At 39.6% G+C, this 144,179-nt stretch overlaps 2 protein-coding genes across 2 annotated transcripts; one reads left to right on the top strand and one right to left on the bottom strand.

Moving 5' to 3' along the window:
- Positions 1-25,383: 25,383 nt before the first annotated feature.
- Positions 25,384-119,170, bottom strand: KLHL14 (kelch like family member 14). Its single transcript, XM_028524407.2, has 8 exons — positions 117,340-119,170; positions 90,919-91,040; positions 48,551-48,640; positions 41,036-41,114; positions 33,285-33,475; positions 33,047-33,205; positions 29,679-29,836; positions 25,384-27,519 (listed from the first exon to the last, which is right to left on the bottom strand). The coding sequence occupies exons 1-8, from the start codon at positions 118,284-118,286 to the stop codon at positions 27,379-27,381; spliced, it is 1,887 nt and encodes a 628-aa protein (XP_028380208.1). The 5' UTR covers positions 118,287-119,170; the 3' UTR covers positions 25,384-27,378.
- On the top strand, positions 117,394-122,409 carry LOC118496760 (uncharacterized transmembrane protein DDB_G0289901-like). Its single transcript, XM_036009439.1, has 4 exons — positions 117,394-117,662; positions 119,279-119,409; positions 119,717-119,927; positions 120,963-122,409. The coding sequence occupies exons 1-4, from the start codon at positions 117,394-117,396 to the stop codon at positions 120,985-120,987; spliced, it is 636 nt and encodes a 211-aa protein (XP_035865332.1). The 3' UTR covers positions 120,988-122,409.
- The last annotated feature ends 21,770 nt before the right edge of the window (positions 122,410-144,179 follow it).

The following is a 144,179-nucleotide window of genomic DNA, read 5'->3' as shown; positions in this document are numbered from 1 at the left end:
TGTCTCATTTGCCTGAAAGATTTGCACCCAAATAGGAGGATAACTGTCCCTGCTAGTCTGGAGTCCAGTATATTATCTATTGTGGATTTTGATGTCTTACTTAAGCCTGTGCCAGTCTGATTTTAGGAAGAGTGTACATTATTTACATGAAAACAAATATGAGCATTAGGAGGCATTTTTCCCCTGCGTGCAATTCCTACTAAAGACTTTACATTCTTCTAATTTGCTGCTTTACTGAACCACTTAGTATCCGCCTGAGATGAGCACAATGTCCTCAGTTAGGAAGGTGCTGAGGAAATTTACCCTTTTTGCACTAAATCACTTGCTCTCCTCCTTGAAGCCACCAAACTCTTACTCACTTGAAATGCCCCTTTCTAAGCATCTGTTTTGTTTTGCAGGTATCAGCTGATCCCCAAATCACAATGCAGACTTGGGAAGGCATTTGATGTTAACATTTAATTCTGAGTGTACTGTTGTGGTATTTCTACTCCGATTCTAAATGGCCTTTTTTCATAACAAATGCAGAGGCATGTGTTTTATTTACATTGCAATTGATGAATTCTCCTTAAAAATGGGGATTCTGAATGTTTTTTAGTAACACGCAAACATGAATACCATATGGTGAGCTGCTTCCTGTGGAGTTAGGATAAACATCATGAATAGCATTAATGTAAACCACATGTATTAGTGGTACCCACCCGACCAGCTCAACGGACTTGCAGACTGAACTGAACCGGAAAAATGTCTTACGAAACCAAACATTGAACTTCGGTGGTGTCAGGAGACTTTGGTGTGCTTTTTTTCTAGGAAAAAAAAAGACAGATTTAGAATCTTGCTTTAAACACATAGCAATATGAATGTCCATGCTTTTGCTTGTTGCATTTAGGACAAAAAAATGCTCCAAGGGGCCAACTTTGAAGGCAGCTTTTGATGTGATCGTGGCTTCCACCACTTGCAAATTCTATTAAAATTGAAAGAAACATGAGAAACCATTGAAGGATTTTGAGGCATTGCAGGGCCCTGCATTTGCTGCTGCATCCTGGCTCCGAAAGAGGTTTTCTTGTGCTTTTTGAGGACAAATTGCTGAGGTGAGGCTGAGATGCTCTGCAGTGGACAGGGCAGCCAGAGGGAGGTGGAAAGCCAGCTGGAGTCATATTAATGGAGACGGATCTTTGTAGCTGTGTTTTATTTTCAAATAGAGGTAACCTCTGCTATGTCGTTTTTGCTTAACATTGTGTTAATGTGATATGGGTTGGCCTGATTATTATTGTTATAATCTATGGGAAATGTATCCACAGATTTTTAAAATTTTGCAGTCTTTTCCAAAGGGTGTATTCCTTCGTTGTGCCTGTCTCCTGCTGCTTAAATCCCCCCCACCTGATGTAGGGACAAGAGAATAGGATATTCCTTGCTCTCTCCACTGTCCATGCCTTTCTGTCTTCCTATTTATTGAGTCTCTACTACGTGCCAGCTATTGTGTTAGCTGCTTTCCGTTGTCTGCAGGAGTGAATATCAGCACTGCTCCTCTTTTGAAGTTTACCTCTTTTATTTAGTTTCCCCTGTTGACCTCGAGGAGGAGGATGTCCCATCTTTTTTCTGTTTTAACCACCTGATCCAACTTTCCAATGTCTTGGTGACATAAAAATCCACATCAATAAGATTGACCATGAGTTACTATTTGTCGCTGTGTGGTTGAGTATATTGTGGTTAATTTTACTATTTTTTCTACTTTTATGTAAGGTTGAAATATTTCTAACGAAAAGTTAAAGACAATCCCTGTTGATGACCTTTACCAAATCCTGGTCCTGTAGTTCCTGAATACAGTCTTGAGCTCCATTGCAGCCCCCACGGGCAAGGGTACATGTTGGACTTCAGTTTTACTCAGACCGTTCCTCCCCCCAAGATCTCTGACCGTGGAGTTTCCTTATCTGGACTCACTTTCTGTCTTACCCACTACTACTTTGTCCTCTACTGTGTTCATTACTGACCAACATCCACATCTCAAATCTCTCTGCCACGTTCAGTTCTCAAAATCCTTGTTTTCGTTTTGGCCTCAGTTAAGTTCCTGCCTAGGTCCCTTAGATTTGGCAATGTAATGATCCTTAAACCAGCACCCTTCATTTCTCATTCCCTTGTCTTTATGTGGTACCTGTTCTTTCAATGCTTATCCATGGGAGCCCCATCACACATTTTTGCTCCTGTTTACTTGCCTAGCAACTCTGCCCAAGGCCACATTACCTGTATACAGCCCAAATATTGGGAAATAACAAATATTGTTCCTTCAGGAAATATCTAATGAACTTTCATCATTCCTTTATTTTAACTCACATTCTTAGCCATCTAGGGCAGCACTGTCCTTTAGAACTTTTTACGATGATTGAAATGTTTGGTGAGTCTCTTTTGTTCAAAACGGTAACCACAAACAGTAAGCACTATTGAACAATTGAAATGTGACTAGCAAGACTGAGAAACTGAAGTTTAATTTTATTTGCCCTGGCTGGTGTGGCTCAGTGGGTTGAGCGCCAGCCTGTGAACCAAAAGGTCGCCAGTTCGTTCCTGGGGAGGGCACTTGCCGGGGTTGCAGGCCAGGTCGTCAGCTGCAGGCATGTAAGAGTCAACCTATTGATCTCTCACACATTGATGTTTCCCTCCCTCTTTCTCCCTCCCGTCCCCTCTCTTTGCAAGTAAATAAATAAAATCTTTAAAAAAAGAAATTTAATTTAATTTAATTTTGATTTATATTTAAACAGACACACAGCTAATGGCTACAATGCTGGGCAACATAGCACTGGAGCTTTGGAGCGTTGTCTGACTTTCAACATCATTGCTGCCACCTGGAGCGTCTTCCTCCTAAGGCGGTGTGTTTCCTTCTCCCCGCCAGGGGCAACCCTTCTGTAGTGTGGGCATCATTTTCCTTTGTGGGGTCTTTGTTGTTGTCTCTGGAATAGACTGGCTTGATGCTGAGTGCAGAGATTGAAAGCTCCGGGTGGTTTGCCCAGGCCTTACCCTCTCCTGCTAGGCTGACGTTCATGCTTTACTTCAGCACTAAATGCCCCACATTCGTCATCTCTTTCCAGACTCCTGCGATGGCCTTTGGCTAGTTTCCTTGTTGCCATTTTTCTCCCCTAGAATCCATTCTTCACCACAGAATGAACGCACTAAAATGAAATTCAAACTTCCTTTTCTCCTCTTTTGCCAGTTTAGAGATGTTATGAATGTGTTAGCTTAGAATGTTCCTCTTCTGCTTTTTGCAGAGCTGCTGTCTCACCCTTCAAATCTCAGGTGAAATGATACCTTCCCAGAGAGGTCTTCCCTGAGCGGTCTAAAGAACATTTTCATTTTACTATCTGTCTCAGGCCGTTTCTGTCCTTTGTATCATTTGTTGCAGTTTGTTTCTATTTTATTTGTTTGTTAATTGTCCTCTTTTCTAGAATGTACAATCCTTGAGGGCATGGATCCCAGCAACTTTGGCTCCCTCCTCACTGGATCTCCAGTACTTAGCTTGTTTTAGAGACTCAATAAAGAACTGCCAGATGAATTATAAAATCATTTCCAATTTTCCCCCAAGAGAGCATGACAGGCTAGCCTCTTTCTTCTCAAAGTGTGGTCTGTGGACCAGCAACATGGCATCACCTGGAATTTTATTAGAAATGCAGAACATCATGCCCCTCCCCAGACCCACTGTATCAGAGTATGAGCTGGAGCAGCTCTGCTCTGGCAGATGGGAGAGAGAGTGGGGCGCTTCCCGTCACTGCCCCCCCTGTTCCTTCGTAGGTCCCGGACCCACCTGTGACCCAAGGGGTGGCTCTATCTCGACCCAAGGGGAATACAAATTTCTTTCCAACGATAAAAATACAAAGTCTACTGAACACTTTCTGAAAATGGAGCTTGCATTTAGCATACCCTAGTGAATTTGCCAGCTACCTGGGCTCACCTGAAGCTGGACTGCGGGGGCATGCTGATGAGAGAATTCCAGGCTGGAGTCCTGATTTGTTGATCACTGGCTGCATGATATTGGTTATATCGCATAACCTCTCTGTGTCTGTTTAACATCTGCATTTAAAACATAGCCAGGTGTCATATTCAGACAATGAAATATTTTTCAGCACTAAAAAGAAATGAGCTATTAGTCCATTAAAAGACATGGAGGACTCATAAATGCATATTAGTGAGTGAAAAAAACCCATCTGAAAAGGCTACATAATGTAGGACTCCAAGTATATGGCATTCTAGAAAAGGCAAAATTGTGGGATCAGTGAGAGGGTCATTGGTTATCCATTCTGGGGGAGGGAGAGATGAATAGGTAGAGCAGAGAAAAAATTTAGGGCAGTTAAAATACTTTGGATGATACTATGGTGGATACGTTTCATATGTCCAAATCCATAGAATATATACCAAGAGTGAACCTTAATGTAAAGTATGGATCAATGATGTGCTAATGTAGGTTCATCAATTGTAACAAACATACCACTCTGCTGGGGGATGTTGGTGATAGGGAGGCTGTGTGTGTAGGGTAGGAAGCAGGGCATATAGGGGACATTTTTGTATTTTCCCATGAATTTTGCTGTGAACCCAAACTGCTCTAAAAATAGCCTTCAGAATAATAGTAAAGCATGGCCAGCACTTATGGAGTACTTACGATGAGCCAGGCAACTGCACTAAGCACCTTACTTGAACTCGTAGTTAACGTTCACTACACCCTATTAGATCACTTTTCATGATCTGTGTATTATAGATGGAGATTTAGGGCCGAGGGACATGGGGTGCTGCACAAGGTCGCAGAGTGCTGAGTGCCTACGCTGGAATTCCAACCCAGGGCTGCCTGTCTCCAGACTCTGATCCCCTAGTACTCTGCGGCTCTCGAATGATGGCACTTGGGGTTCTGTGACAGCCCTGTAAAATAATACAGTGTTAATAAATAATTAAGCCCTGTGTAAATGCTAATTAACATAATTTGGAGTAGAGACAAATGTCCGGATCCCTTGACATATGACCATCTTGTACATACGGTCCCAGATATATTGGCAGTGGCTCCGCTGGCTACACACTATCTGCTCATGTCCGCAGACCTCAGCCTCCGCCCTGGGAGGTGCAGAACGACTACTGCAGGGTGATCACCTCCCTGCGCTGGAGGATCATCTAGGTGAGAAGCAAAGGGAGCATTGCTCTCTCCATGTGCTGAACACCAGCCCAAGCCTGGGACCCGTGCCAGATTCTGGCTGCTTTGTTGTTCAGCGTCAGCCGAGTGCTCCAGGACCCTGCAACCAAGACCTCAGAATGCTCACTGTGGATCTGATTCTATGTACTCCCCTCATCTCTGTAAGCAGCACAGAACAGAAAGGTCACCCCTTTTTCACACCTGGGGAAACAGAAGTACGAAGAGGTGAAATCATTTGCCTAAGGCCGCAGACTTCATCACCATTAAGAGCAGGGACCAGGAACTTAAACATTTCTTTCCTCCAAAGTTAGAGTTTTATCGTGGGTGCTTCTGCCTACGAAGCTGCTGTTTCAGTTCTTTAATGCTAAGCTCCATTTCAGCATTTCTTCTGATGTATGGCCCAATTCTGCTTCAGTGGGTCTTACTCAAAACTCATTTCTTTGGTGAACCATCCTCTAATGTCGTATGACCATAGGCTCTGCTTAGACCAGAGCTCCCGGACATGGTTTTTGAAAAATGACATCATAATCCTAAAAAGAAATGAAGGAAATTGAAAGCAATCTTTGTGACGCACTATTTGTATTTGGTTGCTTGTGCTATTTAGATGAAGAGGGTACTGGATAGGGACTACATCTTTCCCATGTTTTATCCCATGCTTAATGAGTTCTCAGGATATAATGAATGTTTCACAGGCCAATGAGAAATTCTAAAGCACATAACCTCCTGGGGAGGTGGTAAAATTATTCATGGCTGACACTGATGAGAAGATCAGAGTTTTTACCCTCCAGGGAAAGACACTGTGACACCCACAGAAGCCAGGAGTTATTCTTGGGAAAACCAGATTTATAGAGTATTTCAATAAATCCTATTTTTGGAGTGAATGTTAAGAAAGCACATGTAAATGTACATAATAACAATGTGCTAATTTATGCCATTCTATGATAAAACTAATAGTTGGTGCTGGTTACTTATCATATGATGCCCTCATTTTATAGCCCTTAAAAGAGGACCTTTAATGGGCTATATTTCTGATCAAACAAGATAATACATGTATAGGAGAGCATATGCATATTACTGTTATATATGTAAATTATTGTCTAATGAAGGAATGATTTCAGATGTCTGTACAAGGGAATGGGCTTTGTGGAATTATTAGAAAATAAAAGTGCAAAAGTGTTGGACAAATATAATTTGAAATAGAATCATCTGCACTGTATGTGAGGTATCAGAAAAGAGATTATCTGGAATAGGAAGGAGAAGACGGTACTTTTGTAATGGACATGGAAGTGGACAGCAAGCATTTTTAAACATTTTCTTCCTTAATTTTTCTGTTGTAATATCCTAATATCCATTCTCATCGCAAAGGAAACCATTTACTAATGTGTGCATGTGTTACTAAAAAGCTTAGTGCTTGTATACACTGTAACAGTCTAAGAAGAACTGTAGAAGAAGGGGAACACAAACAAACAGAGGGGTTAGGGAAGGAGGGGTACACGGAACCACTGGAAAGCAGAGGCTGTGAGGCGCTCAAGTCCAGGGCAGGGGTCCAGGCTGTTATGAGCTGTGTGGGAGCAGAGTGACCTGGAGTAGGTTGTGTCCTTAATGAAGAGGCAGGAGGATGGGATCTCAGTTTTGTGCGAGAGGCTGTTAAATTAACAGTTACAAAGTGCTAGATGCTATGATGATGATGATGATGATGATGATGATGATGAGCTTTTTGTTGCTCACCAGGTGTCAAGTATGAGGAGGGGTCCCCCCAAAAGCCAGAATTATCTTCTGGACGGTGCACCCCTTGTAGTACAAGCTTCCCCGACTAGGTGGGTGGGTGTCCTAGGAACCTACCTGTATCAGTGTACCAGCTGGCATTGTTGTGAGAGGCTGTGTGTGGCTTCAGTGAATTTTTTTGGAAGACTTTTCCAGTGCATTTGCCCATCTCATGATGGGTGATTTAGGAACACACCTGCCTACACTGTGCTGACTGTTCAGCAATTTTTGACCCAAAACAGCATGACCCCTGTGTTCCACCCTCCCTATTTGCCTGATTTGCCCTGAGGGACTTTTTTTTGGTTCCCCTGGATGAAAAAAGTTCTGAAAGGGAAATGTTTTGCTGGTGTGGAAAAAATGAAATGAGAAACAGCAGAAACACTAAAAGGCATCAATAGCGACAAGTTCAAAAACTGTTTTGAGCAGTGGAAAAAACGTCTCAATAGGTGTATTTCATCGAATGGAGAGTACTTTGAAGGTGATCAAAGTTTAAACATGTATGAATAAATACACAATTTTTTATAAATAAATTCTGGGCTGTTTTTGTCCCTCCTAGTATACAGTATTTTACATGCATCTACATGTATCGAGAGATTTCATCTTTATGTGAGCACTCTGATAGAGAGGAGTACCTACGGGATGTTATGAAATCACATAAGAGGGCTATCTACCCAGCCTAGGAGGATTGCTTTTAGTTTCCTAGAGGAGGTGAGTGTCTTACATGAGAGTGGAGGTGAAATAGAATAGAAGTCTCAGGGGGTTCAGGATGGAGAGGGGAGAGCATTCAGGTGGCACATCAGAATGGTAAAGAGATGCAGCTGCTCCCCGCTCCTCTGGACATTGGTCCTACTCCTTGGGGTTATGACTGAAGCAACCCCTGTATATAGGAAGAGAGTCATCCCATATATAGTCAGAAAAATTGACTTCCTCCTCCACAGTCTGCTTTTACCATTTGTGGTAGACATTGTTCTTGTTCACCAATATATTTTATCCCCTCTCCATGGAAGATGAAATTTCCCTTAACCACAAAGAGAACTATGGGCTTTGCTCTGGTCAGTGATAGGAGAGCAGAAGCGTATTGGGCATGTAGGGGTCGGTGCGCTATCCTCCAGCGCACCGACCTGGACTCCTCTTTGTTCTACTGAACCAGGAGCTCATGTGTTCCAGATGGTACAGCTGTAGGAGGATGGAGCTCTGTCAGCCTGGATTAGTGAATTGCTGCACAGAGTGTCCTCACTCAATGTCAAGAGAGACTCCTGTGGGTCACTATGACCTACCGTAGATTTTGAGTGAGAAATAAATTTCTGTTCTGTTAAGTCACTAAAATTATAGGGAATGGTATTTATAGCTACCATATAACATTTTCTGTTTGCTTGCTTTTATTTCAGTTGAGAACATTTTTGATTTTAGATTTGCATCTTGTTTTTGTATCTTTCGAGTCAATTTTACTATAAAGTATTGTCTATGGACTCTTAACAGCATCTACGTTTCTGCTGGAATGAAATGCCTTTTGAAAATAGCATCCTATTATGTACAAATCTCGTGGTGAATTTCAGATGAGAGTTTGAGTTAAAAATATAAGAAATCCTTCAGTTAAAATCCTTTATGGATAATATTCTGCAAGACATCTTAATATTATTACATTCCATGCCTTTTTTTTTTACTGGTATAATGCATTTTATAGTTTTCTTAGAGTCACTAATTAAAGTGAACTTAATTTTTAGGTAAGGTGATGTTCCTATATTTATTAGGAATAAATTCCTTGAAAATTATAGGTGTGGGTTAAATCCCTGTATCCTACTGCAATTATTTTTCTCTTTAAAAGGAATGTTTCCACTACATTGCTAGACCTCACAGTTTGCATTAATTAAAATATGCATTAGTACACTTCACTGAAACTGGAATTTCAATGTTAGACACTTTCGGATGGTGTGAGAAGGTTGGACCCAAACTTGCAAATTTGGCTCCTTTTATTGCTTAGAATATGCTGTCAGTTTTGTTTCCCAAAGTGATTCACAGGCAAAGTGAGAACAGTTTAATAAAGATTCAAGTGCAATTACATCATCAGTAGACTGGACGTCTAAGATAAGGGGCTGGCCTGAAACAAGGGCAAAAATTTCCAATGAGATTCTGTTTGTTATGAAATTTACCAACACTAGAGGAGCAGAGTCTCTTCTGGGATGTTTTTACCTGGAGACCCAGAGAAAGGGGGTAGGAGATCATAAGGCTTTTGTCTTATAGAAGAGGTCTCCTCCCATCAAACACAGAAAAGATTGATCATTTAACAAGTTTTCTCTTTCTTTCCTTTCTTCCCTCCATCCTCTCTCTCTCTCCCTTCCTTCCTTCTTTCTTTTCTTTCTGAACATCTGTCACATGGCTAAGCACAATACTTAAGCACTGGAGGTAAACATTGAGATGACCACAACAATAAAGAAATTGGTTATATCTCACAGTCATGATGATTAAAAATAGGTTATTCTGATTCTGTCCACACCTTTTTCTCCCAGGTTCTGCCAATTTTCTGTACTCATTACTTCTTGTTTCTCTTCCACCCTCTCCCTGTCCCTTTCCCCATTCCTTGTCCCTCCTGGTGCAGCTCTACCTGACACCCACTATCATGCTTGACCTACCTCATAGCTTTTCTTTTTTTGTGGGGAAATGGGATGAGATATTTTAAACTTTCCTTGGTAGAAAGAAGCATATGTACTGATCAATATTTCCCAACCCTTTGACTCAGTGGCTTCTTGGGGACTTGTTTTAATATTTGAAACTACCATTTAATGCAGGTAGCATCATCCCACTTCTTCACCAAGTTGGGGCTGAAGAGAGACATTAAAAAATGGGAATGATAACATCTATCCTGGCAAAACAATGTAGCATCAGACTATTTGTGTGGTGCCTGTCCTATTGCTGTATACAAAGGTCTGAATTACGTGGTAAGATAATTGTAGATTAAACACTGTGCCTTGGAGTTACTATGTACAAAATAAAGTGGAATAAAGAGTGATTCTCTTGAGCACAGAATAACACCATTGCCAGAAAAATTAAGTCCTAAACCTTGAGATTCAGCTTTTCCTTGTGATGTTCACCCCAAGTGCACTTGTTTCTCTTTCATTGGGTTTCTCTTTCCTGCTCAGTGTCCTCTGAGAAACCATCGTCTTCAGGTAGTTTGCTGAAAGCCACTGGCCCTCTAAGCAGGGAGTCAAAGTTCAGGGTGGAAACTGGATTGTCAATGATGGAGCTTGTGGGTGGTCTCCCAAATTCCCCTTCAGTGTTCTTTCTGGTACATCATGTGAGCTGTAATGTCTACTTTATATCTATTTGGTCTGGAATACAATCAAATGCTTTAGGTTTCTCCACAGTGGGAGTGTGCATGCACATTCATGGACAGAAGTCTTTTATACACAAAGGCACATAGTTTTCAACTTCAGGGTGTACACACTTTTATCTTTCTAATTCTTTTACCCACAAACACCTGATTCTGCTACCAAACCTCTCCGCACCACTGCACAGGTGTGTGTGATTGAATTAGGCAGGGCAGGACAGATGGTCCAGTTAATCATAAACACTACTTTCAAGACATGGGCAACCCACTCACCATTAAACAGGATGGACAGCCATTACTCAACTATCATGTTTACACCCCAAATGAAAACACCTTATACATTTTCTCCTTTGCAGATTCATTATTTTATTAATGTACTGTCTCTACCATCTAAATACACCCCAGGACAGCAGATTTGGAAATTCTCTCAAACAACTTATATTTGGACTTAGGATGTACTATAAACATGTAGCTATTTTGTAAAACTTAGATAACATATTTCCCCATTCCAGTTATACTTAATTTTCACTGATGTTGAAAATCTCTATTTTCTGAGCACAAATACCACCTGAAACTGGAAGAGGTGGCCCAGGATTGTACCGAGTACAATTGGAAAATGAGGTGAATAAAAAATTTGCCTTGGACAGAAATTTCTATTTTTTCTGGTGGTAGAAAAAGAACTAAGAAAGATAGTGATAATTTATCACTTTTTTAAATCGCAAAGCATGAATTTATTTTCTTGATTTTTTTATTATAGGAATATTAACAACTTATTTTTCAACAACTTATTACAAAAATAACACATACTTTATTAAAAAAACATAAATAAGCCCATCTAAATATTCACCACAGTTTAAAAATATATTGGAATTAGATCTGTACTAAAGAATCTGTAACATATATTGAGAGTAATACCCCTGGGGAGGGATTGCAGGTATAGTAATTTCATTTTTATGTTTTCTTAGGAGGGAACCAGTGAGTTGCTTTAAAAAATACTGTTGATTTAGATTTGTGTGGAAGATAACTGTAAAGTACTTGAAAAAGAAGAAAAAACAAAAACTGAAAATACTTGTAAAAACTTAGAAGTGGAATACTCTGGTCATGTCCCAAATTCTTTAAGCTCTTTTTTTTTCTTTGAAGAACCGAATGGGAAATAGTGGACATCACACTCTGGGTGTGTGCCACTGACATAGTTCTGACCTCATCTGAAACTCAAAGAACAGGCATAAACGTACATGTGAATATTTTAAGTGACAACAAACATTTTAAGGTTTTAAGGTGTGTTTGTATTGTCTCTCTTTCTCTCCTTTAATGGACTGTTTTGGACAACTCATCCTAATCTTTTTAACTTTCATTCCATACAATAGTAGAAAACACAATGCAGTCAACTCCAGGAAAACGTTATCACTTTTGGTTTTCTTAATTAAACTTTAAGATTTTTTTTAAAAAAGATGAAATGTTTTATGGTAAGGTAATTGTAGATTTACATACAGCTGTAAGAAATAATGCAGGGAGCGCCTGTGTACTCTTCACTGTTTCTGCAGTGGTAACCCCTTGCAGAACTATAGTAAAATATAACTAGGATACTGACAATGATGTAGTCAAGACAGAACATTTCACCACTGCAAGGATTCCTCATGCTGCCCTACTTTCTGCTTCCCCTCGTTCTACCTTAACCCCCGACAGCCACTAATCTGTTCTCTGTTCTTTAATTTTGTCACTTTAAGAATGTGATATAAATGGATTCATATGGTATGTAACTTTTGGGGGTTAGCCTAATCCTCTGGAGATGTATCCAGGTCATCACCTGTATCAATAGTTCATTCCTTTTCATTGTTTTGTAGTCCATGGTACAAATTTACTGCAGTTTCTTAACATTCACCTACGGCGGACGTTTCAGCTGTTTCCTGTACTGGGTTACTACGAATATAGTTGTTATAAACACAATGTACAGGTATTTGTATAGCATAAATTTTCATTTCTCTGAGATAAATGTCTGGAACTATACTTGTTGGATTGTACCATAGTTGCATACTTGATTTTTAAGAAACTGATAAACTGTTTTTTAGAGTGGCTGTACTATTTTTTATCCCCACCAGTGATGTATGAATAATCCATACCATTGCTGACATTTGATGATGCCAGTGTTTTTTAAATTTCCACTATTCTGATTGGTGTGTAGTGCTATCGTTGTGGTTTTAATTTACATTTCTTTGATGATTAATAATATTGAGGATCTTTTTATGAGCTCATTTGCCATCTCTATGTCATTTGTGTCCTTTGTCCATTTTCTAATTGGATTGGTTGTGTTTTTACCGTTGAATTTTGAAAGTTCTTTATTCTAGATATTCATCCATTGTCAGATTTATGATTTGTAAATATTTTCTTGCAAACTGTGGCTTGCTTTATCATTTCCTTAACAGGTAGGGACTTTGCCAAAGCAGACTGAATATCTCCCTTGTGGAGCTCAGAGATCAGCAGAGAAAATGGAAGAATGGGACCAATTAAATTTACTTCCAAAGCTTATTTTTGATGTAATGTGCCCTTACATCTCCAGAGAACTTTTACAGAGGGTAAATGTAATACAGATATTTTCTAAAAAGTGATGTATTAGTCAGAGCTCTCCAGAGAACCAGCCATGTAAAATGAAAAATAGAGACCTTTATTGAAGAAGATACAAGCTATAAGAAACATTGTACAAAGGACCATGATGTCTCAGCCCCCTTCAAAGTAGGCATTTTGGGACCTCACACAGTTCTTCCAGCATCTCATCCACTGTTCAAAACAGTCTGCAAAATCCTTTGTAGGAATTGCCATTAGCTGTCCCGTCATGTTTTCCTGAGTCTCATGGCAGCCTGAAATCTCTTTCCTTACAGTGATTTCAGTTTTGGAAAAAGGCAGGAGTCACAGGGCCCCAAATCTGGGATGAAGGAGGGCTGAGTCATCTGGGTGATTTGATGTTTTGCCAAAACACTCTGCACGAGACATGATGCATGAGCACATTGTTGTGATGAAGCTGCCAATCACCAGGAACCCAAAGCTATGGACTTCTGAATCATCTGAATAGTTTTGGCAGAGGAATGTTCAAGCTTAATGTAAAATTTGAAACAAAAACAAACTAAGCAAACAACTAAAACAGGAACAGAACTACAGAAATGGAGATCACATGTAGGGTTAGCAACAGAGGAGTGGGAGGAGGAGAGAGGGGGAAAAGGTACAGAGAATAAGTAGCATAGATGGTAGGTAGAAAATAGACAGGGGGAGGGCAAGAATAGTATGGGAAATGTAGAAGCTAAAGAACTTATGACACATGGACGTGAACCAAAGCGGGGGAATGTGGGTGGGAGAGGGTGTGCAAGGTGGAGGGGAGTGAAGGGGGAAAATGGGACAACTGTATTAGCATAATCAATAAAATGTATTTAAAAATTAAAATTCAAAAAATGATGCAGACTTCTTGCTCTACTCACTCAGTCATTTTGAATGTGAGGGCCACCCACTGCACATGCTCACTCAACAAATCTACCGCCCCCACTGACTAGTACAGTGAGTTGCCATTGTTCACATGTGCTCATTCCAGTCCGCTCCCCTTGGCTGCCAGGTCACAATGATGTCATGCAAACCATTCTTGTTATGTTAACAATGGTTGGACTTTTTCTGAACAGACCTGGTATATATACATATATATCAGCTTTAAACATTGCAATGTCATGGCATATTATAAATTTTCAGTATATTATTTTGGGTTCCACAGAAAAACAAAAGCAGATATTGTACTCTCCCACAGTGTCACCTATATTCTGCACAGGTGGGCTGTAGGTACTTAGAAATAAGGTGTAGCTAAACATGTGTCTAAACACAGGGATGGTGCTGGTAAATGAACCTATAATGAATGTGGTGTAGCCAGGTGAGCATCAGGTGGTCGGTGAAAGGTGGAAACAGACATGTCTTTTGACATACGTTCCTTCTCCATGGTGATGGCTGTTGCAAGTGTAGAAGGTTTTCTGTGTCCACAAGGGCTGCAGGTGCACTGATGGCAAGTATGAACCATGCGGCCTCCAATCACAGGAACCTTGTTATTTCCTCCCATCATGACACCACCTGTATTATGGACAGGTGGGCTCCAGGTGATCGGGTATAAAGTGGAACCAACAGTGTATCCAAGCACTGGGGTGGTGCTTGTCTCTCCTGCTATAGCAGCCTTGTTGCAACCAGGTAGGTAGATCCCAAGTTGTATGGACAAAATAACACACAGAAGCAGCGTTATGTGCCTTCCTAAGTGTATCTCTATTGTTAATGCCCTGGATGCCTGGGAATGAGTGGGGCCTGGGGTGGACATACCGACCCCATATCTCCCACCATCCATGGGAGCTGTAGGTCTCACAATCACAAGTGGGTCTGGAGATGTAGCAGCAAACAGTGAGCTTATTGTACCCAGTGTTAGGCATTCTGGTGGCGACTCAAAAGCCAGCAGTAGTGGATGTGTCAATGCGGAGAATACCTGGGTTGTCATCAAAGGCCAGCTAGGTGTTGACAGTGGTTTCCGATGTGGAATCTGCCAACTGCAAGCCAGCACCACCTGAGTGCACTATTCTGCCTCTGGCTGGCTAGGCCTACAGCCTGTGCTGGGGCTACCACATTTCCCAACAGTAAAGAGTGTCCAGGCTGCTGGCCATCGTTGGCCCCAGATGTGGGCTGAGAGGTGGTTCCTGGGTCCAAGGGAAGGCTGGAAACTTGGGTCCCTCTGCTGACTGACTTTTTAGGTAAATGGGTGGAGGCATCAGTCAAGCTAACTGTTGTCATTGGGTGGTGTGTTCTCAGGATTAGGAGGTGGCATGTATAATGGGGACTGGTTTTCTCTGGAAACAGGGGAAGACAGAAAAATCAGTGTGGGACGGAGGAGTGGTGCCCATTGCCTTGGGGTCAACAGGCTTCTTTGGAGGGTCCTTCCAGTTCACCAAGGGGAGAATCTCCTGAGGGGAGCACATGTCCTTTCCCTTTCAGTAAGGGACACGACCTCCTTGCTCCATGTGAAAGCCAGATGGTAGAGGCACACAATTGCAGTGGAACAGCTTGTGATCATGGAGGAAGGCAGATGGCAAGGTGGCCAGCAGGCCATGTAGAGCATCATCAATCACACTGGATGGGGAGAACCACTGGATGTTGGCCACTGGGCCAGGGGAGGCAGGGAGATGAGACACAAAACTTACAGGACAAATTACCCACCTAGAGTCACTTGGGTGTCAAATGAAGCCAAGAATAGAGTAGAAACTGGGAGGGCTTCTTCTTAGCTTCCCATTCCTCTCAATGTCTAGCACACACTGAGCTAACTCCAGCCAGGTGCTGGTGGTGTCTCCTCTGGCACATCACAGAGGAAGGTGTGGCGTGGGAAGGAGCATGTCCTCAGGCTCCAGGTGTGTGTGTGGGGGGAGGGGTGCCTTAGTCCAACACAACGCCAAAGGGAAAAGGGCGAGGCCTTGGCAAACAGCTGGTCCAGCTCTTCTTGACTTCCTAATACCTGGGGCCTCCTTCGGGGTGGGGGGTGGTTTGCAGGTGTTTGGCACCAGATGGGCCACCATGCAGACTGTTTAGGACCGGAGGCTCCAGCTGCTGGAGCTCACCCAGCCTGGCCTGAAGGCCAGAGCCTGCTCAAAGCTGAGTGCTGGAGGCACTCAGATCCTTCCCGGATGTAGCCCAATTCCCCCGGACTATCTCCCCAACTTCTCTGTGAGACCTGGAGTCAGGTCCACTTTCTCCAGGGCCGCCCTGGCCACCAGTGTCACCAGCCAGGTGCAAAAGTTTCTGAGGAGTGTATGAGGAGGTGCTACACCCCGTGATGTCCCTTCCTGGCAGACAGGTTTTTCCCTCACTTCTCTTTAGAAACTGGGTGAGGCAACATTTAAACCTTGGACCCATCCTCAGGTCATATGGTTGGCAGCGGCTCGGCCAGGATTCGAACCTCACTCGTGTGAACACAGCTCCTGCTCTGGACTATGATGTTTCCTTAATGAAATCCACATTTTTTAGCTGTGTGAGGATTTCTGTTATTGAAGGCAACTATGGTACCTTCCTGGACAATTTTAGTTTATTTTTCATTGGTTGCTTTACTGAGCCTAATCAAATGTATTTGCTTTGCAGAGCTGCAGTGGATTAATCCTGGATAAGTAATTTGGAAATGTTTTTATTCATTTCTATGGAAACCACCTATTTGGATTTTCATATATCAAGATCATAGAGATTTGTCCCAGTCCAATTGCAATCTTAGTTACAGCAGTGTCGGCTTACATATCAAGGGCACAGTTTTGCTCTGATGGCCCTTCAGAAATCTGTAATTGGTATGGAACACTGACGCGAACAGAATGTGTCTTAGAGGTCCTGTGACTTAGGCTTCTGCAGATTAGTGGAATCTTTTTTGATGGAACAAGCCCTTTGGAATTGATTAACACTATCTGCCTCTCCCATTAACTACTCACTTCTCACACAATTTCTTTGGTCTGCCTTTGCTTGCATTTTTAAGAGTCCGACCTGAATCTGAGAGTCTAGTTGATATCCAAGGTGATATACACCAGACATATTCCTTGACTTTTTACCTCCCCAAAGGGCTTTTTCTGTGTGTGTCCACTTTGGGATGAAAGATAATTTATGTATTTCCTTTCCACAGAATAAACCTCTATCTTTTTATTCTCAGAATATGTCATCCTGCCAATAACCTTGCTTTGCATCTCCTCTTTACCCCAGGGTTTTAGGGTGTTTGGGGACTTAGTGTATTTTTTCCTTAGATGTCACTGAGAGGGTTGTGTGTTTGGGTAAGCATCTGGGGACATGCAGGGCAGACCTCCTGAAGAATGTGAAATATGTTTAAAGAAACAATACCATAGGGATGGCCTAAAGATCTAAGAATCATGTTAGAAATTTAAGCAATAGACATAAATTTTAGGAAAGTTTATAGTAAATATCCAAGTTTATCTATCTATCTATCTATCTATCTATCTATCTATCATCTATCTATCTATTTATCTATCTATCATCTATCTATCTTAATAATATCTAATCTATTATCTTCTTTCCCTTTTTAATTCAAGTCAAATAACTTTTTATAAGAAATCATTTCCTAAAACATTGATTAGCTACAACTGATTTATAACATGCAAACCAGCATCTAATATGCCAAATTATTACCAACTTAGAGTTGCTAGGCTTTTAATATAGAAAGGAGTCATGCCTATTTTGATGAGTTTTGTTTATTCTGCCTTCATACTATGTCTAATGGTATTATAGTCACATTAACTTTCTTTTGGCATATTCTCAGAATTAAATTCTGTCTCCTATAAGCATCCTATGAGTTTTTTTCAGAAACAGTCTGATAATCTTATTTTTTTAACTTGTAGTGTTTATACACTGATCTGGAATAAAATTACTGACATTTCACTTTATGCCTCCACCTTACTATTTGTTTTTTATTTGGTCTGTTTTACATTCTTTTCTCTCTTTTCTTGCTTTTTTCTTGAATTAATTAGATGCTTTTATTACACTTTTCTCTTATTCATTTGTTAATTTTATATTTTTATTATTCATTTAATGGTTAGCCTAGAGATCACAATATTCCTCCTAGATATATTACAAATTACTACTTTTATCTTTTTCCTAACACTGAAAGAAACTGAGAACACTTAAACTCTATTTACCACTCCCATCTGCCTTTTAAATTATTCTCGCTGTATGACTCAGTTTTAATTTAAAGAATTCACAATTACTTTTTGTATGGCAAACATTCATCCATAGTTACCCAAATATTTATCTTTTCCTGTGTTTTTAATTCCCTCCTATTTTTTTCGTGATTCCATCTGTGATCACTTTCTTTTGCCTGAAAATGTCTCTTTGGTATTTCTTTTAATGTAGAACTACTATTAATGAACTTACTTGGTTTTTATTTGTCTAAAATGGTTTTTTGTTCATTTTCAGATTTTTGAGAATATTTTCACCAGATAGGAAATTCTGAGTTGGTTTTTATTTTCTTTCAGCACTTTAAAAATGTTATAATAATGTCTTTTGGATTTCATCCTTTCTGTTGAAAACTAGGTTGAAAATTTTATTGTCCTTCCTTTAAAATAAGGTGACTTTTTATTTTTTGCCCTTAGTTTTCATGAATTTTACTAAGATATATTGTGTGATTTTATCTTTATTCAGCTTGGGGTTGTTAAGCTTCTTGAATTTGTGGGTTGATATCATTTAACAATTTTGGAAAATTCTTGGTCAATACTGTTTAGAATACGGCTTTACCACCATCTCTCTTCTTTCTTTCTGGAATTATAATGGCACATATGTTAGACACTTAGAGCATTTCCGAGAAGTCTCTTTCACTTTAATATATATACTTGTCTATTTTTTCTCTTCATACTTCATTTTAGGCATTTTCCATTAACCCCTCTTCCAGTTTACCAGCCTTGTGTTTGGCTGTGTCTAATTTACTGTTAACTTCATTCATTGAGTTCTTAATTACCATATTGTTGTTTTCTCTTAAATAACCATTTTAATGTCTAAAAAGTGTAACTCTTGGGTGAAATTCTTCATCCTTTCATTGATTTGTCTACTTTTCCTTCATTTTAACATGTCAATCATAGTTACTTGTTTGCTAACTCAAAAGTCTGGATCAGCAGTGGATATATTTCTAATCTGTTTAATTCTGTTATTTTTTTCTAATGTCTAGACATTTCTGACTGAAGGGACTCTTTATGTTAAAAGAACTGTAGTGGCTCCATATAATTGTATCTTCTACCAGAGAAGGCTCTTGCCTTTCTCTGTTATGCAGATAGAGTATGAAGGTGATTATCTCAATCCCATCAGGGACTGAGCTGGGCTAGGGCTCATTTCAATATATCTCAGTCTACCTTTGATATGCCCTTATTCCTAGGGCAGGCTCTCTCTCAAGCTTTTGGCTGAGAGTCTGGTCTTTGTCCCCTCAGCCTTGAAGTCTGGAGAAGATTTAGCTCTTCTTCCCTCCCGTGGTTTTCAGCTTATCTCTTTATCCTTCTAACTCATACAACTTTAAAATTTGCAAATGTCTTACAGGAGTGAGCATTCGTGTATTTGAAGTAGATCTCTTCACCTGGCAAGTCTGGTTCCCAGGCACCGTAAATTTGTGGGAACTTTTTCATGTCTTCGAGAAGTTTTTGGTCTAGTTCCCCAGTTACACAGGAATGTGTAACACCAGAACTACAAAGATGACCCTCAGGGAAAATTGGCTGTGCATTTAGGGCTCCTCAGGTTTTCATTTTGCTACTCTAGTTCTTTGTGACAGCTGAGAGTTGGCTGGTTTCCCTTTCCCACAGAACAGGCTCTGTATGTGGGTCAAGATCGAACAACTTGTGGCCAAAACTTAAAAATGTCCCCAGAGAAAAAAATTACTGGCTATCATCAGCTCACCTCAGAATACTGTTTCTATCTCTGGAACCTCTGGAACTTCAGTTCATCTAGTCCTAATAACTTTAATACCTGTGTAATATTTAATATAAAATATATTTTAAAAACTTACTCATGTTGCTAGTCATCACAGTGAAAATCTTGTCTTGCCACAGATGTACTTCATTCTATCTAAACATGAAAAGTCCTCGCCCTCACACTTCTTCATTTTCTTCATCAACTATACCACATTCAAGACACTAATCTGGAGGTGATTATAATACTTAGCAGTTTTCCATATGAAACTGGCTTAGTTGTTACACACTGTATTTTGAAGAATTAGCTTACAAACATTAATTGAAGAAAAACATTTCTTTGTTTTCTACCTATTCTTCAGGATTGACTTTATATATTCTCTCTGCCCCCACCTCCCCCGATTCCCCTAGTTGGACACAAATTCTTCCTTTCTGGACCTTCCACATCCACTTATTTGTATTTCTTTATTGCACATATACTTTGCAGTACAATTACTTACATATATTTATATTCTTGACAGGGCATCTCATATTGGTTTGCTCAGACTGAAAGGAATAAATGAACAAAAGACTGATAGTATAATACTGAAAATATTCTGGGGGGATACCAAGAGATTTATTACATATTCATCCTCATCATTTGTGAAGAGATCACTCCTCACAGTATTTGTAAATGTTTTCTGAGCTGGAGGCCAGGATTACACAATTACTCTCCCATTTATGTACTGGAGCAAAGATTTTCATAATAGTAGGTTTTTAACACAACTGAACAAGGGTTTTTGCATTAAAAATTCTGATTTTCACAGTCGTTAAATAGAAAAAACATGGTTAATTTAACAAAGGCAACTAACTTGCACACACGTGCAGACAGGGTTTGTCATATTGGCAGCAGTCAGAACTGCCTTTGAGAAAATCCATATATAACTTACATTTTAAAGATTATGAGCATGAAATGTCTGAATCAGAAGTGCTTGTGCTACTCCAGGGATTCTAATACCTCTGAAATATCCATTTACTGAGTATCGCAAGGGGCAAAGCATTGTGGGGAGACACATTTCAGGCATTGTCTATTCTACAGGAAGAGGATTAGTTAAAACAAGGCATAAATATACCATAAAATGCCATCAATAGAATATGACATGGTAGGTGCTATATGAACAGTAGAGATAGTAAATATTCTAAGGATTTAGCGGAGACGATGGCCGCCTTAGGGATGGGCTAGCTGGAGAGTTGGACTATATTTTCTCATCAGACATGTAGCCTCCAGGGCTGTTTGACTTTAAAGTTCTTTCTTTTCTTTCTTTTCTTTTCTTTCTTTCCTGCAAGTCAGATTAACATTGGTCAATTGTGTTGGAAAAGAAATGAATACATTTAATATGGCATTCCATCCCAGCTGGTTTTAATTGTCTGAATTACTTTTAAGACAAACTTGTAAGACAAGTAATGAACTTCCTGCCAAACTGTATGAATGCCATGTGGCCTGAAGTGGAGTCTTTGGTGGTCTAAGCCCATTCACAAGGAAAGTACAATTTACCACAAGCATTCTGGAAGATCCTGGAGGTTGGGGGAATTGCAGCACTTCTCGGCAGAGATGTTAAATGAGGCAAATGACCAGAGATGAACTAAATAAGCAATATTTCTGGAGAGCCAGAAGTTTTAAAGTGTTTGTTATGGTGAAACAATACTGGCAGTTGAGGGGAACATGAACTGTAGCATGAAATTGGTGGGAGGGAATCAGAAAGAACACATGAGAATGTGGTTTGAGGGCAAAAGTCAAAATTTGCCAATGCTTGAATGTTCTTTCAGCATACTATGAAATCACTAAAACTTGCTATAAAGACCACCTAGTCACAGGGAAACATGCCTGCGAAATGCTAAAAAGTTAAGATGTCAAGATATAAATTCAGCTGTGCAGAATGCAATGAAAAGACCCATTAAAGTTCACACTGCCCAACAGTAAGTTATGTGTAGGATGGTGGAGTCAAAGTAATTTTCTTTTTTTTCCTTGTATGTCCCAAATTTTTTATAATTTGATCACATTATACATTAAATATAGTACTTTATCCAACAAATACTTCATGGCTTTATTTAAGACATACTGCACTTGTCTCTACTCTCAAAGAACAAGGAATCTAGTAAGAGGGTAAGACATAAAATCTTACAAACAGAATTGAATAGGTGCAGGGGTGTCCAGCCCATGGCCCAGGATGGCTATGAATATGGCCCAACACAAAATCATAAATTTACTTCAAATGTTATGAGATTTTTGTTTTTGTTAGTGTTTGTATATTTAATAAGTGGCCTGAAACAATTCTTCTTCTTCCAGTGTGGCCCAGAGACACCAAAGGGTCGGTCATTGAAGTCAGATGAAAAGCGTCACATAAGACTAGTGATCACGAGGCCTTAATGAAGGCAGTGGGGTTTGAATGGGGACCATGAAGGACAGGATTTTAATAGTGTTGAGCATGAAATGGCATTCTCAGTGGAGAAAATGCACAAGCAAAAGAGCAAAGTTGGAAAAGCATAGCTGTGTTTGTGGAAAAGCAAAGATTCATGTCACTCAATGAACAGAGCAGTAAAGCATAATGTGACTTAAAAGTGAGGCTGGGGCCACATTTTAAGGTATCTTGAAAGGATGCCAGGCTAAAACTTGAACTTAGTTGTCACATCCTAACAGCTGCTATGTGTCTTATATTTTACTTTGGAGTTTACGAGGTAGAGTGTTTGTTTACACATTCTTTACAAATGATTTTCACAATCGTTTTTTGAAGAAAAGATTATCATTCCATAGACAGATAACAAACCTAAAGGTGGAGAAACTAAGTGGCTTCCCGAGGTCACAGAGCAAGTTCCTGCTAGTTGTGCTCACTCCTGTGCTTCCCCATAGTTCATCCTCACAAACAATACAGCATTAACCATAATATGTCATCGTTAATTGTTCACTTTCCCCTCCAGCATGGTCTATTCCTCTGTGGAAAATGCAGCCAATCCACCAGGAATTCCCACAGGACTTCAAATGATTGAATTAGGAAATTTCTTTGTGAGCAGGAGACTGTGGTAATTTGAGAATGACCTTAGATTAATGCCTTGGTGTGAATCCTAGCTCTGCTACTTACCAGCTATTTAACTTTATCAAACAGTTTATCTTTTCTAGGCAGAGTTGCCCTTACCTTTAATATAAGAATAACATTTACCTTGTAGAGCTGTTCAGAGGAGTAAATAAGAAAATATGTATAAAATGTCCAGCATTGTCCCTGACTCATAGTAAGCACTCAGTTAGTGGAAGTATTATATAATATTCTTGATATAATAACTTTGGATTAATAGCTAAATGCTGTTCTTTTTACTCCGTTTTCTTAATTTAGTTCAATCAATTCCCAAATGTCCCAGATTTGAGTAACTTAATTGGAAGCCAGGAGCCTGGCATCTCCCTAAATGTGGGATGACCTTTGTCCTGCAGCCAAGTGTTTACCTGCCCCCCCCCCCCCAAATGTCATTATTTTGTACTGGAAGATTTGGAAGGTCACAGAGGAGTGAGCTTGTAATGTTAGAAATGAAAGAGGATGTTACCACCAGGGGTTACTTTACTGGAAGTAATCGAATTCTTCAGAGCCTAAGCAGTATGTAGTCCTACATGTCAACTCACTCCAAAACCATCCTGTTTTCAGCATCATTAGAGTTAAAAACACTAAAGTACTACTGCTCCTGCTAATGTGAAGAATTGAGATTTCCTGAGTTCTAATATATGTGGACAACAGCCTAGAATAGAATAAAATAGAACAGAATAATCCACACAATTTGTGGATTTTTTTCTTATTCTTAAACTTTTGTACTGTATTCTTGAAGCACATTTTTCAAATACATCTCTAGAACCGAACTGCTTATCATGGCATCAAGCTCGTCGAGTCAACAAACGTTAAATACCTCCTTTAAGAAACCCCATGGAATAACTGGCCCACACCGAATACACTATCCAGAGCGTCATTATACAGTTACAGCTATGGCTACACAAGGCAAACTTACTATCTGGGTATTTTCTTAGTGTGGCCTTTTTGCTTCTCATTGCCATTTTATTTTCTATCAACATTCAACACCCTCTAGTCAGCTGCTTCTGGGAAGTCAGGCTTGATCAGTCAAGATCTTCCTGCTACCCCACGTATGGGAACTCGCTTTATTAAGATACCCACCAATGTGTATTAATTGACTTTGGTATGCTTATCAATCCTGTTTTGGCCCATTTAGTCATTAATCTTAAAAATATTTTGATCTAGAAAACCCAGTTTAATGAGAACTCTGCCATTTATGGGTTGCCTAACCCATATGTTCAATAAATACTTGATACTTACAATGTTGATAATTTCACAATTTGTTAAGTGCTATCAGTGTCAAGCAGCTGGGAAAATTACAAATTTGGTTTCAATAGAGGGGAAATGCAGGTAATAACTTTAAGTCTATAGACACAATCAGTTAATTAAAAGCCTTGGTTTCAATGCTCACTCTCCCAGTTTTAGCTGGGCTAGTTATGGACTTCAAGAAGGTGGTTGCTTGGGATTAGGAAAAGAACATTATATTCACTTAATTGCTCTTGCTAGCTGGTCAGCACTAGAGTTTGGGGATTCAGGGCATTTGGAAGAAGCCTTGCAACAACAACTAGCTGCTGAATCTGGAGAAGGTGGTGACAGAGGCTACCGCAGAGAGAGGCCTTTCTCTGGTGTGCCACGCTAGTGTCGAGAGGTGAAGGTGCAGGGCAAGAAGACAGAAATGTCACTACTCCTGCTTTCAAGAAATACTTCTAGGAAGGATCAAATAATCCTTTGTGAGTTTAATGCCCGATAATGATAGATTTAACTTGGAAGCATTGAAGTAAGTTCTTTCTAAATTATAAGCTTCAGGAAGTTGCCTCCAACCTTTCAGAACTGGTTACCTGGAAGGTTGCCCAACTATACCTTCAACTACATGCCTCAGTTTTCCCTCTTGTCTCCCACAGCCTCTTTCCTTGCCCTGCAACTTCTTTTTCAGATTTTTTAAAAAAGAAAATAAGGTTAAATGTATTTAGAGAATTTATCTAATTAAATGTGTGGTTCACTTGTTGTTTCCCTGACCAGCATGGCTCAGTTGGTTGAGCATCATCCTGCAAAGCAAAAGGTTGTTGATTCAATTCCTGGTCAGGGTGCATGCCTGGGTTGTGGGACAGCACCTAGGTGGGGCACGTGCAAGGACAACCTATCTGTTTCTGTTGAGTATCAATATTTTTCCTTTTCTTTTTCCTGCCCTTCCTCTCTCTGTAAAAATAAGTTTAAAAAAATCTAAAAAAAGATAAATGTGTGGTCCACTTATTCTTTAGAAAGTGTACAAGTATTATTTAATACATATGGTGCTTCTAATAATTTCTACAAATATTTAGCTATTAGATATTGGCTAAGTTATGCATTATTATAACAGTTTTACAGTGGAAAAATCAGATTCAACTCACAATATTTTCCTGAAACATTCCGTAACTTTTAGTACTGTCCATTTTATATATATATGTGTGTGTGTGTATATATATATGTATATATATGTGTGTGTGTATTGCCAGGAAGCAGAATAAGCTTGTTAAGTATACTGCAGAATAAAAATATTAGGCCTTTGTCTATTACAAACATTTAAATAATCCAATGTAGAGATTTATACATATACTTTATAAGTAGAAATATGAGAGACAGTTGAATTAGTACATAAAGTTTTTATTTAAAGTTTTCCCCTTCCAAGCAAGCTTCATTTACACATTCTAATACTGTACAAAATTTACATCCTCTGTGACTTATTTATTCACTTTTCACTTTCTAATAGTTGTGTCTCTCTGAAATACAGAAAGCTTTACTTATAGTTCTCATAAATGCTTTTATTTATGTTGGCTAGAAATAAAAATAAATGAAGAACCAGTCTAAGGAAAGCAAATACCCTTGCATAAACTGAGACATCCAGATGGGACGGTGACCGCTGACAGTGAACGTTCTGGAGCAGACCGAGTTCTCTTTGCGATGTCAGCTGGGATGTTCCCGCAAAGTACCGTAACTTTTCTCTCTCTCTCTATTCATATGCTTTCAAGGAAAAAGAAATGAAAGTTAATTGCACTGGATATATATTTATATATATATTTTACAGCGGATCCTTTGGATCTGAACATACAAATAAATACAAAAACAAGGAAGATTGCACTCGACTGTGGAAACGGCACTGGATTCCAGGACACCTGTCCGTCTTGACATGTTCCGCAGTGAAGCTTATCACCAGGCTTGTTTAACCCGTGGCTTCCCCCATCGTGTTCTTTTGAATGACACATTTGTTGAGGGATTCAACAACATCTCCGGGTGATTAAAAATATTTTAAGCTTTTTTATTTACTCCTAACAGATGTTGTTCCAGATCCAAAGAGCTTGAAAATCAAATTCATGTTCTTGCCAGTTTGGTTCTTCCGACTGGCCAGACTGAAACATTCTCACGCTCTCCTGATCTTTGGTTCCTGAATTCCTCAGGCTCCTAAGGGCAACTAGCGATGGCTCGCTCAACTGAGCTCAGGAGTCTCTGGTGATGACAAACACATATGATGAGTTGGGGGAATAATTAGGATAAGTCATGTGCTTTTTCTAGAGCCAAATCTAAAGCCATTTCTAGAGCCAAGGTAAGGAAGAGGGGGAAGTATTTGTTAGGAGCTATAATTTGCTCCTGGGTCTCTTTTAAGTTGTGTGTTTAAGGACAGAGGGACAACTGGGACTGTACTTAAAAGAAATGTTTTTTTCTTTTTGTTCCTGATTTACTGAAAGCAATCTCCCAGTTTTCACTGTGGGTTGTTTGGGTCACATATGTCATCCAACAGAAAACACAATATTGTATGACTGCCTGATAATCCTACCATTTGAAGCAAATAACAGATGTGTTCACCACTTATCTATATACTGCAAAAAAGAAAAAACCTCCATGAACTGAATAGTGACACCGGGTACTTTGTTTTAATCTTTCAGATAAAACTGAGGACACAGAAATGATGACTTTGGTTAGCACGGAGCCGACAGGGCAGAAAGCAATTGCTATAAGAACCAGCATCTTCTCTTCTCTGATCCCATGAGGCTGCAAGGGCAGAAGGTATGTGAAATAAAGTCATATGGGTAGGAAAGTGTTTCTCTTTGATATTATATGATTCCCATGAGTGTGTTGCCTATGGAGTCTGTGAAGTAGCCACAGGTTAGGAATATAAAATCAAGTGGCAATTTCCATAATGCAGGGCAAGTATTTTAGTGGGTCCAGTTTTGAATCATTCATGAACACAATATCCCCAAAACTTCAACATAGATCACATGCGGGTAGACTACAATGCACAATACTGATCTTAGGTCCTTCTGAGGGCACTCTTCTGTATTTTATCTTTCTCCTTTTGCAAGTTAAGATCCATGGGAGGAGTGTTTGTAAAGCTGGGACAAGTTAAAACCAGTCTGAAATGGAAGAGTTTGTCACCACAGGAAGTTTGCCGTGACCCGAGTTACGGACCGCATCTGCTCAAGAACAGGTCTTTTCCTTTCGCAGGGGCTTGTAAATCATCAGCAACCAAAGGTGGGTTGCGGCAGCTGTACCATTCAAATGCGCTGTTCCTAGTTGTAAGAGTGATGTCACCTGCTATTATTTCCTAGAAAGGAATACTGTTCATCCCAGGGTTTCCTGGTGTTATTTATTGTAAGGTACACAGGCGGGCAGGATAACTGTTGCACAGGCTGGGCCTGCCAGTGGTTCTGCTACATCTCCTTCCAGTTCTGTCCAGGTGCCTTTTTCTGGACAATAGCATATTGTAGATGACTTGTAGGCCCCCTGTAATGGTAGAACAGGGAGTGTTTAGGGAAGAATATTCAGAGAAGTGCGATGGCAACCTTATTTATCACATTCACCTTGCAAAGACAGTATCAATTCTCTGCTCTTGTTTAAAAACTTCAAAATGAAAGCTATGGATTTGAAACTGTTTTAATCCAAGGCAAAATTTGAGATTGACAAGATTTTAAAATCTGCTCTTATGTGTGTGTGTGTGTGACAAATAATAAAAGTCAAGTACCTAGAACATCCTAGATGATCAATAAATCCCTTAAAATAATTGACCCCCAAATAGAAATTACCCTGCTGGTTTAACTTAAAAAATTCACCTTAAATAGTCAAATAATGGAAATAAATTGGATTTTATATTGTTGCCTCATGTGTTCATTTTTATTTTACTGTAGAGAGAATTAGAGCTGGGATTCAAAGCCATTTAAAAATGAACTGGAGATAAAAGCTTGCTGACTTCTTCACACACTGATTTATTTATGTTCAAGAGGCCACATGATTTATTTATTTTCAAGGGGCCAGCCACATGAGAAACAAACAAACAAAAAAAATCTTGTTTTCTTTGTCAACCTCTGGGGCTAGTGCTTGTATAACACTTCCCTTCCCAGACCAAAGCAGCTTTCTTTTTATCATAGACGACAAACAAACTTCCCTACCAACCTAATAATCATTTTCTGAAAGCGTACTCCTGGTGTCTAGTTCCAAACATGTATGCTCTCGAGGCTAGTGACTCGTACCAGCAACCAGGCACGTGTGCAGATAGCTGGCTATATATGTCAATACATATTAGCCTCCATATAGTTAGTAACTTTTTAAAGCTTCCCCCCAAACTTTATATAACAACCTTATTTGATGCAAAAGAAATACAACTCATGTTATTGAAACCACAAATTATTCTTATAAAACCAACACATATAAATAAAGAAAGATACGATGTCATTATTTAAAACGTGATTATGTAGACCACTGGACCCTATGTGTCTCCTGATAAGATGTAATTTGAACGACAGAGTCATCTCCTCAAGTGTTTTTGCCAAAAATAAATAACATTTTCTTTTTAAGAAAAAGCTGACCTTGAGCTATTATCTCTTATCTCTTACTTCCTGTCTATGGGAAATATGGGGCAAGATGATTTTAAATGACACCACAAGGAAGTCATTAGCTAATAACCGAGTGCTGGATATCCTGTGATAACTGACCCTGCTTTTCAACAAGTCAATGGTGTGGAACATGAGGTGGGACAGGGATAATGTTCCAGTCTGCAGGAAATCTGTAAGAGGTGATAACTGATACAAGTGAGACCTGTTTTAACATATTGATTTGAAAAATACATTTTTTCAATGAACAGAAGTTTAAATATAGATTAGATATAAAGAAATTGTTGTTAATTTTGTTGGATATGATAATGACCGTGTGTTTACATAAATGAATGATTTTTAAAAAGATAACTACTGACACATTTACAGTAAAATAATATGATGTCTAGAAATTACTTCAGTAAAATTTTTTTGAAGAAAGGATACATGGGTAGGGTGGGGGAGATTTGTGGGAGGAAAATGGGACAACTGTAATTGAACAACAATAGAAACAGTTATTTATAGCAGTAAAAAAAGAAAGAATAAATGAAATTAAGGATGACAAAATGTTGATGGATACTGAAGTTGGATGGCACGTTAACAAGGCCTACGGTACTCTCAATTTTGGTGTATGTTTGGAAATTTTAATGCTAAGGGGGGAGAAAAGTGCAACGTAATGACAAATTACATATCCTAAATGGAATTTGCAGATATTGAACAACTGATTTCTGTTTTCATACCTTACTGGCCAGAAACTTTGCAGACTCTACAGTTCAAACAATTTCAAAGCAACATCAGTAAAACCAGATTAGTTTGACTGTCAGTTGGAAAGCCGTAATTGCAAAAGCATGGAGAAGGGAGAGAACCAGAGACCTCGCCCATTTCATGATACAGTTGATCCAGGAGCAAACCAGGTCCACAGCAACCACACTGATTCTATTACTTAAAGTAATTTGCTCTTTGCATGTAAGCATGATACCCTTAAAAGGTATGTGCATGGGTGATAACATATTTTGAGGGGAACAAAGAGGAGGCACAAAGAAAAAGGAGGAGGAGCAGTTCACTGTGGGTACATACCATGCTCCAGCTATAGCCTCCCACAAGGTAAATGCTGTCATCAAGCACCGCACAGCCAGGACCACTTCGGCCCTCCAAAATGGGAGTCTGGAGAATGTTCCACTGGTCCCCTTTTGGGTCATAGCATTCCACGAGCATTACATCAAGGTGGGAGAAACCTAAGTGACATAGAAAAATGAAATTACAGAAGAATAAACTCTCATGGTCCCAAATTAAGGCTAGGGCTTCTTTTTAAAAAAAGGTCTACAGCCAAAAAGCAGATAATTGTGTCTTTAAGGCAAAAATATATAAGTCTACTGATGAAATGAGGACATATGTCAGAAAGATATAAAACAAACAAACAACCCAATTCTGGATGTTTTAGATTAATTCAAAGCAACAATATCTGACTAGATGTCATTGGTTGATTATATAGGGGTAGATCTTATTAAAATGGTTTTTTAAAACCTTTTTAAAAGGTTTAAAATAATTATAGTTAAAGCAAGCATTTTGTAGCTTATAAAGTGCTTTACATAAATGAACTCATTTAATCCTGTCAGTCATCCTATTAGATAGTTATACCATTATATTCACTTTATAGATGAGGAAACTGAGGGACAGAGAGGGTTAATAACTTTAGTCAATCACACGGCCAGTAAATATATCGATAGGGCTGAGATTTTTTTAAAAAGATTTTACCTATTTATTTTTAGAGAGGGAAGGGAGAGAGAAAAAGAGAGAGAGAAACATCAATGTGCGGTTGCAAGGGGCCATGGCCTGCAACCTAAGCATGTGCCCTGACTGGGAATCGAACCCGCGATGCCTGGTTCGCATCCCAAGCTCAATCCACTGAGCTATACCAGCCAGGGAAATAGGGCTGAGATCTGAATCCAAGTGAACAGGCTTTGAAGTTCACACTTTGCAGACGAAACTATATTGCTTTTCTTAAATGAGTAGTTAATTCTCTTAAAATGTTTTAGTTAATTAAAACTTTTTGTTCAGCATATTTTATCTTTTTCACAGCCTGACTGTTTATAAATAACTATGATGATGTGAACTGTCTCCAGTATCTACCAAGGATCAAGATTTTGAGTAGGGGGCTAACTCTCACCGAAGGGCTTCCCTTTCCACTTCTGATCAAGTTTCTTCGTGGCTGGGGCAGTCGCTAGGTCACAGTGAACAACTGAGGTTACTGGACTCTATTGGGTCCTTGCCTTTAATTTAAGGAGTCAAAAATCTGAGGTTGGGGCTTCATTGTCCCTGAGCAAACTAAATCTTTCATGATTTTTTCCCTAGCCAAATGCATGGTATAGATGTTTGCTAGCTGACAATTACAAGGCATATAATATAATTGAAACAACACACTGAACTGTTCAAATTAATTGAAAAGGCAGACCAAAAAGTAAAAAGATTTTCATTTTTGAAGAGTCAGACAGAATATTTTGGGCCACATACTTTTTACGTAAAGTAAGTCATGTAGATTTTGGAACAACAGATTAATGTGTTTACTGAAGTTATGTGGTATATTCCTTCCCTTTACCATTAAGATAGTTGATAAAACATTTTTTGAAGCATATATACTTGCAATGAGGATTTGGGCAAATTCCTGGCTCTAAGGTTCTAGTGGTACCATATGAGAATATGTGTGCTTTCTTTGGACCGAGTAAACATTTTACATTTGTTGACTGTAATCCTCACAACTGCCAAAGAAAGGATCACTACCCCTTGTTTACAGACATGAGATTAAGTGCCATGAGTCAGCCCACACAGCTGCAAGTGCAGAGCTGGGATTCAGGCCCAAGCTTAGAGGCGATACCCATGCTCTGTCCTCTATGCCACATTGCCTCCCTGAGCCAGCCTAATTTGATGTGTGCATGCTACTTTTCATTTAGGGCATTACCCAAACCTTTTCTGTCCAAGTATAACCATAAATAGTAAAAGTTCCTAAAACAGTTAGGCATGCTTGTGCAAAGAAACTAGCAGAAATCATATTTCAATGCAAAAACTACAAAGTTAATACAAAACATGTTGATGTAAAGGCATGGGTTGCCTTTATGGGTTGACAGGAAGAAGCACCAGTGGAAGAGAAAAAGCATCAAAGGCAACAGTCGCAGCAGTAAAGGCAATCCTGTTCCGCGGGGAGAACTCTATGGTGAGCAGCAGGCATAGACCAGGAAAACGACCTTTCTGACTCAATATGGATGTGGATGAATTTACATTAAAAGAATACTTGTCTGGTCTCTATTATATTTAGGGGTGATTATGTATTTAAGAAAAAGAAAAATGTCTCTGTCTAACCCATTTTTAAAGATGGTATCTAATTGAAAAATGATGCACAGATGGGCCTTATCTACCATACCCAGATGGCCTAGTTTTCCTTTATTTCAATTTCAAGGGTTATGGAAGGTCAGAGCTGCAGGAGAGTTGAGAGGTCAACCAGACCAGTTTCTCCATTCTCAGATGAGGAGACTGAGGCCCAGGGCAGTTAACATTCTCAATATTATACATCTCTCTGCTTTTCTATCAAATTCAGGGTTATGTAAATGCACTTAAAGTTACATACATGCACATAGACTACAAAAGGTCACAGGCATATACAAATATGGAGAAGAAAAGGAACCAAGACACGGCTCTAAAATATTATGATTTGATTTTTTTAATTTAAAAAAGCAAATAGAAAAATTTGAAAATTATAGATAGTTCTTTAAAGAGATAATTCAAAATTTAGACATGAAATTCCAAGTGTTGCCCTGCTTGGTGTAGCTCAGTGGATTGAGCATAGGCCTGCAAATCAAAGGGTTGCTGGTTCAATTCCCAGTCAGGGCACATTCCTGGGTTGCAGGCCAGGTCCCCAGTAGGGGGCTCGTGAGAGGCAACCACACATTGATGTTTCTCTCTCTCTCCTTCCCTTTACCACTCTCTAAGAGTGAATAAATAAAATCTTAAAAAAAAGAAATCCCAAGTGTTTTCTTTAAGGAAAATCACATATTAGCTTCTTTGCACAGCTATGATTAAAATTTTTATGATTTCTACAGAAAACAATTTTCTGGACAAAATTCATTACTATAACTTTGATGAAAGGGATAAATTATTTTACTGAATTCACCATTACAAAAAATTGTCTGTGCTTTTGCATTTGTTAATGCTTTGTTTTTAAAATTTTCTGTAGACATCATTATTCATTTCCTTAACATGTGTGGTAACTTAAAAATAATCCTATCTGCAGAGGAGCCAAAATAAATGCTCGCCCAAGGGTATTGGTAATTCACAGAGTAAATTTTATTCGGTCAACGTAGTTTTTACTTGGTTAAATTAACTATGATTATCTAACGAGAAACCCCTTTAGCAAGAAACATGATATGCAAATGTTATTGTGATTAAAAAAAGACCTTTCAAATGATTTCCTCCAATTGCATACAAGCGATCATTCATTACAGCCAAAGTGTGGATGGCGCGTTTTGTGTTCATATCCTGTTTTCGTGCCCAGACATCCATCACGGGGTCATAGCAATATAGCCATGGGACATATTCTCCGTTGTGCACACCCCCTGGGAATTAAACATACATACAAGTCAAGAACGTGCCTGGGAACTGAACTTTGTAGCAGAATGTGGAGGAAGGACTTGCCTGAAATGTATATTTTCCCATTGTGCACTGCTCCTGCGTGAGCTGCCAGAGGCTGTGGCAAAGAGGACACATAACGCCATTCGTTTGTTTCCAAGTTATAGCACTCCACGCTGGACAAATAGCCGGTTTCATTCCTTCCACCAATAACATATAAATGTTTGTCCAACCGACATGCATAGAAACTGGCTCTTCTGCAGTGAAAACAAAAACCCCACCGTAAATAACAAAAGGAGCCCAGTCGGTCAGGGAAAGGAAGCCTAGCAGCCTAAGAAAGGGTTGCAAACCTTTGGAAATCACTCATATAGCTACCTTCTCCAACTGAAACCTTATACAGTAATCATAATCATTGCCCAGTCTGGGCAACATTCTGATATTAAAGTAACAGTAGAGGAGCAAGCAATTCACCAACTCTTTGTTTTAGCTCTCCTTATCTTGCTTTTGGTACACTGGTAAAGTGTTCATTAATGTTTGGGATATTTGGTACCCCGTGAGGATATCACAGCTCAGTAAGACAAAGTAAAAAATGAGGTAGATAATGTAACAATAATAAATTATCTTGACATTCACTTTCTTTATGGTCCTTCAAGGGTCATTGTTCCCAATTTATAAGAGAACTACATCATCAAAAATTTTCTTCAATTATCCCCCCCCCCACTATTATGGCAAATGGAGACACTTTTGTGAACTGAATATAGTGTTGAAATTTTGCTGTTATGTAATCCATTATAGGGATTTCATCTATGTAGTGTTTGGTGTTGCTTCTTACAGACATTTTACAAACATTTTTTAGTAGCTGTTTGATAAATTATCTCACTACGCCACCAAAAGAAAAAGATGCAAGCTGTGTTGAAAGGACTGGAGACACGAACACCAATTCTGAGGTAGAGCGTAATGTGGGAGTGAGGTACTGAGGACCTAAATCATAGTTTTAGTAGAAAACATGGAAAGAGGTGAGAAAAAAAGATATTTTAAAGGAAGACATAAGGCTGGGTTACTAATAAGATATGAGAACTGAGGGAGAATAAAGGTTCAAAGAGGACTAAAAAATTTGGAGTTAGAAAGACTAGGTTGACATCTTAAGCAAATCCTTGACCCTTTGCTTCTTTTTTCTCATTGATGCTACTAGAATTATATATTCTTAAGGATAACATGTGGTTCAATACTGATGAAGTACAATTGTTAAGCACTGAGTCTCTTAGTGAATATAATTTATGTTTGATGAATTATGGTCTTCATAGAAATTGATGCTAAGACTCTTGGGCAATGTCAATAGCAATGTGAGAAGTCCCAGAAGTTTTAATCAGGTAAACCTACATGGTTTGGAGATTTTCCAGGCTGTGTTTACAAAGTGCCCAAACCTCTGGGAAGCAGCATATAGCATCTTGATTAATAGCTTGGTCTTGGGAATAAGATTGCTTGGCTCTAAGATTTATTGGGTGTGTGGCCTTTGACATATTACTTAACCCCTCTTAGCCTCAAGTTGCTCCTCCACAACATGGGGTTATTTGCAAATGCACATATAAAGTGTTTGTTATGGTATCCGCCATTTTGTTCATGCTCATGACCCATCAGTTAATATTACCTGAGTAACTTTTTAAAAACCGGCCATCAAGATATTTGCATATAAGCCACAGTGGAAAACAGTGTAGAGGTTCCTCAGAAAATTAAAAATGAAAATGCCTTCTAACCCAGTGATTCCACTTCTGGGTTTATATCTAAGAAACCCGAAGCACTAATTCAAAAGAATATATGCACCTCTATGGTCATTGCAGCATTTTTTTTTTTACAAAAGCCAAGATTTGGAAACAGCTTAAGTGCCCATCAGTAGAAGAGTGGATAAAAAAGCTGTGGTACATGCAATGGAATATTATTCAGCCATAAAAATAATGAAATCTTATCATTTACAACAGCATGGGTAGACTTAGAAGGTATTATGCTAAGTGAAATAAGCCGGGCAGAGAAAGACAAATATATGAATTCACCTTTATGTGGAATCTAAAGAACAAAACAAACAAAATAGAAAAATACATATAGATACAGAGAACAGACTGATGGATGCCAAAGTGGGTGGGGTGGGGTTCAAGGACTGGGTGAAAAAGATCAAGGATTTAGAAGTACTAATGACAGTTACAAAATAGTCATGGAATGTTAAGTAAAGCACAGAGAATTTAGTCAACAATATTGTAATAACTATGGTGCCAGGTGGTTACTTGAAATACTGGGGGGAATACTTCATAAAGTATATGATTGTCTAACCATTATCTGCACACCTAAAACTAATACAAAATAATGTTGAATGCAATTGAAAATAAAATTAAAAAAACTATTTGCATATTAATTTTTCTTAGTAATTTAGGGGTGGGGCAAAAGTAGGTATACAGTATTGTAAGTACCTACTTTCATTGGTCACTGGTTCAATTACCGGTCATCATTACTTAAAACAGAAATCATCAGTAAGGATACAAAATAATAACAAGACCATTAATACAAATAACTAATATAATAATTAATAAATAAGTAATAGTGCAAGAATAAACTCTGCATTCCATGTTCTTACAACTGTAAACCTACTTTTGCTCCCCTGTATTTTAAGTGACCACTGAGTTCTTTAATATTTGTGTAGATCATTTATTATCATGTATAGTATATATAGTATAGTATAATATAGTATAGTATAACATATAGTATAATATATGGTGATGTATTCACTTTTATTGTATTTCCAGCTTTTTTGAGGTATAATTGACAAATACCTTTGTAATATACTTAAAGTGTAAAAGGTGATGATTTAATATATGCATATATTGTAAAAGGATACCCACTGTAAAGTTAATTAACACATTCATCACCTGACACAGTTACCCCCACCTTTTTGTTGTTTGATGAGAACACTTAAGATCTACTCTCTTAGCAGATTTCAGGCGTACAATACAGGATGAACTACAGTCACTATACATGAATTAGATTCTCAGAACTTATTCTTCTTACAACTGAAATTTTGTATCTGACCAACCACTTCCCCTTCCCCGCACTCCTAGCTCCTGGAAGGTCTATTCTCTATTTCCTTTGTGTCCACTTTCTCGATTCCACATATAAGTGATATCACATACTGTTTGTCTTTCCCCATCGGGCCTATTTCATTGAGCATAATGACTTTTGGTTTCAAATGGCAGCATTTCCTTCAATTCTATGGCTGCATAATGTTCTGTTATATGTATACATCATGTTTTCTTTATCTGTTTATCTGTTAAAAAAGTTGTTTTCACATCTTGGCTATAACAAGCAATGCTGCAATGAAATGGGAGTGCAGGTATCTCTTCCCGACACTGATTTCCATTCCTTTGCACATATGTGCAGAGTGGGATTGTGGGATCAGATGGTTCAGTTATTTTTTAGAGTCCTGAAATTGTTACTATTATTAGTAATTTTAGAGTAATATCTGGCTATTTTTTCTTTATTTTCTTGATGCTTTTGAAAACTGCACGTGCTGTGGAAAGTTCAGAGGAGCGATGAACAACTACGATGGAAAAAGGAGGAAGGGAAAAGTAGGAAGGAGAACAAAGAGCAGGAGAGACAGATTTCATAAAGTAAGGGAGGTTAACCTGGGCCCATGTCTTCTGAGGAGTCCATGAAGCCCTTTTGAAGTTGTAATAAACTGTTATATACATGTGTTTTGCTTATGTGCATTTTGGGGAAGAGCATGGAGAAAGATTTTGGAGGAGGATTTAATCAGATTTTCAAAGGAATGCAAACCCAAACAATTTGGGATTTCCTTTATTCAAGGAGTAAAATCTCACTGAAATATAAAATTAGGGTTAAAAACGATTGCAAAATTAAGTGCATACAGATGAGCCACTGGTTTCGTTCATTTCTCTAGCCAGATTTCAATTGCTCTCTCATGAAATATGGTAAGTCAAGATTATTTTACTGGTGATTTTACCTTCTCAGTTAAACTGTTTCATTGAAAAGACTGATACCTGTTTACAAAAATCTGTACATAGGTGTTTTTTTTTCACCATTGACCCAAAGTAAATCAGTCCCTCTGCTCTATGGCTCTATGACAGGCCTTGGAGCCTCTGAAATACTTTACTAATTTCACTAAAGTGCCATTTTAACATAATTTGCACTATGTGGGTTGTATGGTGGTGAGTTCTCCTATGCATTATATATAATTCTAAGAGAAAATGTCTACCAGTCGAGACAAATATGAAAACCCTGTATTTAAGTTTTGATAGTGAAGAATAAGAGAAAGAGCTCTCTTTGGAAGTGTGGATTCCTTTTATCTAGTCCAAGCTGCCATTTTCTTACTTTTCCTCCCCCCGTCACTGTGACGCTGAGTCAGCCTGCCAGAGCTCTCTGTCTTTTTTGCGGAGGCATTCTTAATCGGATGCTCCGTGTGTACTCCTAGCTCTATCCACACAGTGTCACTGTTAGGAACTAAGGGCGGTGGAGGGGGGACAAAACACAACATGGCAGGTTTTACTTCCTGACAAAAAGTGCATTTTTATGTAGAAATTCCACTAGTGAAGATTCTGAGCCCCTGACTTTATCTCTTGCATGCCCAAAGTGAGAATTCATGAAATGCATTATAGGAACACTGGTTAATGGTCTGTCGGCAACTGTGAACGTTAGCTGGAGGCTCAGATTTTACTGTACCAGGTCCCTTGGGAATGCTCCCTGCCCTGTCTCTCCATGAGAAGATCACACCTGGTTTAGGCAATTTAGGCTGTTTTTGGAAAAGCAAGTTAAGATTATTAACAGGGATTACACTGTTTGTATTTTACATCTTTCATTTCTTCCCCCTACAACAGCCCCCCTACCCCACCACAGGCAGTATTCAATGTATTGAGATAAGTTAAAAAGGACTCATACAACTTCTACAAACATGCATTGAATCCTGGGTATTGCCCATGTCTTCACAAGTCTTTTCTTATCCTTAGGGCAGCTGGTTTATATCCTACAGCATGAGATTGAATTATTACAAACTTATCTCAGTTTAAATTTTTTATTTTCATGATCCGCTTAAAAACAACAATAGATTTTTCAAACAGAATTATTTTCTCACATTGTTTCCAGAAACGAAATAGTTAAGCTGGGAAAATTTCTGATGTATTTGCTTCTAGATTTCACATACTCTGTGAAACACATGCTTTGTTGTTGTTCTCTAAACTGCCTTTTCTGTTTCCTTTTTCCCCAGTATAGCTAGGGAGTAAGATCTCCATAAGAACAATAACTAAAATGTCTATTTTTATTTAAAAAATTGAAGTCAATGAAGCATTTCTATTGATTTAGTTTTTTCTTCTTGCCCTCTCCTTCTATGTGAAGAATCAAATCCAAACAACTCATCTGCATGACATTTAAATTTATATTTTTGTGTAACCATTTCTGTCAGTAAATTCATAGGTAGCAGGAATGCAATTCATGAGTGAATCCATGGTGGAAGAAGTTCAGAGGCCGTGTGCCCATTTCCCAGCTGAACTGGATGGTACTCTGCACTTTATTATACTTGTTTGGATGTTCTAATTAGGCAAGCTATCTTAGGAATCTGTCAAGCCAGCTCTGTAAAAACACTCTGTAAAAAGAATCTTTTACAACTTCTTTCTATTATTCTCAATCAGTTTGGTAACTGATTGGCAACTTGGAAGCAGCTAACTGATGTGGGGTGGGGTGGAGAACTTCCGGTGAGTTTGATCTGGAACCTGTACAATGCCAAATCAACTTGATGAACCGTTTACAAAAATTTTTTTCTGATCTGAAGCCTGTCTCATATATTTTAGTTTTTCTTTGTTTAATCACTAATTAGACCATGCTGGTAACTGATTGTACTTGTGATCTTGAGTGGAAGCTCAGCAATGACAGAAAAATTTCATTTTAAGTTATCACTTGCTGCCTGGGTCAACCACCCCATAGGACACACGAAGCTAGAAGATTGACCGAGCAGCTATGAGATCTGCCTTTTCCCATTCTGCTCTGTTAGGAGCTCTTTATTTGGTCTATCGAGTTGATTGTTCTAAATCTAAAAAAAAAAAAACTTCTCTTACTAGGGACCTGACATGATATACCATAATGACTTAGAAAGAAACGTTAAACAGTCCATCCTGTCAACGGTGGCTGCCGGGCGCCGTCAGACCGTGGCGGGTCTTTTTATCAGGTCAATGAGCTGCTAAAAACTGTCTAAGTAAGACCCTGCCATGATAGGCCATAGTGCCTCAGAGGATGTCATTACAGAATATCAAGTAAACAATACACATTTGAAAAAAAATTACTAATTAGGTTTTGCAGCAATACTTCTCATCCTTAGGGGCTCTAGAGTGAAATAATTGACCGCGACGTGAGTTATGCCTCCCAAACCCAAGGCGTGAAGGTTAATTATCATGGTGTACAGCCCCCAGCAAAGGGGACTGTGGTGATGAGATGCTGACATTTCAAACATGTTGTTGATGTTTATTTTTTAAAGATTGTTTAAGTAAAACTTTTTTCAATGGTTTTGATTAAAGGGTAAAGTTATGGCAGTTACAATAACAGCAACCAGGACATAACTCCCAGAAGAGGAGAACAAGGGGAGAGACATCAGGAAGCTTTTAAGTATCCCTGTACACAAACAGGAAGGTTGAGAAGTTTGGCAAGACATTAACTTAGGATAATTTCTTGGGGTACCTTAGCATTAGACATTTCTAAAGGTATCTGGGTCCTTTTAATATATTGTGCCTCATTATTTTCAGTGCACAGCTTTTAGTCTCCTGAAAGAACATATTAATTATTTATCTGGAATAGAAAGTGAGTTTCTTCATAATAGCAGAGATGCATGGTCTTCCTGCAGTAATGTCCATTTTTGAATGAATGGTAGGATCAGAAAATTTCTTTTTAACTTGGAATTTATGATTAAGGATCTAACTTGATTGGACTGAATACTTATAAAAGGAAACCTTAAGGTGAAGGGTCTTCAAAGAAATAAGAATATTTATTTCTTAAATAGTTCAATTGAGAAAATAAGTTGTAGATTATTGTTGCTGTTATACTGAAGAATAATTTGTTCATGAGGATGTCAAGGTATTATTTGAAAAGAACCAAGTGTTCAAAACTAAGCATGCAAATTAACATAGGCATATCAAGACACGGCCTCATGCCTAAGTAACAGTCAGGAAAGCCAAATAGGTACAAAAGTAGTTGTCATCTTGTCCTTTGGTGCTAGGAGAATTGGGTAAGACAAACACTGTACATAAAAAATGAGAGGACGCCTTGCAAAACTGTTTCTTTTTTAAAGCAAACAAATGACCTATTCCTGAATGTATGATGGAAAGATATTTGAAGAGGCAAATGTAAAGGACTTAAATCAGTGAGACTTGAAAACTTTAATATTAAAATTTCTGCATCAAAATGCATATCACTGTGAGAATGGTGTTTTATATTTCAATTATAGGATTTAAATATATCACACATAACCAAGGAGAGTGGGATAGCCAGTGAGATTGTAGCTATGCTTGCCAAAAAATTCGATGCAATTGTACTAAAGAAAGGTCATAGAATTTTTTCTTCCTATGTTAGGATAAATAATTGACTTCTTTTTAAAATTATTTTTCTCCATTGAGTTAATAAGGCAGTTATTCTACATTGGCTGGCCCAAGTTTTGTATTTTGCTTCATCTGTCTCTCATGGGTTCCATTTAGCATACCCTATTATGGAACCATTCAGCATCCGTGCTTCCTGTAAAGCAGCCACAAATGTTTCAGACACAAGAAATAAACACTTACCTTTCTTGCATGGGTGGGAGTTGTATCCAGCTATTAAATCGGGGATCATATCGGCTGACAAAATTGGTACTGTGTTTTCCTGTAAAAATATATTTGAGACACTTAAAACTTAGATTTCTTTGTTGTTCTTCACATTTAATAGTATTTTATAAGATGCCCCTGTTTGCAGATTTAACAAATAGATGAATTAAGCAGAGGGAGCATCTACTATGGTCTGAGAACTGATAAAGTCAGTAGAAGGATGAATGAGCTACCTCCAATGTTTTTCCTTTTTTCTTACTTGTCCTTTGTCCTTTTTTAAAAAACAATGAGTTAGAATAAAAATAAATCAACCATAATAATAAAAGCTAGTAGGTTTATCAAACTACTTTTATCCCAAAGTTAGGGTAAAACTTTCTGGGTTTTGGGGGTTTTATGCTTTAAACATATGAAGTTGTTGCCTTTAAATAATCAGTTCCAGAGAATACCCTGCATGATATGTCCGATTAGAGGGTTGTTTTTGTTTGATTTTTTTTAATGAACAAAGTGTTCTAGCAGTGGTAGAGTTCACCCTCTCTCCAGGGAAATAACAGCAATCACTACCATAAGAGTTTTAAGAAAATCAGTTTTATTTTAATCTGTGCTATGTAAGTTCTGTGTGTGCATTTGAGGGAAGTACAGTTGCTGTGACCTATCACAGGTATAAGCACTGAATGGGAATCATGAGTCCCTGGAGCGGGTTAACCAGCTTATTTCCTCCATTGAACCTAACGAGTACAGTAATGCCTCGGAGGCTTGAAAAGTATTCTCATTTGCCACCAAGAAATGGAAGCCAAAGAGTGCATCCCATTTTCTGTGTAGCACCTGATGACAATCATCTAAAGCACCTGAAGTCTTAACTCTAAAAGTCTGCCTTTTATCCATATACATGTAACTACCCATTGAAATATAGGTACCGAATTTGATCACAGGAATAAACAGGAGTGAATGTGTGCATGTGTGTATGCATGTTTTCACATAGGCATGTATACAAAACACAATTATTAATTGCACAATTAGATATTTAGCATTTACTATGTGTCTTATTGGTCTACCTTCTATCTATAAAGAAAGGCCAAATTCCTGTTTTGGTAAGTGAATAAACAAATATATAACATTATCAAGTAGAGGAAGGCTATACAGAGGGGAGGCCAGTTTAAGTAGAATGGTCATAGATGCCTTTTGCAAGCCATGTGAATATCTGTGGAATGAGCCTCTCAGGCAGTGTGGCAGGTGAGTATAAAGTCCCGGGGCTGCTCCTGAATTCAAAACCAGCTAGAATCCTAGAGTGACTTGGACAGAAGTCAGAGAGGTGTAAGGTCCAGAACAGTGTGCCTCATGGAGTAGTGTAGGATTGTGCCTCTTGTTATAAGAATAGGGAGGCACTGGAAGGTTTTGAGCAGTCAAGAAACATGGTCTCATTTATCTTTTACAAAGATTACCCTGGCTGCTGTGTGAAGAAGAGATTACAGAGGGGCCACTCTCAAAGTGGGGGCAGCTGAATAAAGGTGCAGGCAGTGGTCAGATTTGAGATCTATTGAATGGAACCAGTAAAAATTATTTTCTAATTGATTACTGGTATGAAGTAAAAGGGATTTAATTAAGGAAGTTTGCCAGTTTTTTAGCCTGAGTAACTCAAAACCTGGATTTTAGAGGTGGGGAAGACCAGGCAGGATTAGTTTGCAGGTCGGGGAGAGAAGTCGTGAGTTCTGGACTTAACCTGGCAAAGCCTATGGGATCTCAAAGTGGAAGTATCTGGAAGGACACTGGCTAAATAAGGCTATAGGTGCAAATTTGGAGGCTATTATTCCAGAAATATTATTTAAAGTCATAGAATAGAATGAAATCCCTTTAGGGAGAGGGTATGCAAATGAAAGGTAATGTAAATCCTGGGAATTAGCCCTGGGATAGAAGGAAAACTGGCAAAGAAAAGAAATTGGCAGAGATAGAAGGGAAAGCGTGGTACTTTGGAAGCCTTGTCAAATAGTGTTTCAAAATGGGGTATTAGCATCTGAGAACTGGCCAGAAGATTTGGCGGCATGGAGGCTGGTGGTGGCTGCACCAATGTCGTGCCAATGGGAGGGTGGGGAGGAAGGCCTGAGTGGGGACTGCTCCAGGGTGACGGAAATGGGAGAAAGCAGAGAAAAGAGGGTAGAGAATACTTTTTAGAACTTCTGCCATAAAAATAAGATTATAGCTGGAGGATGCCACATCCAGAGAAGCTTTTATTGGTCTGTTTGTTCTCTTAAGTTTGGGAGTATTGAAAGGTGCTTAAACAAGCAAGAGGGAATGAAGAATAGGCCTTAGACTGGAGCAGAAACAATAACAGGAGAAAGAATAGAGTAATAAATGAATAGATTTGGTAGTAGCAAGATAAAGATTTTCATCCTCTAATTGCTTCTATTGTAATTGAACTAAGAAGATAGCCTATCCCCTTCAAGGGAGGAGGGAGGTTTTGGAGAAAGGCATTTATTTGAGAGAAGGTGTGGAATAGTTAACCTGGAGGGAGGGAGACTGTGCTGACCAGGAAAATTAAGTGGAGTTGGCTAGTAATCAACATGGTTTGTTAGTAGTCAGAGTGGCTGTTGGCTTTCTATATCCACATTTAGTCGCTCAGGGGCAGGGGCGAGGTGGAAAAGAGTGGATTTAACCAGGATCAAAGCTTTACTAGGTAAGTATAACAGAAGGAGGTGGACACGAGGATTGCTGGTGTGTGCGTTAGAGTGATTGCTTATAGGGATGGGCAGTAAGTATAAACTCAGTAAGGAGGGGAATAAGAGCAGGAGGGGATGATGGACAATGAGAAAGCAGTGGGGTCAAGTGAAGGTGGTGGCATTATCAGAAAAACAGTAGATAGCTGCCCCCCAAAGGGTCAGCAGGTGGTATAATCTGGAGACATCCTTTAAAGTGATGAGTTTTAAGAGTGTGGGACTGACAATTAAGAGGAAGTCAAAAAGCTCCCTGCCTCCAATAACAAGAAGAATGGGAAGGTTGGAAAACCAGGTGCCCATTAGAGAGGGTGGCTGGGGAAATAGCCAGGTTATGACTAGAAAAGTGGGAGGAAGCATTCGGAGGAGAGTTCAAGGACTATTGGGATTTTGTTGATGTGAGATCATGAGTTCTAAGGATCACATGGGAGGGTTTGGATGACCTGGTTAGGTGGCAACTTAAGTTTTATTTGGGGAGCACAGAAAGAGTTAAGAGTTCTTGCATTGAGAGTCATCCAAAAAATTCAGATTCCACAAAGAGAGGCTCCAACTCAAGGAATAATTATGTCTAGAGTTGGTTTATAAGGGAGTCTGTAGATTTTGCAATCATTAACCCTGTAGGTTCCAAAGTTAATTCCAAAATGCATCTGAAGATTAATGCTATAAGTAGGAATACAGAACACATCCACTATGTATAAGAATGTTTCTTAATGAAATTTTGTTTAGAATTTCCATTTGGAAGAAGACATCCGCTTCCTCTCTGTAATGGGGCCGAGAGTGACTTCACATGCTGAGCAGTGGTGGTAGGAGCTGGAATGCTTGTCTCTGGTGGTAATGGTTGTAGCCTTCTATCAGAGAAAAGGCTAAGCGGGGTCTGGTGTGAGATGCATGCAAGACAAAGAAAGTTTCCAGAGGCAGGGTCAATGGTGCCCAAAGGGGCAAGGAGTGACTGGGGAGCTAAGAAGCAGGAAGACATTCTGGAGTTGGCAAGGGATGTGCAGGGAGCACAATGAACCTCAGAGGGAATGAGTCTGGTGGAGTGAAGGAGGTGAGATTAAATGAGGTTCTTCACTGCATCCTTGTGGCTTCTAATGAGACCCTATTAGCAGTTTCAGAGTGGCAGCCACATCCAGTGGGGTTTTGGATTATTCTTCACTGTTTTAGTCTTTTCTCATCTTTTCCATTTTTTCCTAACTCTTCTTCCTTTCTTCTCTTTCTGTGGTGATTCCCTGCCACCAGACACCATTTTTTTTGAGTCTGTTAAAAAGTTTTATTTTTTAATTTTTTTAAAAATTTAATCATTATTGTATTTTTTCCATTACCATTTAGTCCCTTTATACTCTCCTTCCCCCACCCCCACCCCCACCAGCAGTCACCACACTGTTGTCCATGTCTATGAGTCCTTTTTCCTTTGTGCTCACTGCTGAATGTTACTTAGGTGAGGGGTAAAATGGAGCCAGGGGTGGCAGTTTCCAGTCAGAGGTGGAATGGAAGAAAGTGAGAGGGAAAGGAAGTGCCCCATGAGCAGTATTTTGGGAGTCAGTCATCAGGAAGTGACAAACGGAAATTTGTTCTCTGTAAGCTGGGGCTCTGACAGAATATGTGCATCTATATTAGACTATTATAACTCATTTCTGTCACTAATGACATGAAGGATGTTAATAGGAGTTAGTATATAGGGCTAAGTTGAAAAAAATTTATATCCTGCATATATTCCCAGTAACATGTTTTAAAACTTCAAATTTTGGTCTTATAATCATGACAATCAATAAATAAAATAAATTTGTGTTTTACGAGAACCTATTTGTGTTTTATGAGCAGATACTGAAATTTACAACTTTGTATTTCATTAAAGGACATACATCTCAGGCACCATTTCATAAGAACTAAAGTTTAACTTAAGAAGATTCCATCTTTGGAACTGGCATATATGTAATATTTCAACCTATGGGTTTTTATTTTTTCCTCCTTGCCAGAAATGAAATTAAAGCATATTATATGTTTTCTTGGGGATTATTATTCTTTATACATTTTGGTATCAAATGCTTACTTTTTGATTGCAGAAGGTATTATAATATGAAAATCCCATATTTTTGAGATGATTGAGTTCCTTTTTGGTTTCCTAGCTGGGGAATAATGAAGAGATTTTTTTTTTTCTGAGAGAGTGAGAACCACTGGCCATTGTGATACAATAAGGATTTAATTTCACAAGAACAATGGAAAAAATGACTGTTGTTTCATATCTATCCAAATACAAATGTTTGTCTGGGAAGGCAGTGTAGTATCATGGTTTGAAGGCTAGGGCCCTGAAGTCAGACAGACCTCCATTAAATCAGCTCAGCTTCTCGTAAGCTGTGTGTCCTAGCAAGTTGTTTAACCTCTTCAGGCTTAATCTCCTGATGGTAGAACTAGAGCAACCATGGACTGGGCCTCACGGGATGGGTGTGAGGATGAAGTGAAATGATGAGGTGAGTGCTCAGCAAAGTTCCCAGCAAAAATTAGTGCTCCATATATATTACTACTGATACTAAAAAGAGTTAACTATGGTTTACCAGATGCATGGTATATGAAGCTACGTGGAAGATATTGAAGGGATTGTGGTGAATGTGTGTTTTGGTTCCTAGTCCAGATGTCTTCACCAGACTGGTGCCCCCCTTTCCTACCTGCTGTGAGTGCTGGTGCTCATGGTTGCAGCTGCTCCCACCCTGGAGAATTGTCCTCAGCGGAACAGGCCACCTCCTGGCTCGCCCTCGTCCCCTACCTGGGAGAAGGCATCAGCCAAGGACTGACCGATTGACAAGAAGGTCTGCCTGCCTCACAGTGAACAATTCTCCTCTGTTTATAAAGGAGGGCCAATCAGTGGTTCGCCAGCAATTTCTCAGATCTGTACTAAACGACTCCACATGCCAAACAAGCCAGGGAAGCATGGCTTAGCGTTGCAGGTGGAGGCAGGTTTTAAGAAGGGCTTCACAGAAAGAGGGAGTGAGCCGGCAGGCCCATACTGAGGCTAAAAGTACTAAAATTCAGTTCTTGAGCCTCTTAGTGGCTGGAGCAAAAGCAAACATACGCATTCAATCACAGGAATAGCATTAGTCACAATTTTCAAAAGTGACTCAGTGCTTTGGTCTGACAAGAGGGTGTCTTCACATGGGGCACGTTGGGGGTTGACAGGCATGCCTACAGGAAATGCAGTGCTGTGCGTTCAACAGTCTTTCTCACAGCATATTCACCAAGGGTTTAAAAGCAAACTGCTATTCTCCTCAGGGCGGGGAGGAAGGCCAATCAGTGAGGTCCTAAGACACAGGTTTAATTTTCTAGAGTAGAGAAATATATCTATTAACTCTCCCCTAATTCCCTGACCCAATCCTCTGAGCTTCGGTGTTCAATAGAAGTTGAACAGAAAGCAGTTACAAGTCACTGGTCGGGGGGGGGTGGGGTGGCGTGAACCTAGGGAGCAGATTTTCTATGTTGTTGACTAAGGTCTGTCTCGTAGGAATGGTTGGTCCATCAAGCTTTGTGCCCACTGAGTTGTGGCGTCGAGACTGGTATTTTGACAGAGGCTCATTCCACCTGGGAAGAGCGATGGGCTGAGAGAGCACAACCATCAGAAACAGGGCCATGGGTTATGGGTTAGTTTTAATCTAAAACAGATTCAACAGTAAACGGGGAGTTTTCAGGACATTGTACGTATTCCAGTGTTTTGGTAACGTCAAGTCCATTATTTAAAAGATAAGTTAGAGCAGAGATGCTGCATATAGTTTTTGCTCCTGTTCCAAATCTGTTTCTCACAAAGCCCAGGAACTGTCTCCTTTCCAACCATTAAAGACATGGACCAATGAAGCTGCAGGTCTTGAGAAGGAATGTGTCCCTCGCTTGCTTCAAAGAAGTGTTCCTGGAGGGTGGCCTGGGTTGTTTTCCTTTAAGATTTTTCTAGAGTGAACAGATGTAACAATTTTCTATAATTTGCCTTGGTGCAGATGCTGAAAGAGAGCATTCACAATAAAATATATGCAGTATATGTAATTTCATCTGGATGTTCTGGGGTTTTAAAGTAAAAATGTGTACCTGCAAGCTGTTTTATGGTTTCTCAGTCATAATTATCTCTGTTACACAGAAGGCTACAACAGCAACTCTTCCTTCACGTGCAAGCTTTCCAAAAATATCTTGATAATTTCACATGTTCTGCAAGGCACAATGCTCTCCCTGTGTTTGGCTTGGGAAATGTATTAAAAGTGTTTGATTTCTCTTTGTGATAAGTTTATGTAGTGATCGCATCAACAGGGAGGATGGTGGATGATCTCTGAAAGAAGCTTTTGAAACAGTGGGACAACTCGAAGTAATAAATGTTGCAAAAGAACTTCAGCGAAGGTTATGTGCAGTGTGACTGCAGATAATGCTTAATTATTGAAACTGCATTATTGCACTGGTAAAATGGGAGAAGAGTGGTGGAGAAGGTGGTGAGAATTCTAAGTAGCTACAGCTTGCCACCTGCCTCTAGGGAGTCTGTGCCTGCACTGTGGCATTCCTCAAGGGACAGATCAGGAGAGGGGCTGGGGCGTCAGTGCGAAGCTAAATCCCCAGGCAGTCAGTGAGTGAATGCTCTGCTGGGTAGTCCTCTGCGAGCTCAGTGATTGACCCTCCCTCCAATCGTCAGCCCACTTCACTGACTACTTCGCTGGTCCCTGCTGCACAAATACATACTCTCCCCAGTAATTATGGGATGGACTGTTACCGGTGCCTTTCACTGAACACACATGGAGCAGCCACTATTACGTTGTTCAATAGTTACCATTAGGGTTCCATTGGTCCTCTCCGCCCAACACAAACAAGAAATTCTCTACCTCCACAACGCAGTGGTGGGCACTGTTGTACGGCATAACTGGAATGAAGAAGAAAAAACAGATGTATGAAATCTTCCATCTTAGAACTTGCCCGTTGGCTCACTAGTTATTTGCTTTCACCGAAGTGCATAAAATGTGAGACAAAGTCAGTAGGAAGAAGAGAGCCAAGCAGCAGAGCGAGGCACCCCCCGATCCTCTGTGGCTCAATGATGTGTTCCCAGCAACTGGAAACCCAACCCCTTTTGATTAATTTTACATAATGTTATTCCACAAATTAGTCAAGAACAACCTGTCATGCTGCTTTCAATTCTTAAGTTCTCACTTGCCTGATGATGGGGACCTCATTCCAAAGCAGTGATTGAAACTCCCAAATGGTCAGGGCTGGGGTTACTTCTCAGAAGAAATAACCCTGCATACACTCGGAGCCATTAGGATGCTCTGCCCAAACTTGGTTTGCTGGCAGTCTTTCCATAAACAGGCTCAGTGTGCTTGGTAGCTTTCTATTCCACAGCAATGAGCAAGCTGAATTTCCATACAGTTTTAAGTTTTTAAATTAAGGTCCTGCTGATTTAATGCCTTCTCCAAATGTATACGCTTAATTTCCTGTACAATGTCATTAGCAGCACAATCTCACATTTTCTATCTATCTGCTTAGGAGCTCTTCTGTGACAAAGACCCAAACCGTCAGGAACATCACAAATATTCATTCCCCTCGTCTCGCCCTTCTCCCTGCCCCGATCTGGTGGCTGTGGGAGGGGGTGTCATTCAGACACCCATGAAAGCCAGCTTCCTCTGCATTTGTTCTCATTTACATTTTCATTTGGGAGACACACACAGCCAGGAGAGGACACCCCCGTGACCCCACTTGCAGTGCAGTGTTGGCCTCTGCTGTTACACTATCACGAGGTAAATGCAAGCGGACACAGCGTTAGTTATCACACATGCAAGGGTTTGGGCCCAGTGACACCAGTAGTAAAAATGATGTCCTTGTTCAGCTCATCATATGGGCACCTTAAATCTAGGTGAGGAAAAATGGGAAGGCGATGTGCATGTGCAGGCAGGGAACTTATTGCTTGACACGGATCAGCAGAGCACTTAAGAAACCAGTGCAGTGGGAAATCAGTATGAGCCAAGGCCAGCTCTGACTCGGTGCTCTTTTTCAGTGGGGAGAGGGGGAAGGAGAGCACACCTATCTCATCCCCAGCGCATCTGGGGTGGCACACACGTCTCATCTCATTTGTTTTTCTGTTTTAATTTTTCTCAGGATGTGCAGAGCAGGCTGAGATATGTAAATAAAAATAATAGGAAACAGGCAAAGCTTTGGAACCTATTGGACAGCCTCTGAGAGAGCAAGTCAGATCATTGGAGCTTTTTACTGAAGGATTTCACGAGTTTTGATTATTTTATCATTTAATTTTTTTTTTACCGTGACTATTCATTGTTTTTGAACTGATATGCACAAGAGAGAAGGCATTGGTATGTAAACCCCTGATTTAGGAGATAATGTAGAAGAAACTGGGTGTGCTGTGGATTTGTGAGGTCCATTAATTAGGTCAATTGACTTAGGGAGTCATCTTGGGAATGTCCTTCGTCCCCCCAACCCTCAGTTATCTCTTTGGGAAATGCTTTTAATCATATAGATTCTGCAGAATCCATTTGGGGCAGAATATATGTTGGGTTCATTGAGCAACTAAAATTGGATATGGGCTGAACATTTAGAAAAAAATTAACTCATCATTATTTGGATTATGATGATGGTTCCACAATGCCAAAAACAAAACTATGCTCCCCATATGTTATGTATATCCTGAACAGCCTGGGGCTACCCAGTTCATCATAATGTCATCTGGTCAGTGCAAACTTATAGCATTGATTGCCATCTGCATGCATCTACTCGCATGAGAAATGAGTATAAAAATAGAGGCCACTGACTATAACCAACTCACGTTATGACAGACACTCTTCCAATATTTACTTTAAACTTTTGGTCCATTCAATGTCCAAATCTTATAAGTAATAAAAAACTGTATTATCTTCTTTTTCACTAGAAGTTCAACTTTATAACACAACACTATCTCTGAAAATGAACGCTTGTATTTTGTTCTTGCCATGCATTTGCTCCCATTCAGGCAAGCAGAAATTAAGTGAAGGAAATAATAGATGATTTATTCTTAAGCCTCTTTTTCATTTGATTACCCCTATTGTTATGCTTTGTGCAAACAAATGAAACTATTGCATTAAGCTAACTGTTGAAACCTTCAAAATAAGAGAGACGGTCTTTGAAGTTCTAATATAAAGGCTACTTGAAGGTATTCTTATTTATCTGCACATATTTACTCTGGTTTTTAAGCCTTGTGTGCTATATTTCTTGACAGAGTATTTCAGTATTCTCATTCCTGAATTATTGTCTTTTTTGAGTTATTACCATGAGTTGAGAGGCTATAAATATACACAAAAGCTTTTTGAAATTATTTGGAATGCAAAATGCTCCAAATTTATTAGAAGGAAATCTATATTAAATCAATGTTTGAGTTTTGCAAAAGACCTACTTTCTTTGATTTCTGATTAAACCTGAAGGAAAGTGAAGTAGATAGGGCAGTGAGCAAGGGCAAACATCTGTTTAAAATGGCATTAGGTACCCTGCTTATTGATTACCTTTTAAGTCACAAAGAGTACACGCCTGACCCTTTCTAGATTCCTCTAGAGGTGGACACGAACCCCGCCCTCACAAGCAGGTCGTGGAGGAGAAGCTTGTACTCCGCGTTCACATGCAGCCCAGTGTGGGCTTTTAGCGTGTCAGTCAGTGAGTCAGAGGGAAAGGGTAAAGAGAAGCTAATCAGGATGAAATGAGATTAAAGGCTGTCTAATTTTACAGCAACTGTGATCCATCAGCCACTGTGAAAGTGACAGTGGAAATGAATGATGGAGACAGACAGGTGGGGCTGTACATTTCACTGATTTATCCTCAAATGCACTGGGCCTTATTTTATTGAGTGAACATGACCGCATTTATCATGACTGTCATCTAAACCCACTTCCCTCCATTTAAAAAGGTCACTTTACTCAGAGGGAGCAGGAGAGAGGCACTTTCAAATCAGATTTAAAATCTAATAACACGTGTTTATAAGGCCCTTTGTGAGAATTCTCAACTTTTATTAAACAAACTACAAGTGTTAGAGGGAAAGGAGGGGGAAGGCTGCAAAATTGGGGGAAAAAAGAAAAGAAAAAGAAACCTTTAGCCATCTGTGGGAATACAGTCATTTAGTTTCTATATTTGAAGCAATTTGTACTATTTTTGCCTTTCCCAAGCAAGTGACATTGTGTTATAACTTGGGAAATTAAACACAACATTTACATTTAGTATTTTTAATTAAGAAAGTAAGAAGCAGATAATATTATAAAGTAAATTTGGTGAAGATATAAGCCCCAGTGTTCATTCTGCAGAATGACTCATCACCACACACTCAATACATGTTAACAGTTGTTGCAAGTTGAATCTCTGTCACAATTCATGTATGTATCTGCTCATTGTTTGCCCATACTTTAAGGCCATAACTTTAAGGCCGTAAAATCTCAGTTACACTGTCTTTTACTCCTTCTTGTTCCAGTGCAATAAAGTATCCTGGAATGTTATGCATAAAATTAGCCTTTATGGCTATGAAATCATTCAAGCCCTCAGAGTACTTTGTGTTACTTTTCACAATAGTAATCACCATTTACTGAATATTCACTGTGTGTCAGGTACTGTGCTGGTACTGTGTATGTGTATAATTATGTTTATAATATATAAGTGCCTATATTGTGTTGCTGAAAATATAATACTTATGTTTTGCTCTTGCCATTCATTTGCTCCCATTCAGGCAAGCAGATAGTAAATGAGGGAAATAATAGATAATATTTACTATATGATAAAATATAATATGTGATAATATAAAATACACCTATATTTTATTTACCTGCATTTATCTATACCTTTCATTTAATACAACTAGCTACAAGGGAGGTGTTACTCACTCATTTTATTTCTTTAGGAAATACTGAGGTTTTAAGAGGTCCAGTCACTTGTTGAAGGTCATACTCAGCTAATGAACGGCAGAGGGAATCCAAACACAGGGATATCCGGATCCCGACCCGCACTCTTATCCATTTCACTCTGCTGAGTTTCAATAGGTGTGTGCATCCAACCAGCAAGTAATTACTAAGTACCTGTATCTTCAGTGATGATGTTCCTGAAATTTCTGCATAACTTTTTTGTATTAAATCATATTTAAAATGTTCATTATTTTCATATTTAAAGGAATTCTGATTAAAGCAAATGGGCACTTCTTTAGAGATTTTTTTCTATAAATCCTATATTCAAATTGTGGGTTTTCTTAAGAAAGGATACATTTGTTCAATGGGGTCAGAAAAACACTGAGCAAATAAGCTAGTCAAGGATGGGTAGAGTCTATCGGCAGAGGGTTTTTATTTTTATTTTTTTTAAGCAACGAAGGTGTATTTCCACACTGTAAGCAGATTCAAAGTATCTTGGGCATAGAGGCTCTTTTCTTGGTCTATAAAATATGCAGAGGCTTGCTGTGTTTATGAAGGCCGTATTCTGCTAGAGATTGGCACTATTTCCTCCCACATTTCATAGCTAAAGAACGTCTAGCTCTTCTACAAGAAAGTTACAGGTATCCTTCACAACCACAAAATTTTCATGAATGTCTAAGCAAGAGAGTGCATAGGGCTAAGCCAAGTTAAATGCCAAATAACTGGTTATTGAATGTTTATCATTTCGATGTTACCTTTATGAGGGCCTTGATTTCCTTTTGGCCTTAAATACATAAACTTGGAAAACTGTCAAATATGACATACTTCTTACTTTTTTTTTAACAGTAATGTCCATGGTGAAAATACAATCTTATAAAAAGTAAGGATATATAGGACCCATAAGTCTTCCTCCCAATCCTGACCCTCCGCCCTTCGGCACCTTACCACAGAGGCTACCTCTGTACTGTGTTCCTCATTTTCTTCCACAGAGATTGTACCTATGAGTCATTTTCTTTAACACAAATGGCAGCAGTGTTCTATAGGCACATGTTTAGTACCTTGCTCTTTTTGTTCTCAAGAATACATTCATTTATTTACCCCCCACCAATCAAATACTTTTTCAGCAGCTACTCCATGCCAGGCAATGTTATACCTGGTGGGGAGGTCATGATGAACAGCAACAAGGAATGTGCTGGCCAGGGGAAGCACATAATAAACATGTGCACGATAAATAAGCACTTTTGTTTCAGGTGACAAGTGCAGTGAAGGAAAGTAAAGCAGGGTCTGAGGTGAGGGAAAGACAGGGTGAGGAATTTTGAGTGGTCAATGAAGTGGATAATGTTTGAGGAGAAGATTGATGGAAGTGAGCCACGCATGACATAGATTCAGGAATAGCAAGTGCAAAGGCCCTGAGGCACAGGTGCAGAGTGTATCAAGAACAGCAAGACAAGAACAGAGGGATCTGAGATGAGGTCTAGAGGGAGACCCAAGGCAGATCAGGAGTCATCATGCTGTCTTGGTCAAAGGACAACCCTTGGATCATCAACCACCACAGTCTTTTAACAGCTGCACAGTGTTCCATTTGATGGGTCTCCTATGGTATACTCCATTCCCCGATGGTCATGCATTAATTCATTCAACAAGCTTTACTAAACACTCCTGTGCAGACTGTCTTCTGGTTGCTGATAATACAGTAGGGAACTACGCTGACAATGTCCCTGTTACTACAGTGCTTACATTACAGGGGAAAGAACATAAATAAATACAGACCACATAGCAACACGGCTGTCGTGGTGATGTGATATGAAGAGAAATAAAATGGGACAGTGCATTAGAGAGGGAGTGCCTGGTTACCACTCTAGCTGGTGTGGTCAGGGAAGGCCTCAATGGGGGACCACACTTAAGGTGGAATTTGAAGGGTGAGAAGGCGCTGTTATTAGAAAATAAGGGGAAGGAATCCACATAGAGACCCTGCAGCACAAATGAGCGGGATGTGCCCGAGAAGCCTACAGGAAGCCTCCGTGGGTGGAGCAGCAAGGGTACGGACCAGAGGCGTGGGAGGAAGTTAGGGGGCGGGCACAGGCTGGGTAGGTGGGTCTTCATAAACCAGGATTTTATTCTTTGCTCAAGGGAAAGACACTGGCTGGGTTTTAAGCGGCGGAATGATAGAATCTGATTCATATTTTAGAAATATTACTCCGGCCGTTATAGATGTTGCGGGTAGAAGAGGGAAAAAAGGGAGATCAGAGAGGGTGGTCTAGAGGCGTGGTGGAGGCTTGATTAGGAAGGGGCTCAGGGATGGCGGGAAGCGGACATGCTTGGCAGCAGCTCCTAATACCACAGATGCTTTGCTGAGCGTCCTTGTAGCCACTCAACACGCACACACAGGAGTGTATCTGTGGGATTAATTCCCCCAAGAGAAAGTTCTGGGTTAAAGGATGGGTGCATTTTACATTTTGATGGATATTTTACCCCTTTTTACACTTGCGTCTTTGCCAATCTGTTAGGTGAATATTTGGAACCTAGTTAAAATTTAAATTTGCATTTATTTCATTATGAAATAGGTTGGGCATCTTTTCATATGTTTAAAATCCATTGAATTTTATAGATTTTTCTACTGGATTTTAATGTCTTCATATAATTTATGCTACCTACAATTAGCTTATTTTTATCTTTAAAGTGCTTTTCTATGGAGTTATCTAAACTGGCAAAATAAATGATATCTTGAAAGCTATTGCATTGCTAGGATATGTATTTGTGAAATATTTACTCATTGATGTAAATTCAAATAGCAATTACATGCTGTTGAAGACAAATATAACCTGAAAGAAAGATGTCTCATTTAACAACATTGAATGAGCATACCTTGGCATGAGATTGTAGAGGGTTTTTTAAATGATTTTTTCAGTTTTATAATAAGTGTAATTGAAAAACAAAAATGTTAAAAATTTTACTAGTTTGTTTAATCCTACCACCCAGTCTTTCTGCAAAGATCTAGCAGTTTGACCAATGCCTCCCTGCAGACAGAAACAGACATCTTACACCAGGCCATGCTTGAAATATGTTATTGATAATCTACAGAAAAGGCGCTGTTACTTTTTTCTGTTATGTTTGGATTGTACTACCTCCACAAACTACGAATACAGGGAAATAAATGTGTTGTGTATTGGGGGTGATTTGATCATTATGGACAATTAGTCTGGAAAATTAAATCCCACAAGAAATTCACATGGTCTGATTCCAGTGATGAGCTGGTGGAGGTTCTGAAGTAACCCAAAGGTTGTCATCACTTTCTGCCTCATCCCCGACTTGCCCTTGGCCCACAGGCCAGATTTCCATAGTCCCACTGGAGAAAAAGTTTTGGAAGTGAGTTCAAGATGTGAAAATCTGGAAAAAAGTGCACATGTGTCAGGTTTTGGAGGCTGTGCAAAAACCAAGAGAGTGAGAGCTTGTTTCTCTGCCATAGTTCGAACTTGTATCTCAGGGAGATTTTTCCTGACAGCGAGTGTCGTGTTGTTCCTCCCTCCCTGTACAGTTACTGTGCTGAATGCCGGCCTTTACTGTGTACTTGCCACGTCCTGGAGCAATGTACTGAAACTGCCGGTCTTTTGTTTGTCATCCTACAGGGTCTATGAGCTCCTTGAGGCCAGGCTGTGTCATCCCTATTGCTTCATTCCTGACATTATGCTCAGTACATAGAGCTGGGTCAGACTCAGGCATCCCTATATCTAACACAGTAATTAGAAACATTAGTAGCACAAATGACTGAATGCTAGCCAGCTAAGGGAGACTGTGGAATTTTCTTCTTTGGAATTTGTAAAAAATGTGATGGGTACCAGAATATGAAGGAGGGAGGAAGTGGAGGAAGAAAAGGGGAGAAAGGAAGATGTGCCTTAGATTAGGATTCTATGGCTTCTAGAGTAGATGTTAGCCTATATGCAGTACGTATGTTAGTTTTCAAGAATGGAGGTTTGTAAGTTCTTCAAAGACTGTGACATATTTCATTAGAAACTATCTTTGGCCTGACTGTGCCAAGGTCAAAGATTTTTAATAAATCCTTGTCTGTTTACAGTTTTAGTTCTAAGCAGGGGGAGATTGCTAACAACCAGTGAGGCTAAGGGGGCTTAAAATAGCACTTCTACTAGCTAGTAACGCAAAACTGACTTACTTTTATTTAAATTAGAATATTTTCACTGACACAGTCCTAAATTATGTTATCACAATATCAACTATTTTATTTTGGATACTTCCTAACATGTTAGTTAGAAATTAAAAATAGTTTTATTTTCACTTTTGGAAAGTAAAACCAGGTCTTTGGGAATGAAAGCTGCAATCTATTCCATTTTTTTTCTTTTTTACAAAGTGATTAAACATGCTAATGCTTTGGTGTTTCTTTGATGTTTCTTTTCCTAAATGCTAACACAATGTCTTCCTGATAGCATGTTTTGGTGCAGTAAGAAATCACACTATTCATTGTTCTACGGCTAGAAAGGTTCATTAAAACATAGCCAACGCTGTAAATGGACTAAAGTAGTAAAGCAACACATATTGTTTAAACTTGTGAATACAAAAATCCTTGACAAAGGACGAGGGAGGCAGTGCTATTTAAACTGTGGATGAAATGGCAAGAGGACAGCAGAACTGATTGCGAAATAGCTTCTATTTTCTTAGAGGGTGGTCCCACCATTGTTCCCAGCTACTGAGGGAAGGAGGAAGGAAATGGGTGTGGTCTGTATAATGATAATTTATTAGGAAGTATTTTCTGATGTAGACCACACATACTTAATGTGGGAAAATGAACTCTAGCCGTTCACTTCATAACCCATGAGCTATCGAAGGCACACTTAACAAGCATTTGTGTATCAACACATTCATTCACTCTTGTCATTCAAAATAGGCATTCGAGGAACTATTAGTTGTCATGCTAAACTCTGAGCACATGAAGATTAATTGGATACCATTCCTGTACCCCAAAGCCCACAGCGCAGAAAGACAACACTGAGACAGGTAAACGGATTCACAGTGCTCTGGGCGACAAGCGACAGAAGCACCAGATGGGACACGACTAACACTTCAGAGGGAAAGAGAGGCTTAAGCTAAATCACAAGATTAAAAAAGGTTCCCCAGGTTGTCTGTCACAGCAGCAAGCAAGATGATTATCAATAAAACAAACACACAAACATGGATTTAACAAATACTAATTGAGTGCCTACTATGTGTCAGAGCCTGTGTTAGGCCCCAGTGATCTTATTATTTTACTTGGATTATTTTATAAAACATGATTAATACAATTAGCCCTGGCTGGCGTAGCTCAGTGGATTGAGCGCGGGCTGGGAACCAAAGTGTCCCAGGTTCGATTCCCAGACAGGGTACATGCCTGGGTTGCAGGCCATAACTCCCAGCAACCGCACATTGATATTTCTCTCTCTCTATCTCCCTCCCTTCCCTCTCTAAAAATAAAATAAAATAAAATAAAATCTAAAAAAACCCCCATGATTAATACAATTAGATGAATCCCCAAAATGTCCTCAGTATTAGATTTATATTATTACACCATCAATTATTTTGTTGAAGCCAGAGAAAACGTATTTAAGGAACGTGGGGGCAAATACAAGGGAGATGCTGTTGTCTACACCGTCCTTATGGGCAGCCGGCCTGCTCCCCAACTCAAATTCCCTCCAGAGCGTGCTCTCCTCAGACAGTCCAAAGCAACGGCCTCTGCACTAATTAAATCTCTCTGATATTTGGAGCCACCTGATCATTCTGGAAGCAGTTGCTTCAGTGTGCTGTTGTGCTATTGCACTTATCTGACTTCAAAGCATATTTCGCTATAAAGATTCAGAAAGATTTGCTACATGTTTCTCCCAAAGCCATTCCATGGTGTGTGTATGTTCTTGTGTATTTGTATGTGTGTTATATCTGGGAAGTACTAGTCTGGCTGGGCACTCAAGGTTATACTAGTCAATAGCTTTAACACACATGGGAAATTAAAGTGCAGCCCATGGTCTACAGAGATGAGCCCCAAGCAGGTGGTCTTGGCCTGGAAAGGCACCCAGAACTGCCTCTGGAGAAAGCTCTGACTGCTGTATTGCTGGGGAAAAGTGGAGAGCTCAAGATACAAAGATCCACAGAGAGAAACATGTAGGGCAATAGGAAGAATACTGAAGTTCCATTTTCTCCCTTTTTTGGCACCATCATTTATTGGCAAAACCAGACAGTCATTGAATGTTAAGTGATATTTACTTATAAATGCATCTATGACTGTGCACGAATATTTGGCACTTCTCCTGTGTTAGAATTTAGGCGGAGAACCCTAAAATCGAAGCAAATCTAAAGATATATGCCAGGCCATCTATGTAGGACTTGCTTACCGTTGCTCCTAAACTGGTTTTATTGATTGTATCTATGTATGTAATCAGATACACATATACATATTTAGCCTATATATACAATTATATGGAAGGCTATTAGTGAGAAGGGTTTTTTTTTTAAAGAGAGTGTTTGTGGGTGATTGTGGGAAGCCTGGACATTTTTCATCCACAGAAGTCAAGCCTTCTCCCATCCTCGACCCCAAAGACAAAACAGATGCTGGTGGAACAGAGACTTGGGCCAGATGTTTCCATGCTTCCTGGGGCTGGGCAGGCACAGGGGAGGTCTGAAGCAAGAGGCTGGCAGAAGCTGTCTGTGATGGGAGTGTGAGGGGAGAGAGCTGGGCAGAAGCGGCTGGTCCTTGGGGACTTGGTGGGCACTTCTACCTAGTACCTTCCTGGGGGCTGAGTTGGTGCCCGGGAAGCTTGCTTGACCAGAACTTCATGAAGGGATCCTCTGCCCAAGAAGATCAATTGCCAGGTCCAGCTGTCTCTAACAGAAGCTATGTGGCTGATAGCCTACGGCGCAGTAGGAAGTCTTTAGAAAGCTTCACAGCGGAACCCATAAAGACAGCTATTCAAAACACAAAAGTCAGCTTTACAGCATTTGCCTCCTGAAAGGCAACACCAAGCAGACAAAGGGTTAACAGAGCAGGCCTGAGACTGCTATCCTTGCAAAGCCTGTTTGCAAGGCTGGCCTTTGGCTGATGTCTGGGAACTTTGAGTTTCCCATTGCCCTAGATAAGAGAGGCTGTTTGTGCCCAAATTAGACAAACAATGTGATTCATGCTACATAGCTGCTTTTCTTATGGGGGTATGGAACTTTGGTATGTGCTAGGCAGAAGATGCCTGCCTGACGAGCCCTGAGAAGAAACCTTGGGCTCTGGGTCTCTAATGAGCTTCCCTGGTTGTTGTCACAATCCACACTGGAGGAATAAGTGTGTCCTGTCCCGTGTGACTCCACTGAGATGAGACTCTTGGCCTTGCACCTGGTTTCCTTCGGACTTTGTCCATGCACCTTCTCCCTTTGCTGATTTTCCCTTTTTGTTTTTGCTATAAGAAGTCACAGCTGTGAGGACCACTCCATGCCGATCCTGTTGGTCATCCTAGTGAATCACTGAACCTGGGGGTGCTCTTAGGGATCTCCGGTACAATAGGAGACAGAGAAACTTCCGATGTATTTGGAAAACAAGATTTTGATTTAACACACTGGTGCTGCTTTAAGAACTTCGTGAGGTATAGCCCACAGGGAGGGATGAGACATCCAACAGAGAGGTTCTGAAAAATCAGTGGTTGGGAAAAACCAGTTGTTTTCCATTGGCTCCATATGGGAAGCTCGTTCAGTAAAGGATTCTGGATGTACACATTCACAAGACTGCTTCTGGACTTCCCACCAATACGTTCAGCTGGGGAAGTGTGGCTCCAATTTCCTCTGGTTGGAATGTGCAGATCTTCTGAGAATCCACTCGTGGCTAACACTGTCCTGTCGCAGGTGCTAGAAAGTTTCTCAGAGAACTTGACACTATGGCCCTTTTTATTTTCTCAGAAAATGTGCAGACAAGTTGAAACTAATACAGACACATAGGAGACCACCTGCAAGGAGGAACACAGTGGTGTAGGAACTCTGTGTCCAAGCATCCAGGGAGGAGGAAGTAAGTCACCGGGGCCTGGCTCCTACAGGCAGGTGTGCGCCGTCCTTCTCGCTCCCCAGCCATCGTATCCTTCTGCTGCCTTCACAGGGTGCTTCACCTTATCTTTAAAAAACCGATGGTGCAAACTCCTTTCATTCTGCTGCTCCTTCCAGCTATCATTAAAGCACCCCGTTCCCTGGGCCAGAAAGCTGGACCCTTAATCACAGTACTTGACACAGTGAGTGACTGTTCTAGAGATGGTCCCATAATCCCACCAGGCCCTTCAAAGGTAAGAAGGAACCTTTCCCTCCTTGGGGCCTGCAGCTACCTGTGGCAAAGAGAAGCAGGTCTGAGTGGAGGAGGAGTGAGGAGAAATGAAGCCCACAAAGAATGAATCTTGATGGGATTTTGAAATTTTGTTTCTGAATCACCCCTAAGGCCCCTGCTGTCCTGCCCTCCCAGTTATGTGGTCCCATAAATTCTTTCTGTTCCAGAGTTTTACAGTAGCCTCTCCACCAGCCCTTTGCTTTCTTCTTTGTTCCTGTTGGCTTAATCTTCATGGAACTCTCAGAATGATCTTTCCAAAACCCAGGTCAGATGATGACATTCGCTTCTACATCCTTTACTTACTTCTCATTACCCTTAGAATGAAGTTTTCAGAATGGCCTGCAAGGAGCACAGGGCCCAGCTGCTGGCCACCTCTTCCCCCTCCTTTCCCACCACTGTCCCCTCACCAGTGGTGCTCCAGCCACACTGGCTTTCTCGCCATCTCCCCCACAGCACAGACACATCTCTGCCTCCCGCTTGGGCTCTTCTCCGCCTCATCTCTTCTTCCCTGCGCATGCTCATGGCTCACTCCATCGCTTTCTCAGGTGTCCGCTGGAAAGAGAGACCTTCTCTGACAACACCCCCCCTTAAAAAGGCCTTCCCTGTTATTCACTGCTCCTGTCCCCTGATTTAGTGTTCTTTGTAGCACTCAGCAATGCCTATCATTGTACAGGTTTTTATTTGTTTATAAACTATTTCTACATTAATATACTAGCTACATAGGTAGACAGTATTCTAATATACTAGCTGTGTAGCTGCATGATTGTCTTGTTCACTGCTGAACCCCAACTGCCTGGAAAAATGTCTTGCATACACTAGGCATCAGCTACATATGTGTTCAATTAATGGCAAAATAGGCTGTATCGTGTTGGGTCTGTAACTTGCAACTAATACTTTGGCATTTCGGGGGGAGAGGCTTGGTTAAGGTGAAACAGCAATTCAAAAAGTACATGGCTTTAGCTACTTGGTTCAATATTGGAGACATGTGCACTTTGCCTTTCAAAATGGAAGATAATGTCATACAGGTCTGGGTTTTATATCATTTACCTGTGTGAGGTCAGGAGTCTCGATTTTCTTCATCAGTAAGATGTGGATTATAATATCCACCGCACAGGGCTACTGTGAGAATTTAATTTAATTGGATAACTTATGTCAAGCTCTGGGCTTATCACAGAAAAACTGTCTGTGTTAGTTCTTTTATTGTCCCCTTTCTTTAGTTCCTTCACCAAGTATTCTTACACTCTTTAATTTTACAAAAGACTAAACATTTCCAAACAAGCCAATTTCCTTCGCTTGCACTATTAAGTAATTAATAAAAGCATGGAATTATTAAAGCATGGATTTGATATAGAATTAACTTAAAACACAGTTTGAGCTTATTGGGGTAGGAATTTGTGGTTCCCCAAAGAGGATCACATCCGGATAGATGTGTAGAATGAATGACATAAGCTCCTAAACTTTCAAATTATGTTGGCAATGCTTAAAGTGGTTTAAACTCACATTCTAACAATACACATTGCATGACAAGGATGAGAGATTTCATTTCACTTTTACCCAATATATATTAGACATCTATGTGCTGTGTCTGAAACAGAGAAGAAAACAAGCATAGTGCCTGACCATGGGGCCCACGTCCAATAGAAGAAAACTTTACATGCACACAAAAATAAAATGCAAAGCAGACTGTAGGTTGTAATACGATAGAAGTCTGAAGTGCAGAGAAAGATGAGGCAAATGAAGAGTAATTCTTTTTAGCTGTCTTTGAAAATGATAGCTACAAGAAGATTTGTGTTGGGTCCTGGAAGGAAGGGTGAGGGTGAGGAACGGACCCATGGAGAGACGCTCAGGGAATTCCAGTCAGCGCCATCTGTGTGCACAAAGGCATGGTGGCTGGGGACCTGTTAGCAGGTTTGTGGGGCTGGAGTGTAAAGTGAGGTTTGAGGGGCAATGGGATGTAAAGTTGGAAAAGCAGCGAGAGACAAGGTCAGGGAGGTCCCCGAATACCAAAGGGTCTGTTACTCTCAGTGGAGAAGCCTTGAAGGCATAAGGAGCGGAGTGAAGCATGAATGGTGTGAACAGGGAATAGATCCTGTCCTTTGATCTTGCGAACATTCTTTCATCACCTGGGTAGGTTTCCACTAGAATTAAAAGCCATCATATGAAAGCTCAATAATACAAAAGAAGAGGAAAGGTCAATAGGAGGAAAATTATGAAAAGTATAAAAACCTTCAAGTGTCAACTCAGAAAATGTAAAACATAACCACATATAAAGGCTACGAGGAAAAAATATGAAGGAGACATCAAAAGAAAAAAAAGAAAACCCATTAACTAAAAATGACTACTGTATACATATTATTTGTGGAGTGGGAATGGGCAAGATCATTTTAATATAATAAAGGGGAAGAGGAGGGAATAATAAGTTTCGTCTTCATAAATAAGAAACTAGATATTATTGTAAATAAGACTGCCATTCAAACACCACTTCCAACTCGAATTTGAACCCTTCATGATGCCCAAATGGGGAGAAACATTACACATAATGATGACCACTCTATCCATCATCACTCAAAGTAACATCATTTGAATCACTATTTAGTTCTTACTCTTCGATAAATTAGCTAATGAATTGTTCTTTCCTTGAGGAAAGTGTCAGAGCATCAAAGGCTAGTAGCAAAGCCTAATCCATTAAAACCTCCTTTCACGCTCCCTCCTACCCCATAGCCCTCACGTTCTTCCTTCTCTCCTAACCGAGCTTAGATTTTACTGCTCATCTTTGCAATAACTCCCTGGCATACAATCCCAACTCTCTTGCTCTTTTCTCTATTCTTCCCATTTGCACAGCAAAACCAAATCTCTGTTGTAAGCAGCCCTATGTCAGCACCAACACAACCGAACACAGCTATGCCATTGTGTGAACAGCCTCATTTAAAATTCCTGTTATTGTTGCCTAACATTTCTACTGTGTTCCCCTACACCATTTGGTACCCCATTTTTCTAGATCAAAGGCTAACGAACTATGGCCTGTGGACCAAATCAGGCCCACCTCCTGCTTTGTAAATAAACTTTCACTGAAACACAGTCACACCGATCAGTTTGTGTGTCATATGCGTGGCTGCTTTCTTGCTGCCATGGCAAAGCTGAATAGTTGCAACAGAGAGAGAGAGAGAGAATGACCCTGGCTGGCATAGCTCAGTGGATTGAGCGTGGGCTGAAAACCAAAGCATCGCAGGTTCGATTCCCAGTCAGGGCACATGCCTGGGTTGCAGGCCATGTCCTCAGTGGGGGTCATGTGAGAGGCAACCACACATTGATGTTTCTCTCTCTCTCTTTCTCCCTCCCTTCCCCTCTCTAAAAATAAATAAATAAAATCTTAAAGAGAGAGAGAGAGAGAGAGAGAGAGAGAGAGAGAGAGAATGGTCTGCAAAAACCAGAATATTTGCCCTTTACAGAAGATTTTCTGACTTGTCCTAAAATACTATTTCACATCTTCTTTCTTCTCAACGCTCTAACATCTGCTTTCAGATTTACTTTTAGCTTATAACCTTGTTCTCTATTTCACAAAGAAAATAGAAACATTTAGAAAAGAACTCCCACAGGCTCCCTGAATTTTACATACCAAATTACCTTCATCAGCATACCTATACCAATCTGCCTTTCTGTTTTGTTTCCTTTTGTTACCAAGGGCAGATAAACTGTCCACACTAATGTCTGAAGTCAAGACCTCTATTTGTGTACTAGGGCTCATTCCTTCTCAACTACTCCAGGATATTTTTTCCAGGAATTTTATCACATCTTGCATCATTAATCCCCCCCCCCCCCCCATATCAGATCTCTCCCATCAGTAGAGAAACATGCTGTTACATTTCCACCTTAAAAAAATTCTTGGATCAATATCCTTTTCTTCCTAACTAACCCATTTCTCTGTTTCTTTTTACATAAGTGACCTTGGAAAGTTGTCTTTATTCAAAGTTTCCAATTTTTCCCCTTCCCCTTTCGCTTAAACCCTTTCTAATTACATTTTAGCTTCATCGTTCCACTGAAACTGCTGTTGTGAACATGAACGTCCACATTGCTAAACAGGATGTCGCTTCTCGGTGCTCATCTCACGTGACCTATGATTCGACACGGTCGACGGCTCTGTCCTTCGCACGACACGGTCGACGGCTCTGTCCTTCGCACATGTCCTTCTGGGAGACCATGCTCTCTGGATCCGCCTTCTACTCGATTGACCATTCCTTGGTCTGAAAACTTGCTGGTTGTTGGTCATCTCCTCAGTCTGTAGACATTGGCATGTCCTGAGAACTTGCCTCCTTTTCACCTTTATCCATACTCACTACCTTGGTGATCTTCCAGCCACACGGCATGACAGATCCACTTGGGCTTCACATGGGCTCTCCTGCTTCACATGCTCCCAAACAAACCCCTGGCTTTCTCCATCAAACACTCCTTTCCACCAAAGTCAATGTCAACTGTACCTTTTCACTTGCTCTGGACAAAAGCCTTAGAGGCATCCTCGACTCCTTTCTTTCTCTTATATTATGCTTGATAAAAGCGTTCTTTTGTTCCAAGAGGAATAAAGTCCTTGTAGTCTTTTTGTCTACCCAGAAATACATAAAAGTGGATTATGATATATATGCTCTTCTAATGACTCTTTTTACCTGTCATTATGTGATAAACTATTTTCATTTCAGAAAATACAGATCTTAATGAATAGTTTTTAATAGTGTTATGCTATTTTTTGGGCATGGATAAACTAAAACTTACTCAACAATCTCTAATCATCCAACAGGAGTTTGGTTCCAATTAGTTGCTATGATAAACAATACTGAAATGAATATCTTTAAACATATAAATTTCCAGAACTGGGGACTGCTGAAATCAGGACCATCACATTTCTTTAAAAATCTATCTTTTATGTAATTGACATATAAATGTATAATATAAATATATTTTCCAGATCCCAAGATGATAGCAATGCACTACAATTTACTGATGAAAATTATATAATGCATACATTACTGATAACTCAGTAATTCTCTTTTACTAATTACATCTGAATTATAGTTGTCAATTCAATGTACCTAGAAGATATCATATATTCAATTTATAGAGAACGTGCCTTGTGGCTTTGGATTGAGGACTCAAGGCCTCTTGGCCATAGCTCCACGGCTCTCCCAGAGTTCACAGACTGGCAACGCAGCTTTGGCTGATGATGGCTTAGAGAAGCAATTCACTTCGCATATGATCACAAATGGAACCTATTTCCTCTTTCATTGTAGTTGCTTACTTCATGATATAACAAAGTGTTACAGTAGTAATATTAATTCTGGCACTAAGCAGGCAAATAAAAAGCTCTCATTAAAGCAGAGTAATTATAGATACGTAGTCAGAATAAAGTGGCGTTTTAACTGTGGGCTATTTAAATTAACATCCTAGATTGAATCTTTTTATGTGCTGGGAGAGCTTCCCTTTGGAATTCATGGCAACCACTTCAGCATTCCTCAGGCACTTGGAGAAATGCTGAAGGAAGAACTAAGTCTGTTAATTGCCATGGCAGCAGATGCCCGTTGCCGCATCTTGGTCGAAGGCGTCTTTCCTGGACAGCTGCAATTTTGAACTGAGCCACTAGATGGTGTACTCTGTTCTTTGCTTGCCCCCCAGAAAAAAGCATCAAGAACTAGGCTAAGATGTGGGGCCCTTAGGAAAGACAACAAAAACAAAAAGGAAAACTGCAACAGTAAGACAAAAATTAGGGGGGTTTCTTTAAAACTCAGGTGTTCATTTTTTTGATGCAGATCCTGCTGAGGTAGAGGATAATACCAGTAGTATTTTCTTTACTCCATTCCTCCGAAGTAATTCCAAATATTTGAGCTGTACCAAAATCTCTTTATTCTCTAGCTGTTCATGGTAACCTACTTTCGAACTTTATACTTCAGTGCTGCAGGCAAATAAATGTTCAATAGTTTATTTCCTCTTTTAGAAATTCAGAGGGACAAATACTTAGCAGTGATATCCTAAGAGCTAATATTGTTAAAGAGAGTTTTAAAGTAAGCCAGATTTTCCAATAACTTGAACGTCCACAGAGAAGCCCTGTGCCAGAGATGTAATGAGTGAGAATTTACTGCTCCTCTTTGTCTATAAGCAACTTTGATCATGTACCAATATAAACTTGTATTTCTATATATCGTGTATGCGCGGTTGGAAAAATGATTTGGTTTTCTTTACTTTTTAGAGAATACTTCCACAGAAGAATTATTACAGACATTTTTAAATGGAAAATTTCTTTCAGTTAAAAAGTAAACATTTTAGAAAATTTGAAAAAAATAAAGTTCTCTTCCTTTCCCTAGAGCTCTCTCTTAGATTTTTACAAATACACAGGCATTTAACTATGGATGATGTTTTCTTTAGTAGATTCAATGCATTTTTTACATTTTGTTGAATTCACTTTTAAAACAGTAAATTACCTTCATTGAACAGACAAACAATTAAGTGAAGAAGTTGAGAGAATAAAAAGAGTCCTCTTTCTTACTTTAAAGGACTGTCACAGCTTTTTCCAAATGACACATGTATTTAAACTATGGATGACCCTTTTTTGATTAAATCATTTCAACACTAACTTTTACTCTTTCTTGTCATATTAGCCTGGGTCCTCTATGAATTATAATACCTCATCCCAGGTAGCAGTTTAACTTTCGGAATTCTTAATAGTCAAAGATGACTGTGGCAAAGTATGGTCATCCTTTGTGGGGAAAGTAGTATTAGAACCAGTCAGGGCCTTCGAGCTGACAAGAGCTGCCTGAAATTCATGTCCACTAGGCAACATGAGATAAAAAAATGTATATAGGTGAATCTCCATTTGCAAAGTGTAAAAAGTCAATGAAATTACTAAAAGGCCTTAATGGTACTTCTGAAACAGACACTAATTTTATGTTCTCATTTTTTGAATTACATCCATATGACATTTAAAAGCAATTTTAATGGAAATTTTTTATTAACTGAGAAATAGGGTTTCTTGGACTATAACAATAAATTATATTTTAAAAGTATAGTCAACTCATGATTACTCAATGACCAGTGGCCTGGTTTGTATATTATTCTGGTATTATTACTTCTTTTGTTACCTCCTTCCACACTGTCCTTTGGTTATTTAAATCTTCAGATAGTAGATACAGCCAAAAAGCAGTAGTAAATGCAAGTAAATTGAGCATGTATCCAGTATAAAGAAACTTTTTTTTTCTTGACATATGGTGAGAGAATGAAGTGATAAGGTTAAAATTTTGTAAATTGTGAAGTTTTTAGTATCCTTGGGTTTTCACAATTGATTTGACTCCTTTACTTCATATAATTAATATTTAGAAATTGGCTATTTTTATCACATTATGTTTTATATCTAGCTTATATTTAAAATTTCTTTTCAAATATTAATTTTGAAGATAAAATATTTTATATTATGATTCCTAAAAGCTTTAGGTTTAATTTTTTCTTATTTACATGTTCTTATTCATCCTAATATCTTCATCTGCCAGTCTGGTTTGGGCCTATGAGAGCAAAAGGCCAATTCAGATTGAGGTCCGAAGGTCTTCTCTCCAAACTGGCCTGCCCAGCAACGATCAAGGTGTTGGACCAATACTCCAAAACCTCTCATGTGGGTCACAGTAAATGAAGTGAATGAACTGGATATCTTTTTATCCTATTTGGCCCACATTTAGTACATGAAAAAGTGCTTTCAGTTCCTGTCGTTGTAGTATAGGCAGTCTTAAAGAAAGATTTGTTATAACTGCAGTTCAATGGTAGATTTAAGTAAATAAATTCAACTGGGAAAAAAAAACATGTGGGAGTGAAAATGAAAAGGGGAAAAATTCCTCATTGTTGCCTGAAATTTAGGCCATATAATTCACTTTTCCTCATGGGGGCCAGATGATGGATTGCAGAATTAGTTCGTGATTCAGATAAAACACTTCAGACAAAACAAAGGGCAACTACAGGATGCCCAGCTGTTCTTTATCTATTCCTGAAACGGTCGGTATTCCTTCATTCCTTCATTTATGTATGGAGCAAATACTTGCTTGTGGAAGCCTGCTTTATGCCAGACATACATAACACACATAATCTTGTTCTCTCAGAGTTGAGTCATTAGTTCTTTCACTCCATCTCTTCTCCTTTTCAGATGTCAATGACACCGTTTGCTTACATGCTGACTTCAGAATTTGCATTTCTAGCTTTTTCTCCTCTGTCATGCAGACCAATATTCCCCAATCCTTTCTAGATAACTTCCTTTAAATACCTCCCAGTCTTTAATTCTTCATTCCTTCACTGATGCATTCAACAAATATTTACTGAACACCTGCAGTATGCCAGGCGCAAGGCTGGGTGTGATGCATACAGACACCACAGCTCAACGTGTTTAAGACTAAACTTACTTCCTTGTCTCCTAAAGTTGGATCTTCTTGCTTTCCTCTTTTGAGCAAAGGCATTGGCTCAAATTGGCCAACAAGCTGGACTGTGTCTTACCTCCTACTGTCCAGAATTACCAAATGGTGTTTAATTCTATCTATGACATGTGTTTTAATTTTGCCATGCTTTCATTGTTTTCATAGCCATGGCTGTAAATCAGCTCCTTATTATCTCCTGCCTGAGTTATGTAAGAAACAGTTACCCTGTTTCCAATCTCTCCTTTCCAATTCATCTGAAATTAACTTTTAAACCACAGATTTAATTATGTTATTTCCCTGCTCAAAGATTTTTGGTGACTCCCTAGTGACTACAGCGTAAGATTTAAATGGTTTTCACTTGATCCTTTGTACCTGATCTCAACTCACCTTTCAGCAGTTCCCAACTTCTTGCAATTTTCTCATTATATTTGTTTGTCACTTTCCAGGTCACAAGGGACTTTTCCATTCACCTTCTGTGAGGCAGGTGGGAGTTATTCCCCAGAATTTAAAGCTAAAAAAGGCCAAAAGGCTCTGAACATGTCAATGATTGGTGGAGGGTCTTATGATTAGCAAGAGAGCTCAGATACTAAACATCAATGGGCACTAGCACCAAAAGACAGATTAGATTGAGGGGTAGCATTTTTACTGAATAAAATGAATTTGGAAGATAGATTTCTATCAGCATTCAGAGTCTTAAATTTTATCTAAGAGCTTCTTTCACACAGAAAAGCAATTCTTTATTTTTTAAAAAAATTTACTGACTTTAGAGAGTGAGAAGAAAGAGGGGGGGGAGAGAGAGAGAGAGAGAGAGAGATTGATTAATTGGTTGCTCCACTCATTGGTTGATTCTTGTATGTGCCCTGACCAGAGATCAAATCCCCAAATCTGGCATGTCTGTATGACACTCTAACCAACTGAGTCACCAGGCAGGGCAGAAAGGCAATTCTTAAATTCCATATATCTTTGGATTATTACACTAATCAGAGTTTAAAAATAATTTCAGTATTTTATAGTCATTATGATAAGCTCTACCCTGTCTTTAATCTTTGTGTATCTTTACAGTGACATAGATATATTCATAATATTGGTAGTCTAACTGTCATGAACACTTTGTAAAAACAGAACCTGCTAGTGTCATTACAATTTATAATTTACTGTGCTACAATTTGATAGAAAAATGCTATTTCAACAGATATTTAGCTTGTATCCATTTTGTTCAACTCTATTAGGTACTTAATAAAAGTTCATGGGAAACAGTACCTTTTCAAAGCTTGCCCACAATTTTTGAACTTGAACTCTAAATAAGATATGTCTATATCCCATAAACCCATTATTCAAAGATCAGGATGAGTGGGATATTTCTCTCATCATTAACAACTTTGGGGACTCACTATATAACATTTTATATATACATATCAAACATTTTGATGTAACACTCATCCAAACTAATTACTGTATAAATAAAGTGTGAAGATAAAGTGACTTTGATGTCTGTTAGTTTGCCGATTGACAAGGTTGCTAAAGCTGCTATTGTTTAAGCACTACTTGCTCATTTCTTCAATAATTATTACATGTGCTTGACGCAGTGGCTCTAAAGATAAAGAAGGCACAACATTCTTGCTTCCAGTATAGGAGAGCAGACATTTGAACAACTATAATACAAAATGATAAACTTTCCCAGACAAGTATGGGAAGGGCACTGTGACAACAAAGAGGAGGCAGCAAGCACTTGCTAGAGGTGGGTCAGGAGTTACCTTGGCACTCACTTGGTCAGAAGGAGGTTCATGGCCAAGTGGGTGTAATGGCATGTATTGCCTTAGCACCCTGGACCTACTTTTATCTTGGCCTGTCACATTAGGCAGAACTGATTCATTTATGTTTCCTGTGAAAGGCCTTGTGTAGGCCTTAATAATATGGGCCGCGTCTTACTTGTATCTCAATTTCCTAGCACAAAGCTGGAAACTGAGCAAGTGTCACACAATGAGTGTGGAATTAGGCAGAATGGAAGAGCACCCCATGCAGAAGAAAGGACATGAGCAATGGCCCAGGTGGCAGAAGGACCACATCGCAGAGATCTGCATTTAGTTTGGAAAACCTGGGGGGAAAGGAGCAGGGTGGAAGAAACAGCATAAAGTGAAGCTGGGGAGGCGAGATTTAGAAGTTGTGCAGAGGAGCTGGATGTCACCTTTCGTGTTTTGGGGATTCATTCATGATTTTATGGTTAGGATTAACAGTGTGAATGGAGATGAAGAAATGATTGAAATGGATACAGAAGGTGAGAACGACAGCACTGTTGACAGGGTGAAGAAGGGGTTAGAGGACAGGGGCAAGTCTGGGATGACACAGAAACCTGTGTCAGGTTGGGGAGATAAAGATATGCTTTACTGCAATAGAGGACAAAGACAATGGCATTAAGGCAAGATGACAAATTTAAGGCCAAATGAAGGTGATGAGGGGGCAACTGGGAATGCGGAAGTAGTCCGTTTCAAGAGGGAGCTCTGGGAAGCAGACACAGATTAGGGGTCCACCGCCAACTGTCATGAGCCCACAGTGCACGCAGGGTATTCGGGATGCGAAAAGGCTGTGGATAACCTTCTGCCCAAAACTAGTGCTTAAAGAGGCATCTGGGAAGGGACATGAGAAAGTACGTTTTAGAAAAGCTACATTTTTGCCCTGGCGGGCGTAGCTCAGTGGATTGAGCTTGGGCTGTGAACCGAAGTGCCGCAGGTTCAATTCCCAGCCAGGGTACATGCCTGGGTTGCAGGCCATAACCCCCAGCAACCGCACATTGATCTCGATCTCTCTCCCTCTCCCTCCCTTCCCTCTCTAAAAATAAATAAATAAAATCTTAAAAAAAAAAGAAAAGCTACATTTTTGTGTTGAGAAGATGACTTAGCCAGACAAATACAACTTTCATTGAGATGAAGGACATGTTCGCAGTGCTAGAAGCACAGAATGGGTTCTCTCCAGGTCAGAGACCATTACCACATAAAACCCACTGCGTTCCCTGTGACTTTGTCACTGGGCCCACCAAGCTCCCTTACGTATGCTAAGAATACTCTCCCCTTCCTCAAGTTCTTCCTCTTCTCTTGCCTCTGAAGCACACGTATTTTAAGATTATCCTCTTCACATTGCTTTTATCAAGTGAAAATATGAGAAAACGGTGAGACAGCACAGCGGCCAGATGAAAAGTGCAGGTGAGAACAAAGTATGTTCTCCAAAGAGAAGGCTCTTGGCTCACACTCGGACCAGGAGTGTGCTAGCGCTCTGAGGCTACCCATCCTTAAGTCGCTAGAACAATTACACCCTCAACTCCATGCCTCTGGACATGGAGATAAAATTAGGAGTTACAGGGTGACAAAAGTGGCAAAGTGCCCACTTCAAATTCTGCTGAGGGGACACCTGGGCATTTCTTAGTAGTTTGCAGAGAGACACACACCTTGGGCAGCTTCAGGGGGGCAGACGGGTGTGGCAGGGGTCTGCCAGCCTGCTGCCCTGGCACCACACACCCCCAAAATGTGCAGAGATAAGAGGGAAGCTCCTCCTTATGATGCCATTTTTAAGGGGCAAAGAACAGAAAAAGTGACTTTCAAACTACAGTTTTATTGAAGTTAATTATACTTATTAAAATGATTTGTTATTGATGTCTATATTCACCGAGCATTTGTTCAGGCTTGATTTCTGTGAAATTTACATTTTTACAGAAGTTCACTAGAGGGGAGGGCTCCTCCACCCCGACATCAGCATGATCCTTTTAAATGGATAATTAATCAAACTTATTTTTTACATGAATGGCTCTCCTCAGTGACCAATCTGAAGATCTTTATGTGGTACGCTTAATTCTTCCACACACACAACTTTGGGGAGGCATTCTTGATAGTCTCAAGTACAGTGAACCCACTTGGCCAACTCACCCATTTAAGCCTACGAATACCCTTCTGACCTTGAAATAAAGACATTGTGGTTCTCCTGTAGGACCCTCACAGCAATGGTTTTTCCTTCAGCATTTGGTGACAATCAGGAGGCCTCAGCCCATAACATCTCTCAGATATTCTGTGCCTTTTATAAAAATCAGAAATAGAGCTCAGATCTAATGTGATATGAGCAACAATGACCAGAGACAGAGAGAGAATGGAGAAGAGAGAAAAGGGACCTGGGAAAACGGAGAGGGCAATGCAGCCGCAGAACCGTACTCCGTAAGTAAGGGACTCACAGCCCAACAGGGGGCTACACTATGGAAGACGGTGGTTTCAGTTCTCACTACAAACCCCACCTGTGCTTTCTGATGAAGGTGAGTCAGACTACTCATTTTCACTTTGTCGCATTAATGTATACAAAGCACAGTGATGTACATGGAGACTTTCTTCAATTGGCAAAAAGAATCATGAGGAAGATGAAAATTAGTTCATCTTTTAAACATCAAACAAACACTCACAGTCACTCTTACTGTGGGGGATGGGTATGGATGCCACTGAGTACAGGCTTGACTTGTAACTGGGAGGCAGGCTCGATGGTCGCATGTCACTGTCCCCTTGATACCTGCCTGCACTCCAATTTGCTCACTTGGTAGTGGGCCAGTTAGACCCAATAGAAAATATAAAACAGCTCAGGTATTAAGGAGCTTTGGTATGCCAAACTAGGTACTGCAGCCCCAAAGAATTGATATTTTGACATTTTTAATCATAGATTTTGGTCTCTAATAAAAGGAAGCTTCATGAATGGTGAATGCTGGGTATCTTTTGATTGTCCCTACAGATCCATTCTCTAGCCCCAGTGACCCTGCTTGGTTCTCCCGGGTACCATGGCACTAGTCACAACATTTAGGGGCTCCCTTTCTTCAGCCAGAAGGTCAGGTATTTCCTCCCCTGGCTTCCTTCTTCTGGGTCAGTGTGGGCTGCCTTTCTTGCTTGAATGAAGCTCCTATTAAATGGTTCTCTCAGCACAGCCTTCTCTGTCTGGTTCTGGTCACTTCTCTTTCCCCTTGCCTTTCAGGTCTAGAGGTGGTAACAGTGCCCACTGTTACTAGCCCTGGGAAACGAGGAGAGGGATGCACTATTCCTTGAGGTGTTCTCAGCCCTTGCCCACACCTCTGTAAGCAGCTTTCTAATTTTTTTTAGATTTTATTTATTATTTTTAGAAAGTGGGGAAGGAAGGAAGAAAGTGAGGTTGAGAAACATCGATTGGTTGTCTTTCACATGCCCCCACTGGGGACCTGGCCCACAACCCAGGCATGTGCTTTGACTGGGAATCAAACTGGCAATGTTTCATTTTGAGGTCAGCACTCAATCCACTAAGCCACACCAGCCAGGGCTGTAAACAACTTTTTTATTAAACAGTGTCATCTGTTTCCTGTTGGAATCCTGTGTTGCTCATCAAGTATGCTTTAGCTCTAACCTGGCACCTTATGAGATTTAACCCCTGTATTATATGAAAACAAAGAGTGAATTATTTTTTCATACAAAATGACTCAAGTGATTTAAATCTTCTGATACACACTTTTCTAAATAATCCAGTTGGGAAAAAATACCATACTAGAAAGAGATCAAATAATGTTAGTTACAGGTCAAAGAACTCCTAATAAGGTTCCATAGAACATGGTTTAATAGAAAGAACACGGAGCTAAATTAGGTCAGAAGCCACCAGTGTGAGTCACAAATTCATCAATTATTGCACGACCTTGACAAGTCACTTAACCGCTCTGAACCTTAGTTTCCTCATATGTCAACGTGATAATAATGCCTGACCTATGTATCTCACAGGCTTATTATGGGGGACCCAATGAATGACAGACTTGAAAGTTGGAAGGAATAGATAAGGATATTTCCCAGTGTGGTTACGAGGAAAAAATGTATCTAATAAATAAACATGTAAATTTCCATTATCTTAGAGAGCCCTCAATATATGTCTACTCTTACGCTCTTATCCCGAATATTTTAGTGACAGGATAATGTCAAGTTTGAGAGGTAGGCTCTGAAGCCAACTGCTTGGGTTCGTAATCTGGCTCCACCGCAAACTAGCTTGGACACATTCCTTGACTTTGCTTTCTTTAACCTCACATTGTAGGTTAAACACTCTGAGTATTTAATGAGATAAACCATAATAAGGTTCGACATACAGTGTCTTGCACAAAGAAGTTCTCCATTTATGTCAGCCTGAAGCCATGGAGGTGGAGAGAGAGCACCTCCATAAAGACAGGGTCATGCAGTGGTTAAGCATTTAGCTTTTGGAGTCAAAGATTCACGTCTTGGAATATTAACTCAGATATTTACTAACTATAAGTTTTCCTACACCTTCATTTTTAAAATCTTCACCAGGGTGCAATAAAATGGAATGTGGGATATTGTGAGCACTAAATAAGAAGATGTATGGAACATATTAAATACAAGCTGGCCACATAATAAGTGCTCATTTAAGATGTCACTACCATTTGGCGTTACTAAAAATCAGAACTCCTCTTCTTTGTCTTTTTACCTTTTATTTATTTTGCATGTATACTCTGAAAAGAGGCTGGTTATGTTACAGATATTTGCAAGTTCAAAGACAGGAAAATCTAAGCACATACATTTAAGGGCTGGACCAATTTCTGAAAAGCTGACATTGTCTCAGCACAAGCAGGAACTCCTGCAAGACCCCACGGCTAATGAGCCAAAGTTTAGCTACTTTTGGGACTTGCCCATTGGCCCTCGAAAGCAGGTAAGCTAATCTCCTGATGTGATATTTGTACTATGTCTGTGGGAAATGCCCTGTGAGCCAGGCCAGGCGAGTGAAGTTAATCAGTGAGGTAGATCTGATGTCTGCCCCATGCTGTGGGCACAGGAAGTGTCTCATTTCTGTTCAGAACAGAGAATGTCTGATGTTAAAGGGGATAGGTCACAAAACATTCCCCGAGAGTTAGTATAGCTTGTAACTTAAGAGTGTGACCTCTGGACTGAGTAAGACCACCTGAGTTTGAATCGTGGCTTTGCTTCTGCCTCATGGCGTTGGACAAGTTATTTTACCTCTTTATGCCTTGGTTCCTCTTCTATGAAATGGGGGTCATGGTAGAACTGGTATCAGTGCATTGCTGTGAAGATTAAATGAACTATACCACCTGTATAGGGTTTAGTCAGTGTAGTCAATGTTGGTTATGATTACTGAAATAAATATTGTTTCACGACCAAGCAGTGTGGTTTGTGAATATAAATAAATATGCTCTTAGACTACAGCACAAGGGGTGGCAAACTACAACCTGCACGGCCTGCAGGTCCAATCCAGCCCTCCCGTTTCTTTTCAATAAATAAAGTTTTTAAAAGTTTTTAAAGAGTAAAACCTGTGTTATTCATTTCCATTGTCTGTGGCTGCTTTCACGCTGCATGGGTGGAGATGAGTCTTCGTGCTGAGACTTCCCGGCCACAAAGCCCGACATGTTTACTGTCTGGCCCTTTATGAAAAAAGTTGCGACTCCTAGAAAGGCAAGTACTACTCACACATTTTTCTCAAAATAAGTCTTTTCCTACCCTGTTTATTTACTTGTTCTGGGAAATCTGTTTATATTCATGTGTTTGCACTCTGTCAAGAGACATATGACACACCGCAAACACGAGAAACTCAGAAGACCTTGGAGTAGCGCGCTGTGCTCTCCCCGCCACCACCGGTTCTGCTTAAGGAAGCCACGCGCACGAGGATGATGTTACTGACCTACTTCTAGGAAAAATAAACATCCTATCATTTCCCAGTAGCGTTAATGGCTTTGTACTGTTCCATCTTCTCTTTCAATGGGCTTCCATTACCAAGAGTCACTTATGCTTACATGGATTTGGTTGTGGTGCATCTCGTGTGTGGCTTGGAAAAAGGATTCTCTGTACGGAGCTAGCTGAGCTGTAAAAGGGGCTGAACTCTCATCCTTGACTTCCCTCACAGCCTGACAGAATCAGGCATTGACTATCATGTTTGTAAATGATTAAGCTTTATTTGGTTAAAGAAACAAAAACTGCTCCTTAAGGAGATATGTATTTTATTTTTTGTTTTCTTCTTTGAAAAAAAAACAGAGTATGGAAAATAAACACTTTCCAAAGGTCAGGGAAGGTTAATCTGTCTTGGGAAAGTGCTTGGTAGCACCACCTTCGGGTTTCATCTGGAATCCATGTGTGCTCAAGCTTTGAACTCCAGGCTGGAACTGGGGTAAGGCATGAAAGAGGAAACCCCAATGCTGAGATTAGCAAATGACCTGGACATTAGAGATACATGTACTTGTGAATTGTGAGAACCATCCTGGATTGTTTTCTAAAACCTATGAGATCTAAAAACCTATTTACATGTATTTGTGGGAAACACAATATAGGATATCAAACCTTGCAAATTTAATAATGAGATTGAAAGCAATTAACCATGGGCTTCTCTTTAATTCATTTGCACACACGTTTTTTGATTATCGCTCAGGTAGGAACAATGACTTGGGTTTTGGGGGGAAATTTAATCCTAGGAAATGTTTATGCACAAGCAGCTACTGGTATTTGGTAAAGTTAATGATTATGATAATGAAATACTTCAAATACATTTATGAATGAATAGGAAACATAGGTGTGAGGTTTCCCCAGATACCACAGACCGAGGACTACCTTGGAATCATTAACACCAGATACAACAGGCAACTGAGAGAACATCAACACACAGCTTTTCCCTCTTTAAAAAATCATGTCGTGGCCCACAGATTTTGCAATTGTGATTTTTTGCAAGTGAGGAGGTACACACAGAAACCAGTGGCAGGGTTTGCAAGTCCCCTAGAAGAAAGGTCATCCCATTCTAAAATAATTTTCACCTAGAAATAACCCAATATAGTGCTCGTCCTTTAGTCTTCCATTGATAACAAAGGGGACAGTGGAAGGTTCAACATAGAAACATGCATACTAGGATGCTAATATGTTCTATTTGGGTAGAGAATATTTTATTCTGCATAAAAAGCTGAAGTAGCCCCATCTAATCCTGCTTTTCTTTTAACTCTGTTCACAATCCACACTCTGTTATTACTACAGTAATGAGAAACAGATAGAAGGGCAGGCCCTGGTGTTTCATTTGGGTACACATTTTGGCTCCGTCATTTACCATCTGTGTGACCTTCAGCAAATTACTTAATGTCTCTCTGCCTCCATTTCTTCATCTGAAGTAGAAATAACCATAGCTCCTAATACCATAGAGTTATTGCTATAAGAATTAAATAAATGCAAGTGAAGTTCCTAGAATGTGCGCCTCACAGCTGTTTGTTTTGCTGTGTTTCTTCCTTATGTGTGTCATTTGCTAGGTGTAGTGAGCTGAATTGTGTCCCCCAAAACATATGTTTAAATCCTAACCCCCAGGACCTGTGAATGTGAATTTATTTGGAAATAGGGTCTTTGCAGATGTAATCAAATTGGATTAGGATAGGCCCTGAAGCAGATGTCGTGGTAAGAGGAATGGGAGGAAGATTTAGAAACACAGACGCAGAGGAGAGACACAGGGAAGAAGGCTGTGTGAAGACAAGTCAGAGATTGGAGTGAGGAAGCTACAAGCCAAGGAATACTGCTGGGAGCCAATACAAACTAGGGAGGTGAAAGGAAGCATTTCTCCCTTAGGGTCTTGGGAGGGCACATGGCCCTGCTGACACTTTGATTTTGAACATCAGGCTTCCAGAACTGTGAGAGAATAAATTTTTGTTGTTTTCAGTTGCCAGGTTTTTAGTACTTTGTTATGGTAGCCTCGGGAACTGAATATGCCAGGTAAACTAGATGAAAAAGTGGGGATTTGTGGAAGGAGAGAACGAGAAAGCAAGAGATGAAACTCTAGTGCATAGGAGAGGGCTTACATACAGTTTGTTGGGTGTTCTTTCAATTTAGTTATTTCACGAGGACATCTGTTTTCTTCCTTGCTTGTGGGGGACTAGGTTTGGGCCAGTGGGGGTAGGGTGGCAGACAGCTCTCCTGAGTGAATGTGAACACACCACAGAGCTTTGTGCCGTGTAGCTGTGCTGTTAAATCAGAAGCCACTTGTCACTGGGTGTTATTCAAATGTAAACTTACTAAAATGAAATAAAATGAGAAATTTGGTTTCTCTCCTACTAGCCACATTTGAAGTACTCAATAATCACATATGGCCAGTGGTTGCCCCACTGGACTGTGCGGATACAGAACATTCCCATCATTGATTGCATAAAGTTCCACTGGGCAGCGTTAGATGACATTTTTATTGTAATAGGATTTACATAGGGGGCGAGTAAAAGAAGCAGACAAGTTGGGTAGAAAAAAGGAAGGTCTCCTACTCTTGTAATGTGGGCAAGCAACTCCATCATTTATTTAAAGAAAAAGTGAATATGATAAAACTGATACCTGGACAGCTGCTCACAAGGCAGGCCTCACTTGTTGAGTGGTCTATTGTTTTCTTTTTAAAGTCCTCCCCATCACTACTTTTCTGTAATTTGGACAAAGGATATTGTATTTAATTCCTGTAGACTGAAAAGTAGAACAGCTGAAAACTAACCCGTGTCTGATGCCAGGCATCACCAGGGAGAAGTAGGGCTGGCTTTCCCTTGATCTGGTTGAAATACACCTTGAACTGAATTGGTTAATATTTTGGTCCCTTAATACCACGCAGGAGGTAAGTGCTACAAAGCGACAAATGAGACCAAGAAATCCGAGAGCTACAGTCTCTCCTCCTCTTCAGATCTAATCATACAGATGAATAAATTGCTATAAAAATACCAAAAATAAAACTGAAAACAACGACTGAATCATTTTTTTAAAAATCTCATGTACTCTGTGTTCAGGTAGCAAGAAATTTAATTCCAGTTGGACCAGTCTCCTGTGATTTTTTTCCCTTTTCATCTAAGATATTTTTAATGCTCAGAGGCATTATAATAGAAAAGCATGTATTTTTGCCTGGTTTATACCCATCATCCTTACCATTACAACAAGACAAAAGCATTAAAGTAAAATTAATCATGTCAAAAGATTTTAGCAAAAACAAGTGAGACCATGCATAAAGCATCGCTTTGTCTAGTGTGAAGTCACGCTCTGATTAAAAACATATAATGAAAGTGAAAGTGATACATCATTGCCTTAGCAGTAGGGTTTTCTGAAAGTGCTTTGCGTTCTCAACATAAAAATGTGAGAAGATTTCAGTCTTTGAAACTCACAATGACTATTGTTCTAGCTAAATAACTGGAATTCAATCTTATATTTTTGTAAAGAAATTAAGACTTAATGACCAAAGAAAGCATGTCAGTAGGATTCATAATTAGCACCCCCTGGAAGGAGCGTTAGTTTGCACAGACACCTAGACGGGGAGGAAAGAAAGTGTCTGATCAGCACTTGCCTTCACAAAACTACCATCAAGGACAGGTAAATGTGGCTAGGCTCTTAAGGCGTCTTCTGGGAAGCCCAACTGTTTGCTCCATCAAGACCAATATAATTCATAAATACATAGGTGTAGTCAAAGAGTAGTAGTCATTCCTGTGATACACAAAACCAAAATTTCTAACTGGCCAGGTAGCCATGAAAAAACAGATTTGGTTCCTAACTCTACCGCAGAGCCATCCATGGACCTGAAAAGAAACAGTGTGCTTATTTGCACGTTGCTTTAATTACTCCTTTATTATGATAAAGATATTTGAATATAATCATTACTTACCCCAATTATATCTTTTTTGCTGTAACTTTGAAAGTCATTTCAATTCCTTTTCAATGAGGTGAATTTAAATGATAAAATCCTTTCTGTTCTATGAGAGTTATGTGTATCTATATAATTTACATATTTGTACAACTGTATTATAGATGTATAATAGTTTATGGATAATAAACAATAAAAATAGTAACATTATATATAGTAACAGGCATATTTAAACTATTTGAGGGGAGCCAGACTTTAAAATATTCCACTTAAAATGCATTATAATAATTTTTGAAATGCAATTTTAAACTTTTCCTATAAGGTAAGAGGCATCTAATCTTCTCTGACTAAAGATCGGTCCTCACAAGAGAGTCACACTGAAAATGTAGAAAGATGCACGGAGCAGCTATGTCTTCTGTCTAATGAATGCTCATCGGAGAAGCGAGAATATTCTCCATGTGACAAGAAGAGTGAAGCAAGTATTTGTTGAACATAAGGGTGCACTGTTGTAATGATTAGGGCTATTAAACCAATATTTTGATGATCCTCCTGAGAATTTGGGAAGATTGCACTTCTCTATTATGCACTATGAGGTTAGGTGTGGCCAAGTGATTTGTTTTTGACAATGAAACATGTTAATTCAGGGTAGACACGCAAAGAGTCAGTGTGAAATTGTCCTCTTCCCTGCCATGGAAACGATGACATGCCAAATCCTGGAGCTTCCATGAGCCCGAGTCCTGGAATTACAAGATGTGGAACAGAGACCCCCACTGACCTACCATAGACATATGACATTAAAAGAGATAAATCTGTACTTACATTGGCCACTGAGATTTGGCGATTGTTGTTATGATGACCTAATCCAGCTTAGCCTAATCTGACTGATGCAGGCTTTGGTACCAAGAGCGCCCAGTGGCTGATGCCAAGGAAGTTGATTTTGTAGGGTGGAAAGATGGAAATGCACATTATGGCATGAGAAGCTGTTTGGTAAACTGTGATTTGCTCTTACTTGGATGGCTAATCAGTTATTTAATGAACATTTACCTCCAGGGGAAAAGGTTGGAAAACAGAACATTGATAGTGTACTATTAGCTGTTGGCTGCACTTGGCCAGATCTGCAAAAAAAGAGAGATCCTGCAAAAAAAAATGGCTCTTTGATGAGCAGGATTGAAAGAAAGTGGTGTCCAAAAATCTAGCAGTGTGCAGCATTGAAAGAAGCAGTGATTTTTGGTCTCGTGGGGTTAAAGATTTTGGTTTTATGTATCATACACAAAATGAGAAGAATTTTGAGCAAAAAGGTTCATGAAAAGTTGGTTTACTGACAAAGACAAAATTAGAGATGTGGCTTTCAGAGTAAATTCACTGCATCAAGGTGTCTTAGAAGAAAGTTTCCGTGAAGGGTAAGATGCCCAGTAACCTCTTTCAACCCAGGGAAATGAGTAAAAGGGAGCTCTTCCGTCAAAGCCTGGTGGAGGTATGACTAGAGAGAGAGTATTAGAGGAGGGGAGAGAAAAACAGGGACAAGAAAGCAAAGGGAAAAGCAATCTAGAAAGTACATTAGAAAAAAACTGTGGATACAAACACTGACCATAGAGTGGATAAAAACATAAGAAGGCAGCTAAGTTTTCAGGAGGATTAACTGCCCGAAGACCCACCAGCCTGGACTAAAAATAGCTGTAACAATTAGAGACTTAAAAGATCTATTGTCTCCTAAGTGTCTACAGATTTGAAATGGACTTAGGAAATAATCTTTTACTCCCAGGAAGAACATATTGTCAGGTTCACTTAAGATATGGCCAAGGAAGACAGGGGAAAAGAAAAATCTCCTGCAAGGTGGAGGCGGGGACCATGGAGAACCAAGGACAATGAGCAGAATTAGGGAGGCCCTCATCAAGGTATGCAAGCTTGGATGTCACTCTTCACAATGTCTGTTAGGTGGGATTGCCCAATTGCTATGCTCTTTCCAAATTAAAGTGTTTATTGTGCTGATCCTGCCGTTAATCTATCACTGTGCATTTTGTGTGAGGGGACCCAATAATTGTGCTTTAGTTTGTTTCCAGATCAGATGAACCTGATACTGGGATAATGGTCCCTCACCTGGAGACTGACACTGAGCTTAATGATTTGGGATGCTGTCCCCTTTGGAGGAGTGAGTGTACTTTGAGCATGGCGTGGACAGGACATGGAATATCTAGTGTCCAGATGCCGCAGCACTGTCTTCCCTCTACTGTGCTGATGGTAGAGATACACGTCAGGATGGAGCCCCGCATACCTGGGTCCCTAAAAGACTCTGACAGACAGATGCCCTCTGACAACTGTGCTGCACGTATAGCATGAGTGAGCAATAATTTTTTGTTGGTTTGAGCCCCTGAGATGTTGGAGTTGTTTGTTACCATAGCATAACCTAGCCCATCCTGACTGATACACAAAAACTTCATGCCAGAAATAGAAATTTTGTTCGGAATCAAAGACTATGTCTTACTTCTCAAACTCTAGATGAGAAAAGCAGAAGATAAGATTCAGTGTTTTGGTTTGCTCTGCTTGGTTATAAAAAATGCAAAACAGACCATATTAGAATAAAATTTAGTGAGGAACAACTATATTCCAGATACTAAGCCCACAGCTTTATTTGTATTACTTTATTTAAATTTCACAATAAACTAAGAAGAATTATACTCACTTTGCAGACAAGAAGGATCAGAGACAGCAGACTGCCCAAAGTCTTACAGTCAATGAAGGTCTGGGGCTATATTTTAATGTAAGGTTATCTGTCTGGAAAGTTGTTGTTCTGTGTATGTAAGTGTGTGTGTGTGTGTGTGTTGTTTCATTTTTGACACTGCTTCAAACTTTATCACTTACATCGAGTGATATACCACCAAGATTACATACTTGACCAGATATTCATTCAACTAATCTGTGCTAGTTCTATGCTATGAATGTGGTACTATGCTGGATCCATTTGTATTTTCATGGGTGAAACAGGTCAGTACAGGTACAACCCCATTCATCTGCTTGGACTCTCGGCTAACGGCATGTGTTAGTGAGACAAACTGGTGTGGTGTGTGAGGCAGCGCCGTTTGATGGAAATACAGAGACTAGTGCTCTGTTCCCCATTCTGCCACCAAATCATTGTGTGCCTCTGTGTTTGATACCATTTTTCACTCACTTAAAAGCCCAAATTGAGAACCTAACATAGAAGTGCCTACATGGTCTGGTTTCTACTAAAGTCTTTAGCCACATGTCACATCTTTCTCCCCTCACTCTGAGGTCAGTCACCTTCTTTCTGCAGGGTCTGAGCACTTACCTTTAACTAACCTGGAGCAATCTTCTTTCACATCTTTACCTGCGCAGCTGGGTAACTCCTTCCTAACTTTAAGTTAAGTGACTTAAATGCCACTTCATTGGTGATATTCCCCATGATTCCTAAGCTAGATCAGGCTCCTTCATTACAAGGTCTTATACATCTTATGCCCTTGCTTCAGAGCGCTATCACATTTTGTTATTATATATTGCTATCTGGGTTTATTGATGTATTTGTTCTTTATTTTTTACTGTTGACACTATTGCAGATGTCCCTATTCCCCACTTTTGCCGCCCCATCCCAGCCCCCACTTCCTCTTTATCTGGGATTATTTATTAATGCCGGACCCCCCACTGAACTCTGAGCTTAATGAAGGAATGATGATATTTGCATTGACTCAGCATTGCATCTTCTATATTTAGAACAATACCTGCTATCTAGAAGATATCAATTATATTTGTTGAATGAATGAAATGAATGTGTAAAGGGAGAGGGTTGGGCAAGAGGATCACGTAATCTTTCAGTCCTTACGTTCAATGGTTTGCCAGCCTCAGTCTGCAATTTGCCCAGGAATGACATGGAGCAAATTTAAGCAACCCATATGCCTCATACTTCCTTCATGCCAGATTCAGTAGTAAATACCACCACTTGTGTATAAAGGAGGCATCAAAATTATTTGTACATGTGTTATTTCCTGGAGAAAAGGCGATTGTTATATTCAAGGAGGATATAAATCAGAAATAAAGTCAACTGATTTTTCTGGGCACCAACTTATTTAAAATACAGTATTTGGAGTGACCACCACATATATTTTTTTAAAAAAATCTATGAAAAAATCCACTAATGCACTGGTGCATGAATACACAGTAGCAAATAATTCAAGATATATAGCAATGTGTAGCCATGTATCTCAAATTAGAATTGAGCTCATGGAAGGTAAAATTAGATGCTAACATATTTTAAAAATCCAAACACAATTCTCTTTTTCTTTTGTCCCAAGTTATGGAAACAATTCCTTCACAAACTAAAATAAAAAAGTTTCAAGCTAAGAGAGAGCAACTACATGCTATTGTAAAAATATCTTTAGGTCACTGGCTTTTCACTAATACTGGAAACAAAAATTAGAGGGGTAATCCCTACTCTCAATTTTTAATTCTTGGACCTATCTTAACAATTCCTTGAAATAGTCCCATATAATATGCTTCTTGGTTAACTCTCCAGCCCCACCACATACTTCCCAATCTCTGACTCTCCTATTGACATACAATTTCACTTCAATTTCTGTAAGCTCCAATTCTCTCCTGCCTTTTGGCATTCTCAGTACCAGACTCTGTTTGTACTAAAGTACTTTCTCATCTACCTTTTTGCCTTGATAATACCTACCTACTTTTTTTTCAGTTTTACAGATGGTCACTTATAGGAAAGCTTCTCTACCTGTCATGTGTGGAACAAGGCCCGCTTTATATATGTACTCCTATAATATGAACTTTCCCTATTTCCTTAGCACACTATATTACAATCAACTCTTTAGGTTCTTAAGAGGAGAGATGCTTTTATGCACATTCAACACCCATCACAGAGTGGGTGTTCAATAATGGCTTGTTACATGAAGGAATGAGGTCCATAAGTAAGTCTAAATTCTGCCCAGGCATTTTTGGAATTGTTCTGGAAGTACCTCATTGTTTTCTGAGGTTCTCCTGCAGTGAGAAATGCACTATTTATGGACTCTACCTACCTGCTTAGAAATGAAATTAAATAAAATAATTTGTGGGTTTTGGTTCATGCTAATAAGGATAGTATGAACAAAGGAAACCCACAGGTATAAAAACCTCATTTGAACTTACATTTTATTTTCTTCTAAAGAAATAATAAGAAGAAATGATTATTTGCTTTTGATTAACTTGGCTTTTCCCCTAACATATCCTCAAAGAAAAAAAAATGAACTGAAATCAAGAAACAGAAGGTCCAAGGAAAGGAGTCCAATGGAATGCATCAGTGTGCAGGCTTATTATTCTCCAAAAAAAGCAACAATTAAACCATTCTCCATCGCTCAGACGTTAGATATGATCAAACCTACAATCTTTCGGAGCTGAAGTTCATATCTTATATAAAATTTTCTTTCTTTGTACTATTCCTTCAAAACTTGTGGAAAGTATATTTTTAAATATTTTTAAAAAAGGTATGAAGAGTGTACCAGCCTCTGATCTTTGTGACTCTCCTAAAACAATCCAAGACCCCCAGCTCCAGAATCCTTCCTAAATGGAGATGATCAAGTTAACTATCCTCCATGACCAGAGGGCACAACCCAGGAAACCTCTGCACAATGGCTTCCTTTATTTTCTATGACTTAAAAATACAAGTCCGCAAATCCTTGCACTACGAAGTAGAAGATAGAGTTGCAAATCACAGGGAAGGAAGAGGGAAAAAGAGGCATTCCCTTGACCTCTAACAAAGGGAACTTACAGTGACCAAAAGCCTTTCTAACTTAGTTCTTCCAATTTTCATTCCTATATTATCAGTGGGAAGTCATCACTGGCATGTGGGAGGATAAAGATGTATGTTGGAAGCCTTTCACTGTCGTTCCTCACAGAAAGCAATAAGAAACACCTAATAAGTAGAGTCATTATCCGAAATGTAGGACAGAAGATGTCAGGCCCTGGGAACAGAAGGGTCAGTTCTGTACCCACCAGTACTTGGTCAGTGGGTTCTGCAACTAGAAATGACAACTCCTCAGTGTTGTCTTAGGGAGGTATGTCGGCGGCTTCCCACACTTGGACTTCAGAAGAACTTTGATATGTAGGAAATATGCAACAAAAAGGACACAGAAGCAGGGAAATTCTGTTCGATCTCTGCATCAGGAATGTAGGGCCTGCAATGTGCAGGAGGCATGTTTTTTGCGTTGGCCATTTTAGTATTCATGTCTCCTGTACTGCTTTCTAATAAGTTAAGAATGAAACGGGAGACTGCGTGCAGGAGGGAGAAATGCAACAAAAGCAGTATTGTAAAACAAAAATGAATGAAAGTGCATTTTAACTTCCCTTTTATTATTAACAGTCAAGAGAACAACAATGCCAATTTTATTGTTATTACTTAACATTTCACACTTACAAAAGGGCTTTACAGTCATTTTTACATGTAATTTTTCAATATTTTTTTCTGAAAGAGACTGGGGAGCTCTGTCGCTATTCTTAAGATTAATTTTATAATGTTATAGTAAGTGATTTTTCCAAAGAGGAGGACAAAAATGCAGTCTGTGCCAGCGTGTTACCAAAAGAGTCTTTTTGGTGAGAATAATTGTTCCCTTTGTTGTTTGGGTAGATCAAACCACTGGTTGGCTGACTGTTGAATTTTGCTTTCTTTATGTTACACAGAACTACATTTTCATTTATCTCCCCTTCAGTCAATTTATTATCATTTAAATGTTTATTACTGTAGTGTTTCTAAAGAATATATATTTTATTTGTAGGTATTTTAATATCTAATAGAATTATTCCCTTTTGATCTGTCTTATTTATTTATTTGCTTATTCTATTACAGTTGTCCCAATTTTTCCTCCTTTGCCCCTCTCCCCCCGTATTTCTAAAATATAAGTAACACAACAGGATAAGATCTAAGAAGAATTATGAGTGACCTTCCTTTTAATTCTATAATGTGTGTGAAGAGTATGGCTTCTGCAGGGGAGTGTTTGTGTTCCTGCCTCTTTTTAAAAGGAGCGTGTCTGTGTGACAGGCTGTGAAATGCTTGCTCAGGCCAAGTGGGCAAAGGATTCTGAGATTCACAGACTCCAGCTAACCTCAGGTTTTTGGGTTTTGCTTGTTAGCCTATTTGTTAGTCTGTATGGAGATGGCCATTCAGTAAATAAGCAGACCCCAGACCAGGAGCTGCCTCCTGGCGTGGGTTGTCATCCTCACCTCCCTGCCAATTAGCTCAGCAGCTGTTCTGGGTCAAAAGAACAGCAGCTGGAAGCTCTGCAATCCCTACTGTGGCATTGCATTTGGGGAGAATTTGGATATTTTCTTATTCCAGTGAGAAACATTTTTTTATTATGATTAGATGGTCCAAATAATGTGGAAATCTTACATTATTTAGTCAAAGTAGCCAAATAACATGCTTTAACTTAAAAATTCAGACCAGCCACAGAAATCACCCCAATAAACTGTGCGTACTTCTCCAGCAAACCTGGAAACTGTGCCTGCACTTGGGGTCATGGAGTAGTCCAGTGGGTAGTAAACTCTATTTTTTAAAGTACAAGTCTCCATCAAATAAAGAGCATGAGTAGCGTAGACATTTATTTCAAAACTCTGATTCGGCTTGAATAGAGAAAAAAGTTCAAGACCTTTAAATATGTTCACATTATATGAAGTTTTCTGTACATTATGTCTTTACTTCCTTCCATTTCAAATGTAGTGAATGGAGTCAACTATTACATCCAACATATAAAAACAATGGAAAATAGACTCCTTACTCTGGAGCAGGGGGTCCAAGTATCGTGTCTGCTATGGTGTAATTTTTCTCCCCCGTTTGTGGAGCACATCCATTGTTTGAAGCCTAAGGTGTAAAGAAAGGTCCGTGCAGCCCTTGTGCTGCTATTGGTAGTGGCATTACAATGACAGTGACAGTACCTACAATTTATTGAGTTCATGCTAGGTGCTAGATGATTTATAAACACAATTTTGTTTTTATAATACTCAGATTGTGATGATTCAGTAAAGTAGCCATGACTCAGGACTTGTGTGACTTGCTTAAGGTCATAGACATGGGTTTGAATCCAGATGTGACTGATTCAAGTTCATGCTTGTTTACTACATCTCTCTAAGTAAAAAGTTCTATCAAGTATTGTAAAGCATTTTAGTAGAGTGACCATATGTGCCAGTCCATAACTGTTGTCCCAGCATAATTAACAGATCCCCATGTCATGCTCTAAAGTGTCACAGTTTGGACAATAAGCTGGATGATTACCCCATCTCAGAACATGGTTCAAAATGAACTTAAGACTTTTCTTAGGTATCGTTCATACTACTGTAATTAATCTTTTTGCCTTTAATGAAGGGCTTCAAACAAATAGCACATTGGGCCTGGCCTCACAAATTTGGAAAAACAGACAGATTTGTAAATGAACATCATTTATTGCTTGGGTCTACTGTTATCCGGTCCCTTAGCCTCTCTTTCTCTACCTCTCTTTGGAAATCTTTCATCCTTCCTCTTTCCTCCTCCTCATGTTCATGTTTCATTGTATATAGGCCTTCTCTACTACTGATCAAGTGTTAGAAAATGAATTCTTTAGTTTTACTTTAGCTTTTGCTTCTGATGAATCTTTACAACACAGCTTGGTCATGCATTCAGATATTTAAGTCACTCTTTTTGTCAAAAAGAGATTAAAAATGATTTTAAGGCATCTCTCAGGTATTTTCCTTTTTTTGTTCTCCTTAATCTCGCTGCTACTATTCTACCACTTGTTTACTACAGCTGTAGCAGACAGGTGTCCAGGGAGCTTTCTCGTGGCAGTTTCTGGACAATGCTATGGCAGGTTTAGTGGGGGTGAGCCAGCCCCAAAAAGTATTATTTCAAGCACCACCTCGTATGTCTTTGCTCCTCTTCTGCTCTTATGGGCAAACTGTTGTCATGTTTCTACTATTTCAAAGGGCTTTCAGTACAAGGAAAGGAAATGATTTTTAAAAAATTGATAAAATATATAACTACTTAAAAGACACATGCAATAAGAAAGCCTAACTTTCCCTTTTGTCAATTTTAAGTGTATGGCTTTGATTTATGGATCAAAATCGCTCATTTATTATTTTATTTATACAGCTCTGGGCAATTTTGACAGTTAGAATTTAGTTTTATTGACCAGGGCAGCCACTGTGCCCACGAGGGGCTGGTGCACACAGCCCGCTGCACTCAGGAAACGATGAGTTTTGATTCCATGACTGAATCAGATTGGGAATCATAACCAATATAACAATAAGTTCCAAATCTCAGTGCCCAAGGCGAGAGGTTTGCTGTAGAACACAATCACCCTTTAAGGGGGGAGGGAGGAAGATCTCGGGTGGAAGTTTGCAAGCACAATTTAGTGCAGCTGGGGATAGGCCACAGCTCTATCTGTCCATCCAAACCATGGAGCAGTAGAGGGAGTGTTTCTCTGAAAACCAAGCTCCAAAGACTAAAAATGAATGAGCAACATGTCTAAAAAGCAAAAGGAATGTTAGTTACTGAGTCAATAAACTGAACGACCAGTTTGATGTGAAAATTTACCAATGCCATTAGCCAACCTCTCACTTCTCGATGAACAAAAAAATAACTAAAGATTTTCTTTTGGAATATCTTGGTCGCCCCCCCTCCCCGCCCCCCCTCCACCTCAGCACACAGAGCAACACAAACTCCTGGTGACTTTAGGCCAGTTTTAATTTAGGCCTATTCCATGACCAGCTTGGCCACCTTTGCAATGTTGATCTAATCTCTGACTCTAAATCCCTGATGCCATCTAAACAGACCTCCGCAGAGTCACAGATCAATAAAGTGTCTAATTTGATTGGCCATGTTTTCAAATAACTCAGGGCAGCTCTAACGTGCAATAAACAGGTAGGCAAATAAACAAAGGCAGGCACTCACTTGTGAGTATTTTCCACGTCTTCTTTTCATCGTCGTAGTACTGAACCAAATTGCTGGGAAGGCGGTCCGGCCCAGGAGGCAGTCCTCCGACCAATAACAGCATTTTCTTGTTAGAACGAATTCTTCACCCAAAACAAAAGAGCAGATGAATAACCATATTACTGTAGAGCCTTTTCTGTGGCATCGAAATCATAACCATCAAAAGAATGTTCCTTGCTTGCAGATTTCTATATCATTTTTCCTGTTTCTTCTCCCATTCATGTCTCAACAATTTTTTTTTTTGAACCAAGCAGAAAAATGATCAGAAGAGCAGCATATCCCCATACTCATGGAATAATAAGCTCCCTTTATGCAATTTGTTAGAGGTTCATTCTAGAACGACCTTTTTCTTATATTATCCCTTTAAATCATCACTCTTTACAGCTGAGTACACATGAAATGCTCTGGAGTTGTACTAAGGTTAAGCATTAAAGTTGCATGTCAAAAATCGTATTAGTCAAAATCATTATTATAAGCCATTCTCCACTCAAAGAACCTTGAAAAAATTAAGGTTATGCAGAGAGTTTGTGAGCCAACTCTTTAATCACCCAGGGAACTTCAAATACAAGTTTGGTGCAATTAGTAGCCCAGGGCTAACTGGGGTGGGTTAACCAGTATGATCAGGACCTTTTGTTTGTTTAACTTAGCTGGGACTTCTGCCTTCATCCCCTTCCCGGCTGCCCCTCCCCTCTCCACCCCTGCCTACCACCCCATCCCCGGGCACCACGGGCGACCCAGCAGCACCGATTGGTAAAAATGAGACTGCGAGGTTGTTTTGAGCCTCCCCAGAGTGGAGCCCTGCCAATGCTTGCCACCGATCCAGCGGCATGAACCTGCTCAACTGTGCAAAGTCACTCTAATTCCCTCCCTCTGTTTTTCTACCTTCTCCCCCAGGGGGCAACCACTGAAAGGAGTGACTACCCACCCATCAAGAACTGGCAATTCACTGCTATTAACCGTGACTGTGATTCCCAGTCTGCCTGGCAGTTCCTGAGAACAGGCCCTGCACCGTCTCATATGCAGTAAAAGCTATAGGATGCACCCTGGCCGGCAGACTCGGCCTGATGGATGTACATCCTCAGGAACAGTAATGGATTGAGCACACTTGTGATTGGAGCAGGGAGGGGAGGCCCAGACCCCTACAAGGGGCCTGCTGATTTAACTGTCTCTTTACATGTAATTGAACTTTTCATTTACTTGAAAGGCTGAAGGTGGTGGTGAAAGAAACAGAACAAGCATGATTGAAGGAAAAAGTCAGTAAATACAAAAGGGTTCCTCTTAAATATGATCACAACCTACAGTGTGGCTCTGAGTCTATTATTACGTATTCAGCCGTATTCAGCCGTCGTTCAGATTCAAGGACGCTTGGCGAAGTATGCCCTTGTGGAGAAGCACTGTTTGTTGGTTAAGAACCTAACGTTGGGCGAATTAACTTAATACAGTTAACAGCATTTCCATGTGAAGGAAGGGAACGAGAGAATTCCTTTAATGAAACTCTGGTACCATTGACTGCATTGTGTATGCCTCAGTAGGAAAAATACCTTCTGAAGAAACTCCAAATAGGGACTCATTGATAGGAAGAACCACACTTACAGAAGAATGCCTAATGTGGTATCAGCATGCAATGTTAATTTTGCCACAAACAAAAAACTCAACTTCTCTGCATTTAAAGTACTTTGAATTTGTACCCTTGTAGACCAGTAGTTGGGAAATAAGAACAGAATTCAATAGCAAAGAGCTCCATATGTTGAGGCTTTCAGTGACTGGGGTGGTTTGTTGAGAGGGGTTAAGGGAACTCAGGGTGGGAAGGACCTCTTTTTTATGTTGAAGGGATACATATAAAATTGATGTGTCATGCAATCTAAATGCATGGTTACAGAACTAATATACGATTATTTTTTAATACTATAGTGTTAGCCCAAATAATCAATCACTCTGTGAGTATAAGAGAAGTGAAGATGAGAAAAAAAATTTTTTAGGTTGCTGTCAGTTACCTCGTGTAGACAGACCTGTTCAACTGGAAGTCACGATTCTGTGGCTGTCGTGACATGACACATTGATGTGCTGCCAGAATGCAGATATGGGCAGAGCGACCAATATCTGCTGTTAGACGGAGAGGAGAGGGCTCATTCTAGTGGGGGGTGTCGCTAAAGCAATATAATGAAATCTCTAACACTTAAATACATACACTGTTTTTAAAATGCATTATAGGAGTGACAAAGGGACATAACTGCGTGACTCAAGTATGTCTGTAAGGTCGTTTTATTAATTGATAAAGGCAGCTTCCCTGGACCAATCACTGGTGATTTTCAACATTGACCTAAATGGACCATCTCTGCAGATGAAGAGAAAATCTAGAATCTCTGTCTGCTCTGCCCAAAGAGCCAGTCATTACCATCTGTCCCCTAAGAACTGGACTGAGACTATCAACATGTAAGCCACAGAACAGCTGGCAAATGGTGACTTCTACCCTGCCAACAATGACATGATTCAAAGGATTAGCTAGCATCGCAGCAATGGAAGCTCTCCACAAACTGAGATAAATCTCTGTACCATCCAGGCCTCGTGAGGGATTGTGATGAGGAATTACACGGAAGTAAGGAAACCCAACTACCCTTACTGGCTGTGTGTTGTCTGGGAAGGAGCACTGCTTCAAGTTCGTTATGTATGGGCCTTCTTAGTGAGGGAAGACACATTCTAATCATTTTGCATGTTTTATGTGATTATTCTTTCAATTTGTTATGGTATTTCATTTAGAGTATTTTTGGTTCTACAGCTTGCTACACAATTTCCCAACCCAGTATTGACGCTATTTAACTCTCAATGAAGTTTAAAACTCTACTGTGTGAAGGTGAATCACATAGAAACCAAAAATAGGATAATACATGTGAGAAGTCGCATAGTACAGAAGAAAGAACACGTAAAATAACAAAATGCATTGGAGTGTTTTTCTCACCATTTCCTCTGTTGACTCTTGACAAAGCCCTATGTGGTAGGTGTAATAGCTCTGCCCGACAGATGGGGAGACAGTTCCTACCATCGAACAAGTGGCAGAAACTGTTCGGACACAGGCCTTCTGTTTTATCAGGCTAGGGTCTTTTTTGAATACAAATTTAACCTTTAATATTTCTTTTGCTATAACTTCTAATTTAGACCCGGATGTACTGGATTCTAGGGTTAATTACTATGAAGAGAAAAGGAAAGTTCTATGTAAGCTCTAAGGTAAATTATTATTATTCAGTTTTTAGCTATTGACAGTATAAAGAGGGCTTTATTTCAACACACCAAATCTCATTAAATAACTAAAAAAAGAAAAGTAATATTTTTCACAGAAATTCTTGCTGAGTTTACAGATATAAATGCAAGCTAATTAGATGGACTTCACTACCTAATTGTTATCTTATGATTTTGTTCTTGGAACATTATTACTTTAATTTATTGCCTACCTTTTCAGCCTTGTTATGAGAAAGTATATATTTGGACATTACATAAAACTATGAACCTTTCTGGATCTGTAAAGGGACCTAATAAAGATTACTTTACATTTCTTAAGAACAAAACAAGTGAGAAAAACCATTACACATTTTACTTCGATATAAATGCAATGTCAACTATTCAGTTACTCCTAGAAAGTAATAGTGTGAATAATTCTTGTAGAAAAGCTTCTATTCCTTTTACAATGTGCAATTATAACAGTGACAATTACAATAATGACAGGTAATAATGATATGTATTGGATATTGAGAACTCTGACTATTATCCTATTTGTTAGGTAGGTATATGCAAACTCTAATTTGAAAACACCATGAAAAAAGAGACCTTGTGAACTAGGAAAATAAAATCAGGAGAATTAACCTGCTAAAGTGGATTTCAATGATTCTTTTCTAAATAATTCCAGCCAAGCTTTACAAGTTTAATTTTAGATTAGGCAAAATCTACGAACATGCCTCTATTGCATAATTAGAGTTCCTTTGTATAGCACCATGCCTTACTTTTCAAAAGCTCTTCACATAGGGAAACAATTTAGCCAAAATTTGCATGTTGTCTTCGGATATGTTAATATTTTAAAAATACTTCTTTTTACTTATCATAGCACCTCCTTGACTAAAGCGATGGATTTACAAGGTGAGGAATTAGAGAAATTGAAACGAAGCTGAGTATGTCATGATTAAAAATAGTATTTGGATGCCTTTGATTTGAGTTCCTAGATCCCTGCACAGAAAAACATGAGGTTAAAAAGGAGATGGGATCTGAAGGTTTCCTTTGTTCCATCTCAGTAATTGCCCAACATTTGCCATGTGTCACATTTGTGTGTGTGCGTGCACGTGTGTGTGTGTGCCCATGTGCATAGGTACTTTGGTTCCCGGGATGAATGATTGAAGGATGACCTAAAACCTCCTGGTGTAAACAAATTTTTCATCATACTGGTTTCCTAAGTACGGTAAAGTCTCATTTATTTTTATTTCAGTGATTTGGAACTTTAATACTTGGGAAACAGGCCAGATAAAGTTTTTCTTTCCATGATGCATGAAGTTATCATTAGATGGAAAGAAAAGTTTTTGTCCTGGCTGGTATGTATGGCTCAGTGGATTGAATGCTGTTCTAAAAACCCAAAGGCCACCAGTTCAATTCTTGGTCTAGGGCACATGCCTAGGTTGTGGGCCAGGTCCCCAACTGGGGGACATGTGGGAGGCAACCACACATTGATATTTCTCTTCCTCTCTTTGTCTCTCCCTTCTCCTCTCTAAAACAAACAAACAAACGAATAAATTAATTAATTAAAAAGAAAAGTTTTAACCTATTTAAGAAATCAGGTAGCCTGCTGGCAGTTTAGACCTACCAATGTTCATTTAGATTAAATTTACTTTACAAATTATAATTAATTCTCGTTTATTTCTTAAGGAAAATATTCTGTAATTTTCTAAGCATCACTGAATCAGAGAGCTAGAAGAGAACTTTGACGTAATCTAGTTCAGTGATTTCTAAGTTTGGCAAGTCAATGGGATCACTGAGAGGATTACAAAATTTAGATTCTTGACATAACTTCTCTAACTTCCTAGAGATCATGACTCAGTGGGATGGGGCCTTAAAAAACAATAGCTGCACAGTCTTCCAGCAGATTCTAACGCACAGCCAGACTGGAGGCCACTGACTTGGTCTGGTTTTCCATATAATGTAGAAATCCCTTTAATAGTTTTTTCATAAGTAATTATTGTTGTCAGTTAAAAAGTTATAATGAGATGGGTCTTAATTTTGCAAACCCACTCTGTTGTAGAAAGTTGTTGGGCAGCTGAGTTAGATAGATTTTTTTCTCCTAATGCTGAGCTGAAAATCCACCCAAGACTCTGGAGAGAAAGAGCAAGTTCTCATTTCTGGGTCACAGCAGCTCTTCAAATACTGGGAGGTGGTTGCCACACACCTTCTCTTTCCCATGTTGAAAATCCCCACTTCTTTCTGAAAAACTTTTTGTTTCCCTTAGCATACTGTCCATTTCCTTTGAGTATCTCCATACTATCATTGTCCCTTCTAAAAATGTGAAAGTCAGATTGCCACACTATAGAAAATATGGCAGGTGGTATGACATATACTATTTTTCAAGGTTTTCTAAAATCACACTAGTCTTTTAGCAGCCACGGCCCGGTGCTGGGTTCCTATTAGCTTCCAGTTCACTACAAATAGAGATTTTTTTTTTAAAAAAAGCCAAGTGTTTTCAAGTCAGGTTTTCCCTATCCTCTATTTCTTCTAGTTAAACATTTCCAACACCAAATGAATGACTATTTTTAATGTTTTTAAAATATTCTCTACCGGTTTAGGCACTTTGTTTTGATTCATTTATTCTTTAATAATTACTCAGTTCCTACTATGTTTCAGGTCCTGTTCTAAGCACCAGAGGTGTTGGTGGGAAGGAGAGGAATAAATTCCTTGTTCCTTGTGGCACTTATTCCCATCCTAGTGGGGAAATCAATTGAAAATGCCACGGTTCTTGAAGGAGGACAACCTGATGGTTAAGGGCGTGAGCCTCAGCTACCTTGAGACACCTGGCTTCAGCTTTTCCAAACTGAGTGACCTTGGGGCAGCCTCTTTGTTCCTTTTAACCTTATTTATAAAGTAGGGAAAATAACAGGCCTGAGGTAGCTTTTTTAACAATTTTCAGAATTAAAAGAAATAATATGTGTAAAGCATTTAAAACAGTGCTAAATAGATACCACTGTCTTCCTCATCCTTATCGCCATCATCATCAATATTAGCTACACCTTTGGGTAATTTGCAGGTGTGACAAGCAAGTAGCCTATGTCCCCATGTAAGTTTTATTACTTAAAAATAATAGAGTTGGATTTCCACTATTCAACTATTTTAATTATCCTGACTCTTTCTCTCTGAAATGATACTAAATCATTGAGGTTTTTACTCTATCATTCTCCATACACGTCTTTAGGGTTGCACATATTTTCCACATGCAACCCCATATCCCAGATCTGATAAAGATCTGATAAAATTGTTATGGAGCTCTACAACCCCACCTCCTATAGAAAGCCAAAACCCATTCCCATTTCTGTGAATCCCCAGGGTTTGCAAAGTCCTGGCTTTTCCAGGAAGATCCAGGATGATTTAGTATCATTTCAGAGAGAAAGAGTCAGGATATGTTTCATTTATTCTTTTGAAACATAAAGGTTTGATGAAAAAACTAAGTAGTTTTAAAGTGGCAAAGTAAACTGGGGAGAATAAACATTATCCAATCCTTCAAAGGCTGAGTTCATTTTAAGAGTCATCCAGACCTGGATTTAAATTCTCTTTCTACCATTTCATTTGTTTGTATCCCCAGGCTGGTATTCAACCTCTTAAAGCCTCAGTTAACTCATCTGTAAAGTGGGAATGTTTTGAGGGCTAAGTGTAATGAGAAGATAAATCTTTGCTACTTGTAAACAAAACTGGCTTCTTCAACAAATAAAAGCCACTTTGTGCTGTTGATGCCTTTTCTGTATAATGAGAGGAGATAAAAATTAATGCTCCCAATATAATCCAGTAAGGAGAGGCTGGGGAAAATTGGAATGTTATGACTCTTTCCTGTGACTTTCTAATTTCAGTGGACTTGACTAAACCTATGATGGCTCAGCATTCTATACAAGCAGTGAGTGACGGGCAGTTTCACATCCGGTGGGACAGCGGTACAGCAGAGTGGTGTTGATGCATCAGGAAAAGCCAGGAAGGTGCAGACCCCAGGGATTCACAGAAACGGGAATGGGTTTTGGCTTTCCATAGGACATGGGGTTGTAGAGCTCGGTAACAATTTTATCAGATCTTTATCAGATCTGGGATACAGGTTGCACATGGGAAATATTTACGGAGTTACCACAGTAACCAATTGAAAAACGATCATTATAAACCTTACAAATCACTTGGTTGAAAATCAGCCCTTGAAATTTTGGCATATTTTATTTTTTTGGTGCTTAGAATCCTTGCAGATACCATAGCTCACACCATTTTTATATAGCCAAAATACAGGGTGGGGTAAAAGTAGGTTTACAGTTGTTTGTGTGGAAAATAATACAATAATTAATAAATAATAATACAAGATCAAACTCTGTGTGTTGTGTACTCACAACTGTAAACCTACTTTTGCCCCACCCTGTATTTACTGAATAAACATGCTTCAGAAAGACATAAAATGATTAGGCTTCCTACAGTGGCACCGGTCCAGATCTCATTCATAAATTCAATTTATTCACTCTCTTGGCTGCCCTGTCTCTAGTAAGGAAGTCATCGAAACCTGTGATACCCCAGTCACCAAGTTTTATGGTAATCTTGACTCTTCTCCCCTTTTTTTTCTATATTTAATGTTTACTAAGTGCCATGAATTCTAGATCTGTGATGTGGCTTTGATCTGTCTTTTCATCCCAACCACACTCCCACTAGCCCAGTTCAGCTGGGCTGGCTCTCTCCGAGCTGTCGTTGTGGCGTTGCCTTTGCCATCTGAACTCCTGCTCCGGTCTAATCGACCCAACCTACTTTGTCTGATGAATTTCAGCCAAACGGGACAATCATGACCAGCTCCAATTCCCTTTTCCAAAACTACTGAAAAATTCCCTATATCCTACCACCTATAAAATACAAGTTTCAACCTCCCTTCTCTCTCTGCTTCTGCCTATGTCTCTCTTTCTCTCACAGGTAAATGACTTGCTTGGGGGTCTTTTCAGGGATCAGAGTTTCTGAGTGAGGGGCTGAAAAAACGTGAAAGAGGAACTCCACATGGAAACTGCTTAGACCACAGGGGAAAGTAAGCAGAGGAGACCCTGAGTGGTTGGCCAGGAGGAGATGTGGAAGAGCGGGCAGCCTTCCCTAGGCTTCCAGCTAGAATGGCGCCCAAAGTCCCCAGAGGAGAGAGAGTTGCTACCCTTTTCTTAAAATTTTCCAGAGAAGAAAACTCCCTTGAGAATTTGTTCCAGCTGATTTGCTGTTGTATTTAGGTTTCTTTATCATAGTTGTTCTTGGTAATTACACAGCAGCTTTCATGGGAAGAGCCTTTAAATAGACCTGATAATGCCTCTCTGAGGTAGGTAAACACGAAGTATCATTATCCCCATTTAACAGATGAAAGGATAGAGGGAAAAGGTCCTGGGCACCTTTTCCGGCACACCAGGATGGGTTTCATTTCCTCCGTTTCACAGAGGAAGCATCTCCAGGCCTTTTCCACACAGCCCTCCTGCGATGCTCAGGCGTGGCTGGAGATGCCTTCGTTCCTGTCTCCTGACATCTCTCCCACCTGGAGTCTGGCTGTGTTGAGACTGGAGAGTGGTCAGTCATGTGCACTACTTCGATTTTCTAAAATGAAGTAATTTTTAGAATTTGTTTGATCATATCACAAACACAATGCATGTTCACTGAGAAAAATTCTGACGATACATAAAAGCAATATAGTAGGTAGGCAATAAGTGTTTTCTGTATGATTGGAGAAATGGTAAATAAAAAAATGAGCTGGTGAAAAGAGTCCAAGTCACCTGTAATCAGGAACATGCCATTACAGATTCTTTATCACCCTTCCTTTTTTCCCATTTGTTTTAGGGTCCAGTCAGCACGTGTGGTGGTGGTATCAGAAGGGAAAAGGGAATGAGGAAAAAGCCCATTTCTGAACTCCAGGGCGGAAGAGTCAGAAGGTAACATACTGGGGAATGGACAGTCTTATTGACTAACTCGCAAACCTAACCCACTCCCACCTGCCCTGCCCCAAACCCCTCTGTCTTTCATCCCTACTCCAGCATGCCAAATGATCGGTCTTGCTGTTGCCACACCACCACATCCATCATTTTGATTGCATATTTCTGTTTATCACTTTGTTCTTCAGGATCAGTGTTGCCTGGTAGAACAGGAGCCACCCACACCACAGGGAGGTTTACCGAATTTCAGTTCTTAGCACAATAGAGGCTCCTCATTATATTTGCCATATCCGTAATCTATATTGCTTACTTAATATTTTATTTAAAACTACTTGCTTAAAGAAGTCTTTAATCTCAGTCTTCCCTTGTGTTTCCTAATGCTGGCTGCTCTTTAGAGAACTTTTAGAAAATGTATCTAGGATGAGGGTACCTCTCTGATTTAATGATGTAGGGTGACACCCATCATTGGTGTTTTTTTCAAAGCTTTCTGCATGATTTTCATGTGCAACCAGTATTGAGAATCTTGCCCTAGCCCTGGCTGGCGTAGCTCAGTGGATTGAACGTGGGCTAGGAACCAAAGTGTCCCGGGTTCGATTCCCAGCCAGGGTACATTCCTGGGTTGCAGGCCAGAACCCCCAGCAACCACACATTGATGTCTCTCTCTCTCTCTCTCTCTCTATCTCCCTCCCTTCCCTCTCTAAAAATAAATAAATAAAATCTTAAAAAAAGAGAGAGAATCTTGCCCTAAGCAATTATATTTATGAATCATGGGCTTCATGGGTTGATTGATTTTTATCTCTAATACATGTTAAAATCTATTAACATATTAAAATATAGTAATACCTAAACTATTAAAATCAATTTTAAAAAAGTTTTCTCATGTACCATCTGAAACTGTCTCATAACCTACCAGTGGGAGGTAAACCATAGTTGAAGGCTCACTATAATAAATAAAAGAAACTAGGACTTTAAAATCTGAACCTCTAAAAACCTAGTTAATTCCAACTCTGCCCCTTACATGTCTGACTATGAGATCAGCATCTTCAGTGACTGTAGCTTTGTACCTAGTCATTTTAATGAACCACCTTCCCTCCCCTTCCTCCTCAGCCCAGCCCAGCCCCGGTAGGGGCCTTCTGCAGTTCTTCCCTGAGGTATACTAACTCTAGAACACCACCGTGTCCTCCAGCACGTGGATGCAGCAGTTCACCTACGCTTTTGCCACATTTCTCTGGGCACCAAACCTATAGACCGACTGACGATGGCAGAGACAGAAATGACAAAACAGTCTCAAGGTCTTCATCTGAATCATGAAATGTAAGTTTCCCAAAAGACTTAGATTATAAGTTTCAAGGGCCAAAATAGGTCTGTCTTTATGCTGTTATAAAGCCTTTCACACTTCATTCCTCGTCCTTTGCTTCATGAGGGACAATGGCTTCTGGCCAATTTCCTACTCACTGCTTTTTCCTCCTTCCCTACCTCCCAAAATAAAGCTTCCTTTAGTAACTAGAAGTGGCTGAATATCTTCTTTGCTTGGTTACCTATATAATCCCTAATTCTGATATCTAGTACTTGGTGCCTTTCTTTGGAAAAGCATAAACTGCATTGGAAATAGCATCTCATTAATCCTCCCCACACCCCTGTGAGGAGTTTATGTGGTGAGTATTACCTCTTAGACTAATCCTCCTGCAAGTGGGATGCAGGGTCTTCCTGCTCACTAGCACGTAAACTTGCTACCCAACCAGCTGGTGGGGACCAGCAATGTTTGTGTGATAAGAACCAGTGCTCCTCCTTGCTCAGGAGAGAAGTGGATCTGTGCAGCCTGTCGCAAAGTAGCCATTCCAGCTCTGCGTGGCCTAGTGGCAAAAGGAGATAAAGCATCACTCTCATGTTAGTGATGAACTCATAAGTAACGCCTGCACTTAAACTCCTAATAAAGCCCAATTATGAGACTCTGCTGCCTCCTGAGAACCAATCTCATTATTGAGACTGCTCTCTCTCTCTGCCTCCCATCTGGCTGGCATTGTGAAGAGATGAGTGACTTCCTGACCTAAGGAAACTTTGACGCCTGCTGCACAAGAAAAAAAATGCAGACTCAACAATATAGAATAATGTTGAAAGTTCAAATTTAGACTACAACATCCCTTTCCCCCAAATTACTTGTCTGAGTGTCTAGGGCATAACAGTAAAAATGAGTATTTTAACAAAAACACCTTCCAAAGAAAGAAGTTCAGCCATTCAGGATGATGCTGAGGGGAAGCAAGGCCGGACCTCACCTGATGGTCTAGGTACTGATTTTGTCCATTATGCTAACTCTAGGGAGAAATTTCTGGTGGGAAACGAGGAAGCTTGTTTGAGAGGCCAGAGCCAGCCTCCTCGCAAGCAGGCTGTTTCCAGTGGGAGAGTCACCGCAGGAGGGGTCGTGCAAGGATACAGGGAGAAAAGTTAGTTAGTAACCGAATAGATTACTCCAGGCTTCTCTTGGAATATTCATGGCAACAAATTGGTGACTGTCTTCCAGAGAAGGGAGTTTCAGCTGATAGCTTCTAAATGGGCCAGAATTTGTTTTTAGGGGAAGAATAAGTCTATGGAATCATCCTGGGGTTAAGACAAATGAAGAAGGTTACCCTTATTTGGGGATAGACACGCAGGAGGGACTGAGGCGGGCCTGGGGTGTGTGTGTGCTGTGGAGACAATGAGGTGTGGCTTGTGGGATCCAGCTTAGAGACACCCTGCTGCTGGGAGTGAAATAGGAATCTCTCATCCTCCTCCCCTTTTCCTCTCCCTCCCCACGGGGAGCTAGTTCTTTCTGTTCTTTGCTGCTTCACCAACCCTGGAGGGGCTAACTAAGTAAGCCTTAGCTCCAGCGCTCTGCAAGGTCTAGGATAACCTCCAATATCCATCATCTCCAAAGGACACGTGCAGAAGGCTCCAAGACCCACCCAATCAGCCAAACCATGACACAATCCTTTTCAATTATTAGATCTTTGACAGGCAGAAACAAATTATTCTGGGGAAATTTACTGCATTCTTTGAAGCTGCATTGTGGACACTATACTGCGTGGCTTGAATCATTCTGAAAATTCTCGAGTGCTAGGTATCCAAATTTCACCATCATGAAATAAATCCCTGGAGTCTTGTAACTCCTGTAAATTTCCCTCTGACTCATTTCTTTTTTATGTGAGTTATTCAGATTTTTTAAATTGTGTAACAAATTTTCATTAGGCTTTTCTTTCAATGAGCTACTATCAGTATTTTTCTCCCATCTTCTACAGATATGTAGCAAATTGGAAACCAAGCAATTATTTGTTTAGTCCCATGATTTTCAGCGTGTGGTTTAAAAACCACTGGTAACAAAACCTCCTGGGATGTTTTTAAATATGCAGGTTCCTGGGCCCACATTACAGATCAATTTATTTAGAATCCCTGGAGTAGGGCTGAGGAAGATATATTTTATTTAAGAAAAAAAACTCTATGGTTGAATCTTAAGAGAACTACTGAGGCGAGATTTTCTGCAGAGGAAGAAAGAGGACCTGCATTTTTTTTTCTCTTCCAGCTTTGTATTACCGGAAGAGCTATTAATATATTGCTGACTTGGATAATTGCTCAACTACCCATATAGCTTTGCTTGTATAAAGCTAGTTGGAAAGCAACATTTCAGTTAGCTTCCCTAACTTATTTTCTATTTCCTTAAGTCTTATTCTTGACCCTAGTTATGAACTAAATTGTGTCTCCCCCCGCAATTCATGGGCTGAAACCCTAACCCCCATTACAAGGTAATTAAGTTTAAGTGAGGTTATCAGGGTGGGGTCCAAATCCTTTAAGACTAGTGTCCTTGTAAGAAAAAGAAGTGGCCCTGGCCAGGTAGTTCAGTCAGTTGGAGCATCATCATCAGATATGTCAAGGTTGTGGGTTCAATCCTGGACCAACGCACAAGCAAGAGTCAGCCAATGAACGCATAAATAGGTGGAGCAACAAATCGATGTCTCTCTCTCTCTCTCTCTCTCTCTCTCTCTTTGTGCACACAGAGGGAAGGGCATGTGAAGACACAGCAAGAAAGTGGTTATCAACAAGCCAGGAAAAAAGGCATCACCAGAAACCAACCATGGTGGCACTTTGATCTTGGACTTCTAGCCTCTGGAACTGTGACAAAACAAGTTTCTGTTGTTTAAGCTGCCCCCAGTGTGTGTTATTCCATTATGGCAGCTCAAGAAGTCTAATACAGCCCTTTTTAACAAAACTGTCCAATCAAGAGGAATGCAGGGCATGAGTCTCACACCACTTGTGAGAATTGAGGACCTTTGAGCCTCACACCCACTTGTGGGAATTGACACTTGAGAAAGAGCTTCTATGGTCAAAGTCACATGATTGCCTTGAGAAAGGGGCTTCCTAATTTTCACTCCAGCATAGCATAGACAGCTATGCTTTATAGCAGTCTACCAACTACCCTCTGTATGGGGAATTAGGAAATGAGGAGGCAGGCTCCTGATCTACTTCTGTTTGGTGTGCAGCTACTGTGCACATATAGTAAATGTTAATGGGTAGCAATGCTCCAGTGGAGGAAGGGCAACGAGGAAGGACAGCACAGATACAGCTAAGTGGAGAGAAGTGTTTTGCATAAGCTTTTGTGGCAGACTTTAATTTGCGTCTATAAGGCTATAGACATACATTTCCTTGTGCTTTCAGAAATGTTCAACGTTTCTTATGTTCTGAGACTCTAAAATTTCCTTGCCATAAAAAATGTGAAGCATTCTCCAGAAACATCTTTCTGTGGTGAGGTTCTTTTAGATCACAAAGACTATTGTTTTCTGGAACCTGAGCTCTCAGTTTGACTAAGCTGATGGAAGGTTTAATGGGCTCCTTCCTGTGCAAGGGGTGCCTTTCCTTGGAATGGATTTCTACTTACACTACTTGGGGCTGACTTAGTTGGCTGCTTCCTAGCTCTGGAGAAATCACAAACCTTGAATTTATTTGAGTGCATTTGAGGGGTTAATATTTCAGTTTTGCTTTGTTTGCTTCCCCCCCCCCCCAATTTTGAATATAAGAATGAGTGACAGTTGAAGTTTGTTAGGCCTCTAGGGGTTCTGAAGTGACTGCCTAGAATGAGCTGCCTCCTTTGTGTCACCAAAACTTCTGCCAAGGGAAGATGCTTGCTTTCCATACAGACACATACACACGCACAAGACTAATTTAGAGAGGTTATCTGCTTTCTTGGGATCTGCTGGTAGTGCATACTCAACACTATGAAATTATCAGATACTTTGGTCACATGTTGACCCCTGGAATATCCAGATAAAAAAGATTTACGTTAAAATTTGTACCATTTTGCACTCAGATATATGATGATAGCCTGAAGTCATCGTTGTTATAAATAGAGAAGTAAATCTTGTAACAGAGAGCAAGAATTTAATTGTTCAAAGAGATCCATAATCCAAATAGAAATTGTTCCATCCAGAAGCATAAACATTAAGCTTAGAAAATGGTTTGCTAAATATTCTTCCATATCCACACACTCAAAGTAATAGTTAGTGAAGTAACAGTACCTAACCTACTAAGAGTAGTAAAGTAATTTCTTATCCAGAGCTGCAGGTATTTTTTTTGTTGTCTCTAAGGAGAATCCCAAGGAGGCTATAACAAAGGAAGATGAAACTGGACAAGCTATGATCATGATTAGCTTTTCCATGTCGGAAATTGCCCAGGTGATGTGTGAAGTGGAGGCCTCAGCCGAATCTCAGCTGTGAATGAAACTCCTGGTCTGGGCTGCTTCCTGCTGGACCCCATAAGGGACACTGCATTCTCTTCAACTGAGGCTATCTGTCCTTGGTTTGCTTTTTTTTTTTACATATTCTTCTTATTCTGCAATGATTCTTATGAGTTATCACTGTCTTGGCAGTCAAAGAGTTTTATCTCATTTCCCTGAAATAACTGTTGTATAAACATAGTTTGAATAAAAATTTCCTTATGTGCCTTCAAGAAAATTTAAGCAAATAGCTTAATGGTTATTTTTTCTTTGAGTAAAAGATTTGCTCTACCAAGTCCAGACTATCACTTAAGAAATAAATGCCTAACCCAGAATAAAGCCCAAATAATCACATAAAGAAAGCAAATGACAGCAAGATCAACCACCAAACACCAACATTTTTAATAAAAGGCATATGTGCCATATAAAAGTATCTGGAGAATTTTCCAGTGTACATCTATATGCATTTTCATTTTTGTCAAATGGAACCGCTGATTCCTGCAGAAGGTGGCCCTGGCTGCAATCTAGGAACCACAAGAAACCCCACTAAACATGCTCTAAAGACTCTCACAACTCAATAAAAAAAAAGACCAAAAACCACCCCCAAAACCCCAACAGAAAGAAACCCAAAGATTTTAAATATACATTTTTTCTAAATAACTAAATAAAAGTGGCCAATAAACATATGAAGAGATGCTCAACATCACTAGTCATTAGTGAAATGCAAACCATAGTGAGATAACACTTCATACCCATTAATGTAGCTACAGTCTAAAAGACTGATAATAAGGGTCGTGGAGATGTGGAGAAATGTGGAGATGTGGAGGATGTGGAGGATGTGAAGAAATCAGAACATTTACATACTGCTGATGAGAATGCACGATGGTGCAGCTGCTTTGGAAAATAATCCTCAAAAGCTTAAACATTTGTTCAGTATTAACTATACAACACACGACACAGCAATTCCATTTCTAGGTATATGCCCATGAGAACTTGTACGTGAAAGTTCAGAGCAACATTATTCATAATAGCAAAAAGTGGAAACAATCCAAATGTCCAACACCGATGAATCAGGAAAATGTGGTATATCCATACAGTTGAATACTGGTTAGCCATAAAAAGGAATGAAGTGCTCCAGGCTACAACATGGATGAACTTTAAAAACATTAAGCTACATGAAAGATGTCAGTCGAAATACCACATATTGTATGCTTCCATTTATATGACATTTACAGAACAAGCAAATCTGTGGATCTGTGGAGACAGAAAGTAGATTAGTGGTCACCTAGGGCTGTAGGTGTTGGGGTGGGGGAAATGGAGGCTGATTGCTTACAGGTATGGGGCCATTCGGGAAGTGATAAAAATGGTCTAAAATTAATTGTGGTCATGGCTATATAACTGTGAATATACTAAAACCATTAGATTATACAGTTTAAATGAGTGAATTGAATGGGCTACAAATTCTATCTCAATAAAGTGTTTACTCTGAATCCACCGGGGTTTTTCTAACTTTCCCAGTTGCTGACGGGGGTAAACCAAGAGGACGGAACAGACTGCAGCACTGGTCACAGGTGGGTCAGACGGACGCCGTCCGCAGAAACGTTCTGCCTGTCAGATCAGCACTTGGGACTGGAGCTGTGGGGATCCAGCTCTAGAGTGAACATGCTGTATGGAATCGGGAGTCTTCACAAGTGAACAGAAAGGCAATTATATATAAACAGAACCATTCCTCTAAAAATAAAAACTATTGATCAAGTACTCACATCCAGCACTATGATGTGTTATGCAGAAATCCTTCCATTCTTCAGAATTGTCTAAATAAGGTGGGTATTATTATGTACATTTTATAGGTAAGCAGTCTGAAAACCGAAAAGAGGCTAATAAATTACTAAAGGAAAGCCAGCTTGTAAGTGGTCAAGATGGGGTTTGACCTGCATCTGTCTGACTGTTAGGTCTCAATTTCTATGCAGTAGAACTGTTTAAGATATTTGCATTATAAAATAACCTTTGTATTTGTACCTCTTATTATGCCATATTCTCCCTCTCATTCATATATCTATATTTGTATCTATATTCATATCTATATCTACTAGTTTTACTTTGTAGTGCCTGCCTACAAATGTCATTTTGGAGTGATCACTTGTGAAAACCTTAAAACAGGGAGATTACAGGAATTGCCACTGACAATAGTGGTACAGTTGTCATAGTAACCAATCCACTAAATTGGTCTGCGCTACGAGGCACACACTTCTGCCTCTCTAATACACCAATATTGGCCAGATCCCTCGTAGTATTGATGAGCCCTTGTTAATGCGTGTGAGGTAGAAAGTGCTGAGGTCCTAGTGTGTATCTTTAAAACAATGGAATTTTTTTCGTTAAAGTTTCCCTTTCTGACTCATATAGATTATGCATTCTCTCTCCTAATCTCTTCCATTGCCTGTGATGTCTGATGTGGTTGGTTTTGAAGGGTGCTAAAAATCAGGACCAGACAGTGGCCTGCTGCTTTGTTCTAGCAGGATTTATAAATATGACTATTTTCATTTTTGGCAAAAAAAAAATGACCTTCCCAACCCAATAATTTCTCACTCGGTGCCAGACTGTGAAATCGATGACTGTTCCACATCCATCCTCACACACAAAATAGACCTTTATCTATAAAAACACATCTCAGAAGTCACTGTACAGAACATTTGAAGGTGGAACCCAACGATATGCATGTTGGCTGTGGATACACACACATCCATCTCTCCACATTTTCCAACAATGCTTCTACATTTTAAAGGACTCTTTCTTCTTTAATATCAGTGCTTTCTTTCCCCTCTTCTCCATTTCACTGGCCTCGTCTGTCTTCAGAGGCACCTGAAGGCACATAAGGCGGGGAAGTGAAACCGACTGTGATTCTTCAGTTCACTTCCCTGCAGCCTCCAGTGCGCCAGTCTCCATACGGTGGCCCAGCTGAGCTGCGGAAGTTCGGAGTCCCTGGGCAGGGGCAATTTACCAGCCCGCTGGCAGGCGCGCTGGGAGCAGAGACCCAGGCACACGTCCGTGGGAGGCTCTGGGAGCAGCAGCAAAGGAAACCTCGAAGCTTGAGTTAATGAGATTAAAAAGAAGAGGCACTCTCTTCTATGAAAGGATGAATTGGAAGACTTGAATAGCTAAAAGGCCATTGCTTTCTTTTTAAAGAATTAAATATAAATTGCAGATAGCAGTGAGAAATTCTAATTTTCCTACTTCCTTCTGATGTCCTTGTGGTCACCTTTGGGATCCTTTCAACCCCATTCTCCTGGTTTTATGAATTTTGTGCTATCAGTGGAATCCCAGCTATGTTCACAATTTTCTTTGATCGCAAAATGTGAATTCAGGTCCACTTTGCTTAATGCATCTTTTAAAATTAATAACAAATTAATTTTAATGAGCATTTTCTGTTTATTTTGATTTTTCTTTATCTCAGCTGATTGTTAGCAAAATGCCAGTGAGTAGAACTATAACTAACCCATTTCACTGATGTAGGACTCAGTGAAACGTGGAGGTACAACATACATTTAGGTTTATGATTCTGAAGGTAAAAAACATGCTGAATTTTGCAGTAGGGAATTCATCTATGGAAGGGGTAATCCTTAGCAGAGCCTACAAATTACTCCATGATTTGGACAATACTTGCTGCTCAATCTCTAAGCACATGTGCCTCCTTTCAGTTCCTGGAATGCACCAAACTCTTTTCTGTCTAGATGCTCATGTATGTTCTGGTCTCTTGGCTTGGGCTTTCCCCAGCTGCGTAGGCTGTCTCCCCCCTAGACCCATTGTCTGGATATCTCATCTTTCAAGGCTCATCTTAACCTCTTCTGGAGAGAAAGTCTTTGGCCACTCTGACAAGGTCGCAGCACTCCGCAGCGGCACTTACTGTCTCCTGGCACATCACTTGTTTCTAATCTACAGCCTGTGTTACCACTCTGGTTGACTTGTGTAATTACTTCCCCTTTTTCCCTACACTGTAAACTACAGGAAGTCAGGAACGAGTCTGTCTTACTCAACTCTGTATCTCAGAACCTAACACAGGGCTTGGAGCATTAGACATGCTCAGTACAAATTTGGGGGCTATTCAATAGCAGAACTTCTTGTTAGTGACAAATTGCAGCACATCATCATCTCAAAGCTCCCGCTGCAGGCATGACTCGGTCATGGGTACAGGTTTAGAAAAACTGCTCAAGGTTGCAAAGGTGCCCTTTTACTCAGTTTTGCTCTCAGTTCCAATTACACTGGGAATTAAGATGATTTTACAAAGAATGTAGTAATATTTTCATTTCCTCTTGTTGGCATAACAGGCTGTCCACTTCGAACCTTGACACTTCTGAAAATACTGCATTCAGCTCAAGAACAAAGAACTTCCTATTAAATGCCTTGATTAACTCATATTACAAATACATAATTATTGAACTGAATCAAATTATAGGAATGAAGTTACCATGATTGACCTTTTTTTTCTTTTGGAAACACTTTATTCTTTTGAGGACTGTGTTTTCTTTTTAACGGAATTCTATGTTTAACTCTAAATTATAAAAGCTGGGTATTTTGTGATTTAAATGCTTCTAAATTTGTAATTATTTGTCCAACAAATATTGAACACCTGCTCTCCAAGTTTGAGAACTTCTTTGCCCATCTTTCTTTAAGTACTATTTCTTTTTCTTTTTCAGATCTCTTCTCTTAATAATTTCTTTGAATTCCTATATTTTATTGCCTTCTCATTACTGCCTGTTTTTCTTCTCTTTTCATCTTCCTGTGATTTATTTTCTTTCTTCACATCATAAATAATTGCTATTTTCATTTCTTTACTATTGTGGATTTAAGTCTAGTATCTTTCTGCCTCTAATAATGCCAATAGTTCTAACTCTGTTTTCACTTATATTAATTCTGATGTTTACAGTAAAATGGACATATTCACTGTGTCATCTACATTACAATTGAGAGTCCTTTCCCTGTTTAGCTCCTTCTCCTGCCCCCATCATAATAGTGTTTATTTGTTTGTTTTAAAGCAGTCATCAGTAACTCGTGCATCAGGAAGTCTTTTGGAAGTTAATGGAAAGGACATGACAATAAATATATTTTCTGAAATTCTAAATGAATAACAGAAGGTATAAACATTTATGGCACAATTGTTAAAATGGCTTTCTTGAAACAAAATAGATACAGAATAAATTTCCAATTAGAATAATTTTGTTTTATATTATTAAAACACACAGGCATTTTGGTAATTCTGGCTGCTACCTGTTGTATCCATCACCTGGAAGTGTCACGCACACAAATAGCTTTCTGCTGCCCTGGCAGAAGCAAACTTGGTATCGCTCTAGCTCTGCAATGTGCAGAAATCTAGGGGTGGGGGCAGGAACCTTTGGGTTTATATCAAAGTTTCAAGGCTTTGTTTTGCTTTGTTTTATTTTCACAATCATTTTTTTTTCTGTGGTTAAATGGAAAGTTCTTATTTTTATTGATTTATTTAAAACATATTGTCCCATTCTATTCTTCAGCAAGTCCATATCATAGGGACAAAACTCAGCAATCTCATTATTTAACCCATGAATCACAGAACTAATAACTAATTATGGCAGAACAGTGGGAAAGAATTTCAGCTCACCTCTCACACTGAGCTGAGCCAGGTCCTAGAGTGTGGAGCTCAGTTGTATTTAAGACAAATTCCAATTCGTGCTGAACTCATATTTTGGGGTCATATTCAGGCAGGGAGTTAAGTGCTTTCATTAGAAATATTCGGAGCAGTCACTGTCTAGTGGGGGAGTAAACACACAGGCCAAACCCACAACAGCACGAGTGCCCCTCCAGAGTTACCCCTTGGGACAAAGCAGAGGGCTCCTACAGTCACATTGTACTCAGCCCAGCTGACTCACTCAGAGGGCAGCAGTGCTGACAACACATGCCCTTTGATCAAAGCAGCTGGAAATACAGGTTGGCATTTAGAAAAAATAATTGTTCACATGTTCATTTATATGCTTAGATTAGTTTGCTGAATATACGCATGTCAATCAAAGAGAGCGGTGTGTAAAATGTACCTGGCTACTCTAATTTCCAATTAGAAATTATTAAAATACCATGGAAATAATATTTAACCCTCTTATGAATAATGACCAATCTATTATACTTGGTTCTATATCCAAGCATCTATATGCTTGAAAAGATTAGTAACTCATTCACTGTTTTTAATTAATCACTATTTACTTCCCTGAAAATACTATTTTAATTTTTAAGTCTTATTATAGGAAGTTGAAATTCTCACTTGGCAGGGTAGAATTATTTAGCCATGAATTCTCTCCAAGTGTACGGAAAAAGATCATTGGGACCGTTTCCACTAGAAAAAGGACAAAATTTTGTGTCCATTTTGTTTAGTGATGGCTCCCAAGTGCCAAGAATGGGGGTTAGCAAACTTTGAAAAAAGTGGTAAAAAATCCAGCCTGCCTCCTGTTTTTGTGCAGCCCACACAGAGAGGATGGTTTTCACATTCTTAAATGGTTAAAAATATCAAAAGGAGAATAGTATTCATGACATGTGAAACGTACATGAAATTTTGTGTACACAAATGATATTTTATTGTAACCCAGCCATGCCCATTCATTAATGCATTTTCATGGCTGCTTTTGTGCCAGAAAGGATGAGTGGTTACAACAGAGATTGTGTGATAACCTGCCTCCCCCCACCCTCTGCAGGCCCCAAATAATTACTATTTGGCCTTTTACAGGAAAAAAATGTCAGCCCCAGGCTTAGAACAATACCTCTCCTTAACTTCTTCTAAAGCCAGATATATTAATATTTAACCCTCACAAGTTTCTTTTTAAAAGGAAAGTCTTAAGTCTATATATAACTCTAAGAACAATTACCAGATTATATCCTAGCACTGAGAGAAGCATAGTAAGAAGCAGAACACCATGGATGAGAACAGAGACTCAGGAGCCACACTCCCTGGACTCAGATTTCGGCTCCACTACTTAGCAGCTGTGCAATTATTGACAAAATGGTTAACTTCTCTGTGCACCAGTCTTCCCATCTACAGAATGAAGCTTATGATGGTACCCATCACGTAGAACTATTATTAGCCTTAAATGAGTTAACATATAAAATACTTATAATATTACCTGGTATGAAGTATAGCTGTTCTAAATAAAGTAACATTTTTTACTACATTTTTATGTCAGGAAAATTGAGATACTTAGAAATTACCTAAGATAATAAGTAAACCTCCACATGTTCCTAAATATGGGAAAAATACAAGCTAAATTAAAATGTGAACATGTCCACTTTTGTCAGTATGTCCTCCTCGCCAACACAATGCATTAATATCTATTCTAATTGCCTTTTGATTGTAGGATAGAACTATTTGTCTCCTGCACCTGTGGTATAGGAGATAATTTTGTAATCAATGGTCCTGTTTCATATAGTAAACAAATTGTATTCTGAATGGTTGAGCAAGTTCTGAAAGAAAATCTAACTACCTAACAACTTCTAGTGTGAGGGTATCAAATTGGTACAAAGCGAAGTAACAATTTAGAGAATACCTAGATACAAGATTAGTTTGTTTTGTTAAGGTTGTTACTCAGTTCTTAGAAAGAGAGCCAATAGAAAATATTGTATTACATTTAGAGCAACACTTTCTAAACACCCAAGACAGAAATAAAACTGTGTGTTAGAAAATCTAATGGCTTTTTAATAATTGCAGGTCCTTTTAGCAAATAGATAATTAGTACTCCTGATGTTTAAATAGATTTTTACATTAATTTATGTGAAATCTTTAAGTAGGCTATGTTTTGTAGAAAGTGAAATCTTTATAAAGTAGTTGTCTATCTTCTATAAAATATAATATCTTAAAAACTATATTCTAATACAGAACTCTACATGGGACTGTAACAGCTGGTTGTTAAATGTTTTAAAAATGTAATCATTCTCATGAATGCATTGCTACTACAGGTGTTTTCCTGGAGGAGGTTCAATGGATTTTTGTCAGGTACAATAGTAACATAGATTGAGAATGATATTGGTGAAGTGCAACACTGGGGCTTTTTCATTTTATAATCTTAACTCCTTTAGCTTTCAATAAGCATTTATTTAACTGGTACATTGTGTGAGATGTGATGGAAATATAAAAGAAAATTTAATTATTCCAGTCCAATTTGATTTATTTGGGACAATTACTAAATTATGAATTAAAATTAGAAAAATACAAATCAAAAAGAAACTTTGGGTTATTTAAGATAAACTTAGACTATCAAGTCTTCTGGTGTTTACGTTTTAATGTTCTAAATATTACATGTCATGTCCCTTTATTAAATTAAATTTTCATGCTTTAGAAATTCTTAATAATGACTTTTCCAAAACTTTTTCAAGAACTTATTTCTTAAGTTTCACATTTCTTGCAATAAAACAAAACAATAATAACAAAGAAACAATACTTCAAAATATTTTACTTTTTGTCTACTTATGTCTTGTTGCTTTAAATTAGTTATGTATATATGTGAATATATGAAAATAAGTCTCTTATTTTTAATTTATTATCATTAATGCTTAGTCTGCTAAAATAAAACATGAATCTGAGCATAAATAACATACTTAGAAAACGATGAAGCCACTAGAGCAAAAATTAAAAATTAATTTGAGTATTTATAAAATCTTTACCAATTGTGTTGCTTTTTCTTTTTGGACTTAATAAAAATTGAAAATTATTTAATAATACTTATAAACATGGTTAAATTTTGTTATATTAATAGGCCCACTTCCTATAGATAACATATTCTTAACAAGTAAATTTTCTTTGAAGTTATTCTATTGTTTATATGTTGTTCTTATTTCAACTGACTGGTCAATTTTAATTTTCCAACCCCTATTTTGAATTTGAGGAACTTTTTTGTATTTAGACTTTAAGAACTACAGGTGGACAAAAAGTAATAAATGTAATGAATGCCTTTCCATTCAACTGTCTTCAGTAAAAGTGATGCAATTGCAAAAACAATCGTTTAACACATTTATCTCTCTGTTGAATCACATGTAAGGCTGGAAGAACATTTCTACATTATGCTGATACTATAATAATAGTCTGATATAAAGCTATTGATTGCTACATTAAAGTTAAGAACTTGATGATCATTCTTGCATTCTTTCTGTGAATTAACATTAGAATAATGTCATTAGTACATACAAATTAAATTACTATAGTTATCAATACCGTAACAAAACCTAAATTATGTTAATTTGAGATCAACAATAGGTTTACATGAACTATTTTCTGTGTCTTCTGCTTTTAAAGGAAAATACAGTTTCTTCCTACACAGAGGTATCAGATTCTTGCAGCATCCATGACACTTGTACACATTCAGTGGTTAGACACCAGTACCTATCCTTTAAATGACACGGCCCAGTGAAGCTGGAAGGCGTCGTCACAGGGCCGGGCAGCCTGGCATCTCAGCCTTCCACCAGGACAGAGCCAGCAGGCCCCAGCTGGTGTGCTGAATCCAGACTAAGGTGGAAATAGATTTTCCATTTTGAAAGTCAACTCTTCTAACATTGAATCCTAAGACATACCTGTTTGATACAAGTACATGGAGTGCTTCAGAAATTATTTATTGGATCAAATTTATAATGCTCATTTCCAAACATTACTCTTAAAACAAGTTAAATCTTAATTTTATCATCCTGCGTTTTTGAATTTATACTAGATAATACATATTTTTAAAAATAGGAATAAATGTATGTCCGGGACTACAACTATGTTGTCTGAATCCTCAGTATGTATTTCCTGTGCTAACTGAAGCATACTTGTAGGTCATTTAGAAGTTATAAAGGTTAAATAACAGAATATTAATCATCAGTGCCCATTGTGTGGTGACATCTGCCCATCACACTAAGCTTATCATTTTGATGGTAAGCTTTTGATGGTAAGCTCTAGATAAATGAAAAATCCTTATAAAATAAATGCACATTCCACATTCTTGTTCTCACTTGGACTCCATGTTCACTATTCAAGCCCACAGGGGTTCTTGCTTGTGCTATTGTCTTACCATCATCTTTTGCACCACAAATTATTAACTCAGCTCTCGCAAATATTAGCAAAAATCAACTTACAAGGTTCCTAAGTTAGAGGTTTCTCATGCCTCCTGTGGGCCTCACCTGAACACCAGTGCTGCCTAGGCAGCTATAGAGAATATCTTCCATTTCTTGAAAGTTTAGTCATCTGGGACTGGTGGAAACATCACGATGGGAAAAATAAACATTTAGTTCCACAAGGCTGCACAGGGTGGACCCAATCATTTTGACATCCTTCTGAATGGGAAAATGCCATCATGGAATTTTAAACCATATAACTTCTCACGAAACACTTCAGTGGATTGGTCTGGGGTAGCTTGTCTGGCCTCTGCAATCGTAATATCTTATCACAAGAAACTGAAAAGATACTGCTTCTTTTTTCTAAAAAGAGAAAGCAACCTTATTCTTGGGCTCCTTGAAAAGAGTTTTAAAATTGGAGCCAGTAAAACACAATGGTTAAATCCTATAGTCTTTTTCTTGTTTAAAAATCTCAGCAGCATTTTTAAAAGCATCCTTTCTCCTTCCCCTTTGACCTGAAATGCTATTCGCAATACACACAAGGGAATGTTTCCAAATAACAACAACGACCACAATAACAACTCCCCAACTTCTTTGTGACTTCTGAGCAGGCGCACAGAACTAAGAAGCTAGATGGCCCCCCTCCCCCTAATTTTCAACTTGCTCCCTTTGAGATGGGAGCCAGCAGGCATGATTCACTCTGATACCCTGAAACCTCTGGCTTTGCTCTACTTTGAAAGTGAAAAGGAAAGGCTTCCCATAAGACAGAAAAGTTTGCTGGGGTATGTGATGCCACAATTTCCAGTGGAGACCCTAATAGACAAAGCATTTTGGAACTCTACCTCCAAAGGGGACTAACCCCATGCACTAAACCATCCCTCCCCCCCAGGAAAACGACTTGAACTCCTGACAGAATTAAAGCTTTCTTCTCTGAGCACACCAGGCACTTCTGCTGGCCCAAGGCACCCAAGGCAGGAAAAGAGGTGAAGGGGCGGGGGACTTCTCCAGGCAGAGTCCACTTCCTTAAGCAAGCTCATTTTGATTTGGAGGGAGGACTGGACACAGAGGATTCCACAACTGCACTTCTAACTGCCCTGGCCTTTGGCCCCGCTTGTCTGTCAATTTCTGTCCACAAGTCCCACGTTTCCGGCTCTGAGGATATTGAGAATATGGGCTTTCTAGTGCTTAGGGATGCTGTTATAGACCTGTTCTCTGTTGACCTTTCAGAGACTAAGACATCAACTTTCCCCCACACAGTCTGAATTGTTTGTTTACGTTTGTTTTCAGCCTGCCTAAACCTCCAGCCCAGGCTACCCATCTCCCTCCTCTTCCCTACCCCTTCCCCTCCCTCCGGCCTCTCCCTCCACCTCCACCCCAGCTCTCTTCTTTGTGGTCTCCTACCTGCTGGCCAGGCTCTGCCTGCAGTGCTGCCTGAAGGGCATCAGGTGGTAGTTCATGGCGTCCAGCAGCAGCTTCTGGCAGACGGGGTCCGTGCGCATGAAATCTACTGACTGGACCCGCTCCACCAGCTCCGGGGCAGGGATGAGTGCGAAGCGGAGGCGCTTCATGAGGTCGGGCGCGTACTGCATGCGGGTCTCGCGGTCGTGCTCCAGCCACAGCACGGACATCTGGAAAAGCGCCAGCTCCGACTCCACGGGGGGCGGCAGCGAGTCCAGCAGGGCGCGCATCTCCTCGAAGTTGAGCAGCAGCACATCTTCCACCAGGTACTTGTTGGCCAGCTTCTTGGTCTCCTCCAGGCCGTGCAGCGCTGCGATCTTGCACACCTGCTTGTAGTTCTGCACCGAGATCTGGTCGTTGAGGAACTGCACGCAGAGCTTGGTGACCTGGGGGATGTGCAAGATCTTGCTGACCGACAGCACCTCCTCCACCGTGTCCAGGGAGAGGGTCACGTTGGCCGTGTAGAGGTACTCGAGCACCAGGCGCAGCCCAATGGACGAGCAGCCCTGCAGCACCAGGTTGTTGATGGCCCGGGGGCTGGTCAGCAGCTTGTCGTCGGGGGAGGAGGAAGGTGTCCCGGGCTCCTCCTGTGGCGGCGGCTGCTGTTGCTGTGACGGCTGCTGCTGCGGCTGTGGCTGCTGGTCCTTGGGGGCCCCCAGGCCGTCCTGGCCGCCGACCCCTCCCCCGAGAGGGGGGTGGCTGGAGAAGAGAGATCGGAAGTACTGCGAGCAGGAGGCCAGCACGGCCTTGTGGCAGTGGAACTGCTGGCCCTGGGCCGTCAGGGTCACGTCGCAAAACAGCTGCTTCCTCCAAAGCAGGTTGAGGCCGTGCAGCAGGTTGTCGCTGTGGCTGGGGTCGAAGGTGGATGTCCTGTCCCCGGATCTGGACATGGCGAGCTGACTCGGCGCACCTGGCTTTAAACCCTCCTCCAGCCTGGCAGACAGGGGTGGGGGATGGGAGAGAGAGGAGCAGGGTAGTGGAGGGGGTGGGGTGTGGCCGGGGTGGGGAAGGGTGTGGAGGGGAGGGGAGGGCGAAGAACAACAATCAGTGCTCAGCTTGGCTCCAGCCCAGCGCGCGTCAGGACCGCGCGACCCTAGGGGGAAGGTCTGAAGGCGCCGGCTCCGTGAGCGCTACCCGTAGGGCCCTGCCTGGGGTCCGGGCGCTGGTTCTGCTCTCGGCTACTCCTCTCGCCACCGCCCACACACTTCGTCCCTCACTTTCCTAAAACCGCCCTGGATCGGCTCTTGGCAGCGACAGCGGTGGCCGCAGCGACGGCAAAGTGGCGGCTGAGGCCGAGACGCCTCGTGGGCTTGTGTCTATGCCGGGCCGGATGAAGGGAGAGGCCGGGGAGTGGGGAGCCAGGGGTGCCCCGAGAGTGCAGAGGCGACTGATGGAGGCGGTTCCAGGTCAACTTGCGCCCACCGCTTTGCGTTTCGCAGTTGGTCCAGCTTTGGGGGGTAGGAACGGGGGCCCGACAAGAGTGCGGGTGGGCGATTCTTAGCCCTCCAAAAGCTGGGGACCGTTTCGATTATCCGTGCTGCCCCGAGAAACTCCTGGGTTAATAGTCTGAGGGAGCAGATAAAGCCCTTTCTTCTCCCGAGAAAGTGCAGCGGAGCGCGGTGAGGACCAGCTCAGTGGACTCGGCAGAGGCGGGAGCTGTCCTTATCAATTCTAGCTCATTTCCCTCACCCCGGCCCTGCCTGCTTCTCTGCTTTGCAAACTGTTGGTCTCCCCATCACCACTCAGTTTTACTAATTTTCCAGAGACACCTTTAAACCTGACAGGAGGATCCCTCCAGCCCCCAACCCCCGAGCCCCTCTCCCCCGCCCTCCGGCATTTCAAGGCGCAGAAGTTCAAACGGGTGTCTCCCCTTCCCTCGCAGGGCGGCACTGAGGAAGATGGGGAGCTGGAAGTGGGGTTACTGGGGTGCATTTAGAGCGAGAGGCAGGAGGGATTCAGGTAGACGGTCCTCCCTCCTGGGCACCTGGCGCAGTGGCTTTAACTCCAATAACTGTGAGAAGTTCAAAGTTAACACGCAGGTGTTGGGGGAGGGGGCTGTCTAATGGGGGGGTGGGCGACGCAGTTCCTTGAGGGGTCTCTGCATCCCATCAGCACCATCGCCGCAACCGCAGTTTCTCTCCGAGCCCCTCCATACAGCCCCCAGCGTCCCCCCCTCCACTCGGGCACCCCCACTTCCCTGGCCCTGGAACTACTTCTGTAAAAAGTCTGAGCCGCCCACATTTAGGCAAAGGAGGGCAGGATGGGGGAAGCTAGGCGAAATCGATATGCCAGGTCCTTAACCTGTAATTGCACCTTCTAGGGCTGAGCAGAAAGGGACCCTCTGCCCACATCCCGCCCGCGCGCCCGCCAGCCGGGGACATCCGCCGCCGTCGCCCGGCTCCGAGGGATCCCGCCGGACCTGCGCCTTCCACTGCGGCTCACACTGCCCTGCCTGGCGCCAGTCCTGGATCTCCCGCTTCCTATTTACACCGGACTGGGCTCCTCTCCACTCACTTCACATCCCGTTCCAGGTGGACCCTAACCTCCCTCGAGCTCCCTCCCCCGGCAGCAACCCCCCCACACTCGCCCCCAAAGCGCTGGCTTTCCTGAAACATCTCCCAGAGTCTCTCTGTTCAAGTGGACCAGGTCATACCTCTCTCGCTCTCTCCGCTTCGTTGTCTCTTCCCCCTTACCCCACCCCCCATCCTTTCCTGTTACCCTTCCTTCTTGTTCTCCTTTGCCTTTCCCCCCCATCTGCTTATTTCTTGCCATAGTTTTAATCTTTATGAGCGTTTGCACACAACTGCCCCCTCCCCAGGACTCCCTCCCCCATCCCTTCCCCCCACCGCCAACCCAAAAGACAACAAAATACACACAAGGCAGACACAAGGCCAGAAACTTACCTGCTTTCAACCAGCTGCAAAGTCAAGGCTCACTTAAGCTCCCCCCCAAAAATCAATTGTCCTTCCTTTTTAAAGGTTTGTTCTCTCCTTGGGAGGGGGAAAACACCTTCTGGTTCTCAACTCCAGGCAGTCACTCTTTACAATTTATTTTGTCGTACATCATTTGATCACCATGAATTAGCAACAGCAAGAAAATGTAGGAGAGGGAGAAAAAGAGAGAAAGAGAGAGGGAGAGAGAGGGAGAGAGAGAGAGGGAGCAGAGCTTTCTGCAAGAGAAGAAGAAGAAAAAATGTACGTGTGACAAATTATGCTACCAAGAAACAACACATCATTATCCTTGGGCCTGGGGCTCAGTGAGTCGTAACGAGAGTAATAGGAAATCCACGGTTGGGGAGAGAAACGGTCGTGCTTGGCCAGTAGAGAGAGACCGTACAGGGGGATGGATGCTGGAGAGACTCGCAAAATTATGGCTCAAGGCTATTGTAAAAATTGTCGAGCGTAAATGACTGCGATTTCAAACATCTTTGGAAGAAAGAAGGGGAAAAAGCGAGCCCCCCTCCCTCCCTCTCCCTCTCTCTCCCTCTCTCTTCTCTCTCTCTCTATAAAGAACCGTCAAGTTTTAGTGCGCATTGCTAATTAGTCAATTTCTCTCTGCCTTCACAGGCTGGCGACTTCGCTGCTGAGCTGAAACTGCTAATTTCTGTGACCAGCTTTTTTCTTAGCTGTGATCTGGATGAATGAGTAGCTGTCTCAGAGAGATGACAAAAATAAACTCTAATCCCCCCCAAAATTTCCACTACATCTTTCTCATGCATAGATTTATGATCTTCAAGCGCTCTGTGCAATATGCAAACTTTTTTTTGTGTCTGTATATATGCTGTTGTTTCCAGATTTCACTACATTGGTATGCTGCTTTTCCCTTCCACGCCCCCCCCCCACCCTGACTGTGAAATGCAGAAACCGTCTGAGTCAAAGTATGCCAAGATGCCACTTTACAGTGTCTTGGTGTTGGGGGTGGGGTCTGACTTGGAAGAAAGACACTAGCTGTTGTCTCTGAGGTGAGTGGCTGAGTGTACAGATGGGGGTGGGAAGCAGAACTGGTAGACAGAATAGATGAGAGCCCCTTGCCTTACATTTGTTTCCCTGCACTATTCAAGCTTCATGATCTTGTGGGAAAACATATTTTCTTTATCATTTTGTCTGGTTAAACAACCATCACTGTCAGTTCAACAGATAAGGGTTCAGAAGTCACTTTTTTTATTAGAAGATTATCCTATTGTCAGATTTGTCTTTCAATTAGGACTTTGTGATTTGCAGGAGCTAGAATCAAGAGCTAAGCAACTCAGCTGCAATTTCATTGAAGTAACCCTTCAACTTTGTAGCTCATCTGATAAATAAGGACAACCACACAGAGCTCACATTTTTAACCCTGCTTAGCATGCAAAATGAACCCCAGCAGGATTCCAGAATTTTAGCTGTACTAGAGATTCATGTGCATTTTGGTAGAGGACACGTTCCCTAGACTTACCCCATGATGTATTATACCCTTACATTTATAGCCCTGTATTTTGGTTGTCAATGGGGGTTGGAGTTGTCCAAGAAAGAAAGAAAGAAAAAAAAAAAGAAGCAGAAATAGCAAGGTATGCCCTTGAACAAGATGAACATGAAAGAAAGCTGGACATGAGTTAAATAGAGTTTTATTTGCTATTAAGTATGAGAACATGATTCATTCCAATTTATTTGTGCTCTGATTAGTAAACTTACTGAAATGCACATCAGGGCACCACCAAAAGGCTGTCTTTTTACCTTCTTCTTTGATTTGTGAGAGATGGAAAGACACCTGCTTAAGGGAGGGGGAAACCTGAAATTCTTTGGTTCAGAAATAGGGACTTCCCCATTTAGAATGGTGAACATTAACATGCATATAGGATATTTCCTCTTAAATAAATGAAGAAGGATCTATCTGAAAATGTTCCCCTTACAAAGGCCCCTTTCCATCATGGTCCTAGATTATCTAAGGGTAAGACTTCTTTATTCAAATCTTCCTGAAATGCTACATTCTCATATTCATATTTATAATAGAAAGGCCCAAATACATGGTAAAATAAGGGGAAAGAAGATTTTTTGTTGTTTAAAGCAGGGGAAAGAGAGATTATCCAAGTCTTTGGGCCCTATTATTTGCTTTGATTCTTTTCCTTTTGGCATTTCCCTTATTTAGGTCTTGAATAGGAAGATTAGGGACTATTACATAGCACCTTTTGGGGGTTCTGTTTCATTAGAAATTAAAGATATCAGGTATAAGGAATATCACCAAATTCTCATAAATGTAAAGTACAATTTGTATCGTGAGTTTTGATGTTGATCTTTTATGAGTTTGCAATGAAGTATTTACAACTAAATCCAAAAGCAAATAAGAGTATTGATCACTTAAATTGTTACCATCTTTCCATTCTATAATAAAGCCATTTAAGTGTGTTCTGTAGACTTCGAAATATCTGTTTTGGATTTTTTTCTGATAGGGTATATTGATCGCTAATGAGGACCACTAGGATCTTTGTTGCTTCCAAACAATATAAAAGCCACATTTCAAAAATTTTGACTACCTGTAATTTTAATGCTTATTTAACAACTAAGGTGGAAGGGGAAGAGAGGGGATTTGGGGTCATGCAATTCCAAAGCAGCTGCTAAAATGAAGGAGCTAGGTTGTTTTCATCTGGGCTTTAAAGTTATACTACTGGAGAATATTTAAAATTACAGAGAAAAAATTACAGTTAAAAATATTGATAATTAAAGTCATTGTTTTATAATCTGTGCATAAACTACCATAGATTTAATGTAAATCTCCCACCTCCAACTGGTTTTGACTGGAATTATTGCAGAACTCACAAATGATATGACACTATTTACAATAAATCCTGTTATGAAAGATTCATTTTGCAGCAATCAGATGCCAGCTACTAAGCGATTGTAAGTATCTGAATTTTATCCTACTTCACTGTTTAACGTACAGAAATTGCATCTGTGTGTTTGATCTGTCCTGCTGAGCACTATCAGCAGCTTGCATCTCTGCCACTATTGTTTTTAAAATGGCAGGAAGGACGTGACTAGTCAAGAGCACTCAGCAGGATGGATTCTACATGGCATAAGAGAAGCCAGAATTGTCTTACAAAAAATTAAATGTGATCATGTAAGTCATCTAATTCAAGCAGTCTTCATACTTGGATGGAATTATCAAAATTATTCATCAGTGAATCTGCATTTAAGCTATGTACAGTAGAGAGATTCTGAAACAGTTGCCACTGAGCAGTCTACTTAGAGGTGCCACTAACTGTGAGCAGTCTGGTCAGCCTTCAGCGAGGCAGGGACCCAGGGGGATCAGTGAGTCCAGGAGCTCAGAAACACTATCTCACTGGACTGGATGAACTCAAAATTATCTTCAGGATAGTTCTAGAAGTGTTTTGTTGCCTAACATGAAGGGACAGCCACATTAACGTTTATTTTCCTCATTCTTGACTTTCCTGATGGGGGATTTGTGAGCATGAACGTTAGGGCCTGGCCTCTTTTGTGTTTCTTTTCTTAAGTAAATACTGCTTCCTGTGGCCTGACTTTTAAGATTGTTAACATTGTGAAGTGTGTGGATAAAGACAGAAATTATCCCATTTCATTGATGATATAGAATTGAGTAAAGAAGGACCTCAGAGCTTCCTCAAAGCCAGGAAGTAGGAAAACCCAGAAAAAACTCGTAAGTTTCTATTTTTTTTTTAATTTTAAATCTTGGGAAGACATGGCCAGAGCTATCACAAAGCTATCAGCATCAAGAAGCTCATTGAAGAACAAAAAAATCTGAACTAACAAAAGATTAGAAATGATGTTATTGGCTACCATTTTGTCAAAAGCCAATGATTTACTATTGCCCCAAGGTCAAACCCCCATTCATGGCAAACATTCTGGGTTCTCAGGATCTGATTCTAGCTCTTCTGGGGAGTCTGTTGTTAGCTGTTTTCTAACAATATTCCACTTTCACCCCATAGTGTCTGTGCTTACATTGTGTCCTTACGAGAGGACTTGGTTCTCTACATATAGAAATCCCACCTATTTCTCAAGATTAAACTCAGGCTTCTTTACATTTTCATTGTGAAGCTTTTTCTAGCAACCTTGAGCAGAATAATACTTAATAGTTATAGTATTACTATATGCTAGTAATTAACTTAATACTATAATAGTTAATATTTACTGAGCTCATTACTTGTGTGGTGGACTCTAGTCTAAATCCTTTAGGTGTTTTATTTTCTTAATCCTCTTTCTAATCCTGTGTGAGAGTATGGTAGATCATCCGTCCGGGTATAAACATCCTGGTTTAATGTGATTTTGCTGTGGTTTCCCATCAAGAGTGAAACCTGTTTCCTCACCCCCGGAATGTGAACTTGCTTTGAACAATAGGATGTATCAGCAGTGACTTTGTGTCAACTCCAAGTCTGAGCCTCAGAGGCCTTGTATACTTCGACTCTCCCTCTTTGAATCCTTGCCAGCTGCCATGTGAGAAAGCCCAGGTTAGCCTGGTGGCAGCTGAGATTCCACATGCACCAGCTACTTCCAGCTGACCCGATAACTAAACTCAGGTGTATGAATGAGCCCAGCAGAGACAGGACAACCAACACAGTCTGAATTACTGACCCACAGAACTCCGAGCTACATAAATGGCTGCTGTTTCAAGCCATTTGTTTTTGGGGTGATTTGTTCCATAGTAAAATAAGCCGATGAAGAACAGTACTATTATAATTTCACCAATGAGAAAATGAAGTGTAGAGAAATCAAGTAAAATTTTCAGGGTCATGCAGTTTTTCAAAGATAGAGCTGATACTTAAGCCAGTACATTCTGATTCCAAGGATTAACTGTTCTGCTACAGTGGTCACAAAAGAAATGCCTGATCTGGTGAACTTCGTTCGTTCATTTGTTCCTCAAGCATACATTGAGTGTTTATTATATACCAGGCAAAGTGCTAAACTATAGATACAATCGTGAATAAAACTACATCCTTGTAGTTTATTCATAAGGGGCTAACATTCTAATGGAGGGGATGAGCAGGTATTTAACCCATCAAGTGGATAATTGTGATGTGGTAATTGTTCTAATAGGGTATACATAACGAACTACTGCAGCAGAAGGATGTAGGCCTATAACTTCCATACAACACTTACTATCTGTAACACTTTTGATATTTATTATATACTGCTTTATATTATTAGTTGCTCATTTAGGGAAATATGTTTTATTATTTCAATTAGATTGTAAGCTTCTGGGGAGAAAAAACCTTCTGTCTGGTAAAATCTCCCATGGTCCATAGCTATGTACCTTGTCCATAGTAGTTATTCAATACATATGTTGGTAGACTACTAAAAGCAAATTTTCAAATTTATTAGGCTAACAGCAGAAAGAACAAGGGAGTATTTAAAAATGAGAGACTGTCCCTGGTTGGTGTGGCTCAGTGGGCTGACCACCAGCCTGTGACCCAAAAAGTCCCTGGTTCAGGGCACAGGCCTGGGCTGTGGGCCAGGCCCCCATTTGGAGGCACAGGAGAAGCAACCACACATCGATGTTTCACTCTCTTTCTTTCTCCCTCCATTCCTCTTCTCTCTAAAACATAAATAAAATCTTTTTTAAAAGATAAAAATTAGAGACTGTATTGGGCATTTGACTAAAGTGCCATTAGTCTCTTGATTGTGAAGCTATGGTCTAAAAAGTGAATAATATTATATTGTGAAATAAACAATTTATTCTTCACAATATATAGACGAGAGCTTGATGGGGCCTGAGTGAGCGCTTTCCTCAAATCTTTAACTTATGGCAACCATCATTCAGCAAAGCGCTCTAGACGTTTGAAAGAAGTTACTTGTATGGAAATATTACACTACTAAACAAGGTAGCACAGTGTTGTGCGTGATTCCAAGCATGGGATTTGGAAGCAGAGCCACCTGTGTTTGACTCTTTGCTCTGCCACTTTGTATCTCTGTGACCTTGGGCATATAACCTCACCCAGTTTTCTCATCAAAGAATGGAGATAATTATATCATGTATTTCCTGGGGTTGTATGACACTTAAATTTTTGTAAATATTTGTAAAAATGCTTAGAACAGCACCAGATGCATAGTGAGTGCAATGTAAATGTTTGTAAAATAAAAACTGAATAAACATATGTAGCTAGAAAGATCTCTTAGCTTTTCTGTCTAGTGCTCAACAAATATTAGGTGAAGAAAGCAATAAAGAAGTCACTTTTCCCAGGGTTGCAACAATTCAGGATGCTAATCAAGAGGCAACTGGTCACTTTAACAAAAGTAACCACTACTTTTGCCTTTATTCTTTAGGTACTTTGTGTTTGTTTATTTACCTATAGTTTTAAAAATCATCATTTTTTTATCTTTGGGGACATTTGGAATTTCATGTACATTCTTGGGTAATTGATATATTAAAAAGGTAAAGCTATTTGTTACTAATCATAGTTTCATGATAGGGTGCTGACTGTGGTCCTGACTTTGACAAGTAGCTTTCAGGCAACAGGCCTTCATGGCAGTGATTGAAATGAGAGAGGATGATGTGCTTCAGCTCCTATCTTTAACGTTATCTGGCTCTGGACATATCACTTTTCTTGTCTTGGTTTTTTAGTATTTGGAGAGAGAGAGAATTTCTTTTGTTTAACTACTGTTTAGGTTTGCATCGAGAAGTTATTAGAATGAATATTCCCCATAGAAAAAAATGGGAACTTTCCTAGTCACATGTGGAATCAGATGAAGGTTTAGACAATAAAAGAAGAAGAAGAAAAAAATTGTCTCCTTTGGAAAAATGCACAGAGGCTTGAGGCCAAAGATATTTACCCAGTCATCCTTGTGTAAGTAGTCACATACAACGAATCAAAAATTGAAAGTATTTTGAGTGTATGGCAGAAAGTATACTAGGTATGTTCAGAAATAAGTTATTTTACATGCATCAAACATTTTTGAAGAGTTAAAGTTTATGGGAAAGTATTTGTTTTACAGTAGAAATGCCATATTCTGAATGTTCATTAAAAAAGAAGCATGGAATTATTTTCCTATAAGCAAGACAATGTATGTTTATAATAAAGTGTTACCATCCAAATATATAAGTTATTCCAATCTTCTCTACCCTCAATTTTTTAATTTTTGACTATATTTGTTATTCATTCATTCTTTCATTTTTTCCACTACCATTTATCCCCCCTTATACCCTTTTTCACCTCCACCCACCCCCTCTCCCCACAATCACCTCACTGTTGTCCATGTCCATGTGCCCTTTTTCTTTTTCGCTGGATCTCTTCATTCCCTAAGCAGTCCCCTGCCAGAGCTGTCATCCTGCTCTCCATCTATGAGTCTGTCTCTATTTTGCTTGTGAGTTCAGTTTCTTCATTAGATTCCACATATGAACAAAATCATATGGTTTTATCTTTTTCTGACTGGCTTATTTCACTTAGCATAATGTTTTCCAGGTCCATCAATACTGTCACAAAGGGTAAAATTTTTTTCTTTTTTATAGTCACGTAATATTCCATTATGCAGATGTACCATAGTTGTTTTATCCACTCATCTGCTGATGGGCACTTCGGCTGCTTCCAAATCTTGGCTATTGTATAGGGGTGCTTATATTCTTTGAATTAGTGTTTGGGTTTCTTTGGATAAACTCCCAGAAGTGGAATCTGATAAGAGGTTAGTTAATATCCCCTTATTTATAAAGAACTTCAAATGTATAAAGAACTTGAAAACTCAGCACCGAAAAAAACAAACAATCCAATTAAAAAATGAGCAAAGGATCTGAATAGGCATTTCTCCAAAGAGGAAATATAGATGGCCAATAGATGTGTAAAAAGATGCTCAACATCATTAATCATCAGAGAAATGCAAATTAAAACCACAATGACATATCACCTCACACTGGTCAGAATGGTTAATAACAATAAATCAACAAACAACAAGTGCTGGCAAGGATGTGGAAAAATGGGAACCATTTTTCACAGTTGGTGGGAATGCAGACTGGTGCAGTGACTGTGGAAAGCAGCATGGAGTGACCTCAAAAAATTAAAAATGGATCTCACTAATTCTTAAAAATGAAGGTATGTATTGTTGTGCTGGAATATTCACTAGCCCATTGATCTAAGTTTCTTAGTCTAGTTTCCCTTACAGATGATCTGTTTATACCTTGAAATATCTGTTTATTCTTGCTCCCAGTTTTTTGTATTAGTGCAAATTTCTCCATACTTTATATTCATAATAACCTTTCTGTGCTTAAGGAATGAGAGCTATGCTCCAGCTTCCTGGAGCGGGGAATCTATAGAAATATTTGGAACTTGTCTGCAAGGGAAATTTGTCTATTCTCCCTTATTCATTCATTCATTCATTCATTCATTCATATCAGTATGGACCTGTGGGTATTTATTTTGTATGTTGCCTTATAATCCAATACCACTTTATTTTGCTGCTCAAACTGTGTTATCTTTGGTCATCGGGAGGTTTTGCAGTTGGCTTTTATATTCCTTGACATACTGTCATCGTTACTCTCCCTTCCTTCCTTCCTTCCTTCCTTCCTTCCTTCCTTCCTTCCTTCCTTCCATGACAAGATTCTACATGTCATCTTATATATTTCATGCCCCAGTCCTAGAATCAATGATTTCTCCAAAAAAAATCTGTATTCCTTTCATTAGAGAATGGTATTGGAAATGAAAAAAAATGTGAACATTACGTGTGCCAGTTGCTAGTAGGGTGTTGCTTTTATGGCCTTAGCTGAAAAGGCAAGGGAATAATCTGTATGTAGAAGAACCTTATACACACACACACACACGTTTCTATTAATGTTTCTATATGTAACTATCCATATCTATCCATATCTATATTAAGCTAAACATGAGCTTATACTGATGTCTTCGACTCTACTCCATTACTAGCCAACTTTATGTTAATTTAAATGGTTTACATGGGAAACAACATGGTGAAGAGGAAGAATGTGCAAAATGCTGTCCCTACTTGGGGAATGGTGAGATGTTAGAGTATAAAGAGCTCTCACAGGATGTAAAGAAGTGCTCTTAGGAAGGAATGCACTACATCCTTTAGTAATGATGTTCAGATTTACTATATAATAGAACTACACTTGAAATGCTTTTAGTGTGATGTGGAAAATGAATACTTTGCAGTTAAAGTCCAATATCTTTTCAATTGGACTTTTCAAAGTCCAGTGTCTCTGTAATAGGAGAGATGTTTGGAGTCTTACCTTAGAGCAAGATTGCAGGCACAAGTCTGTTGGGAGGAAGCTATAAGAAGCATCCCAGCCTAGCCTGACCTTGCTTAGGTAAGTTACTGATCCTGATGGCCAATGCAAGGGTCTATAACAGTGGTTGTAGCTACAGTTCATCCAACAGTTCACTGTCTAGTGAGAATAGGAAAAAAGAACATGGAACTTGGACTAGAAAAAAGTGGATTTAAGGGTCACTTCCATCATTTGTTGGAGTAAATAGTAACATAAATATCTTCATGTCTCTACACCTTAGTTTTATCATTTACAAAATAGGATCATAATTTTTACAAAATCTTATATTTTAGGGGGCAGTGCAATGACCAAAAAAGCTAACAGATACCAAATAATTTATAAACTAATAAAACCATGCAAAAAGTATCTGTGGAGTGGGGAGCGGGATTGTGTGGTTGCTAATATATTTTTTTAGCTCTAAATCTCTCAAATTCTGAATCTCTATTTCCTGAAAATGCTGACTGAGGCATGGGATATGAGCTCTCAGTTCATAACGCAGAGCTTGGGTAAATTCGCTTGAAGTAAGTAGAGGGCTTGGGCCTTCCAACTTAAGTATGAGAACCCATAGACAAATTACACCCCAGTTCAATAATCAGAGAAGACTATACCCTGGAAAGACCCCTCATTTGTATGAACTCTGGGAGGGGAACTAGCAACGTATTAAATTTCCAAAAATAAGGCATTTCAATTGCAAACAATTAAGATTGCTTTCTGTTTCCACTTTGACATATCCCTTATGTAAGACAGTGTTAGAGGAGCCCTGAGCATTTCTGAGATATGGCAAAAGAGAAGTTAACAATTGAGAATTTAGTGTGGCTTGGGTTGGTAGCATATAGTAGGATGCGTTTCTGCATTCACAATTACTTCTCATGTGGAATTAAGTTGTTCCTTAATGAAAAAATGACTACCAGGGTATTCTGACTTCCATTATGCTGACTCACACAGCACCAGGGCAAGAAAGTATTGGATCAGAAGCTGTATTGTAATGTGAACCCATACGATTGCAACAGTCCTTGAAGAATATGAAGATATTTAAAGACAGTTCCCTAAATAAGAAAACTTGAAATGTTATAGCTCGTATATGAAAGAAACTTACACAGTTTTCCCCAAGTACATCATATTATTGATACATACAAGTTGGGAAGCTGAAAGACATTTTCTAGCCATTAATAACAAAAAAACCAAATTTTGATCAATATGTTAAAAGAAAGACTAGAAAGACAATTGTGCAATTGAAGACTATGAAGCCAAAATCAAGGGAATGAGTATATATAGGGGTGTCTCAGGCAGTTAGTTAGTTAGTTAGTTAGTTAGTTAGTTAAAATTGTTGTTTTTTTGAATTTTGCAATGGTATGGCTTTTAAAAACTTGTTATTTTAGGCACCAGAGAAGGTGTTCCTGTCCTTGTATGTAACATGCATTTGCTTCATTGAGAACCCTTTGCAGTAGCCGTGAAAGTAGGTGGATCTTCTCATGCACAAAGATGCAGGACTGAATGTAGCTTTCCTTGTGAATCCTTTGTGTTTGGTAATAGTCTCGTATGAAATGAAGAGTTGAGATTCTTAGAGCTTCCTTCTGTTTGAACACACCTCGTCCTGACCGGCCTAGAAGAATCCAGTGGCTCCTAAAGTCTCAACTCTCTATCTGGAGCCACTTAGGCAATTACCTTGTCACCACTGGGGGTAGGAGACTTGGACTTGTTTGTTTAGTTATGTTGATATATGGATGGATTCCACTAGGCATTCACTATTCATTCAGTAGCTCAACAAAATATGTAATGCTATGTGTAAGATGACTTCTGGGCTCATTCGTTGTTTCTTAAATGTTTTGAGACTTGTGCAATGGGAAAACTGGCTTTGTATGAAAATTTGATCATTTAAATACAACTGTCATCAGTATGGTTCTGAAATCTGCACAAACCTAGAAACATTTCTGATATCATAACTGCTAACCTAGCTTCTATAGAAACCATCTGGATTTATGATAGCAGTGCATTCCAAATTGCTTTATTCCCGTAGCTGCATGTCAGAAGTGGACAGAGTATTTGTGCTAAGTGAATTTTCTAATAAAAGTTTAGTTTATTAAAGTGATTTAAAAACTGCCTATTTTTTTGGAAGTTTGTTGTTGATCAAGACATCTGAACAACCATTTAAGTGGTCAGGTTCTCGATCCCAGGGTAGACATGGTGATTTTGTACGTATGTATGTATGTATGTATGTATGTAGTACATGTATGCACACAGGAATTACATAATTATGTGCACACATGCCTACATACATAGATATACACATAGAGTATATCTAATTACTCTATTTGTGTGCTTTGTAAAACTTAAGACTTAGTTTACCCATCCTTAGAGGGTATCTATCTATGAAAATATTGCTTTAGGACTATGTAATAGCTTTAATGGAGTAAGAAACATTGCCTGTCTCCTATGACCCAAGTGGGTTCTACTGTTTAATCATACATACACATGTTTACTCAGTGGCTTTGTGTATTTCCCAAGAGTGAGGCACCAGGTGGCAGATGCCAACATTAAGCAACTAAAAAAAATTCGCTCTACTCTGTAAATATTTCAAAGGGGCAACATAAGTCCACAGAATTCAAATTCTTGTACAGCTCTGCTCCACAGCGTGGAGTGAATGGAAGGAAAATGCTCTAGGCAAATGGGCTCTCAGAGCCCACCTCTGGCCTCCTGGCAGCCAATGGTGGCAAATAAGTCTGAGCAGCAAATAAGTTAGGCATAGTTGATCATTCTACCTTCTAACAAGTGGATATGTATTACCATTAACAGATGCATACAGAAAACACACCGATCTGTTATCTATCACAATAGCCTAGTCAGAAATTAACCAAAGGCTGTGCCTGTGTTCTGATGTTACCTTCACGTGGGAGATGCTCTCCTACCTACTCTACCAAGAAGATACGTAGTTCCACTATGAGGGCCCCCGGGTAGCTTAAATAATTTCGGAAGTTATAGCTTACTGTAAGCTTTCATGCACTTACTCTGCTGAAGAAAATGAATTTACTACATGGAATCACACTCTTCCCGAAATATCCCTGGGTCTCCACAACTTGCAGATGTATAACAAGCAAAAGAGAGCTTATAGACACTGATCCATTAAGCCATTTTCCTAAAATACCTACCGTCTTTTCATATGAAACAGAAAAAAATCATTAAAGCTATGGTTTGCCAGACAATTACTTTGTCAAATCTCAAGAAATTGCATAATAAATTGTATACATGCATCAAACATGAACACCAGAGGAGTATAACAAGCTGTGTGTTTCCAGTCCACTTGCTCCTTCAGCCAAACGGTAGCTTTTGTTTTCAAGAACAATTCTATATTCTTTTTGAAGACTTTCATAAAATATGGCCATACATTTATCTATCAAACTAAGTAGAAATAATTGGAACACTTAATATGCACAGTAATAGGGAAATGCACGAATAACTTCATTATTAATGTCTATTGATTATGTTTTCAAATAGGCAAATGTAGCTGCTAGTGCTTTTATCAAGTAAATCTATATGTGTATTTTGGTTTTACCTGTTTATTGGCAAATTTACAATCTATAATATGGGCATTTTTATTGCTTTACATACTTATTTGATATGTGCATAACCAAGGTCAGCATATAAACTAACTAGTGTTTACTCAATTTGATTACTATGTTACATTTCTGAGCTTATTTTCCCTTTGGAAAATTAACTGTACAAGGAAGCCCAGTAAATCTTTACTTAAAAATTCCAAACTTTAGATTGATTTCAGCAGTGAGCTTGTATTGATCTCAAAGCTTTGCGTTCCTAACTAAAATCTAATCTTTATTTCACCCTTTAGTGACTGCAGTCATAAATATGCTCACTTCTACCAGTGTAGAGTGGATTAATGGTTATTGGAGGTTGGGGCTTCCCACTGGGTCTGGGGAACCTTAACCTCTGGAGGACAACATGAAGGCATTTACCCCTTGTCAGCTATAATCCCCAGGCCCATTTTTGACATTTACCTGAGTGTTAAAAAGGAAGCGGAGCAGGGACTGGGGAATAAAGCTCCAGAGATTCTGCTTGGCTATTAATCACTCACAGTTAGATTGACTGCTGTGCCTGACCTGGCTGCTTCCGGCCAACAGTCACCGGGAGGCATGGCCCTGGCGCTTCTCCACTCTGGAACCCAAGTTAGCTCCTCCTGGGGAAGACCTGTACCCTGTGCCTTCAAGGAGGGGCTTATTGCATTGCAGTAACTCATTTGTTATTATCTTTCCAACTTCACTGTACTGATGGAACAAATATTTGGGGGAGTGTGTTCATCCCATTTGCAAGACTAATTATAGAGAATAAAAGAGTGAAAACAAGGAACAGAACAGAATTTGCTATCAAGGGATGATCAATAGCATTCCAGGCAGCCACAGACAGATGGCTGACAAATGGTAATGAAGTTGTAAAGCTGTTTCTCAAAGCATGGTTTTTGGTACCTCCTGACCACAATAACCAAATTAGAGTGCTAACTTTGAGTCGCTTGGGTGCCAGCATTGCTAACTTCAACAGGCACCCCAAGGAGCTCTTATGTTCTCCAAAATGTGAGAGCCACACTTGTAATGCTGCTGTGTTTTACCTTTTACCACTTTCTATGATGGAAAGCAAGAATTCTAATTTTCTTGGACTTGATGGCAGCAATTACTATTAGCTAACCCAATATTCATGATTTTCTTTAATGATAAAACCTTAATTTTCACCTGAGCTGCTTGCTTCCCAGTTACCATTTCCCAGGCCCTTTGACAACTAGATACAAGAGGGGCTTTTGTGTGAAACATGTAAAACGTTCCCCTTGAAGGGTGGAAGCACATCCCTTTACTTTCTTTACTCTCATCTGCTGCCTGGAATGTGTCCATATTAACTGGAACCTCAGCCGCACCTCCTGTACCACAAAGGTGAGGCTGATACCTGGGCTTGTGGTGTCCGAGAACCTGAAGGGATGTGAGGCCCTCATGATGTCATGAAACCACCACACTGGTTCTGGACTGCCTATGATTGGATCTGTTTTATATGAGCGAATAAAACCTGTGTGTTTAATCTCTTAATGAGGGAGAGGAGTCACTGTAATTCATAGTTGAATGAATATCCTAACTGCTACAGACTCCATTTAGGATCATGGGTTAACTTGAGGCAAAATCCTTTCACTTCAGACGACCCAACTTTTCCCAAGTGTCATTATGGCCTGGCAGGGTGAGAGTTGTGTCTGGATGTTAACAGTGACTTTGTTGTGTTTCTGTGGGTCCTAGAATCGGGGGAGGGGTGGGCAATCCTGGTCTTGCTTAGAATTTCAGAAAGGTTTGTGTGTTTCTAGCTGTCGTCTATAGAGAGGTGACGGGTGTGCAGTGGTTAAGTGGCCACAGGGTTCTAGGGAGAGCAGCAGCCCCAAGGAGAGATGTGCATGCAAGAATCTAGATTGTCTATTAAAGCAATTGATCACTTAGTGGTGCCCTCCATGCTCCATGAAGTTAACCTTTATCCAACTTAAGGCGAGGACTGTTACATATGGATAGAATGCAGTGTCTTAAAGATAGTTGAAGCTTACTTAAAGTGTTCCTTTTACCTTGAGGGAGAAAAGATTGCATTTCTTTCTCTCTGTTACTATTTTTATTTCTTCTGTTTCCAGATCTGATGCTATCAAGTCACTAGCTTTGTAGCACTTCCAGCCCTTACTGTTATGACTCTTAAGGTAATATTCAAATGCAGTAAAAGCAAGATTTCTTCACTGATGTCGGCTCAGTTATCGGAGTCATTTATTAGAAGCTTTCCTTCTTTTTTCTCTTCTCTCTCATTCTGCTATGGATGTAGTTACAACATTTAATGTGGTTACTTTTATTGATACATTGATTAATAGGATGGTTGCTGATTCACTTGCACAAATAATTTGTTATTAAGTTTCACATTCCAACATCTAGTGTGACCCCAACATCCTAGGTTACAACAGGGACACTCAAGAGTGTGGCCCCAGCACCAGCATCCCCTGAGAACTTGTTAAGGCTGCAAATTCTTGGCCTCCACCTGGGATCCACTGAATCAAAAACTCTGGAGCTGGGGGACAACAATTGTGATTTTACAAGACTCGTAGGTGATTCTGAGGCCCATTCAAGTTTGAGAACCAGCCTTTCAGAGTGAGTCTAGTCATATCTTCAAATCAATCCACCAACAATGCTTAAAGGTTAATATTTTTTAATGTTTCCACACAACCGAAATCTTAGAGAGACTCCTACATGTTGGCTGTTGAACATTTAATTATATTACTTTTATCTCATCTGTCTTCAGTCTACAGATAACTGGGCCAGCCAGTAAGATGACTCAATTTGTGCTAAAATAGCCCTAATAATAATAACAGCTAACATTGTATAATATTTTGTCAGTCTTCAAAGTGCTGACACATTTAAAATTTCATTTGATTATGCAATGGATTCAAATATACCATCCGAATCAGTGCAATTTAATTGCAGGAAAAAAGAATAAACACAAACTGTCACAGACCATGTTTTAGCCTTCTCTTTGTCTTTATGTCTCTGGTTCTTTGGCAGTAGAAACTATACTTGATAAAATGAATGCTATTTAATGAATGAACACCTAGATGAATAATATCTAAGTATGATACATTAATGAATTAAGGGGAAAATCTACAGAGTTTTAGGCCAAATCCATTAGGATGGAGAGAGAATTTCGTGGAAAGCATTTTGGTTTCCCAACTACATATTTGACACGAAGACATTTGATGACGGTGAGCACTCCCTGACTTACAGACGCACTGCACAGACTGACCGGTTGTCTTTGTTTGAGTAGGAAACATAAACTCAGGAGGGCTCCTGGGTCACACTGATGGAGCCAATACTCTTTGTTTGGTGTTATTATTAAATAGTATTAGATGAGAGAATATACTTTTTCAAGAATACATACACATAATATTTAGGAATTGATTCAAATGATTCTTAAAGCCATTTTTGTTATACCTACAATAAAATTAGGGTATTATGTTCTATTAGTATATCAAATACAATAAGTAGCAATTTCAAAAATAATATTAAAAATTAAAATGAAAAATTGTTTTACATAATGGGGAAAAGTAAAGCGAAACACTTCTCAAAAACCTGGCACCTAGTTAAGTGCTATGGTTATGAAAGGTGTTAATCGGCACCTTTACTGATGTTTCAGGATTGCCATCCTAACCAAATATTTCAGGGTTTGATAATGTTCTTTCTTTGCTCAGAGACTCAATAGATAATGTCAATCCTAAGACTCTAAATCTTTTTGCAAGCATTCCCAAAAGAGCAAATCACAAACTGCAGTGTTTTGAAACAAATTTCTGATAAAGAATTTGGAGTATTTTCAATAAGATAACAAAATTAAATTTCCAAGAGTATGCTTTAGTGAACATAATTCAAGCTTTGGGGTTGGAAAACTGGATCAAGTTCCAGCTCTGTAATTTACCAGCTAGAAGGCCAACTTATTTATCCCACCTAACCTCAGTTTCCTCATCTGTAAATTGGGAGTGGTAGTTATACCTGCCTCATAGAACTCTTGTTAACATCAAAGAGAACTGTGAGTGTTGTCTTTCTAGACTAGAGACTGGCAAATAGAATGTCCTTGATATGTGATAACTCTTGTTATTTTGAAAGAAAATGGGAATGCACATGAAATGATTTGCAAAACATAAAAGGATTTATAAATATTGGTTTAGCTATTAGTTTTTGCCAGAGACAAAGTAAAACAACTACAGGAAGGGGATTGCTTTTTCTAAGAATATGCTGAAAAAATTCAAACCTGTTTTGATTACAAGTTTTTTCAGTTTGTGCACTAAAGATTCACACAAAATCTGAGGAAATATCATGGTTTTCTATCAATTTGTATCAGGAAAAGTCATACATAATTTTCTACTAATTCAACATAAAGCTGCTCTTTATGCCAGAAGAAAAGGAACTAGACAGACACATTCATATAGCCTGCATAACTTTTAGCAATGTGAATGTAGCATGAGGTTTTAGTAAGAGAAATAAAGATTACAAAGAAAGGCTGTGACAGTGTCCAAAAAATGATCCTGCCTTAGGTTCCTAAATAATTCCCACATCACCATCAACCACTTACCCTAAATAAACAATAATAAAATAAAGATGAACCATATCACCCCAGAAGATTACTTTCCTGTCATCCCTTAATTCACTGAGCCTCAGTTTTTCCTGAGCACTTATGAAGAATCATGTGCTAGGAATCTGAAGATGAATTAAGACACAATATCTGCTCTGGAACAATTAAACAATCCCACTCTTCAGAACATAAGAGAAGGACAGGTAGCTATAAGAACTCAAATAATTTTTGAATATGGGGCTAAAATCAGGCAAGTGAAAGCAGCCAGCAGACAAAGCACTAATTAAAACACACTCATTCACCTGAGGAACTTTCACATGAACACTTACATACCTTATAAACAATACTACCGATAAAACAGAGGAGACTTAAAGGCAAGAATGTAGGATCTCTAACAGCTCTAAGTTTCCTCAAGTTTCTTGCAGTTACAAGCACAATAAATTATTTATATAAAACAGTAGTACTTAAAGTGTGGTTCGTAGATTCTTGGGAGTGCCTAAAATCCTTTCAGAGGGTCCACAAGGTCAAAGCTATTTTTATAATAAGCAAAGACAACTGCATTTTTACCATGCCGACATTTGTACTGCTTGTGGAGAGCAATGGCAGATAAAACTGTCAGAGCCTTTATAAGGATTAAGGCAGTGGCACCAAACTGAACTAGCCATCATTGTGTTCTTAAATGCTATGCACTTTTAGTTTCAAAAGATTGTCAGTGTTCACTTAAAAACATCATTGATGAAGCAATATTACACCTTAACCTCGAATACATATAAGTTTAATATTCTCTGTGACAAAATGGGAAGTTCAAAGTACAACAGTTGTCCTAAGGACAAGTTCTTGTGCAACTGTTTGAGTTGCAAGCTAAACTAGCTATTTTTTCATGTAATATGACTTGACTTGAAAAAATCACTGAGAGATATCTTCAGGCTTGGACATATGGCAGAATTTTTCCTGATGATAAACAAAGGGAAACTGTCACTTCCAGAAAAACATCTGATATTTATTGTCAAGGATAAAATTTCAAGTTTCTAGTGATAAAATAAATTTTGGAAAACTTGTATTCAACACCATGAACATGGTTTAAACACTTAGCCAATGAAATTGGTGGTGCTATTAATAGATGATTTAAAAAAATATTTATAATGGTATGTGTCAACAAGACTCTGCATAATTCCCTGAAGCAATATTTTCCAAATGCTAGTGCTTGATGATACAAAATCATATGTGGGTAAAGAATTCATAAAAAAATGCAACGTAGACCAATGGACTTTAATGTAACAGAGTACAGAAAGTTAATTAATATAATTTCATGTTCCATACTACACAACTGATAAAAAAAAGATCACTTGTTAAGTTTTAATGTAATATCAGAAAAGAATATCTCAAATTATATAAAATGGCTACAAAAATATCTTTATGAGTGTGGATTTTCTTTATATACTTCTACCATAGCAACATATTATAACAAATTGCATGCAGAGGCAGACAGGAGAGAATCTAGTTTTCCTCTACTAAGCTAGACATTCAAGTGACGTGCAAACACATTTTTTAAATACCACAATTCTCACTAATTTTTATTCGCTTGGATAATAGTCACTTCTTATAAAGTTATACCTTATTTTAATATGCAACAGGTTTGTAATTTTAAAATAAATTATTACATATATTTTTAAAATGTCTACCTTTTCATTTCTGCTAAGTTAAATATAAATAGGTCTAATCCAAGTAACTAAAATCTCTTTGGAGTACTCAATATTTTTTAAGAGTGTAAAAAAGTTCCTGAAGCAAAAGGTGTGAGAATCATTAGTGTGGACTATGTGAAAATAACTGTTAGCAACATCTTGATTTCTTCCTTTCACTCTCTTGGCAATATCTCAACAGTCTTGGCAAATGTCACAGTGGGCAGGAAAGGCCAAGGTTAAAATTGCTGTGCTGAAGGTCACAGAGGATCCCTGTGGGTGGTGGTGGGGATTGTTCCTGGACTTCCTGAAGAGACATGTAAAGGGATTCGCCCTTCAAGCCCCTCTGGTAAACTCCTTGGGGCATTTATTCTCTGAAAGCCAAACTACTTTTAGCATAAGGTACTTTGATTCTGTGGTACCCCAGGATGTAAAAAATGATCTTGAGATGATTATTAAAAAACCTCAGTGTCAAATAATTTTAATTGCTTTAGTTTAAAAGAGCTTATAAATATTGAATTTATGATCGCTTTTTTAGAGTTGTGTATGCATGTGTGTGTGTGTGTACTAAATATGGTGTCTGAAATCTACTAGCCGTGGGGTAATGGACATTCAACTAGTATAAGTCATCTCGTGACTATAAGGACAATGCTTATGATATGAGCTGATATAACTATTACCATAGCTTACCTGTTACACTTTTCCTTCAACTCTAGCCACTTTATTCTTTATTTTTCCTTTTCCTTTGCAGCAAGGTTCTAGCCCAGTACCCTTATTGTAATTGACTCCCCCAGGCTCTGTCCATTTTTATTAGGCACCAAAATGTCAGCTAGTTAGCCAAAAGATGTTGCTGAACTCTGCATGGTGCATTGCACACACTCATATTTAAAGGTGTGCATGAGTGAGGGAGGCTTTGTGTAAGCCAGGAGGAAGTCATAAGGAGAATGCCTCTCCTCCCGTCATTTCCTGCAGATGCCAAAATCCCTTCAGTTAAGGCTGAAAACATGGGAGAAATCCAAATACTGGCTTAGGGCATTTGTACCTACCTCACTGTGAATGGAAAAATCCAGGACCTGTTTAGTTGGGGTCTGGAAGGAGAAGCTGTCAGAGGCTCTTCCGTGGGGAAGTAGAGCTGAAGGATGCAGGGGTTGGAGACACCAACATTAGTTGTCCTTGAAGTCTGTGTGGTGTAGTCACAAGACCAGGAGTGTTGGTGCCATTTAGACCCGAGTTTGAGTTCTTGTCCCCCATTCACTCTCCAGCTGAGTGACTTGAGGACATCTACTTAATCTCATGGAGCATCAACCTTCTCATGTAGTAAATGAGGACAATCGTATCTCCCTTGCAGGGCTGAATGGACACTCAATGAGAGCAAGTGTGTGACATGCCTGGAACACAACAGTTGTCCAACAAATCCCTATTTTCTTTTTCTATTTTAGAAATTATCACACAAAATTTGACACTTCTAACCTTTGGAATGGGCAAATGGATCAATTTTTCAGGGAACAATTGGACATTTTCTAACTTCTTCCCCACATCCCAATGAGTTTACCTGTTTTCAAACTTTTCATAGTATCTGACAAAGACCACTATGAAAAGCTTTCTTTAAAAAATGCAAAGAATAGAATGTTCATTCTATTCTCCCAGTCTTCACGGTCAGTGTGTCTTCCAGAAATTCCAAGAAGTTAGTGAGGCCTGACCTTCCTCTTTTTCTTCTTTTCATTTGATAAAGCATGCCAGCAATCTTTAATCATGCTGTGATTTTCTACATGCCACCCACGTTAGCTTCTGAGACCCTTTCAAACAAAGATTCAACCCACAAACACACAAATAACTGATCTGTACTTTTCAGACAGTACTCAGAAGCATCTTATTTTTTAAAAATTGATATTTGACTATTTTCTCCTTTTATTTCCATATTCATTTCTGAAGAGAAGCACTTCCTTTTGTTACAGATTTTAATAAAAATTCAGGCCTAACTACAGGGATATTTTTGTGCTTATTCTTTATTGAGGTGATTAGCATTTTCATATAATTTTTTCTTTTTAAAGAAAAGTGAATAGCTAAAGTGAACAGAGTTAACCTATTAGCTGCTTCCTAAGTCACTTACTTAGTCTTCACCTGATAAAAACTTATTTGCTTAACAGAGTTCACTATTTGAAATGAAAAGATTTGGAAAGGAAGGTTACTAAAGACGAAATAGGCTCAAAGGAGTTAGAGCAAGAACATCAAATGCTCTAAATATTAACAGAGGTCATGCCGTTGATCTATCTTACTACCTGCTGAAACTTAGCTGTCCAGTGTCTCTTATGGAAGAGGAGGATGGTTGAGAGTCAGAGCATGGGACAAATGCGAACGGACATGGTCAAGACAAAAACATCCAAAGATCTACAGCCAAAAAATACAGAGGAAGAAATTTCTTAAGAAATATGAGTAGACCTTGGAAAAGCAAAGCTCACATGAGATTTTTTCTTCTCAGTGAACATTTCTCCGCCCTACCTGCTTTGATGTGGTGCTGATGAAATCTGAAGTGATGTTGAAGAAAGACAAGAGCACAGTTCAAAGAGAAGGTCTTGGGATGAGTAATATAGTAAATCAAGCTGCAAAATAAAGACAGCAATCTAGGGATGTGTAGAAAGTAAAAAATAATGGCCAAAGTATCACTTAAATGAACTCATTAATTTTGAATTATTTTCTCTCTCTTTTTGGCAAAACATCAGAATTCTTTTATTTGCTGAAATGGTATTTCTCATGGGAAGCTCTCTGTTTTTGAGACTCAGGGATAGCTCATCTGTTTTCTGTTGTATACTCCTTCCTGTACTGAGTACTGATCATAAGAAAATGCTGGAGCTACTTTATGAAGTAAACTGAAACTTATGATTTATGTGTGTTAAGACAAAAACATCAGTGGCATTTGATGATGAAGACATAACCAAGTAGACTTTGTGTCTCATGTGGTCAGCTGTTTTGCATTTTCTTCTACCTTAGATTTCTGTTTTAGAGATTTACTTCCATTTCTTTTTAGATCTCCAGTGCATGCAGTGGAAATCCTTCTTAAGCATTCCTTTCTATTTTTTTTCCCCCAAAGGTTGCATGCTTCCCTCACCCTGTGAGAAGGAGGTCTGCCAGCTTGGAGGTGGGTTGTTCTGACTAGTGGGAATGTGCTCTGTTATTTGTTGAATTTTTAAATGAGAGTTTTCCTTCATCTTGCCCAGTGTGCAAAATATATGGCAAATAACCATCCATCACTGTGCCATTATATCATTTCACCACTTTATTTGTTCTCCTTTAGGTAAGTGAAAATGATGATCTAAGATCATAATCATTGCTGATCAGTACATGGCCTCCCACAAGGATCTGTGTGAGCACACAGGCTTTTTGTAAGACGCCACTGAGCAGGACTCAGATGGCGCACCCTCCCCCATCACCTTCTTGCTCCTGAAAAACTTAATAACTTGGTATTGTTCAACGAGTCATTCAAGCGAGTAGAGTGGAATTCTACCTGTTCCTCAGGTAGAGTATCTGCTAAGCTCCTTCAAGGACTGTTAGGCATTTGTAGCTCTTTTCACGGGTAAAGAGCTCATGCTTAGGTGAATGCAAACCTTGAGCGAAAGCTTTGTGACTTCCTGTGTTTGTCTGAAATCATGCACAAATTAAGCCAGTGCTCAAAACAGAGCTCAACAAAGACTTTCCCTTTTTTTAGTGTCATTTTTAATGCTATTTATCTATTTATATATTTCTACCAAAAGAGAGATGCTCTGGAAACAGCAGAAACACCAGGAGCTGAAAACTTTATGAAAGTAAACTTTCATAAATGACACAGTTTCATAAATGATCATGTAAAGGGTTTTTTTTAAAGCATTGGTTGTAATTTTTACTAGGTGTCACAACTCAGTGAACCATTAAAAGTGAACCGGCTCACTGAACTGAACTGAACAGATGGAATTCCACCCTTGCAATGCTTGAAAGGCTTCATGAACAATACACGCTCTTCTTTTAAGTCCCTTCCTCACAGTCCCTTACCTCACTAATGCAAACATGCAGGGGCTTTTGGCTAGAACATGGCCCCTCAGCCCTTTGTTCCTTTGTACGGTGCTGTCGTTCAGGCGGAGGGGAAGGCAGTTCATTTTGAAATCCTCAGGACTACCCCACCTCATCATTTTCAAAGTCCTAGTGTTATTTGCCATTTGTTCCCAAGTGGATGTTGATAATAGAATATTTTATTTTTTCACTTTTGCCCTGAATTGTATTTCACTGTAATCTATCCAGATGTAGATGTACCTTGAAAGATTGTGTGCGTGTGTGTGTGTGTGTGTGAATAGGCCTGAACTACATGGACTAGTGTTATCTTTGCCTGTCTTTAATTTATTATTTAATTTTCCTTTATTTACAGGAAGTGCAGATGAATGTCAGACCACTAGACTGGTAATTTTAATCCTATCTTGGCTTCTAAGATCCTCACAGCATAGGGAAAGTATGCTAATAAAAGGGTTATCTATATGTGTTATTTACTTGCTTATTTAGGTGCTAAACGTAGTCTTGGAGGACCAAGAGATCAAAAGGCTGTGGTGAATTCATTGAGCACCATCAATCAATTAATTAATTCATTATACATTTATGAGGGCTAACTAGTTCCAGGCATTATTCTGGACATTGTGTGGGATTTAAAATGGAATGAAGTTCAAGTATTTTTTTAAATTTTTTTTAAGATTTTATTTATTTATTTTTTAGAGAGGGAAGGGAGGGAGAAAGAGAGAGAGAGAAACA

The sequence above is a fragment of the Phyllostomus discolor genome, chromosome 9, assembly GCF_004126475.2.
Source record: "Phyllostomus discolor isolate MPI-MPIP mPhyDis1 chromosome 9, mPhyDis1.pri.v3, whole genome shotgun sequence".
NCBI classification, from domain to species: Eukaryota; Metazoa; Chordata; class Mammalia; order Chiroptera; family Phyllostomidae; genus Phyllostomus; species Phyllostomus discolor.
This window is presented reverse-complemented; position numbering and strand designations above follow the sequence as displayed.

What these genes read in the sequence shown, in the direction of transcription:
- LOC118496760 (XM_036009439.1), top strand. Translation starts at nt 117,394, where the DNA reads ATGGCGTCCAGCAGCAGCTTCTGGCAGACGGGGTCCGTGCGCATGAAA. An exon ending in AGCAGCACATCTTCCACCAG is followed by an intron (nt 117,663 to 119,278) that starts GTACTTGTTGGC and finishes CTTCCCTCGCAG; the next exon opens with GGCGGCACTGAGGAAGATGG. An exon ending in CACTTCACATCCCGTTCCAG is followed by an intron (nt 119,928 to 120,962) that starts GTGGACCCTAAC and finishes CTGCCTTCACAG; the next exon opens with GCTGGCGACTTCGCTGCTGA.
- KLHL14 (XM_028524407.2), bottom strand. Translation starts at nt 118,286, where the DNA reads ATGTCCAGATCCGGGGACAGGACATCCACCTTCGACCCCAGCCACAGC. An exon ending in GGACCAATGGAACCCTAATG is followed by an intron (nt 41,115 to 48,550) that starts GTAACTATTGAA and finishes ATATTTTTACAG; the next exon opens with GAAAACACAGTACCAATTTT. An exon ending in CTCCCACCCATGCAAGAAAG is followed by an intron (nt 33,476 to 41,035) that starts GTAAGTGTTTAT and finishes TTTTCACTGCAG; the next exon opens with AAGAGCCAGTTTCTATGCAT.